Source organism: Pholis gunnellus, assembly GCF_910591455.1.
Source record: "Pholis gunnellus genome assembly, chromosome: 10".
Taxonomy (NCBI): Eukaryota; Metazoa; Chordata; class Actinopteri; order Perciformes; family Pholidae; genus Pholis; species Pholis gunnellus.
This window is the reverse complement of record NC_136537.1, coordinates 2,073,578-2,217,756: the sequence shown is the minus strand read 5'-3', so window position 1 is coordinate 2,217,756 and position 144,179 is coordinate 2,073,578. Positions and strand designations below refer to the sequence as shown.

General features: G+C 42.1%; 6 protein-coding genes across 17 annotated transcripts; 2 read left to right on the top strand and 4 right to left on the bottom strand.

The window, feature by feature from the left end:
* Nucleotides 1-24,186: 24,186 nt before the first annotated feature.
* hspa9 (heat shock protein 9) lies at nucleotides 24,187-40,128 on the bottom strand. The gene is made up of 16 exons (XM_079167796.1): nucleotides 39,832-40,128; nucleotides 38,770-38,831; nucleotides 36,972-37,059; nucleotides 35,910-36,091; nucleotides 34,379-34,503; nucleotides 34,224-34,297; nucleotides 33,500-33,606; nucleotides 33,247-33,409; nucleotides 33,066-33,158; nucleotides 31,261-31,470; nucleotides 30,835-31,062; nucleotides 30,493-30,715; nucleotides 30,070-30,164; nucleotides 29,304-29,396; nucleotides 25,145-25,285; nucleotides 24,187-24,592 (listed from the first exon to the last, which is right to left on the bottom strand). The coding sequence occupies exons 1-16, from the start codon at nucleotides 39,910-39,912 to the stop codon at nucleotides 24,485-24,487; spliced, it is 2,073 nt and encodes a 690-aa protein (XP_079023922.1). The 5' UTR covers nucleotides 39,913-40,128; the 3' UTR covers nucleotides 24,187-24,484.
* A 17,639-nt stretch (nucleotides 40,129-57,767) lies between these two features.
* Nucleotides 57,768-61,876, top strand: rab33ba (RAB33B, member RAS oncogene family a). Its single transcript, XM_079167598.1, has 2 exons — nucleotides 57,768-58,211; nucleotides 59,073-61,876. Exons 1-2 carry the CDS (start codon nucleotides 57,984-57,986, stop codon nucleotides 59,571-59,573), a joined length of 729 nt encoding a protein of 242 aa, XP_079023724.1. The 5' UTR covers nucleotides 57,768-57,983; the 3' UTR covers nucleotides 59,574-61,876.
* A 10-nt stretch (nucleotides 61,877-61,886) lies between these two features.
* On the bottom strand, nucleotides 61,887-70,092 carry LOC306702096 (uncharacterized protein). 3 transcript variants are annotated; one of them, XM_079167600.1, is made up of 6 exons: nucleotides 69,704-70,092; nucleotides 69,177-69,236; nucleotides 66,893-67,024; nucleotides 65,047-65,193; nucleotides 62,789-62,846; nucleotides 61,887-62,378 (listed from the first exon to the last, which is right to left on the bottom strand). In XM_079167600.1, the coding sequence occupies exons 1-6, from the start codon at nucleotides 69,866-69,868 to the stop codon at nucleotides 62,269-62,271; spliced, it is 672 nt and encodes a 223-aa protein (XP_079023726.1). In that variant the 5' UTR covers nucleotides 69,869-70,092; the 3' UTR covers nucleotides 61,887-62,268. The 3 variants fall into 3 exon arrangements, with proteins under 3 accessions (XP_079023726.1, XP_079023727.1, XP_079023728.1); XM_079167601.1 differs by having other exon boundaries at nucleotides 61,887-62,375; XM_079167602.1 differs by lacking the exon at nucleotides 66,893-67,024.
* Nucleotides 70,093-72,290: 2,198 nt separating this feature from the next.
* On the bottom strand, nucleotides 72,291-86,829 carry setd7 (SET domain containing 7, histone lysine methyltransferase). Its single transcript, XM_079167297.1, has 8 exons — nucleotides 86,775-86,829; nucleotides 84,224-84,353; nucleotides 83,782-83,983; nucleotides 83,332-83,521; nucleotides 80,624-80,705; nucleotides 80,382-80,499; nucleotides 74,338-74,495; nucleotides 72,291-72,809 (listed from the first exon to the last, which is right to left on the bottom strand). Exons 1-8 carry the CDS (start codon nucleotides 86,812-86,814, stop codon nucleotides 72,617-72,619), a joined length of 1,113 nt encoding a protein of 370 aa, XP_079023423.1. The 5' UTR covers nucleotides 86,815-86,829; the 3' UTR covers nucleotides 72,291-72,616.
* Nucleotides 86,830-95,789: 8,960 nt separating this feature from the next.
* LOC306702442 (short coiled-coil protein B-like) lies at nucleotides 95,790-102,645 on the top strand. 3 transcript variants are annotated; one of them, XM_079168069.1, is made up of 4 exons: nucleotides 95,790-95,925; nucleotides 96,593-96,660; nucleotides 96,734-96,814; nucleotides 99,793-102,645. In XM_079168069.1, exons 2-4 carry the CDS (start codon nucleotides 96,645-96,647, stop codon nucleotides 99,933-99,935), a joined length of 240 nt encoding a protein of 79 aa, XP_079024195.1. In that variant the 5' UTR covers nucleotides 95,790-95,925; nucleotides 96,593-96,644; the 3' UTR covers nucleotides 99,936-102,645. The 3 variants fall into 3 exon arrangements, with proteins under 3 accessions (XP_079024195.1, XP_079024196.1, XP_079024194.1); XM_079168070.1 differs by having other exon boundaries at nucleotides 95,820-95,925; nucleotides 96,604-96,660; XM_079168068.1 differs by having other exon boundaries at nucleotides 95,844-95,925; nucleotides 96,593-96,814.
* Nucleotides 102,646-104,004: 1,359 nt separating this feature from the next.
* Nucleotides 104,005-139,111, bottom strand: LOC306701739 (alpha-1,3-mannosyl-glycoprotein 4-beta-N-acetylglucosaminyltransferase B). Of its 8 annotated transcripts, none has more exons than XM_079167129.1 (16): nucleotides 138,797-139,111; nucleotides 135,651-135,824; nucleotides 134,065-134,202; nucleotides 133,605-133,738; nucleotides 132,246-132,292; nucleotides 127,752-127,865; nucleotides 123,155-123,230; nucleotides 122,312-122,426; nucleotides 122,058-122,188; nucleotides 120,432-120,539; nucleotides 116,147-116,340; nucleotides 112,798-112,854; nucleotides 112,442-112,520; nucleotides 108,811-108,886; nucleotides 105,416-105,545; nucleotides 104,005-104,418 (listed from the first exon to the last, which is right to left on the bottom strand). In XM_079167129.1, exons 1-15 carry the CDS (start codon nucleotides 138,885-138,887, stop codon nucleotides 105,427-105,429), a joined length of 1,653 nt encoding a protein of 550 aa, XP_079023255.1. In that variant the 5' UTR covers nucleotides 138,888-139,111; the 3' UTR covers nucleotides 104,005-104,418; nucleotides 105,416-105,426. The 8 variants fall into 8 exon arrangements, 6 of the variants coding, with proteins under 6 accessions (XP_079023255.1, XP_079023254.1, XP_079023257.1 ...); XM_079167128.1 differs by having other exon boundaries at nucleotides 105,433-105,545; XR_013767246.1 differs by lacking the exon at nucleotides 108,811-108,886 and having other exon boundaries at nucleotides 105,433-105,545.
* Between the last annotated feature and the right edge of the window lie 5,068 nt (nucleotides 139,112-144,179).

The window sequence follows — 144,179 nt, the reverse complement described above, 5'->3', positions numbered from 1 at the left end:
CCTCTGGGGAGGCGGGTGCATTCCATGACATTAGATCAAGGAGCTGGATTTTGGACTAGGAGATTGGGGAACCCCAAAACACCTCAAGGGGCTGGGATGCCGTGCTGGAGAAGTGGATCTGGCAGCAATCCATTTTGCGGGTATTCGCACTTCTGGTTCCACGTATTTTTTGAGATGGTCGATTTATTTTTCTAACGCTATTTCCTTTTAGGGCAGGGGTGTCCAAACTTTTTTCAAAGAGGGCCAGATTTGATAATGTGAAGATGCCCAAGGGCCAACAGTCCCTGCTGACATTATTTTAAACAATACAAGTTGCTTATACATACACTATTATTTAATAATTATATTTTCAATGACACAGTGGGGATAATTTTATTTTAAATATGATCTTTAAAATGTAGCATTCTGGTGTACTCTGAGAAGAAAATTAAGTGATAAGATATTTACTTAAAGCAAAAAACTAATTTATTATTCAGTTATTAATCAGTATTTCAGCTCTGGTTGAACAGCTGGATAGTTTTTTTCAATCTATTATTATTATTAACCTTTTATGTAGACAAAATCCATTGAGAACGAGGTCTCATTTTCAAAAGTTTGTCATTTAAAAACAAAGATAGCAAGAGTAGCGAGAACCATCGCCTGTACAAATAAAGTGATTAGTTTTCATTGAACCCCGTTACTGTATTAACTTCCACTGTTACTGTAAAGCTGTTAGAATTGTGGCCTATCTTCTAATTGCAAATAATATGCATTCAATCCAGTTCAATTATTTAAATTAGAATGAAGAGTAAAGTAATAGCTGTGATCTATACACACCTCTGCATTAGCAACCCGCTGAAATGAAGATACAGGCACCTTAACCCTCTCTATCATTACTTCAGGGCCCTGTTGGGACCGGAAGTACCCTGGCTGTGGTCATCACAGTGAACAGTGTCTGGGAGTGTGATGAGAGGGCACGTGAGCCCTTGTTACTGTAGTTCATCTCCTTGGAGCAGAGGCAGCATTTAGCATACCCTGCCTTATCAATATTTCTAAAACACTGCGACAGCAGGAAGCTGTACTCACGTCTGTTTAGAGACCTCCACCTTTATCCATGCCCAGCTCCACCTTTATCCAGGCCCAGCTCCTTCACATCTCAGCCCTGCATCAAGCTGCGCTACACAAACAGCGTCCTCTCCCTGAAGCTCTTTGACCTCATCATCTCATCAGTATCTGGGCCTCATCATCGTGGTCTTAAAAGTTATTGTCACCACGAAATCATCCTCATTCTACTTTGAGTTAAAAAGAACAACCTGCCAGCAGATCCGCCGGTGTTCCGGTTTAACGTTAACGAGTGACCGCGTGAACTGAACCGGGCATGTTTCATCGCGTTACGTTTTTTTTCCTCCTAAATCGCGATAATGACGAATGTTAACAAACAAAGTTACGCATGCAGTGGACGTTATCCTTAACCGAGCAAGTCTGAACTGTAACGGAGGGAAAGACGGTGTAGACATCTTAACGCTGATTGGCCAAGACTCGACACATCAAAGATGTTTTATTGCGAAGATCACGTCATCACCTTTTTTCCTCGTCTCAATCCAATCTGAGAAACGCTGGCTGGCCAGATGACCCCCCCCCCTAATGAGAAAACATCTACGGATCACGTGGATGATATATTTTCATTCAAAACGGCTAATTTCGCTGAAAAGCAACAAGTTTGCAGGTATGCATTTGACTCGTGGGCCCGCGAAAAAGACCGCTGCTGTGTGGCCAAGTTATCTTGGATTTGCTTCACTTTTCTACCACGGTCGCTCTCTGATAGCTTGTTGAAGTATTAGCATTTTTTTTCTCGAAGAGTCTCTTTACATTATATCACTTAAACAAGGCAACAGTCTCATGACAAACTAGGCAGACACAGTTGTTTCGGTTTTCGGTGAAAAAATATGAAAGCGGCGGCCCTCGGTATCGACTTTCCTTATTTTACTTGCCGTAGCCATGACAGTTGAAGGGTCAGAGACAATTAAAAAAAGCCAGACAGTTACAGAGTGGTGCTGCCACCATGAGGCGAAAAGAGGAATTGCATGTTGAATTTGTATGATTTATTCATTCCGTTTTGACTGTGCTGGCGGGCCATAAATAATGCATTTTAAGACAGAAGGCGCGGGCCGTATAAAACCTGACCTCGGGCCGTGATTGGCCCGCAGGCCGGACTTTGGACATGCCTGTTTTAGGGTCATCAGGTCAGCACATTTTTCATCCATGTTTGTGATCGCGTATGGCCCCAATAAGTCTGCCTCTAGCTTACCCCCTTTTCTTTGTTCCTCCCGAATATTTTTTCTTAACACTTTGTCCCCCACGACAAAGCTGTTATCATCCCCCTTTGCTCGTTTTCTCTTTCGCATCTTTTCCTGTCCTTCTGTAATATTTACCTCCACTTTTTTGTACACATCTTTGAGTTCTTTGGTGTGGAGACAAACGTCCTAATTCTTTGTCGGTGCAACGGGCCTCCCTGCCATTCATTAGATAATATGGGGAGTATTTTGTTGTTAGCTGTTTTTTTGTTCGTAGGCCAAATACAGTTGATTGTATATATTTGTCCCAGTCACTGGGGTGGTCCTGCATTTTTTTTTTTTTTCCAAAGCTCTGAAATTGAAAAAAATTAATCGGCCATTATCCATGTATAGTATATCACAAGTGGTTTTATTTGAATATATTTTTACACTTGAATCGTGCCATTAAGCTTTTCCACCAAGCCATTTGTTTGAGGGTGGTAGGGAGCACACAGGCTTCTTGCAATGCCAAGCTTTTCACACAATCCGGTGTTTATCTAAGAATGTCATAAAAAAGTCATACAAATATTATAGTATAGTATATCGTAAAAAGTCATAGCAGTAAAATGCTAATTGAGTAATCTTTTTTTCAAATCAGAGCAGTGAAAGGTGTCACGCAAACAAAAAATAATTAATAGAAAGACTTATTATTTGTCTTAATAATTATTATCCACCAAATAATTCAGTTCAAAACAGTTTTAAGGTCTTAAAATCATCAACTGACTAATTCCCAAACTTAGGTGAAGTGAGATTTGGGTGTGGCTATAGGCAATAATACAATCATAAATACCCGTTGGGCTTTTTAATCCGGCCCGTCAAATATTGGTACAAAATTGTCCAAATTATAGTAAAGACCGCATTCATTTTGCCTTTTTCCTGCAATACCCGGCGTTTCAGTTGATCCCCCTAGATGGCGCACTCCAGACACAATTGACCTTCTCTGGTCTGGTCTATTCTCTCTAGATGACGCCCACACCCACGTTCACTACTTGATTGGTTCTTAGCAGTCACGATTGTCCTTCCCTGGTTCTTCACACCCCTATCACGTGACCCGTACCCGGAAGCTCCAAAACAACAACATCCACGATTACCGATCGACTACCAGGTTAATTCAACATGGACAACTGATTACAGGTGTTACTGACCGTGTTGTCTTTACTAGCAGCTGCTGTCCAGTAAAAGTCTGCATTATTAAGGAGGAAGCAGCTGGTATTAGAGCGATTAGTGAGCAGCGTGTCCAGCGGCGTTATCAGCGCTACGGAGCGGACGTCTGAAGTCACGGTTAGCGGCTTTGGGGAGGGTGATGGACACAAAACGGAGGACTTTCCTCTCCTTATTAATGCTTATTCTGTTCTGCACAACTATTGTGAAGTTCGCAGATAAAATGTAAAGGAACAAAACAGTAATTGCTCTCCAGAAAGACAGAGAATTCAGACACCAGCAGAGCGAGTGAGAACAGACAACGAAACTGAGGAAACGAGTGAGAGACGTGTGTTGACCACATTTATGGACCATAATCTAGTTAACGTTTATGTGTACGTGTTCATTTTAAAGTAAATTTGATGTGTGATAGAGCAGTAGTCCCCAACCACCGACCGGGCCGCACAGAAAGAATAAATATTATATTATTTCCGTTTTATTGATTTTTCTTTTAAGTTTTATTTTGAAAAATGACCGGATTCTCTCGCAATTTCATCCGCCTGTGCCTTGTGACACATGTCAAGACGCTTGTCTCGGTCACGTGATACTTACCTCAAAAATGAAGACCGCAAACTAGCGAAAATGAGTAAAACACTTTAGGAGAGCTTCTTTGCAAAGAGGAAAAGGCCACTAAGGAGACAGAAGAAGAGCCGACAACTACCAAGAAAAAGAAAGCTTCATTTAACAGACAACATCAGGAGTCTAATTAAATATCAGGAGTATTTCTGCCGCTCTGCAGAATATGTGGTGACAGAGGAAGATCAGCTGCTGGAGATTGTAAATGGCGGTGGCCTTAACAGTATGTTTGAGACAACAACTCTGCTGGTGTTTTGTATTAAAATCAAGGCTGAATATCCTGAGATCACCACTAAAGCACTGAAAACCCTGCTTCCATTTCACACATCCTCTTTGTGAAGCGGGATGTTCTGCAGTGACAACAATCAAAACAAAACAAAGTAGTCTGGACATGAGGAACACACTTCGGGTGTCATTGTCTCCTATCACCCCCAGATGGGACCGTCTCGCTGCAGAGAAACAAGCTCAGGGCTCCACTGATTCAGCGTTATTGTGAGTTGTATTCATTTATGCATTTTTTAAATTTGTTTTAATGCCGATCGTATCATTTTATTTCGTCGTGTTTGTCCGCCACACGTTGAATGCCGGTCCGTGGAAATATTGTCTTACATGAAACCGGTCCGTGGCGCAAAAAAGGTTGTGGACCTCTGAGATAGAGATAGAGCAAGACCCGCAGCGCTGTAACTAACGTTAAGTCTGAAAAATAAAACTTCTTAAACTTTCCACTAAATGTGTCTGTTTGAGTTCATAGAGGAAGATTTTAGAAAAGATTTTAAGTATCAAACACGACCTTTCATTATTAAAGACTTTATTACTCTGTCGTATTTTGTTTAGCAAAGCAACCAATCTACTTCCTGTTTACACGGAACCCACGCGCATGCCCAGTGTACGTGAATAGTCACGTGATATTCATTTTCAGGCGTTTTAATCTGGAGGGAGATAATTTCTAAAACTATGCTGAAACCCTGTTTGGATGTGTGTGAGCAGACGTTCAGTGTGATGAACATCAACAAATCACGTCACAGATCCCAGTTAACTGATGAACAACTCAGATCTGTCCTGAGAACTGCCACAACCAAACTGACACCAAACTTTGATGCACTGGCAAAAAAGAGTGAACAACACTGTTCCCACTGAAACTTTTTAGGTAATGGCTTTTACTTGTAATTTATATTAGTAATCTAATCAATAAATCAAACTTAATTTTTATAGCAACTTTCATATAGGGCTGGCTCAGGTTTATAGTTAGGGCTGGCTCAGGTTTATAGTTAGGGCTGGCTCAGGTTTATAGTTAGAGCTGACTCAGGTTTATAGTTAGGGCTGGCTCAGGTTTATAGTTAGGACTGGCTCAGGTTTATAGTTAGGGCTGGCTCAGGCTTATAGTTAGGGCTGACTCAGGTTTATAGGGCTGACTCAGGTTTATAGTTAGGGCTGGCTCAGGTTTATAGGGCTGGCTCAGGTTTATAGTTAGGGCTGGCTCAGGTTTATAGTTAGGGCTGGCTCAGGTTTATAGTTAGGGCTGGCTCAGGTTTATAGTTAGAGCTGACTCAGGTTTATAGTTAGGGCTGGCTCAGGTTTATAGTTAGGGCTAGCTCAGGTTTATAGTTAGGGCTGGCTCAGGTTTATAGTTAGGGCTGGCTCAGGTTTATAGTTAGGGCTGACTCAGGTTTATAGTTAGGGCTGGCTCAGGTTTATAGGGCTGGCTCAGGTTTATAGTTAGGGCTGGCTCAGGTTTATAGTTAGGGCTGGCTCAGGTTTATAGTTAGGACTGGCTCAGGTTTATAGTTAGGGCTGGCTCAGGTTTATAGGGCTGGCTCAGGTTTATAGTTAGGGCTGGCTCAGGTTTATAGTTAGGGCTGGCTCAGGTTTATAGTTAGGGCTGACTCAGGTTTATAGTTAGGACTGGCTCAGGTTTATAGTTAGGGCTGGCTCAGGTTTATAGGGCTGGCTCAGGTTTATAGTTAGGGCTGGCTCAGGTTTATAGTTAGGGCTGGCTCAGGTTTATAGTTAGGGCTGGCTCAGGTTTATAGTTAGGGCTGGCTCAGGTTTATAGTTAGGGCTGACTCAGGTTTATAGGGCTGACTCAGGTTTATAGTTAGGGCTGGCTCAGGTTTATAGTTAGGGCTGGCTCAGGTTTATAGTTAGGGCTGACTCAGGTTTATAGTTAGGACTGGCTCAGGTTTATAGTTAGGGCTGGCTCAGGTTTATAGGGCTGGCTCAGGTTTATAGTTAGGGCTGGCTCAGGTTTATAGTTAGGGCTGGCTCAGGTTTATAGTTAGGGCTGGCTCAGGTTTATAGTTAGGGCTGGCTCAGGTTTATAGTTAGGGCTGACTCAGGTTTATAGGGCTGACTCAGGTTTATAGTTAGGGCTGGCTCAGGTTTATAGTTAGGGCTGGCTCAGGTTTATAGTTAGGGCTGGCTCAGGTTTATAGTTAGTGCTGACTCAGGTTTGCCTTGGACCAGCCCCTAGATAAGCTGCTATAGGCTTAGACTACAGGGGGACTTCCTAGGTATCCTACCTGAGCTCCTCTCTCCTCTTCTCTCTCCTTCTGCATGAATTCATGTCCCATTAATGCTCATTACTGACTTTGCTTCTTCCCCGGAGTCTTTGTGCTTTCTCTCCTCACAGGTTTCTGTGGATCCTGGTTTTACCTGGACCCTGGTCTGGCCTCCTGCCGTGGTTCTGTTATATGCATTGAATGTGTTGTAACTCTGTTATGCTGTTCGTTCTGTACACATGACATCTATCACTCTTCTGTCCATCCTGATAGAGGATCCTCCTCTGTTGCTCTCTCTCAGGTCTCTTCCTCTTTTCTCCCTGTTAAAGGTTTTTCCTGTTCTGATGTGAGGGTCCTGGGACAGAGGATGTCGTATGTGTACAGATTGTAAAGCCCTCTGAGGCAAATTTGCGATTTGGGATTTTGGGAAATACTAATATCTGAATGGCCCTTGAGTGTGTAGCAGAATGCGTGTTACTGCTGTTGTTTTCCATTAAGCTAGTTAGCCTAGCCTCCCGGAACACTTGCGGGGCACAGCTGGTTTTGTTCCGGTTCAGAGGTCACACAAGACCGCTGTCTCCTAGTGAGCCAGAAAACATTATATTTCCTACAATTTAAGCTTCTGCATTTTCCAAATGCACTAGTATTATTCAAACGTTTTGTTCGGTTTGTAAGCCTCGTATCGAACGGTTTAATACAAATACGTAACGTTATATAGTTACAGCCCAAGAAACGAATAATAACCCTAGCTGTGGCGCCATCATGTGGTTATAAGGTGGTATTTCAGCAGTGAAGGCCCAGGTATAAAATGCACGGCCCGCCACTGCTAAACACTAACATCTGCTAGCTAGCTTTCTGTTTGACAAAAGTCACGCTGGCCCACTGACCAATCACGGCGCACGTTAATGCTGACGTACTTAGCAGGCTACCTGGGTAGCACTGGCACGTCAAAGAATACGCCCAACATGTCAAACTAAAGATGTGATTGGTTGAAGACTATGACAATCAACAATATCGTCCCCATTCACTTAATCTGCAAAGTCTACCTCGAGGACCTCGGGTCTCTCTCCTTACATAGAGACATAGAGGCTGAATCTGATTGGATAAAAGCTCTCCTTAAAACAAGCTGTGCAGGAAGCAGAGCAACAGAGGAAGACAGGAGCTGTGCAATGAGAAAATGAGATAATGGGAAAAAAATCATAATACATGTAGTGTATTTGTGAAAAATTATTAATTTATAAAATAGCTATATGACTTTGTGATTCTGTTTAGGCTTAGCTGGCCCTGACGGCCCACCACTGGTCTACAGTGGAATTTCCATTGTAGGGCCCCATAAACTGGAGGAACATTAATTATGCAGAATTCCCAGTGATGTGACTTGGCACCAGGGACTGAGGATCTCCTTCCAGCAGTCTAACCTGAGACAGACAAAATGTAGGAGCATGATGCCAGCCAGTAAGGGTCACTGACATAACACAAATGCCTTTGGCTGTCAAACAACCCACTTAGTATTACTGAATAGAATTGTCTCCTATTATGGTATGCCATTGGATTTTTGCAGTGCAGTTCCACAATTGGAATGTGACATCCATCAACAGCACAGATGCTATTAGGAAATCCTGCTGCTGGAAATCTTCTGCCCTGTGGGGTGATAGATACAGCAGAGAGCAGAATTCCCTTAGACAGTCTGTCAAACCTTTCTGCAGCCCTGCTGTAATGGTAAGAAAGTGTCTACAGACAGACGGTGACACTGTTAGTGTCAACTTGTGCTGTTTGTTAATGTCAAAGAGGGCTGAGGGCAGCTACAAAGCGCTTCAGTGTTATTTTTAAAAATGTATCTACATATTGAAATTTCTTGGGGAAACTTACCTTTTTCTCATGTTTTAACATAGAACAACAAACCTTTAATTAAATAAAACAGATTTCAGAATCAGATACAGAATCAATACTATCAAAGGACATTGACTTCTGTAAAAGATGCACAGGATTAGCAGCACAGCGACCTGTCTTAACTGACTTAAAGGAATTGGCTCTTAAGGCTATTTTCAATCAAAATAGCCTTAAGCCTCTCAATGCTTTGGCTATCACTGCTAGTGATTTAAATGTCATTTACTGCTCTTTAGTTAAACTGTCTAGAAGCTCCTCAAAAGGTTCAGCCAAAAAGTATCACTGGTATCCTGACTAAACTCAGGATACAGAAAACTTAAACAGCTCTCAAATCTGGAAAATGTTTGTTGGCTATAGTTACATCTAAAATCAAAAAACACTGATCTCACCAGTACCAACATAACCCACAAAGTGTCCAAACAACATTTAACAAGACAAACTGCAAACACACTACTGTCTTCATACAAAAATATACAACTACCAAAGACTACGAACTGAAGTTACACAACAAGAGATCTTCACATTAAAAGTAGCTCACACATTTTTTCGAATTCCATACCCCTAACAGAAACTAGTTTGTTCACCCAGCATTACCTTAAAACAAAAGGCTAAATATCATCTTGCAATGTGATCACACCAGCCGCGATGCCACCACTTCCCACCCTCCTACTTGCTCCGACCACATCCCTCTTCAAACTCAGCCTTTACTTTGATCTCAACTGCACACAAAGATGTTTGCTTGCCTCTTGCACGGTTTTGACAATATTGCGTTGACAAAATGTTGACAGACAAAATGGCTTCTGTGGTAGTTCCAGCTACAATTCATTTCAATTTGTTTTTATATGTATTTTTACAGTTTACAAATTTGCCTCAGAGGGCTTTACAATCTGTATATCAATCTGTCCCAGGACCCTCGCATCGGAAGATGAAAAACTCTTTGGCAGAGAGAGAGAGACTGATGATAGGAACACATATTTAAATAAGACAAGATGGGAAAATGTAATGAAATAGACATTGCTGTAATTGGAAATTGCCTTATTATAATAGCCCATTTTAATTTAACTTTGCAAATATGAAATTTATGAATTTCAGTGTGCTCACCTAGTCATACTTGATGATGTAAAAAGTGAGATCTACATGGCCCCCTACATGGCCTTGATATTTTGCCCTTTTCACACATGACCAGGGCATGTGACTTAGACCTTTCTGGGTCTAAGTAGCTTTTTCCGTCCTCACCACAGTTGCAGCACTTGGAGGACAGCAGTGAGTTGGAAAATGATGACCAAAGATAAAGATTGTGGTCAGTTCAATTGTCACCCAATCGCTAAGTCGCCATGTCGTTAAGTATACATGGATCCATTGATGTTAGTTATTTGGTCCACTACTTTGTTTCAGACTGTGGCTCAGTGGTTGAGCAGGGTTGTCCTTCGATCAGAGGATCGGTGGTTCGATAGCCGGCTCCGCTAGTTCATGTCGATGTACAAAGGGTGCCTTGTGCATCAGTGTCAGACGCCGAGGGCTGTGACAAAGGTAGTTTCTCAGGCTGAAAGATCTGTCTCTTTAGCAGCTAAATGTTCTGCTATGCAGCTAAGCAGGTAGTGTACAGTGAGCTTATCAGCAGCAGATAGCCGTTTTCATTTTGCTTACATTAAGTAAGGGTGAAGCAAAAAAGTTCTGTATTAAAAGGAATATCCCCAGTGCAACCAACTGCATTCAAAGACATCCCAATCATCACATCACTAAAAGCCCCACTAAAATGTACTTACACTGCCCTGGAGGGTTAGAGAAGGATTTGTATTTACAGGAGGATGTACACAGTTATATGTAACAAGTGACTCGATATCCATTTTAATGTTAGAACACATCTTAAATATATGTTGACATGATATGAAAAAGCTTTGATGTGCTGTAACATGTAGTATGTGTGTTCAAATGTGTTCCTATAGGAGAGGTATATAAAGTGCTTTCCCATCTTTTGGGCGTCAATGACTCCGAACTAGAGGCTGATTAATTGATCAAAAACGGGAGACTCTGGAAAGAGGGGTGGGAGTGTTGTGGTGATTGATAATGCATAAGCCAGAGTGAAAATGAGAGCGAAGGAGATTGAGAAAGGCAATGATTGAGAAAGAGAATGGGAGCTGATGATTGATTGACATTTGGAAAGAGACTAGCTAAAAGCCAGGAGATGCATGACAAAAAAAACTGATTGAAAAGAGAGTGGGCAGTGATTGATATTCTTTAGGGAAGAGAGATAGTAAGAAGGGGTGTGTGTATATCTTAAGATAGTGGACAGGCATGGTTTTATTCAGTTATGATTTATTGTGCTTGGGGTTTAACAGTCAGCTGCATTTGAGGCAGGAATTTATACATACATTCAAAAATGTTATCAATATCATTCACCTTAGCTGCAGTGGTTCAGCCGGGTGCATACCTGAAAAGGTTGAGTTGGCTTTGACAATATATAGTCTCCTGTTTCACTTTCTAGGGGATAGCCTATGATTACAGACTGGCGTGGCCCACCGAGTCTTCAGCAGATGTGTGGACACTAGGGGTGTACATTACAGTCATTTAGCTGATGCTTTTATCCAAAGCCACTTACATTTCAGATGCTATCACACCGTAGGCACAGCTACGGGAGCTACGGGGTTAAGTATCTTGCTCAAGGACACAGACATGAGACTAGTGGAGTCGGAGCTGGGGATCGAACCGTCGATCCTCTGATTGAAATATTCTACCTTTCTAGAGTGGACACTGTCCCCTCACCTATTTGAAGACATGCAGGTGACTGGAATCTAGATTCACAAGAACCATGTTAATACTGTGTTCAGGGGACTAGAAACCTATGTAAAAACATTTCCGTTCTGCTTCACCCTTCACTCTCCGTTCTGCAGCTTCTGGGCTGAGGTGCCTAAGCAATCACTCCAAGTGTTAGTCCCTCACCAAACATGAATCTAGCAGATAACACATTTGTAACCATTATCTCACACACCTTTGATTTAATGCTATGACCTAAAAAGAATAAATCATGTTTCCACAATTTCACTCTTAAAATCATGCTTTTAAACATATTTACAAAAGAAAAGCAGGAGCGCCTACCAAATCAGTCACCAAACAAAGGCTGGCCTCAGCTGCTCTCTCAGGTGTGTCTGAGTTCAGAAGGAAAGGCCCAGGTGAACTTCCTACCCCCTTTTATAGACTCTGCCCCCTGTTGCCTGGGTCCTAATGGTAGGCTGCCTGTTACCTGCCTTCCCACAATAGCGAAGACCTCATTGGGTACATCCCAAGTCTCTTAATTGCATCCCTGTTTCCCTCACTGTCATCCTTTCCTTGCGTCTTAGTCCCTCCCACCAGGGATGCATGGAGAGACGCAAGGAAACCATGCGAGGAGGAAGGAAATATGTTTTAAGAGACATGAGAATGAGACGTCCTTTCCTCAGTTTCTGATGACGGAGGATCAGCTGATCACAGCTGGAGAGACTTTAGAGAAGTTTGTGTCTGTTCACATGATCACTGTACTTAATAATAGTAACTAATAATACTAATAACTAATAAAGACAGTAATCATCACTGTAGAGGTGTTTCTCTCTGTAGTCTGTAAGCGCAGGATCGATTTCTACCTGCAGAATGCGTTCGTCTTATTTATTAATTATTTGCGTCTGTACGTTTTGAAATTGTGATTGTGACGTCATTATTAAATAACCCAGAATATGATTATGTTTCTCTTGAATACTGGAATTAATTTATTAGGCTCCATGTTTCAGGTTAAACTTAAATGATAAAACTCATCAAACCCGACACTCAGTGTAAACATGCCCGAGCGTCCATGGAGGCAAATGAACAGTTCAGGAGTCCAGAGAGGTTTCAGAAGACGCTTCATTTATTTTTAAATTCTACCATCGCACTAACGTTCACACCAGTGACCTCCACTAATTCTCCCACACAAACAAAATGACGGCCTTTTATACACCTGGTCCATCTATGGACCAGCCATACCACCTACAGGTAAGTATATTGCTAACCATATATATATAATAAATATTTACATGATTTTACCAACACCAAAAGTATAAATATTAATTAACACCTATTTATAATTCCTATACATAAAGTAAATTATAAACCCATCATTTATCTAAATAAATACAGCAACACATATCTTCACTTCCCCCTACCTGCTTCCTGTAGTTGGTATTTCCCGGAACTATAAATGGGTGTTCGGGCGCCCGGGGGAAGTATTTTGCCCGAACACCCTGGGAAGAGCAAACAGGCAGAGGTAAGTTTAGGTAAGTTGTTGAAAAAAAAATATATATATATATACACACACGCACATGCACAGACACACAAAATATTGTTCTGCCACATAACCAGACATTTACCACAGTCAAGTCTGTTCACTCAGCCACTGACTGCAGTTGTCCACTTGTTTGTTGGCAGGGAGAACAAAAGGACCAGCTCTGTGTCCCTGCTGTGCACATGGCTCCCAGCATCCACAGTCCAACAATAAATACATACAATAAACTTGGCGGTGCGTCGTTACACTCAGGAATGATCAGCCTCGCGTGACTGAATTAAATAATTATAAATGATGTAAAAAGCTCTCTGACTTTAATTGTTTCATAATAAAGTTATTGAGGGAAATATCAGATCATGAAAACACAAATCTTTCTAATAAATGAAGAAAGTTGTTTGTGGTCCTTTTGTTGTTCAGACTACAATGAACATATATTTAAACCAGACGGTGAATCAGAAAACTAATGAAATATAAACTAGAGTTTAATCTGATCCGTCTTCACTCTGGTGTTAAACTCCAGTGATGTTGAAAAAAAAATCTCATCAGTCCGATCGGCTGCAGTGTCCAATCACATGACTGATGAACAAGGAGGGGGCGAGTCAGACGTTAAAACACTTCCTGGAAGGCTGCTCTCGTGCGTCCTCACTAATGGCTCCTTGGAGATCCCTCCTCACTCCTCCATCCTCGCTCCTCAGAGCAGAAATAAGAGCTTTGGGACGGCCGTCAATATGGCGGAGCAGAACAACTTCCGGTTCAAGCGAGGAGCGAGGAAATGACAAATAAGAGACTTGGTATGGCTAGTCCAGAGAATGGGCTATGTTTCACACAGCCCAGTTGATCTTACAACTAACCAATTTTGGGTTCACGATCAACAGGAAGGGAAGCAGCCCCCTGCCAAACTACCAGGTGGAGTTTATGCTCGACAAATGCAGGCTGCAGGCAACTCTGTCGGACCACAGACGGACGGCCCTGCTGCAGTCAGTCTACCACTACGGCAGGGTGTAATGGTGATAGCGCCTGCAGTGGTAGCCTGCTTTCGCTTGGATGCCAGAAAGCACAAGCAACACCTTTTGGAGAGAGTGAGGCGAGAGCAGTTCATATCAATGTGCCAAGCAGCAACCTACTACAATGACAGTCATTGTAGTAGGTTGCTGCTATACGCAGTGATATGAAGATATGATTCAGAGGTGGCAGCCTAGCCCAGTTCTGAGGGGCTCTGTCTCAGGAGGCGGGTGCAATAGGCGGGCTGCCATATGTGGGCCATCCAGGCTTGGCTCCTGAGAGGGACAGGGTAAGGTGGGATGGACAGGTGGTTCATACCATCCAGACAGCTAGAGGGGAGATCTGCCATTGCTTGATACAGGGCAAAGCGGTCAGGGTTCCACCGCTGGTGCAAGGAAACAGCGCCCGGAGATGCGTGCCTCCTCCCCAAAGTGGGAAATGCTATTGGTGCTCGGGGCTTTGGTGAAGGGTGCCTTTCAACCTCTGGAGCGCTATTGTAAGGCGTCATTCAAGACAGCTTTGCAGACTTTCTTAGCTTGCACTCGCAGCTAAGAAAGTGTGTGAACTAACTGCCCTGTTGGTGCGAAATGGCTTTGTAAGTGCATCCCCCAACCCTATAGGCAGGCGGGAAGAGAGCCTCACACTGAGGTCACAATTTACTATTACTGATATGCTCTGTGATGTTCGGTTTTAAAAGTTACCTAGTAACTACCTAGTAGTTGTCTGCTTTTATTGGGCCTTTCTCAATACCCAAGTTCACTTGGAGTCTGGACTCCAAGTCCAGAGAACGCAGTATGGACAATTGGAACAGCAGAGCAGCTTACTTGATGACATCACCACCTCAGCTGGTCTTGCTAATGAGTTTAATCCGTTTTTTTACTGTAAAGTATTTTTACAATTAAAATAAATATGACAACCCTGCTTTTTTCGTTTTCATTTCAAATAAAAAATGATATTATATTAGTGTATTATATTATATACACATATATTTACACATATATGTATACATACAATTACATATATATACATAAATTATATATATAATTGTGTATATATATATATATATATATATATATAGTTGTAAATATATATGGATAAGATTAGATAATCCTTTATTAGTCCCGCAGTGGGGAAATTTACAGGATCACAGCAGCAAAGTGGACAGTGCTCACAAGATACAGAGTAAAAAACAAGAGCAGCAGTAATATAAATATTTAACCGTAAAGAATATCAACTAAGTAAAACAATAATTCACAATAAACTCCAAAAAAATAAAGAATATTATTTCACTAACAAGGACCACGCCAATAACAGTATGAGTTTCGAGAGGTTTATTGCAAAACGGAATGATTGTTAGATTAGGAAGCGGAAGGGGTAAAGGGTAGAGGGATGAAGGAGTAGGGTAGAGGGATGATGGGATGTGGGGTAGGGATGAAGAGATGAAGGGATGTGGGGTAGGGGTTGAGGTAGAGGGATGTAGGGTTGGGGTCGAGGAAGAGGGATGAAGGGGTATAGGGTAGAGGGATGAAGGGATGTAGGGTAGAGATGCAGAGATGAAGGGATGTAAGGAAGAAGAACTGAGGAGGGTTTGTAGAAAGGAGGTTAGGTGATCGATGGGGGACCGTTGGTGTCTGGTGGCTGGCAAGAATAGGGGGAACAGAGATGTTGGATGTTCGGAAGCTCTGGCGGTGCAGAGTCCCCTGTCGTTCCTGTAAGAGAGAGAGAAAATAGGAAAACAAAACGGGGTTGGGGGAGGGATGACAGAGTCGAAGAGGAAGTGAACGGGTTCGATGAGCTTAAATACTTGTGCGGGGGAAATGAGCAGAGTTCTGGGCGTGGTCCCGTTCCTGAACAAAGTTTATAAAACTACATATATACAGACAGAGTATTTTGTATTGCACAGTGTAATTATTGCACAGATTATTAGTGTTTGTTGGTGTTGTGTTGTTAGTGTTGTATGGTCTACTGGGAGCACAGCTGGTTGTGCAGCCTGACAGCAGCAGGAAGGAAGGACCTGCAGTACCTCTCCTTCACACACTGGGGGTGAATCAGCCGGTGGCTGAAGGAGCTGCACAGAGCTGCAGGGCGTCCCGCATGGGGTGGGAGGTGTTGCTTATCAGGGATGATAGCTTAGCCATCATCCTCCTGTCTCCCACCACCTCCACCATATCCAGTGGACACCCCAGCACACTGCTGCCTCCTTGATAAGTTTGTTCAGTCTGAACCTGTCATCCGTCGAGATGCTGCCGCCTCCAGCAGACCACTCCATAAAAAATGGCTGATGCCACCAAACAGTCAAAGAAGGTCCTCAGGAGAGCTCCCTGCACTCCAAAAGACCTCAGTCTCCTCAGCAGATAGAGTCTGCTCTGACCCTTTTTGTAAAGTGCATGTGTGTGATCAGTCCAGTCCAGTTTATTGTTCAAGTGAACACCCAGGTCTCACCATCTCAATGTATATTCCCTGGATGTTCACTAGTACTGGAGGAGAGCGTTTACCCCGGCGGAAGTCCACCACCAGCTCTTTGGTTTTACCAGAGTTGATCTGGAGGTGGTTCTGCTGGCATCATCCTATAAAGTCCTGGTTCAGTTCCCTGTATTCCTTGTCGTCATCGGCGGAAATGAGGCCGACGATTGCAGAGTCATCGGAGAACTTTTGGAGGTGGCAGTTAGAAGAGTTGTGTGTGAAGTCTGAGGTGTAGATGGTGAAGAGGAATGGAGCTAAAATGGTTCCTTGTGGGGTTCCCGTGCTGCAGGACACCAGGTCAGACTCACACTCCCATATCTGCACATACTGTGGACGGTTAGTGAGGTGGTGGTCCACCCCGGTCTGCTCCAGCTTGTCCCTCAGAAGCAAAGGCTGGATGGTGTTGAAGGCACTGGAGAAATCAAAAAACATGATTCTTACAGTGCTTCCACCCTTTTCCAGGTGAGAAAGGCATCTGTGTAGCTGGTAGATGACAGCGTCATCCACCCCGATGCCAGATTGATAGGCAAATTGGAGTGGGTCCAAAGATGAGCTCACCAGGGGGCGGAGATGCCCAAGGACCAGCCTCTCCAGCGTCTTCATCAGGTGGGATGTTAGCGCCACCGGCCTGAAGCTGTTGAAGTACTTGGAGGACCACGCAGGATGTTTTCCACAGCTGTGGTCCTCTCCCCAGCTTCAAGCTCAAGTTGAAGACGTGCTCCACTATCCCGCACAGCTGGTCTGCACTGGACCTGAGGAGCCTTGAGCTGATGCCGTCTGGACCCGTGGCCTTTCTGTCCTTGATCTTTCTCAGTTCTTTTCTGACCTGGAAAGTTGTGAAGGACAAGATGGGGGGTGGGGGCGGTGTGCCGTAGGTTGTTGTAGGGGGGGTGGTGCGCTGGTCATGGGGTGTAGTGTATGAGGTGTGTGGGGGTGGAGCCGAGTGTTGTGGGGAAGGGGGTGGAGGGTGGGGCGGGCAATCTACTGGGGGTGTAGACAATGGGGGTTCCAGCAGCTGGGAGGACTGGATGGGGGAGGGGTGGATGACTGATCGAATCTGTTAAAGAATAAGTTCAAGTCATTCACCCACTTTTGGTCCCCTGTAGGCTGTTGGTTGGGTCCCTTGTATCCAGACATCGCCTTGATGCCCTTCCAGACCCCGCAGATGTTGTTCTGCTGCAGCTGGTCCTCCATCTTTGTCCTGTAGACTTTCTTCCCTTCCCTGATCTTCCTCCTCAGCTCCCTCTGCACAGTCTTCAGCTCCTCCTTGCTTCCTGATCTAGAGACCCTCTTCTTCTCCTTAAGAAGAGCCTTTATTTCAGGAGTGATCTGTGGTTTACTGTTGGAAAAACACCGTACAGTCCTGGTGGGTACGGTGTTCTCCACACAGAAGTTCATGTAGTCAGTTATGCAGTGGGTGAGACTGTCAATGTCCTCCCCATGGGCATCACTGAATACTTCCCACACAGTACAGTCAAAACAGTCCTTCAGAGCCTCCTTGGCTTCCTCGGACCATCTTTTTACTGTGCGGGTCACACCTGGCTGCCTTTGTACAAGAGCTGTGTACACAGGCAGGAGGTGCACCAGGTTGTGATCAGATCTTCCCAGGGGAGGTAGAGGTGATGAAGTGTATGCCTCCTTGGTGTTGGCATAGAAGAGATCCAGTGTTTTATTGTCCCTGATGTGGCATGTGACATACTGGGTGAATGTGGGCAGAGTGGAGGACGGGGGGTATGATTGGAGTCACCAGAGAGAAGGAGGAGTGCATTGGGCCGAGTGGATGACGTCACAGGCCGCCTCAGCGTTAGCAGAGGGGGGAACATATGCAGCTATTGCGATAACGTGCAAAAATTCCCTCGGTAGGTAGTTTGGCCTCATGCTAATGACTAACAGCTTGGTACAGGTCTGCTCTTTAACAGTGATGTGCCCAGAGTTACACCATCTATCATTAACAAACACTGCCAGACCTCCTCCCTTCCTCTTACCGCTCTTCGTTGTCCTGTCCGCCCGTATGATACGGAACACGTCCAATGCAGCATTCGTGCCCGGAGTTAGCTCCGTTAGCCATGTCTCCGTAAACACCATGAGGCTACACTCCCGGTAATCTCTCTGATGGCAAGTCAGTGCTGATAACACGTCCATCTTGTTGGGGAGAGACCGTACGTTTCTCATGATGATGGAGGGGAGGACGGGTCTAAAACCTCTCCTCCTGGCGCGACGCTCTGCCCCAGCTTGGCATCCCCGTCCCTTCCTCCTCAGCTCGCGGGGAACCTCGGGTCTCTCCTCCGGTAGCAGCGCCGCAGTGTCCCGGTACTAACAGCTGATCCCTGGTGTAAACAATGGGACCATGGCTGCATGCTGGATCCCCGGACACGGTGGTCAAAAGTGCAGTAAACAGCAAATATAAGACAACAAACTCGATGTATCTAGCTGCCATAGTGCACTACTGTTAAATAAAGTTAAATAAATGAAAAAGAAAAGTAACAAAAATAACACAATATAAAAGAAAAGCTCAGTGGTGAGCAGGAGCTGCTGTGAAAGGCTGCCACTCCTGCGGCGCTCAGTGTATATATAATTGTAATTGTACATATATATATATATATATATATATACTTGTAATTGTATGTATATATTTATGTATGTGGATCAGATCCGGATTGCTGTACTCTTTGCCGAAGAGGAAAACGTTACAGAGACGTCAATACCAGCGGCAAGTTTCAAAAAGACTCGCTGAGATCAGGCAGTTCTAGGCGGGTAACATGAGCGCTGAGCCCCGGTGCTGGTTTACTGACGGTCCCGCTAGCAACACCTCACATCTCCAAAATCGTCGGAACAGATTTTTTAATCAGCTGAATCTTGACAAACCGACCACAGATTTGATGCTTAAACAACTAACTTCTCGCCTAAAAACATCCTAAAATTACTTTCTGTGACTTAACAACAGTAGTATTTAGAAAGTTTCAACTTCCAGTTGTGTGATTTCTCCTCCGCCATTGTTTCCTGTTGCTGGTGCAAAATGCATTCTGGGATATTTGGCTGTCCCAAGTACAGACAAGTCAGCTCCGATGCATCCCCGGTAAAATGGGCGGAGCCACATCCGGGCATTTGGACCTGGCTTGGCTTGATGCGAACTTTGAATTGGAACAGTACTTGGGCTGAGACTGATGACGTTTCACAAGTCCACGAGTTCACAAGTACAGAGAAGTACGCATGTTGAGAAATGTCTTGTGAAACATTTTTAAACAACTGTTTTGAAAAGTGCTCTATAACTAAAGTTATTATAAATGTATTTTATTCACCACTCTGCTGGTTTGAGAGCATCTCCTCACACAGAAAGACTTCTTATTCAGTAATATATTCTAATTGCTTCATTTAGTGTTTAGGCAACTCACAATTAATTCAGCTGAAATAAATAGAAGCAAGGGGAGCAGAAGGACGTGGACAATTGTGTAGGTGGGAAATACCTTCATTTGTACTTCTATCACCCATCTTCTTAAAACATTCATTGACTGATATTTGAGGTGTGACCTAGTTAGCGTTAATAAATAAAATCAGCCTTTAATTGAAAGGGTTAATTATATTTTCCGCAATGGGCACATTTTCTCCTTAGAGAAACACAACACGTAATATAATTCCATCACGACTAATTATTTTGATCTGCCTTTGTTTACCTGATGGAATCCACACACATCAGTTTCCTCTTGGCTTTGTGTCACACCCACTCCACACTGTTCTCTTCTATCATCCAGGTGTCAAAGCTCAGTAGCACAGAGCACAATGCTAAAGGAGGAAATTAGATGTCATTACTGAGGGCCAACCCCACCTATATGATGGATTCCTCCTGATGAGGAGGTGCTCTGCAGGTGCACACCTGTGGCCATAAGCTTATCAGAGGTCAGCTGCCATTGTCTGTGTGTCTCATTAAATCTATAGCATTCTTACCCAGACAGGCCCTGCACTCAGCACTATGGCAATACGAGGGCATATTGTGTGCTTCTTGGCGTGGAAGAACATTGGGTTTTTGTTTTATTCCTTATGAAATGTATGCAAATCAGGTTGTTTTAGTAATATGCTAATGAACAGAGCTCTGCACAAATTGCTTCAGCTTTAAGACTAATCCACCAAGACTGGCCCTCATAAACCCCGTAGTAATTGGAGCATTCTCTGAACTAGTCAGATTTGCTGTCCATGAAGAAGAAGAAGACTTCTGAGTGGCCACACTCACTCAGCTTTTACAGCACTTCTCAAAGCTGCTGCTGGAGTTGTTGTCGCCAAGTGTCAGTGAACTGGCTGTGATTTTGCTTTGTATGATTTAGGCTACAAATCAATATTTTATCGACCATATGATGACATTTTGATTCACATTTGCATATCGTAACAGCAGCAAAGAAGCCTTATCTTTTACCAAAGGTTGGGCAGGTTTTTATCCGAGGTGGAAGGCAGAAAAGGCACACAAGTTAACATTCAGCAAGGACTTTCACCCAGAGGTCATTTATCTCAAATTTAGCTCCAAGTTTTATAACACTGACATTCGTTCAAATTCTAATTCAACATTTGAATGTGCAGCTTCTTTTTTTGAATGTGTATTCATTCTGTTCATTTTGTATTTCTGCACAGTGTCAGACAAAGATCAGGCTACATTCATATTATTAGTGTTACATTTCAGTGGTGCCTGTGTGCCGACTCATGTGTTCTAAAATACATTTCCAAAAACTCCAGTGTTGTAAAGTCCAAAAGTTAAAAAGAATAGATGTAATCAATTCTAAAATTCACAACATATTTTTATCTGACGAAATGTTCTCATTCAATCTATATTTGTTGGCATTTAGTATTTCAATATTAATAATTTGTTGGCTCTCCACTTGCCGGCACACTCAATGAGGAAACACACTCACTTAAAGGGGGAATTCTAGCATCAATCTAACAGCACCAAAATTCCATTTACATATTTACATAAAATAAATAAATGATGACCACGAACAGTATTCAACAAGCTTCAATCAAAATCCTCAATAGAAGCTTTGAAATATATACTAATTATTTCATACATTTAGCCAATGCATTACTAAACAAACTGTTTTAAATATTGTTTTTTAATTATAGTGGTTTTAATATGAGATGCATTTAGTGAAACGGTGTGTGTTTATATTAAGACAGCGTTCATCATTCATCAGTACGCATGGCCTGAGGCAGTTCTACATTTGTTCGCAGAGTAAGAAAAAATTCAGGTTAAAAAATGTTGATGAATCCTGATTTTGTGCGTAAAACGTTTGTTCAAATTCGTTAAGAACAGATTGCGTCATACAATGTGCCGCAAAAATGAAAGCTTTTGCACAGCAAACGCATGTTGAAGTTGTAAATACCGTAGCATCAATAATAAAAAATCTATTTTCAGCCCCATATCTAAAAGGAAATGTTGAAGCTGAATCTCTGTGGGTTCATACTGAAAGACAATGATGCAAAAGGCAGAAGCAGTTCTACACCCAAATGGCTGTGGAGAGGCAAACTTAACGTGTTTGACTGACCTGTGGTTTTAATATGAGATGCATATAGAGTTCATATTCTAGACTGAAGGCTCTGACAGAAGCTCATTTTCCAGCACATTAGCATGCAGGATAGGGATGGATTTGGTATATTCTATTCGCTTGTTGGGGAAGCTGAGCAACAGAATGATTCTGCAAAACCTCAACGCATCTTGTTAAAAAATAAATCATAACCCTCCCTTCCTTCCCTCCCTTCTCTTTTTTGGTACACATCCCTTGTTTCTTCTCCACACTTCCCTTGTCTCCTGTTGTCTCTTGTCCAAATCCTGCTGATGTGCAGTGACAGTTTATTGCACAATGAAGTAATGTAACCTCGCACAAACACAGGGAGGGAGTAGGGCACACACAGAGGGGGGGGGGGGGGGGGGGGGGGGTGACACGCACACATATCAAACGGAACAGCAAGAGAGACTGACATTCGAGCACGCCATGGGGCTGCTAACGTGAGGAGAGGCAAAACAAGAACATGACATAACCTTACAGTTCAACATAATGCTCTATTATAACAGTTAAAAACAGATGAAAATCCGACTGGGAACATAACTTAACTTGCTGTTATACTGCTCAACTCCACAATTGTATGTACTGTTAATTTGGGTAGCTGTTTGCCCAATTGTACCGCTTCATACTGCAGCTTTTTAATGTTTGGTAATCCTCTCAGAAAGATGCTGGAGCTCCCGAAAGCCTGTTCTTGACCAGATAGCCTCCGAATAACACAAAGGGGAAGCAGAAAGGCATCTTTTGGGACAAGCTAGCCAACCTTCTCCTGGAAAGACACGCCACGTAAAAATCTACGATCATTTTTCCGACGGTTTACTTTATTCAATTCAATTTATTTTGTATAGCCCAAAATCACTGTTGTGTCACTTAGTGCATGTTTATCTCATAGTGCAACTGTTGCACACTTAAATATATAGTACGCATTATCTTACGTACTAAGTGTCACAACTTAGTGTCACTAAGTGTATAAAGTAAGTGTTACTTACTTTATACATGATCTTATTAATCATCTACAACTCCTTAATAATTGGTTTGTAATATATATAATACTTCATTTACAAATAGGTAATCCATCATTTATAAAGTATGAAAACAATCATGAAACAGACGAGCTCATTAATCAGGAATGAAACATCTATGTTATGAATTGCATACTAATGAGTTAATGTAGGAACAATGCTTTATAAAGGATGAATTAAGTGTGTACTAATACTTCATAGTGTGTAGTTATTATAAAGTGTTACCATATTATGTTAATGAAAAACTACAGCATGCTCCGATTCTACTATTATCCAACCGGGGTCACATTACAGATTTTTATTTGAAAAGACAAAAACAGTTATCTTGACCATCAATTTTCACTTCAGTAAAATAAAAAATAAAAAAACGTTCAATTTGGTACTGCCTCATTGCTTCTTTATGTGGAGCACCCTGGATCACTTATCAGACAGGCATGTAGCAACAATCACATTACTCAGCAGTTCATGGCAACAGCTCCTACTGGAGGGGACAGTTTGTTGCATCCCAACTCTTCATCCGTTAACTGTCGGAAATGAGAAGGCCTCATCCTCTATTGCGCAATGCCAACATCCAGATGTACCTGTTCACTGGAGTCTGCAATATTTTCACACACATTAGAGTCCGAACTCAGCTGTTTAAGATGAATGCTATAAAAGGAGAATGCAAAGAACTTAAAGATGGACTTTCTTACAGATCTAGGACTTCCATTCATTAAATCAAAAGCTCAACCTCATCCTAACACACAGATTGATTTAACTTCTCACCTCTAAGTTCTTGTTAATGCACTATTAAAACAAAAGAGTAGTGATGCGTCCTCCGTGTCGAGGCTTCGAAGCGTGTCAAGTAATCCAGGAAGGTTTTGGTGAGGCTGGTGTCGGTGACGTTCGAAGCCTCGCGAGCCGGCCGCACCACGCGACTGATTCAGGAAATCGTTGGCGGGTTTGGCGTGCGATTCGAAATATAAGGGGCAGCGAAACGCAATGGATCCCCCCTAACATTTTGTGGACTTGGGACTTTATTGTGCGTTTGTTTGCAATCTATACGAGCATCACAACCATCATTCATTCAATTCAAAGCTTCTCACACCAAAGCCATGGTGTCATCATATTCACTCTGCCTGTTTTACATTTATTGTCCACTTGATAGCGCAGTAGAGCAAATGAAGCTTCGGCCCATGAGCGAACCAATTGGATGGAAAGCTTCAATGCTTCATGAAGCTTCATCTCGCCATCACTATAAAATTGCTATAATTAGTGCGATCACGCTCCATATAGATGAAGCAGGGCTGTCCTCTGTACAAGCTTTTGAACTCAGCTCAAAGAAATTGTTCAGAGCAATGAACAAGCTTAAGTGCTTCAGATGATGGAGCCAAAGAACATGAAGCCTACATGATGTCTTAGACACAAAAAAGAACCTTTACTACCTCAGAATGCAAATGAACAGCTTTGTAAAAATAATCACACATTACATTGTTTTTGAGACAATTAAATTACTGACAGGATAGCATAGGACATGGAGGAGGATACATTGATACATCTTTTGACTAAAGAATTGTACTGCCAAAACACAGTAGAATAATATATTATGGTGAGAATGACTAAGATTCAGCTCGTCACTGCCAGCCTCCCCACCCAGTCCACCACCGAGCCAGACAGTCCCGTGTCATGGAAACCCAGTGACTAGTGCAAAGGTCTACTGCTGGCCTTCTTTCTTCTCTCCCTCTGATGAGCTGCTACTGCCGCTGCCGCCGCCGCTGCCGCCGCTGCTGCCGCTGCCGCCACCTTCCCGCTCTGCCGCCATCTGCAGGAAGAAATTAATTTGTTAGTGTTGAGTGACATGCATGGTCGGTCTGAAGCTGTTACACTGTATTTTACAGCTAAACAACTCCCTATTCACTTTCTTAAGATTTATGTCAGTAACAACTATTTCATTTGGTAGAAAAATAGACAGTGGCAGGTATGCTAATGTACAAATTGAACGAACATTCAATAATGTCAATTGTCTTAAGGCAAGCTAAAACTATTTGTTAATTAATCTAGAAATCCATGAAAAGTAATCTCCACCTATTTTCAAGAAGAATCGTTTATGGTCAAAAATGCCACTCAGTCCCTAGTTCCAGTTTAAATGTGAGGATTCGCTGCTTTTCTTTGTGGTATGCGATAGTTAACCAAGTCTTGGTCTGACTCAAACAATTGGATATTATCACTTTAGGTATTTTTCATGATTTCATAGACTAAAAGATTAATGGTTTAATCCAAAAACATCCTGATAAATTACATTCCTACAAAATAAAATGTTACAGATGCTGTCATTTCCTTTGGCACGTAGTTCTCTTTAACAGTCGTGTTCTACCTTCTTGTAGGCCATTTCAAAGAGTTTTAGTGAGGCCTGCTGCAGGTTGCTGGCCGCCTGTTTGATGTTCTCTCCTGTTTCTGAGTCCTTGTTGGCTAGAAGATCCCTGACCTTGGAGATCTCCTCCTTCAGCTTGGTGCACTGTGGGTGGACAAATCAGAGAGGAAACAATAATGAATAAAGCTGGGCCACGTGTTAAAGACATAAGCAGTACAAAGTGCTGGATCACCACCAACAACATTAATAATAATGGCAGGATTCAAACCCTTATTTCCAGTTTGCATCACAGTCACTCTTTCACACCGCTAGATGATTAGGCCTCATGCAGCAACATTCTCTTAAACTTGTTTTTCAGTGTGTGGCCGATTGATTATTAACATAGGTAACGCCCCCTAAACGCTATACAAGAGCAGGTGTGCAAATACAACAAGATGTTTTTCCTCATCTTGCCAAGAGTGGCCTCGACCACTCGTACGATGTTCCTCTACTATAGAAGAGATGAGACCAGTGGGAGATTAAAGATGGCCGCTAGATTACAAAACAAAATTAAACCCCTTTATTTGAAATAACCAATCGATCGGGAAGACTAGATTGATGAATGTTTAAACCGACTTTGCACCAAAAAGAGGACAAAACAAGGACAACTTCCCCTCCACTCCATTCACATCTCGGATAAATCATGCTGTACTGAGGACAGTGAGGATTTCAATTGACCAACTCTCTGGACTAGATCCAAGAACAGCTTTTGTTGAAGGAATTCCAGCAGCTACACGAAAGCCTGACATTCAACCAGGAACAAACAACGGCACTGACCCAAGAAAACAAATCCCTCCAAAACTCCAGACAGTACAGAGCAGATGTATATTGTTAACTCTGCGTTTTCAGTCCTGCGACATCAGTTCACTTCGTCCACCGAACACCTAGCTTGCTCTGGAGCAGGCCCCCGTACAAATGTGATTTGTAGCGCGCCACGCAGCGATAGCGATTTGTAATTTCACAGCATGAGACAATCCTTTCCTGGTATCCCACAGCGCACGCAGGACGGCTCATTAAGGAATTAATGATCACTCACCTCAAAATTTCCCTGGACACTGTGTAATTAGTGAAATGTATTGTAAAAAACTAACAAACACCCATGCCCCATAGAGGGTGATTTAAACAACAATTGACTATGACTTAAGGAGCAATTCCCGAGATGTAAAATGTTATTCCAATCAGGAAATAAAACCTTGAAGATGGAATAAAAACACGTATTTCAGTCGATAAACACACGATGGCTTCTCTCTCTCACCTTAGCACTCCAAGTTCAATTATGCCTTTATATTCAATGTTTTTGTTTGTTTGTTAGTTTTGTCAACTTTCTTAGATGTATCGTGAAGCTCTCCTCAAACATGACTTAATGTGGAAATTGGCAGCGTTTTGATAGCCTGGAACAATGTGACACCACATCCAGCCTGAGCTTCAGCAGCCGAACATGGATACGATCCCATCGCCACCCCCTGCCTTAAAAGCCAACGCATGGAAGCATTTTGCTTCTCCATCTTCAGCCCGACTAGGAAAGTGTGAAGCAAGTCACAAGCTAGATTGCACCTTTATTGCCAAGGATTTGCGCCCCGACTCAGTCATTGAGAACCAAAGCTTTTGCACTATGTTGCACACTTTGGAACCGAGATACAACATTCATCTCAACCTTTTTACGGACACAGCTGTACTTTACAACCAAACCAAAGCTGAAGTCATGGAGTCACTGAGGGAAGCTGGTAGGACTCGCGGAGGCGGAAGTTGTTGCTCATCAGTTCAGAGGTCAGAACCGCAGCTGTGCTAATCAAAGAGTCGTTAGCTGTATTTCTGGAGCTGAGAGAGCAATCTTCCATACTCCACCGCGGCGGGGAGGATCTTTATCTGTTTTGTTTGCTTTCTCTCTTTTACTAACACACACACACACACACACACACACACACACACACAGCTTTACGCTAATGTAGCTCTGGGGTGTGCTAACGGCTTCAGACACGTGTAGCTAACGAGGTCTCTATTGTCTACCGCATTGTAGAGCCTCGTGTCATCTTGTGGTCTCACCAGACGTCGCCACGTTTCAGATTATGTCATACGTTGTCTGAGCCACACACACACACGATAACAGCTGATATGTGGTCTGTGCTCGAACTTAAACCTTCACTCTGAATGTGTAACAGTACTCAGACTGGTGACATTGTGAGTGAACACTAATTACGAGACTTAGTTTATTGTTTGGTTATTGGTCCCTGTACGCAGGGTGGTGCCCGTTAGTTAATAATCTTACTGACATTAATAATTCTATTGATGGCAATAATTTAGTTTCTTAAATGCTGATAACTCAAACACGCTTCTTTACGTTCCCAACATTTGTGAATACGTGCAAATGACTCAGAACATGCTGAATTATGGTTTTGCTGCTAGAGGCACAGTTGTATTTATTGTCTTGTTGCTTCCCGTTACAATGCTTGGAAATGTAACCGTCCAGTTTACACATCTCTTGTATTTGTTGCCAATATTGGTTTAATTACAGATATTGAAAGTAAATCCATCTGTTTTTGAATTATAAATCTTTACAAATAGCAGATAGACTATAGGTATAGAAAAATATTGACGCATCAAGAAGAATCGATAATCGTTTCATAATGGCATCGTAGTCCTCTGAATGGAATCTGAGGGCCCCGACCAACCATCACCACATAAACACACAACTGTCAACAATACTGACTCCCACATCTGGTCTCCATGAACTTCAATTTGTCATTTATCAGACGTCATTATTTTGCAAATCGCAGACAGACTATTACGCTCCCATCTCCCTCACCTAGAATATGAACTATTCTCCCAAACCATCCTGCAGATGGCGATTTAATACATCTTTATTCAATGAGCAGTACTTGGATAACTATCTCCCTGGAATAATAACACCACCGTCACACTAACATCTGAGATAAAGCAACAATTCAAACTTCCCATCATCATGAACCCTGCTATAATAAAACCTGATAACACCCCGGCTCTCACTTAACAAATCACAGCGCTTCACTCTGCACAGGATTACAAGGCAAGGATGCCCACTCTCTCCTCTTTATTCACAGCATCCATCAAAACATAAATCACAGGAATCCAAACTAAAATGTGCAGATTACACCATCAACTGGTTGAAATCCACCAGTCTCCCACTCAGAGATAGCACTCAGCCCCTCCCTGCACACTGGTGATATCATCGGCAGTAGAGTTAGTTTCTCTCAACTTCAACCCACTCCTCAAAACAGCAGAGGACAACCAACGGTGGATGAATCTACCAATCGAATCATTGAACTAAGATCTTCGCCCACTTACCTCAGGCCAGTTCAACATCACTACCAGGAATAAACCAGATGATTTCCATGCCCAACCTAACCAATCCGTCTCCATCCCTTCAGACTTACAGTTCTTGTGCCGACTTATGAAAACTAAAAACATCTTCTCTACATCCACCAGCACAAAAAAGCAACTCTGTCATTACAAGAATTTGCAGAGTACACTAAACAAGGAAAAGAATGTTTAAAATGAGTTTTACAGAGCACACTTCACACTAAACACCAGATACACCTACACGTGTGCCACATGGGACTGCACACCAATTAAAGCGTTCTGGTGGAGAAACCCTGACAACCTCTCTCCCCTTCACTCTGCCAACATGAAGACATACCCAACACACACACACACACACATCTAGTAGAATACACTCCAAAGCACAAATCATCACCAAGAAAACTATTAAAAATCAAGGCACAAAATCAGTAGAAACTTAATTCCACTCCTCCCCTCCTTTTGCCTCACACATGTACCACGATCCCCAAGAATTAGTGCTGGGTGGTAAATGTTACGGGGGTAACGGAATATATTAGTTTCTCCTAAAAACGGCTGTTCCTGTACTTCTAACTGTATTACTAGGACAAACTGCACATACAAGTATGCTACTGAAATTCAGCCTCCACTGAATACCCAAAGAAAATATTGAAAAATATGACATAATAGTTGTGCATCTCGAGCTGGGCGGTATCTGATGCGATACATGCGCTTTGATCTGAAGCCTCCCACACTTATACTGCCCCCTCCCCCCTCCCATGCACAAAAAAAATAAAGATTTAAGTTTAACCTCATCAGCTGGAAGCTGGTCCTTGAACTCCTCCATCTTGGATTCTGTGTCATGGACGATGCCCTCAGCCATGTTAACGGCCTCCACTCGGTCCTGTGCACAATAAAATGAGGCTTATGAGGAGACAACAGCATTGGTTTGTAGTCACACAGCGTTAAATAGATCAGTGAATGACAATTAATATGTAGCAGGGATCCACTGGTAGCCTGGTGTGACCAACTGAGAATATGTGCACGTGTGTGAGACCTGAGAGTGTTCAAGATATGTCAGATATTAATCAGTAGATGTGACAATGCAGTTGCGACTGCTCAACGGTCTAGATCAGTGATTCTCAACCGGTGGGTCTTTGCCTGAAGAAAAAACCAAAGGGAATGTTTGATGCAGCGGAGTGCCGTCTATTCACACTCCTTAACAGCATTTGGTGTTAATGCCTTGTAATGCTAATATCCGCCGCGGATAAACTGAAAACTATAGCTCTGTCAAATGACACTATAAGTAGGCGCATTGAAGACGTGTCGGATGACATCAAACAGACCACAGCTCGAAATAAGGCAAGTGGTCATTCTGCATTACAAATGGACGAATCTACAGACATCACCAACAAAGCAGTGTTACTCGTTAACGTGAAACATGTGGGACGGGGATCAATGCGACCACAATCTGGACCTCAGTGTAGAAATGCTGTGAACTCACGAAAGATTTTCTCTACTTAAAATGCATAGACTCATTATCTTGTTAATCCACTTCACTGTTTCCCAGTCTTTACCTTTCTCCTCCTGTCCTCCTCTGCGTACTTCTCAGCATTTTTGACCATGTTCTCGATGTCATCTTTACTGAGACCTCCTGATGACTGGATCACAACTGAGCAGAGTGCAGAGACAACATGTTTAGACCCTCAACACGCAGCAGTTTGACATTTATATCTGCTATTTAAAACAAAGACACAAGGAGCCACGCTCCCAGAATGCCGTTTCATTAATACACCAGAAAGCCAAATATTCAGTGTAGGTTTACTGAAGCAACATTTTGTTGCCAATGTTATTGACTATTCCAAAGACATAACTGATTAGTCCTCAGTGGTTATTGCTACATTAGCATTGAGAATTTATTTATTCTTACTGAAGACTGTTCAGAAATAATATCAACACAATGCTGTTAATGTATCTTCAGTTCAATGAATGACACTGACTCTGCTGTTCTCGGCCTGTTCCCTTGTCCTTGGCCGAGACGTGGACGATGCCGTTGGCGTCGATGTCGAAAGTGACCTCAACCTGTGGAACACCGCGGGGAGCGGGGGGGATTCCCACCAGAGTGAACTGTCCCAGCACCTTGTTGTCTGCTGCCATCTCTCTTTCTCCCTGACACACCTTGATCTCTACCTGAGTCTGTCCATCAGCTGCTGTGGAGAACACCTGGAGGAGAGCAGATAGAGTTACCGCACTGACAACACAGATCAGAGGCAATAGAAAGGGGCAAATGGTTCATTCTGGGCAAAATCAATGCTGACGGCCTGCACAGCTGGTTCCAGTACCTGGCTCTTCTTGGTGGGAATTGTGGTGTTCCTGTTGATGAGTTTGGTGAAGACTCCGCCAAGGGTCTCAATACCCAGAGACAACGGCGTCACATCCAACAGCAGCACATCAGTGACATCACCGGCCAAAACACCACCCTGGATGGCTGCTCCTATGGCGACGGCCTCATCGGGGTTGACGGACTTGCTAGGAGCGCGGCCGAACAGATCCTGAACGGTTTGTTGAACCTGCAGAGACAAACGCCTCACGTTACACTAGAACAGCAATGATGATCGTTCTAATTCGTGCCATTTTTCACATCAACGCCGACCGTAGGAAAACTTATGGCGGCAGTCCTACTGGGATTGGTATCATCCTTGACATTTTTGTAGCTGCATGTTATTTAATGTCCTTCTCGTTATCAGAGGTCATACTGTGATAAGTACCTTGGGCATACGGCTCATGCCTCCAACCAGCAGCACCTCCCCGATGTCTCCCTTGGACACCTCGGCGTCCTGCATGGCCTTCTGACAGGGAGCCACAGTGCGTCGGATCAAGTCAGCCACAATGCTTTCAAATTGAGAGCGGGTCAGCTTCATGTTGAGATGTTTGGGACCAGAGGCATCCATCGTCAGGTAGGGAAGGTTGATGTCGGTCTGAAAGAGAGAATCAACATGCTACTTCTGGGCTTTGTGTTAACCGGTCTGCTTCCGGCTGGCTACCCGAGGCTGCTGCGTGCACGTTGAAATCATGATGGGAAAAACACTTCTCTCATTGAAAAACTTTTGAAGCTTCTGACAAACTGCAAAAAAAACAAGCCTTCAAGACACAGCAGCGAAAATGTACTTGGTGTTAATGATGTCGTGTTGCTCCGGCTACCTTGTGTCGTCTACTCAAACAAGTGAAAACACAAACGCTCACAGGGACAGTAGTTGTGGTTGAAGCCGCCTTCGTCAAGAAGTAATGCTCCCTTGAGCGGGCCTAAGATAAGCTATTTATACTATGCACCAGGAATGGTACTTTTACAATACGGTACGTTGAAAAGCATTCAAAATAGCTGTCCCGTATTCTATAACAGTCTATAAAATGAATAGCGAGGGTGTCTTGTACATTACATGAATATAAAGTAGTTTAATTTTGTTCCTATTGGTGTCTTCTTGAGCTTACATATGCTAACAGCTAACAAATGAAGGTTCTGTTCAGTGAAAAGGAGAATTGGGCTAAAGTACATCATGTAATGTGGGAGATGTTTTGACAGCAACATCAATAGATATTAGAGATACATTATAACCTGTTAACACTACCTCTAGGCATCTTATAATAAATCATTAGAATATCATTTAGAAGTTTTGATGACTTCAGAGCGGTTGGAGTAGTTTTTGGGATGGATGTAGACCAGCTGCTATCATTAAACAACAAAGGGATCTGGATCAGCCAGTATGGATCATCAATGATCGGCAATTAATATCAGCTGCAAAAAAACCTGACCAGGGATCGAAAAGGTATATTTGCTCCATTTTGTCTTTTGTGCTGATTCAATCTTTGATCCGATCCGTGAGCTTTATGATCTGTTGCACCACTAACGGTCATGTACCTCCCAAATAATGCCGCAGCAATGAGCAATAATACACTGGACTTCTAAAGGAATGAACCATCCATAAATACTATTAATAATATATAATAATATTCATCCTGGCTTTCAATGGGTTGAATGTCCTGTAGTCAGTGCTGCTTTTAGTCAATTGATGATCCATACTGGCAGATCCAGATCCCTGTGTTTAATTATAGCAGCTGGTCTACAAGGCTTCAGACTGTCCCAAAGGTCAACGACTCTAAAGTCAGTGTAAACCATCAACAACTCTAAATGTTGTCCTTTTAACATGTTAAAGTCATTTATAGTGTTTTTATATTCAAATGATTAGGAATTAAACGATTGTATTTGTATGGATAATAGTTTTGATGTATGAGAAGCCGTTTAGAGATCGTGTTATCAGGACATCGTTCCTAATATCCATTTATTTTGCTGTGAAACTATTAGATTTATTCAAGTTTCTCACTAACACCACTAATATCCAAAGAATGCTCCTAAACATTATGTCACATGTCTTAATTGGGAAATGCAACATAAACAACATTTAAAACAGAATATGCTGTTAACATGAGTATCAAACTCAGAATATTGACATATTCGGAATATTAGAGTGCATTTAAATGTTGTCAGTGATGATGAGGGTGGTCCTCGTCTGTGTACCTGCAGTGAAGAGGACAGCTCACACTTGGCCTTCTCAGCCGCCTCTCGGACTCGCTGTAGCCCCATGTTGTCTTTCATCAGATCTACACCAGACTGCAGTGACGAGACAAAACACACATGAAATCCTGAAAATACCGACTGAACTACAGGTGAGACGGTTTATGGAAGTCTAAATGATTACCTCTTTCCTGAACTCCTTCACAATGTGTTGGAGGAGGTGCTGGTCGAAGTCCTCTCCCCCCAGGAAGGTGTCGCCGTTGGTGGACTTCACCTCAAAAACGCCCTTCTGGATCTCCAGGACTGAGATATCAAACGTGCCTCCACCCAGATCATACACAGCAATGCTGGAAACCGACGCAAGCAAGTTCAGCGTTCCCTCTGCAAACTTATTGTGCAGTCTCTTTCTGTGTTGGCTGTTGTAGTGAACTACTTACATTTTATCCTGGGTTTTTTCCAGGCCGTAGGCCAGAGCAGCGGCTGTCGGCTCGTTGATGACACGCAGGACGTTCAGACCAGAGATCTGACCAGCATCTTTGGTAGCCTAAAGAAAACACACACTGCTGTTGCTGCTCAGCAAAACTTTTTTCTTTTCAAAACATACATGACATAATGTAGCTAAGTGAAGTGGCGTTGGGTTGAGACAGAAGTGGGACATGGATCACGTTTGAAAAGTAGATGTAGAAAGGTTGCATTACATTATTCCACACTGTACGAAGTAATCAACCAGAGTAAAACGCTGCTGCGTGTGAAAATAGCTGCTGCTCTGACCATCCTGCTCCATGATTTGAATGGAAATGTCAGTTATACTCCTATTTTATTTGGAAGGAATACTTGATATTTCCTTGGTAATAAGGCACATCAGAAACCCAATAACAGTACAGAGTGCTCATCTAGTGTCACACACACACACACACACACACACACACACACACACACACACACACACACACACACACACACACACACACACACACACACACACACACACACACACACACACACACACACACACACACACACACACACTTCGTCTGACTCTTGTAGTGCTCATGTAAATAGTTTCATAGGAAGTGTCAATCACACAGATTCTACTCAATGGATACACATGTGCCCATCAAACTGTGGTGCGAGAGCGGCATGCAGTGTGTGTGTGTGTACCTGTCTCTGAGAGTCGTTAAAGTAAGCTGGTACAGTGACCACAGCATTCTTCACTTTGGTTCCCAGATAGTTCTCTGCAACACAAATACCAGATAATGAAGAAAACCAACAGTCACATATGGATGATGTAAATATCGATTCACTTTCAGTCCTACCTGCAGTCTCCTTCATCTTCATCAGGACGAAGGCTCCAACCTGGCTGGGCGAGTACATTTTCCCATTGACCTCCACCCAAGCATCACCGTTAGATGCACGAGTGATCTTGAAGGGGACGTTCTTTCTGTTAACGTGAAACAAACGCATTTAACTCAGAGTGATGATTCTAGTTTTGGTATTTATCTGGGTACATTGTTTTAGTAGGAAAGTAGGGTGTGAATCATTCAGTACAGTTAAAACTAGTCTGGATTCATATTACAGTACATCATAGTACATTGGGGAGCTAATTGCAGGATCTATTCCAGTACACTGTGCGCAATAAAGGTGGTGTTGCAAATGAGGGCATGAAAGCAAAGTCAGTGCGTGCGTTACTCATGCTGAGCTTGCACAAATAAACACTTTACAAAAACATTCATATTTCTTAGTTATACAAAAAATGTAAATGCTGCCTGTAACTCAAATAACATTGGTAGGCTGTTAATTCTCAGAAACTTAACAATTTCAAAAATATATTGTTAGCAAAATAGCATTTTATTATGTCCATAACTGTGTCCTAACTGGCTTTGAGCTGAACTTTTGTTTCTATTTATACCGTCAAAAACGTAAATATGAGAGAACCAAAGTCTCTGACCAGGGTCACATTAAAGGAACAGAAATAAATACACCTGTGCTGATGAGTGTTAGCAACAATAGCGGACTACATGCAGTTTAATATGCATTCATCCATGTACACAGCAAGAACCAGCTTTTCATATTCATTGTTTTTAATGCAATGCAGTTCGTAATATAGTTTCATCAAAGTCATCTTTCTGTGAGCAGAGTTGTTGCTTTGTGACATTTATTTGTCCACGGGTTTGTGCCGTTGCTTGAGTGAACGCAGAGCATAGACTGTATGAGGAGACGTGTTCACCATTTCTACCAGTAGATGGCAGTATAGGTGCATTTAAACCAGAGATGTACCCGTGTCTTTGTTAATTGATACAGATGGATTTAATGTTGATGGTTCATTTGTTATACACATCATGTATTTACTTGTTATATTTGTCAGTTTAGAACCAAACATACCAACATGGAAGACTGAGCATGTGTGGATCATGAGGCAATAAATAGACATTTGAAAAAAGAAAGAAAAATGATTTCCGCTCGTTAGCTTTCAAACAAAAAAGAAAATAGCTGTGTTTTTCTGTTTGAAATAAAAAAGCATGATCTTTTTTGTAATATAGTTTTTCCGAATAAACGATAAAAGTAACGACCCCTCTGCCGTCAGCATGGTTGCTGTTGAATTATTCACGTTACTTTTCATTTTCTCTGAATGTAAGTAATGTGTGACTTGTGTCGTGCGGTGCATTCAGTGCACGTGATGCAAACAGCTGCTGTTTCTTCTTTAACACTCAAATATTCATTTTCATATCCTGATGCAATATCTAGTGGATTTTGTAGGAAAACACTTGTCTGGCTTTTTGGAAGCTGTGACTCAATTGAGATTCTTACATGTATCGATTTCCCCGCCCACACCTACAGGAAACTTACAAGTCTTTCTGGACCTCGGCATCGTCATAGCGACGTCCAATCAGTCTCTTGGTGGCATACAGCGTGTTCTGAGGGTTGGTGACAGACTGGCGTTTAGCGGGCATGCCCACCAGACGCTCCCCGTCTGCTGTGAAAGCGATGACAGAAGGAGTCGTTCTGGCTCCCTCTGCATTCTCCAACACCTGAGAGGCCAAAAGAAAAGCTTTAGCTGCGTCATCAAACTTCAGACCGTCTTCTACAGTGACTGATGCTCCATCCGACAGCCTCTCTGACTACTGGCTTATAGTCCTCTGCTCTCATGGTATACCCGGAGGAGCTGAAATATGCTTAGCTATAGCGCTCGTGTTTAGTTTGACATCATTTACAAATATTTATAGTAGGTAAGACTCAGAGAAATTCACAATCATCAGGAGGTAAATGGTATGGGAACAATCTATTCAAGACCCAAGAAATCAGTAATCATGATACAAATGCCAATTGTTATTGGAAACAGCTTTTGCAAATTGTGTGCCTGAGGAAATATGACCTCATTTTACGGCAACGTTAAAGTATTACACCCCAATCAGCCTTTCTTGACCAGTCAGTAGTATTAACAATGAACATAAGATTTATTCTAAATCTATTCCATCTGCAAAGGTGTTTCTGCTTCCAGTAAAGCCTGACTCATACTACTCAGGAAACTGTTAACAAAATGCAATGTTTCAACAAAATTCATGAATATACCAGGATCAACTGTAACCCTTCCTGTATTACATCGTTACCAAAACTAATTTAAATGAAAAGAGTCTCAAATAAGCATGTGCATCCTAATAATACACTAAAGGCAGAACATGGTGCGTGTCTGGATGTGGCCACTATATCACTAATGATATAAAGCTACATGTGAAGGGCAGAGATTCTGAACCCAAGGATTCAATCTGATTTAGAGAGAAGCCGTTTCCACAACACATCTCACGAGCACTGCTGGTGGAGTATAATGCGTTCAATGTTAACACATTGAACGCACATGTTGACATACTGTGCTATCTATAACAGACATGTGATGCGTTTGTTCATCCTCACCTTGGCCTGTTTCCCCTCCATGACGGCAACACACGAGTTAGTGGTTCCAAGGTCAATTCCAATGACTGCGCCCTTGATGGCCTCTGACCTACAACAGTGAAGACATACACAACTATTCAGGTTTGTTTAAGGAACGGTGTGGAACATTTAGGGGGTATAATTGGCAGCAACGGAATATAATATTCATGACTGTTTTAATCAGTGTATACCCGACACTAAGAATAGTAGTATTTTCATTACATCTACACAGGGAGCGGGTCTTTTTGCACCGCCTGGTTTCTACAGCAGCCCATTAGGACACGGACTGTGGCAAGAGCCATCTGTGTTTTATGTTGCCTGCATTCAGAAACCCGGTAGTAAACATGCCCCGGTACTAATGTACCCGAGTGATGATAAGCCCGACGTAACTGGTGTTTTTAATAGCACTTTTTTATGTTTTGATGTCTGATGCAGCAGCAAGCATTTGCTGTGCTCTCTCTGTCAGGCTGAGCTCGTCCAACTCCACACAGACAACACACACACACACACACACACACACACACACACACACACACACACACACACACACACACACACACACACACACACACAGGTGCTGCTGCTCCTTCGTCGTCGGCGGGGGGGGGGGGGCTGCTGCTGCCACATACGCTGGTGGAGGTGTGTGCGCGCAGATCGGGGAGGAGCTCCGCCGTGCGCGATTTCCATTTTTTTTTTTTTTTTTTGCTGGTAGATTCGCGGGCCACATAAAATGACGTGGCGGGCCGGATCCGGCCCGCGGGCCGTATGTTTGACACCCCTGCTCTAAACTGTACCGGAAGTCGGACAGTTTTTTGATAGATTTTGTTCCATTTCTAGTTGCTATACTTTAACAAACTCCTCCTAGGGACTTTGTCAGATCCACTTCAAATTTGGTCAGTACAATCTCAAGACCGTTGTGATTAAAAGTTATCAAAAGCTTTACGTTTGACGGAAGGGCTTAGCCGTAGCGGGCGGCTACTTTACGTGATTCCCCATGAAAAAAGCTGATGTAACTCAACTCGACTTCTTCCAAACAGTCCCAAACATCTCATGCTTGATAACACTCATGGCCTGAGGATGTCTACAAGCTCATTTTCACTAATGCTCACAGTGCCACCTGCTGGTGAAAGATAATCTGCGTTTTCTGACAAACACCATCCGAATTACCTGACTTGTACACAATGTGGTTTACACTTGATATAGAGCAACACAATGCATGTTCGCGCGTCTTCTGTAGACAAGAAGTGGTGAACTATTTGCAAAGCATAATTTCCAGCATCAGGCGGTCAACGCAGGATAAAAACCGTCAGACTAGCGGCTTCGCTGTCCCGACGGTTGCGGAAGTTCTCGGCCGCGCAGGCCGGAGTCCCGCCGGCACCCCGACGTGCTGGAAGATGCGAGGGCCCGTTCATCGCTGCTCGCAGCTTTAATTATAAATATTATTTTAATTACAAATATTGTATTATTATCAGCATTATAGAATAGTATTATATGATATTACTAGAATGTCTTAACATTCATTTTTTTGTTTATTTTTAACATGATTATTTATTGTTTTTGCTGCTTTCACTGCCAAAGCAGTTGGTGTTTTTAAAAGGTGCTATATAAATAAAGTTATTATTATTATAATGTTTCATACTTCATAGGATATTTGTATACTTTAAATTTAAAATTGTACTTGGATCCTACTCTCAGGCACTCCAACAACTGAGTACCTATGTGAGAAACTAGAATTGATGATTCATCCCTCAAAGAGATCAGGTCTTGTGCTGGTACTCACGCATAGCTCCTCCTGGACAGAGCTCTGAGAGCGTCTGGTTGGAAGCCGCCCGTCCAACATGTCTGTGTGTACAGAAAAAAAGTTACGTTACAGTTTCAACCGTTAATACCTTAAGAGGTTATAAGAGATTCCAATGGATTCCAGTGAAGGAAGGTCCCTACTATGTCAAAGCCCAATTTCATGTGACGTTACTGAACCGTGAGAAAATTAAAAAGGGAAAGTCAGCTCAAATTACACAGTGGTATTCATTATTTCCTCATATTTGAACTATATGTGTTGGTTGTTTAATGTTATGCACCATCCACCATGTCAAATATCTTCTATGTGCAAAATAAACGGTTATGATTCTGATCATTTTATAAAATTGTGGATTTTCATGAAATCACATGAAATTTGACATAAGACAGTCGGGGTCATCCTGAACAGAAATCCAGTGGAACCTTTAGCTAACCAATAAAATAAATGGTTTTATTACAGATCAAAGATTTATAATATTTCAACTTTCGAGCCCCCTTTTTTAATTAAAAACAGTAGTGTTGTTATAATTGGGCTTCATATAACGCTTGCTCGCTTAACAGGACTCATGTTGGTCATTGAAGGTCACTGGTCCCCTCTTGGAAACAGTGAGACGCTTTCATTCTACACACATGCTTACTTAAATCTGGAGAATGAGCTACTAACACAGTTATCATTCAGAACCATGTATTGCATGGTGTAACCAGATGGAGAGGTGACAGGTAGGACATCCAGTGAAACAGCCGGTATCAGGCAGCACTGCAACAGTGAACTCACGCATTGCGTGTAGCGATGGATGGACGGTGGTAACGTTGTTTAACACCCCTTAATAGTATGTATATAACACCAGTTGAACTACACAGGCCGCGTCTATGAAGCTAACTACAAATTATATCTTAGTAACGTTAGTCACGATCACCGTTAAGTAAGCTGGCCTCAAGCTAACACTGTTAGCATGCTAAGCTAGCCAAGTGCTTGTCAAATGTTAGAACTATGGTCAATGCTAGCGTACGTACAATAACTCATAGGAGTAGGTTTATAACTCACCTTTTTAACCAAAGAGGACACATTTCTTGTACAGTTGCTTGTCGGGAGAGTCCTTGAAACGCATCTGGCTACACTCAACATGTTGACAGCTCGGCTAACAGAACAACTAAATCTAATATAACGACCGCGTCTGGTGTCGAAACGGACTCCCTGAAACGTTGAACGTTGAACAGCTTAAAGATGTATCTCCGGATGTCTTTTGGCTTCCAGGCGGCGTATCCAAGGTGGTGCGAACAGCAAAGCTCAGGTCCGGCAGAACTACAACGGGAAAGGAACTGCGAAGCTTCTTCTAGAAGAAATTATCCAACACATGTTACACCATGCACCGCTGAAGGACCCCGACTTGGGTTGCATATTTACTGCCTGTATGACTTTTAACTGTTAAGAAAATATTTTAGAACTGTGTATTAAATAAAGGTAAACATGTTCTTAAATATATGACCAACATAAAGTATTAAAGGTGTTTGATGTAGAAACTAAATAAATTACTGATCATTTTGCATTTTTGTGATCATGAACAGTACAGGGCAGGTGACGTTTTACTTCGTGACCATGTGAAGGTCATGATGTAACCGTATTGACGGGTGACGATGTCACGTGTCTTAGGTATGATGAATGAACGTATCTTTTCTTATTTAGTAACACAGTAATATTACCAATATTAACACATTGAAGAATCGAAGTGGCCCCAAGAAAAAGAGTCGACTCATCCCATTCTTGTACATAGCGTTGATGTTGGTCTTCCAGTTCAGTCTGTTGTTGATGGAGACACCCAGGAACTTGTACACCTCCACCATGTCCACATCCTCTCCCAGAACTCTCAGTGGTTGTGGAGCCGTCGTCTTTTTCCTGAAGTCGACCACCATCTCTCTGGTCTTGGCCACGTTGAGAAGCAGGTGATTTCTACCGGCCCACTCCACAAAGTCATCCACTACTGGCCTGTAGGCTACTCCTCCTCCCGTCCGTCCCTTATACACCCGACCACTGCAGAGTCATCAGAGAACTTCTGCAGATGGCATGACCCCGAGTTATCCTGGAAGTCAGTGGTGTACAAGGTCAACAGGAAGGGAAACATAACAGTTCCCTGTGGGGCTCCAGTACCACTGACCACCGTATCAGACAGCACACTGCCCAGTCGGACAAACTGTGGTCTGCCTGTGAGGTAGTCAGTGATCCAGGAGACGGTGGACGCCCCTTCCTCACTGATGAGATGGTGCAGGTGCTCATCCAGGCTCTTGTCATCTCCCGCCTGGACTACTGCAACTCTCTACTTGCCGGAGCCCCGGTTTCGGCAATCAGACCTCAGGAGCTTGTCCAGAAAGCTGCAGCTCGCCTGGGGTTTAATCGCCCCAAGTTCTCCCACACAACTTCCCTTCTCCGTTCTCTACACTGGCTCCCAGTTTCAGACTCTGGTGCTAGCCTACAGGGCAGTGAAAGGAACAGCTCCTTCCTATCTCCAGGCAATGGTCAAGCCCTACACCCCTGCCCGACCACTTCGCTCTGCTGCCTCGGGGCGATTGGTTGCCCCGTCGCTCAGAGGTCCCTGCGGCCGATCGACCCGGTCACGGCTGTTTTCTGTCCTGGCCCCACAATGGTGGAATGAACTCCCCACTGACGTCAGGACAGCAGAGGCGCTGCCCATCTTTCATCAGGCTGAAGACTCACCTCTTCAAGAAGTACTACCCTGAGCCTTCCACTCAACACTTATTGTATTCGTATTAGTTTGTTGCACTTATTGTATTCATACTAGTTTGTTGCACTTATTGTATTACTTTGTTTCTGTACGTTTGCTCTGGTTTATGCTCTTAGATGCTTGTTTAAAAAAGGAGATGCACTTATGACTTTTGGTGACTAGTTCTCTTGAAGACCGATGTTGAATACATTTATTGTAAGTCGCTTTGGATGAAAGCGTCTGCTAAATGACTGTAATGTAATGTCTACCCCCACCACCCGCAGCTTCTCACTCAGCAGCAGTGGTTGTTTAACTGCCATAAGGTTATTTATGTCATTGTTTAGTATGTTTGTTTACATGTCGTTATTTGTAAGGTTTGTTTTTAATGCGAATGGGTTTTTGTTTGTATAAAAGGGGGGGAACTATTGTTGCTTGCTGTGTTGTACCGGGACGTGTTTGACCGTGGCACAGTGACAGCAGAAGGGCGCGAAGCGTCTTAAGTCAGTCAGTCAGTAAGTCAGTCAGTAAACAAAGTAAAGTAAGTCAACTAAGTTTTCAGTTCAAGTTTCAAGGGATCATCTTTCGTGTTTCAAGTGGACTCATTTCCCTCTCAGTTGTGTGCAGCCAGTGAGGTACGTTATTTATGTACATTCGCCATTGCGCACATTCGCGCGCAAACTGTGTTTTTATGTAATGTAAACGTCTGATTGTTTGTATGTCTAAATGTGATTTAAACAGTTCGACGGTGGACGGAGAAGTAGGAGGAAGAATAAATCCATCAGTTGAGAGAACCAAGGCGTCGTGTATTTACTGGAGGGAGTGATAGTCGAACTCATATCTGCGTGAATTTCCCGGACCTGCTCGTGCCCGACAGCTCGTCAAGACGGAATCACAGATAAGACACTGTTGAGCGTTAAAGGACACACAAGTTCATCTGTTTTTTCATGAAGACGTCCATAAGTCAGACACTTAAGTTCGTGTTCTGAAAGGTGACATAAGGATTGAAAAAATAAAATAAAAGTACTATAAGGGGCTGTGTGTAGCCTATTAACATAACAGTGTTCCATAAGATATTAAGAGGCATTAATGTAAGTGATTTATTGTTACTGCTGATCATTTAAAAAAGAGGTAATTAATTTACTTAAGAAAAAGAAGGGTTTGTGTATGTGAATATAAGAAACCTAGCATTAGGAGAGAAGTTTTCTGTTAATGGTTTAATATCTTTCAATGCAAACTCATTTAAGTGTTTCACTAAGGACCTTTACAATTTCTACTTTACTTTAAGGGGTCTATTTAAGAGAAAGTGACTTAATATCTTGAGTGCCTTTTGTAAAATGTTTTTTGTGAACTACACTACTTATTTGGGACAACTTGATCTGTGTACAGTTCACGTTAAATAATTTAAAATGTCACAAACAAGTAAAGGGAGTCAGTATGTAGGTGCACTCATAGAACAAGTGTCAGAAACAGAGCAGGTAGATGGGTCTAGTGCTGTAGAACAGACAGCACAGTCTGAAGAGCCTCGACGAAGTGAGAGAGTCCGCACGTTAACAGAAAAAGGAAAAGAATTTCAGAAGACGATGCAGATAGGAATCAAAAGCAGCTCACTTGACAGTGATGAGGACCTGGACAACGCTACAAAAGACCTGCTCAAGACAAAAGAGCTACTACTTCGCTTTGACAGCATCTACGAACGCTGGAAAGCTTTAACTAAAGTGGTTAAAAAATCTGTAACTAAACGGGATCCCAGTAACATCCTACAAGAATACACGAGTATTATTCAAAGAGAGTTATCTGAACTGAATAGTGTTTATGATGAACATCGAAGGATTGCCAGCCCAGCTCACGAAATGCGCCGCAAGCTGGACAAATGCATATCAGTCACCAAGATTGTTGTACATAACGCTCAGTCTCAAATTCAAGGAACAGAGGAGGAGCTGATTTGGCCAGATGCAAGTTCTGTATTTGCATCTACAATTTCCAGTGTTTCATTTCCAGACTCCAAGTGTTCCAAGGTTATTTCCACTCGCTCTTATGTATCCTCAGTTAAAAGACAAGAAGCTGCTGCCGAGTATGCAGCCACCAAAGCTGTGTTGAAGATTATGGCTGAGCAAGAGTGCCACCAAGAGAACCTGCAAAGACTTGAAGTTGAGAACAAGCGGATAGTTGCTGACCAAGAAGCAGCTGCATTAACTCGCCGTCTTCAAGGAGAAAGGGAAGAGACTGAGCGTAGAAGGGAAGAGACTGAGCGTAGGATGGAAGAGACTGAGCGTAGGATAGAAAAGGAGAGACAAGAAGCTACTCTCTTAAGGAAACAGCAAGAAGAAAATGCTGCAAGAAAAGAGTCTGAAGAGGACTTGAAAAGAGAGCTTGTGCGTTTGGAAGAGCTAAAAAGACTGAATGCAGCCAGAGCAAGGCTTCACGTCTATGATGAAGAGGACTTCTATCCAGACCAAAGGCTTACACCACATAAGTCTGAGCTGCCTCCGCTTGAGAAAGCAAGTAATCAGGTGAACCCTGTGTATCAGTACCCACAACCACTAAGAGATGTGGCTCCAAGAGGTGTGCTTCAAAACGACATGGGAGAGCTTGTGAAAGTACTGGCTGAGGCTATATCAGCAAATAGGCTGCCCATTCCAGAGCCTACGATCTTCAGTGGGGATCCACTCAAGTTTAATCATTGGAAGTCTTCCTTCCAGACACTAATTGAAAGGAAAAACATTCCAACGTCAGAGAAAATCTTCTTCCTTCAGAAGTACGTGGGAGGAGCAGCTAAAAAGGCTATAGAAGGTCATTTTCTGATTGATTCAGAAGATTCATATCGCACAGCATGGGACGTGCTCAACGAACGATATGGCGAGCCTTTCGTCATTGCCAAAGCCTTCCGAGACAAATTGCATGCTTGGCCAAAGATAGCCTCTAGGGAGAGTGCTGAGTTAAGAGAATTTGTGGACTATTTACGTAGTTGTGAATCTGCTATTGCTCACAATGAGAGTTTAAAGGTTCTTAATGACGATATGGAGAATCAAAGGCTGACTGCAAAACTACCCGATTGGTTAAGTATCAGATGGAACCGAAGGGCCACACAATACCAACTGGAACACAGAAGGTTCCCTAGCTTTAGTTATTTTGTAACATTCCTATCAATGGAAGCTAGTATTGTTTGCAACCCTATAACATCTTACAATGCATTACGACAAGGTGAATCTGATAAAGCAAAGTTCAAGAACCAAACCACAGTGGTCTTCAAGAACCAAACTGTAGGTGCCAAGATCTTCACAACGAACACCAGTGAAAGAAACATAGTCACATGTGTGTTCTGTCAGAAATTTGGACACAGTGTTCACAAGTGTCGCAAACTCATTGAAAGACCAGTCGCTGACCGTGTCAAGTTTATTCTGAGTGAGAGACTGTGCTTTGGATGTTTGAGTCCTGGCCATCAATCCAAGAGCTGCAGTAGCCGGATGGTCTGTGACATCTGCTCAAAACGCCATCCCACATGCCTACACGAAGATCGTTCAAACCAAGATCAAGAAACAAGGAGAGAAAATCCTAAGCAACCAAGTTCTGTCAAAGAAAGAAAGCCACAGTCAACACAACGACAAGAAGTTATCAAGGAAACCACATCTAACAGAGTTGTGCAAGAAGGCAATAGTACACAGACTTCAGCGATAGTACCTGTCTACGTGTCAACACAAGGTGATTCAAGCAAAGAAGTTCTTGTCTATGCTCTGCTAGATTCACAAAGTGACTCTTCATTCATTCTTGAGGAAGTGGCTAACGTTCTAGATACGAACACAGAACAAGTGAAGCTAAAACTATCTACAATGTCGTCAAAAGCAACCATTGTAACCTGTAAAAGACTAAACAACCTGCAAATAAGAGGGCTATTCTCCTCTAAGAAGATCACAGTGCCAACAACTTACACTCGTGAATTTATCCCTGCTAATCGGACACATATTCCAACTCCAGAGACCGCTAAGGCATGGCCTCATTTGGAGCATCTTGCAGAACACATTGCGCAGCCAAAAGAGTGTGAAATTGGTCTGCTGATTGGGTACAATTGCCCACAAGCACTAATGCCACGAGAAGTTGTGTGTGGGGAAGAAAACCAACCCTTTGCTCAGAAAACAGATCTAGGTTGGAGCATCGTGAGTTATGGCGAACCACAAGATCACTACAGCGATGCAATTGGAGTAAGTCACCGCATCATTGTAAGGCAAGTAACGCCTGAACCCAAACCAACAGTCAAGCTTAAAAGTGAAGTTCACTATGTTTACAAGACCCAGATCAAAGAAATGATCAGTCCTGATGATGTAATTAAGGTGTTAGAATCTGATTTCAGTGAAAAAGTTGAAGAAGAGGCAACCGTCTCTCAGGAAGATCTCCACTTCATGACTAAGCTGAGAGATGGAATCAAACACAAACAAGATGGTCATTTTGAAATGCCCTTACCGTTCAAACAAGACAGACCAAATCTACCAAATAATAAGTCATGTGCTGTTCAGCGTCTAATATGCTTGGAACGGAAGCTCAAGAGAGACCAGAAATACTGCTCAGACTACATGAACTTCATGAAAGATATCATTGCTCGTGGTGATGCAGAGAGGGTTCCAGAAGAAGAACTCAACAATCAACCAGTCTGGTATATTCCCCACCACGGGGTGTACCACCCTCAAAAGCCGGGGAAGATACGTGTCGTCTTCGATTGTTCAGCAAGGTTCCAAGACACATCACTGAATGACCACCTTCTTACTGGGCCAGAGCTCACCAACACCTTGGTGGGAGTTCTTTGTAGGTTTCGCAAGGGCCCGATTGCTATTATGTGTGATGTGGAGCGAATGTTCCATCAGTTCCATGTAAGGCCTGAAGACCAAGACTACCTGAGGTTCTTATGGTGGGAGAACGGTGACCTAGCCTCTCCGCCATCAATTTTCCGGATGAAAGTCCATCTGTTTGGGGCAGCCTCCTCACCTGGCTGTGCCAATTTTGGTCTTAAACATCTAGCTGCCGAAGGCCAGGATAAATTCAACCAAAACACTGTCAAATTCATCCAAAGGAATTTTTATGTTGACGATGGACTTGTGAGTGTGACGTCTGATGCTGAGGCAATCCATCTTGTCGGTGAAGCAAGAGCGCTTTGTAGCACAGGCAAGCTAAGGCTACATAAGTTCATTTCCAACAGCAAGAACGTATTGAAGTCAATACCAAAGGAAGAATGTGTTGAAAGTGTCAGAGACCTTGATATGGCTTTGGGAGAGCCGCTCATGGAAAGAGCTCTCGGCGTTCAATGGTGCGTGTCCTCTGATGAGTTTCAGTTCAAAATTAAAGTCAAGGAACACCCAAGGACAAGAAGAGGAGTGCTATCTACAGTAGCTTCTATCTACGACCCATTAGGGTTTGTAGCCCCTTTCATTCTCCTGGGAAAACAGATATTGCAACAACTGTGTCGAGACAAGTTCAGTTGGGATGAGCCACTCCCAGAAGAACTCAGGACACAGTGGGAATCATGGCTACAAGATCTTCAAAACTTGTCAAACGTCAGGATCAGAAGATGCTATATTCCAGCAAACTCCATGGATATCAAACAGTATGAGCTTCACCACTTCTCAGACGCCAGCGTCACAGGCTATGGGACGTGTACTTATCTCAGAGCCATCAACACTAGTGGAGATGTCCATTGTTCATTGGTCATGGGGAAGGCACGTGTTGCGCCCACAAAGGTGACCACAATACCAAGACTTGAGTTATCTGCCGCAGTTGTAGCAGCAAGGACAAGTGTTATGCTCAGAAATGAGCTTGAAATAGACGATCTTCAAGAATACTTTTGGACAGACTCAAAGGTCGTTCTTGGATATATAAACAATGACGCAAGACGTTTCCATGTGTTTGTGGCAAACAGAATCCAAAGAATTAAGTCCAGTACAGATCCCCAGCAATGGCGATTTGTACGTTCCGAAAATAATCCTGCAGATCATGCTTCAAGAGGCCTAAAAGCAGATCAGCTTGTCGCTTCAACTTGGTTCAATGGGCCTGATTTTCTGTGGAAAAGAGAGCTGCCCATAGAAGACGTCAAGTTGAGTGAGGTCATTGACAACGATCCAGAACTTCGAAAGGCCCAGGCGCTCAACACCAAAGCAAAAGAGCACAGGACATTGCTAGACCACCTGACAAGGTTTTCCGACTGGAAAGGAGCTGTCAAAGCTATTGCTCGTCTCAAGCGCCATGCTAAGCAATTCAAGGGTCTCAAGCCTAAAACAAGTGAAGCCACAAGTGTTGAGGAAAGACTAGAAGCAGAGCTTTTCATAATCAAATTGGTCCAAACGGAAGCATTCAGCAGTGAAATCAGAAGTATAAAGCAATGCAAGGAAGTGAAACCTAAAGACAAAACAAGCAAGCTACACAAACTAAGTCCCTTTGTAGATGAGTACGGTGTGCTCAGGGTTGGAGGACGTTTGACAAGATCTAGTCTTCACCCGCATGTCAAGCATCCTGCCATCGTACCAAAGGCAAGTCATGTGTCTTCTTTACTCATCAAGCACTACCATGAAAAGGTGCATCATCAAGGAAGAGGAATAACTGTAAATGAATTGCGATCCAATGGAATTTGGGTTACAGGATGCAGCAGTGCAGTTGCCTCACACATTTACAAGTGCACAACATGCAGAAGGTATAGAAGGAACACCCAGGATCCGAAGATGGCAGATCTGCCAGAAGAAAGAATGGAAATGACCCCTCCATTCACATATTGTGGCATGGATTGCTTCGGACCGTTCTGTGTGAAAGAAGCTAGAAAGGAACTGAAAAGGTATGGTCTTCTTTTCACTTGTATGTGTTCTAGAGCCATACATATTGAAATGCTAGATGATCTCACTACAGATGCGTTCATCAATGCATTGCGTGCATTCATCGCAATACGTGGAAATGTAAGACAGTTGAGATGTGATCAAGGCACCAACTTTGTTGGCGCAAAGGGAGAGTTCATGAAGGCAATGAAGGACCTGGATCAAGAACAGTTAAAGGAACATGGATGTGAGTTCGTAATGAACTTCCCAGCATCAAGTCACATGGGAGGTGTATGGGAGAGACAAATTAGGACCATCAGAAGCGTTCTAACGGCAATCCTTGATCAATCTGCCAAAAGACTCGACAGTGCATCACTTAGGACCTTTCTGTATGAAGTGATGGCTATTGTAAATAGCCGACCTCTGACAACAGAGGACTTAAATGATCCAACAAGTCTCGAACCTCTAACGCCCAATCATATCCTCATGATGAAGTCTAACATAATATCTCCACCTCCTGGTCAGTTTGTGAGTCAGGATCTCTACCTACGCAAGAGATGGCGACAGGTGCAATTCTTGGCAAATGAATTCTGGACAAGGTGGAAGAAGGAGTACCTTCTTAATCTTCAGCAAAGACAAATATGGCAAAGGGATAAAAGAAATACGAAGGTCAACGACATTGTCATCCTACATGAGGACGGTTCTCCACGAAATCAATGGAGATTAGCAAGAGTAGCGCAGGTGTACCCTAGCGCTGATGGAAGAGTCAGGAAGGTGAAACTTTTTATGAGTGACTCAACCTTAGATAACCAGGGTAAACGCACCACTAAGCCAGTCTATCTTGATAGACCTGTACAAAAGATAGTTGTACTGCTTGAAGCAGAATAGATTTGATAGTTATTTTGTGAGGTTAAATCCCAAAAATTGTGATTTGGTGGGAGTTTAACTGCCATAAGGTTATTTATGTCATTGTTTAGTATGTTTGTTTACATGTCGTTATTTGTAAGGTTTGTTTTTAATGCGAATGGGTTTTTGTTTGTATAAAAGGGGGGGAACTATTGTTGCTTGCTGTGTTGTACCGGGACGTGTTTGACCGTGGCACAGTGACAGCAGAAGGGCGCGAAGCGTCTTAAGTCAGTCAGTCAGTAAGTCAGTCAGTAAACAAAGTAAAGTAAGTCAACTAAGTTTTCAGTTCAAGTTTCAAGGGATCATCTTTCGTGTTTCAAGTGGACTCATTTCCCTCTCAGTTGTGTGCAGCCAGTGAGGTACGTTATTTATGTACATTCGCCATTGCGCACATTCGCGCGCAAACTGTGTTTTTATGTAATGTAAACGTCTGATTGTTTGTATGTCTAAATGTGATTTAAACAGTTCGACGGTGGACGGAGAAGTAGGAGGAAGAATAAATCCATCAGTTGAGAGAACCAAGGCGTCGTGTATTTACTGGAGGGAGTGATAGGTTGAATAATCCATATTGCAAATAAATAATAATCTAGCAATGTTGTCCACAATGTCTCTCACAAAGTTAGATATCTTTAAAACTTTTTTGAATCATAGACCATCAAGACAATTTTTATCCAGAAAAAAATGAAAACAATCTGATACTCCAAGACACAGCAATTTCTCAAGTTTTCAACTCTATTGTTGTAGATTCTACATTAGAAAAGAAGACCATACTTTCTGTCATAAGGACAAAGACTTTATGAGTTCCTCAGATTAGTAAGGGAATTTGAATCCAAAGGTTACTTGAATGAGTACAGATATAAAATAAATGAGAAAAGGACTCAACTTCCATTTTGAGGAAGAAACAAACAGGGAAACATTGCGTCTAAACTTGTGAATGAATTCATTGCATTGATAACTTTATTGGGGCCAAACAATCTATTAAATGCAGTCCAAACATTCCTGTAATTGTTTGGACACATTCCTTTCCAAAGATGAAGGAAGTTGGGACACTGACTTAGAACAGATGTAAGAACACTTCTGGGTGAGCTGGGTCATTAAATACCATTACAATTGTTTAAGCAGAAGCATACAACACGAGGAAAATATATATCCATAACTATATTGAGAAATTTCTAAACACAGCAACTTTACCTTAAAAATGACCTTACCAGACAGTTTAGTGGTATACAGGAAAACTTTAGCTAAATTTATATTTAACAGTCAATTCCAGTCAGTGACAGTACTTTTAGTGTCTTTCACTCAGACAATGACATACCAAACGTATTTCTCTTGGTCCGTGCAAGTAATTTCTCTGCACCTTCAGTGCTCTTACATCTCAGAGATTTGAGAAAAGGTATACATTTCATTTATGTATAATTTTATTATTGAAAATTAGTTTTTTTTTAAATGTGCTCTATTTCATCTTATGGATCACAGTTGCAATCCACTGAACTGTCTTTGACATACTCTTCAACAAACTCAAATGAAAACGTTTCCCTGGTGCTTTCTTTCCATTTTGTATTCTTTGTTTGTCCGTTCTGAGCTGTAGAAACATTGAAGAGGACCTACTCTGTATGTACAAATAAACACCTTTTTTGGGGTTGAATATCATTTTGATTCAGTTCTGAAATTTTTTTGAATACATTTTGTTTTTGTTTTTTTCACTTTCATATATATTTTGATATTTGAGGTCTTATATTTTTCACTTTCAGATTTTATATTTTTAGATTCAAATCTTATTTTTTTAGTGCAAATCGGTAGTCCGACCTGGGTATAGGGGCGAAAGACTAATCAAACCAGTAGCTGGTTCGCTCTGAAGTTTCCTTCAGGATAGCTGGCACTCAGTTTTTTCCCCCACTGCATTCACATGAATATGGTGTAGAAAGTGTTGAATCATAGTTCTCTAGGTGCCTACGTTACCTGAAGGCAACGTGCTTGAGGAAGTTCCTAGGCCTTCTTTGTTATGCTGTCACTCATGATGACACGCCCCTCTCAGTTGATGCCACGGCCCCCACGCCAAATCTGAACTGAAAAAAAACGATCTGAAAGTGAAAAAACAATTTGAAACCGAACTGAATAAAAATTCAACCCCAAAAAACTTTTCATTCACTTATTTTTATTTTGAATACATTGCTGTATTTTTCAATGTTCAAGACCACAACTTAAACTTTCAGGTTCTCATTTTTTTTTCAAATGATCAAAACTATTGACCTGGATTTGGCTCCATAGAGGAAAAGTGTGGACATGGTCGACTCTGTTAAAATACTAACAAGAACTTTACTACAAGACCTTTATGACATTTGGCATAAACTGTTTTTTTTGACTGGATCAGTGTTAGAAAAATTCACGCAAGACCGATTGAAAATCATTAATCTGTTAACATTTATTCTTTGCAAAGAAGGAGACAGGGTCGAACACATACAACAACGTGCCAAGACTGCTCAGAGATCTGGCTCTGAGACACTGGTACATATAGCATTCTGTCACAGGAGGTGACACCTACACAATACACTACATATGGCGTCAAAAGAACAAAGGGTTTGTAACTTCACTAGAACATTTGGTCTTCAATGAAGGTCCACAGTTCTATGTTATCCTTCTACTTCAGAATATTCTGCCGAGAGGTCTCTCTCAGCAGGTCTTGGCACTTAAGAAGAATAGACAGTTGTCTCCCCGAGTGACAAAAGGAAGCCCGCTAAGTCTAGCAGGACGCCATATCAAGGGTCACTCATTAGATCAATGGTCACTTTGATTATCGGAAGATGCCATGAAGTATTGACACCGTCTGTAACTTTATTTACCATTACAATCAGTTCTGAGTGTTCTTTCGGATAGACCAAACAACTGTGGCGCTTAATGTCAGAGGAAGTTCAGGCCACCAAGCTTTTTAAGCACACCTTATCATTAGTCATTTAGATTTTCCCCAACAATCAGGATAGCAACACAGGTAGATAAAGAATATTGTAGGGGACTGAAGGGACCGAATTCACGGGGCCCCTTTAAGAGAAGGGGCGTAACCCGGGTGACAAGGGGGTTAAAAGGTAGCAGGAAGTGAATGAATGGGATGTGTGTATGGATGGAAATAAACGGCCACAAGGTGCAGCCAAAGGGAATACTCGCCTCCTCGTTTTGTTTCCACGCTCCTACATTGGTGACCCTGACTCTACTGGACGGTTCCAGAAGAGACGATGACGACGCACGCAGTTTCGCTCAAGCTTCCGGAGTTTTGGGAGACGCAACCATCGGTGTGGTTTGCTCAGGCTGAAGCACAGTTTGCCCTCAGAGACATTGCAGCGGACGCGACGAAGTATTATTATGTCGTGGCGGCCCTCGGCAGTTCGACAGCGGGCAGAGTGGTAAGCATTCTGGAAAATCCTCCTGAGCGGGACAAGTACGATACCTTGAAACGCCGGCTGTTGAACATTTTCGGGCTTTCTGACTCTGAGCGGGCTCGCCGGTTGCTTTCTCTGAACGGCCTCGGTGACAGCAAGCCGTCGGAGCTAATGGACAAAATGTTAGCTCTGCTGGGAAAACACGAGCCAGAGTTTCTGTTTACGGAACTTTTTCTGCAGCAGCTACCGCTGCAGGTGCGGGCAGCTTTGGCCAACACCACGATTACAGATTGTCGGGAGTTGGCCGAGGAGGCCGATAAGTTCTTTCTGGCTGGCCAGCAAGGCTACACGGCAGCGCTGAGGCCGGCCCAAGCCACGGCATGGCTGCCGGGGGAGATGACGGCCGTTGCCGCAGCGAGCCAACGGCAGGGATCTACCGGCCTGTGCTATTACCACGCAAGGTTTGGGCTGCGGGCTACAAGGTGCCGTTCTCCATGCAGTTTCGGCGGGACGGGAAATGCCAGGGCCGGCGCTCAGTAACGGCCATGAGCGTCGGTCGGGAAGGCAGGCTGCTGTTCATCCAGGACGAAGTTTCCGGGCGGCGCTTTCTCTGCGACACGGGGGCGCAGAGGAGCGTGGTGCCTGCATCGCGGGTGGACATGCTGACGAACGGGCAGGGCCCCCCCTTGGAAGCCGCGAACGGTACCCCCATACGCACTTTTGGGACACGGTGCCTGGAGCTGTGTTTTATGGGGCAGCGTTTCAGCTGGGACTTTGTTACTGCCAAAATTGCCATTCCCCTGCTTGGCGCGGATTTCCTATGCGCGTATGGGCTATTGGTGGATGTCAAGGGCCGCCGCCTGATAAATGCTGTGACTTTTTGTTCCTACCCGTGTACACTAAGTGGAGCGGGCTCCACCAGGTTGACTAGCATGCTGGCAGCGGCTGATGAGTTTCTGCGTCTGCTGGCCGAGTTCCCAGACCTCACGCAGCCCACCTTCTCGTCCTCCACGGTCAAGCATGGGGTGGAGCATCACATCTCTACCACCGGCTCACCGGTACATGCCCGGGCCCGGCGTTTAGAGCCGGCTAAGCTCACCATCGCCAAGACCGAGTTTGAAAACATGGAGCGCCTGGGCATCATTCGCCGCTCCAACAGCCCATGGGCTTCACCCCTGCATATTGCACCGAAGCCTGGGGGCGGGTGGCGCCCGTGTGGAGATTATCGCCGGCTCAACGAGGCAACGATCCCGGACCGCTATCCGGTTCCACATATTCAAGACTTCTCTGCCCACTTGTCGGAAAGCGTGGTGTTTTCAAAAGTGGACCTGGTACGAGGTTACCATCAAGTGCCCGTTCACCCGCTGGACGTTCCCAAGACAGCGCTGATCACTCCGTTCGGCCTGTTTGAGTTCTTGAGGATGCCGTTTGGCCTCAAAAATGCAGCACAGACGTTCCAGCGTCTAATGGACACGGTGCTGAGGGACCTGCCTTTCCTGTTCGTCTACCTGGATGACATCCTGGTGGCCAGTGCGTCAAGAGCGGAGCATATGGCTCACCTCCGGACTCTGTTTGAGCGACTCAGCCAGCACGGGTTGATTATCAACCCGGCTAAATGCCAGTTTGGGTTGTCCACCATTGACTTTCTGGGACACCGCATCACGAAGGACGGGGCAGTTCCCCTTCCGTCAAAGGTGGAGGCAGTGACTAACTTTACACGCCCACTCACAGTGAGGGCCCTGCAGGAGTTTTTGGGCATGGTGAACTTTTACCATCGCTTTATTCCCCGAGCAGCGCAGGTAATGCGCCCCCTGTACGAAGCACTGAAGGGCAAGGCCGTCAAGCAGGCTGTGGACTGGACCGAGGAAAGGGAGCTTGCGTTTGTGGATGCTAAAACAGCCCTGGCAAACGCGACAATGCTTGCACACCCATCACCTAGGGCTCCGATTGCTATCACCACGGACGCTTCAGACTATGCAGTGGGCGCGGTGCACGAGCAGTGGGTGAAAGGGGCGTGGCAACCGCTCGCTTTCTTCAGTCGGCAGTTGCGGCCTAATGAACGGAGGTACAGCACTTTCGATCGGGAGCTCCTCGGCCTCTTTCTGGCCATTCGGCATTTCCGGTTCCTGCTGGAGGCTCGGCCGTTCACCGCGTTTGTGGATCACAAGCCACTGACGTTTGCCATGGGTAAGAGCGCCGAACCTTGGTCCGCACGCCAGCAGCGCCAGCTCTCCTTCATATCGGAGTTTACTACGGATCTACAGCATGTAGCTGGCAAGGAAAATCTGGTCGCAGACTGTCTCTCCAGGGCCGTCACCGGGGCTGTCCAGTTAGGATTGGACTACAACAAGATGGCTGGGGATCAAGTTACAGACCAGGGCGTGCAGGACTTGAGGACAGCAGAGACTGGACTACGGTTGGAGGAGGTCCCGTTTGGCGAAACTGGCACTACGCTGTTGTGTGACGTCTCCACAGGCCAGCCACGACCAGTTGTTCCCGACGAGTGGAGGCAACAGGTTTTCAAGGCGATCCATGGCCTGTCACACCCGGGCAAGAGGGCGTCTCAGAAGCTGGTGGCAGCGAAGTTCGTCTGGCACGGGCTGAGGAAGGATGTACGAAAGTGGGCCGGGACTTGTGTGGTGTGCCAGCGCTCCAAGGTGCACCGTCACATCAAGGCCCCGTTAGCACAGTTCTCGGTTCCGGAAAGAAGGTTCGATCACGTGAATGTGGACTTGGTAGGACCGTTGCCCCCATCCCGGGGGTTCACACATCTCCTCACGATGGTAGACCGAACCACTCGCTGGCCAGAAGCTGTTCCGTTGGCATCAACAACGGCAGATGAGGTGGCTCGGGCTTTTATTCAGACTTGGGTCGCCAGGTTTGGAGCCCCAGCTGACGTTTCCTCGGACCGAGGCCCACAGTTTACTTCAGAGCTCTGGAATGCAGTTGCAGGGAGCCTAGGGGTGAAGCTCCATCGCACTACTGCCTACCACCCGCAGGCTAATGGATTATGCGAGCGGTTCCACCGCTCGATGAAAGCTGCCCTCCGGGCCAGCCTCACAGACAGCGGTTGGGTGGACAGGCTTCCGTGGGTCATGTTGGGGCTTAGGACAGCCCCTAAGGACGATCTGCAAGCATCATCGGCGGAGCTAGTTTATGGACAGCCGCTGCGGGTCCCGGGGGAGTTCATCCCCAAAGTCACAGACCCTTGGTCTGCGACCCAGCAGCGGGAAACACTCCTGGAAAAAGCCAGGCTGTTCAAACCGGTGCCCACGTCGCAGCACGGCTTTCCACAGTCGTACGTCCCGTCCAGCCTCAGGTCGGCGGAGTACGTGTTCGTTCGCCAGGATGGCCACCGTGGACCCTTTCAACCCCCCTACGTTGGGCCGTTTCGGGTTCTAGAGACCGGGGACAAGACCTGCAAGGTTGACATGGGCGGCAGGCTGGAATACGTGTCGGTTGACCGTCTGAAACCGGCTCATCTGGACCTGGACCAGCCGGTAAGGTTGGCTGAACCCCCACGGCGGGGGCGGCCTCGTGCCCTCCCACCACACCACACCGAGACCCGGAGGGTCCCTTCGACAGTGGTCCTACCTCCGGCCCCAGAGACACGGAGTCGGGCTGGTCGGTTGATTCGGGCCCCGAGACATTAGGGGGCTAATCTCTAGAGTTGGTGAATTCTGGGGGGACGCATGTAGGGGACTGAAGGGACCGAATTCACGGGGCCCCTTTAAGAGAAGGGGCGTAACCCGGGTGACAAGGGGGTTAAAAGGTAGCAGGAAGTGAATGAATGGGATGTGTGTATGGATGGAAATAAACGGCCACAAGGTGCAGCCAAAGGGAATACTCGCCTCCTCGTTTTGTTTCCACGCTCCTACAATATGATGATATGGAATTTTATAACTGGACTCGAAATTAGGCAAAAGTGAGGGAACATGAAGATTTAATGACGCAACTCCACTTGACCATTACATACCGAGCGACGACCATTTGTTCTTTAACAAATGGTTCTGTTTATAAGCGCAGGATCGATTTCTACCTGCAGAATGCGTTCGTCTTATTTATTAATTATTTGCGTCTGTACGTTTTGAAATTGTGATTGTGACGTCATTATTAAATAACCCAGAATATGATTATGGTTTCTCTTGAATTATAAAACTCATCAAATCAGACACTCAGGAATGATCAGCCTCACGTGACTGAATGAAATAATTATAAATTATGTAAAATGTGTTTCGTCTCTCCAGCTCTATATACATATTATATTTAATATGTTTCGTCTCTCCAGCTCTCTCTGACTTTAATTGTTTCCATAATAAAAGTTATTGAGGGAAATATCAGATCATGAAAACACAAATAAATGAAGAAAGTTGTTTGTGGTCCTTTTGTTGTTCAGACTACAATGAACATATATTTAAACCAGAATGTGAATCAGAAAACGAATCAAATATAAAACTTGAGTTTAATCTGCGATCTGTCTTCACTGTTTACATGTTTAAAAAAATCTCATCAGTCCGATCGGCTGCAGCGTCCAATCACATAACTGATGAACAATGAGGGGGCGTGTCGGCCGTTAAAACACTTCCTGGAAGGCTGCTCTCGTGGGTCCTCGCTCATGGCTCCTCAGAGATCCCTCCTCCCTCCTCGCTCCTCAGAGCAGAAATAAGAGCTTTGGGACGGCCGTCAATATGGCGGCGCAGAACAACTTCCGGTTCGAGCGAGGATCGAGGAGCGAGGAAATGACAAATAAGAGACTTGGGATGTACCCCGGATGACCCAGGGCATGATGGGAAACGGCTGGCTGTCGCCTGATCAAAGAGCTGATTGGCTCTTAAATTTGACAACACTCACCACGTTTTGTAGATAATCAGATTTTTCAGACTCAGGTTCAATCTAAAAACATATTGTGTGATTGATCATAATACATCTCATTAATGTAACACATCAAAACGAGCAGCAAAGTGTTTCACAGACCATGCAGATACAAGCACATTCCCGTATAAATATATATTTACAAACACACATGAATAAATCCGATTGAAGTCTGTAAACTACAAGTAGCCTACAGATCGGATCTAACAGGAAGTAACTGTTTATTTGACTTCCTGTGTATTCCTGTCCAGCGCTGCTCTCGTCTACTTTCCTGCTCATCTCGAACGAGCCTAGCGTTACATATATTTATCTCGCGAGAGAAAACACGTCTACGTGCCTTCACAGGGAGGCGCTTGTTTACTGTAGAATAAATATGCTGTAAGTATATTGACACTATTTAAATGTTGAGGATTACTCGCGTGTACCTTTGAATTGTGTCAAAGAGCTGCAGTCGTGGAAGCTTTTCATCGACGCTCCCTTGCCACTCAGCGGCGGCAGCTGTAAAACACGGCTTTACCTGCCGATCATCCAGCCGCTCGGTCTGATATGGCGGAGAGCGGCTCGTCGCTTGATTTTTCCGGCTCTCTGACGAGCTCGACCCTTCCGCCGCCGAGGACCCGCATCTTCAAGATCATCGTGATCGGGGACTCGGGTGTCGGAAAGACCTGCCTCACCTACCGCTTCTGTGCGGGGAAGTTCCCCGAGAAGACCGAGGCCACGATCGGAGTGGACTTCAGGGAGAGGCTGGTCGAGTTTGACTGCGAGAAGATCAAGGTGTGCACTGAAACAATAGAATTATAAGTAGAGATTGAGATTGTGTGGCTGTGGGTGATATAGAGCTCATTGGTTCTGTTAGAGGGAGAGCAGGGATGGACAGCCCAACGTAAACACAACATGTCCCCCTCCTATTGGTCAACATGTAAACGGTGACTTAGAGTGCTGCCCTTCCAAACGGTTGGGAGACTTGCATCAAAAAATGAATAGATAAAGTCAACTGCAAGCTTGAGATATTGTCAATTTTAGACATTTAAATTGCATTTAAATGTCCACATTGTTGTGTGGGGTTTGGTGCAAAGTTTTCTTAGTTCGTTTTTCTAGACTTTTCTTATTGTCAACATATCTCATGAAAAAGACCAAAACTAACAATGTGGTTTTAATAGTTTCTGGACAACAATGGAGCTCCATGGCTCCGAGGAACAGAAGATCATCGGGCTATGTTATTGGAATGAAGTGCTTGTTGGTTCTATATTTAGGGATGTCGGGTTGATACTGATTCAAAATGCTGGATTGGATAATGAGGCTGATCTATTCAGTTCAATTCTATCTTATATACTTTGCATACTTGAATCGTAATTCCTGTTGAAGTTTTCACTCATTTGTTGCTGCAGTTTTAAATATTTGCTGGTGTGCGATTTATTGTTTTCATATTTAATAATTCAGTACATTTATATCCATTTATTCATTTGTTACAGTCTACTTCACAAAGTTAGGAAAGGAATAGGATCGGTTCTCGGTATCAAACAATACCCTAAGCCCAGGAACCGGTGTCAGGGTGGTAAAGGAAGTATTGATGCATCCCTACAAATAGGATTTGATCCATAACTGCTGATGCATTTCCAAATTGTCCCCCCACAGATCCAGCTGTGGGACACTGCAGGTCAGGAACGCTTCAGGAAGTCCATGGTGCAGCACTATTACCGCAACGTGCATGCTGTTGTCTTTGTCTATGATGTGACCAACGCTGCCAGCTTCCGCAGCCTCCCAGCATGGATTGAGGAGTGTAAGCAGCACGCGCTGGGCACCGAGGTACCCAGAATCCTAGTTGGAAACAAGTGCGACCTTCAAGACTCCGTTCAAGTGGGGACAGACGTGGCGCAACAGTTCGCCGACTCCCATTCCATGCCCCTGTTTGAGACGTCTGCAAAGAACCCAAACAGCCAGGGAGACGGAACCTATGGTGGAGGAAACAGTGACCACGTTGAGGCTATTTTCATGACGGTGGCCCACAAGCTGAAGTCTCAAAAGCCTCTGGTTTTGAGCCAGCCACCCGGGGGCTCAGTGGGTACCATCAACCTGAGTGGGGGGAGGGATGCCGGGGGAGATGGGACCAGGAACTGGGGGTGCAGCAGCTGCTGAGTGAGAAAAATGGAAGGAAAGAGGGTGACAACTTCAGCCTGAGGCTGCACAAGCCAGAGGGGATTGAAAGTGTGGAGGTCTAGAACGGAGGAATGGATCTCACCAAATGGCTTCACAATCAACACAAACACAGATTAATTTGTCCATAAGAAGAGGATACTTTTTTCCCCCAAAGCCTATGCTTCACTTTATAAAGGACTTTGAATGGTTCTGAGGTAGTATTTACAGTCGGTTGTTGTTTTGGTCTGCCAAAGTTTATCGTTGGTCCATGGATGAACTGAAATGAACTTCAACAAGGGGCCAAAAATCTGATTCTAATTCAGTTTTCCTTTTTCATTAAGCACCACTTTAAGGTTCAATTCACTTATTTTCACAACAGAAAGCATGGAGGGAGATGCCATAGAAAAATCTTTCTATACAAAAGAGCTTCGCTGTGATATGATGGGAGAGCAGAATTGAACTTCTTTATGCAGACATATATCACAACACATTATAATCTAATCCAATCTATTTGGTTTGATCCATCCCATTGAGGGGGCCCGCTGTAAACCAACACACGTTTACATTCAGTGTTTCTCATCAAAACACATGTTGAATGCATTCCCTTCAAAAAACAATATGTATTGCATGTTAACACCAACAGGTGTCAATCAGTGGAATCAAGTGTCAGCAGCATTCCCATGCTTGCAGAGCATTTACATCACTGCTCATAAAAGCCTGTTTGCTGCTGTCAGCGGTCAAAAACTCCATAAGCCTTGATTATGCTGAACATGAAAACATGCATTGAAATGATGCACTTGATTTAAAAAATAAAAAAAAGGATTAGTGGTAAAAAGTGTTTGTACTACTGAAGAACAACATTGGGAAATACCCTAATCACATGCTTATGCATCTAGAATCTGAAGGAAATACTCAATCATACGGACTCTATTGGAAGCTTCTTACTGCCGGTCACACGCTGGTCAAGGTTTTGTTCACAGCTTGCTTCAGAGGCTTCTAAGTGGCCAAGAAGAAGTACTTCCCACTGTTGTAAGACGTCTACTTTTGATGGACAGTACCTTTTGTTAAGCCTACTTTGTTGTCAGAATGCAGACGCAGCCTCCAGGCCCATTTGACCAAACCGTACCAACCTGTTGCTTTTCCATTCTTGCACTACCGCCTTCCCTGCCACATGGAACAGGTTCCGTTCGGAGCATTTTGATTTTTTCTGTTGACCTGAAGTGTGAACCATGATGACAGCAGTGGCAGTATTCTATTCTACAGATTGAAGTCAAGTGTGAAATCGTCTTATCATCACTAGTCATTATTATTAGGATTGTTGTTTCTTAGATAGAACAAAAGTTGCAGGTAATTAATGTGATCCGCCAACTTGCCCCTGCTGTTGACTTCTGTTGTGAGACGCCCTCCGTTGCTGACACATCCTTGATAACGTTTCTGTCGAATGTGATGGAAACGCAGACTAGTTTGCTAGCACCAAGGTTTCAAGAATCCTGAATGGAACCGATTCAAGAACCAGAGTTAGTTTGGTGGAAAAGTGCTGTCAGTGATGGGGGAAGGGTGTTACCAGGGATCGTCTGTGGATCTTATGCTAAAGGTGCAAAGGGAACCGGTTAGGAACTTGGAAATGGAGAATGTTTTTAGCTGGCTGTATTTTTCTGTTCCCTTTTCTTTGTATGAAAGGCAACAAGTGTACAGATTAGTACCATGTCGGCTAGCTAGTGAATAAAACAGGAAAAACACATACCTCTCATAGCCTGTAAGGCTTTGTAGTGTGCACCTCTACACCCACTACTTATCCTGTATGCAAGCTTGTAAATCATTCAGCATGTGGCGAACACCATTGTATGATAAAAGCGGACACCGTTTAAGCCATGAGGCAACATAAGCGGGTGTCGTTGTCACCAGAGGTTGCAGCTGTGTTGCTGGTTTTAGACGTGCGCTGACATATCAAACCAAATGGCCTTGTCTCAGGACTCAGTGTTCAGAGGCTATGCACAGAGACGGGCTGTGCTAGCTACATCTGAGGCTCGTCACGTGACAGCGGAGGAAGACATTGTTTGCTGCTTTCTTCTGTTCTTAAAGTGTCGTCGCCCCCAGCCTTCACACCAGGTCCTACTATAATCTTCTTTGCCTTTTCTTCACTAAAGCCATTAAAAACACATAATGCTAAATGTATTGCTCTTTGCAAATGCCCAGAAAGAAAAATCTAAATTTACAGAATGGTATCGATTGATAGACTAATGAATGAAACTACTCAGGACAAGTAGTTGCAATTGTTTTGTCATGCAATAAACTACTCTGAACATTTCTAAATGTTGTGATCTCTTTATTAAAAAAGGTTTTATTAATTAAATACACAAAATATCTTAGATTTATATATTGTGAACATAGCTGACTTTCACACAGTGAATTAGGCATTTCATTCATTCATATACAGGTATTCAACTCTGGCAAGGTTTTAAATGATTTTGGATACAGAAACCTTTGGCCAAGGACAAATAAAGGCACTGCCACAGTCCAAAGTGCTCGGTCTAATCAAGAACACAAATTAGGTTTAGCTCTGTCCAACATTCCATCCATCCAATAATGAAGAAATGTGAATACACAGCTTTAAGGAAACATAATCCATAACCATCCCCCTCCTCTGGAATGGAGAAAACAATAGGAATGTGTAGGACAAGTCTGTGGATGTGTATCAGGTCAGTCTGCTATATGGAGGCAGTTTAGAAGGACCCTCCTCTTCCTCCTTGATGTCCTGGTCAGTGGACTGAGCAGGACAGCTGAAAAGCCTGTCGTCACCTCCTGCTGCATACAGGAAAACTACATCACTTGACTGTTAGGAGAAAAACTGCCAAACACAGTAATATCTGCAGCAACTAGGTGCAGGGATTAGTTTGGGAAATGGTAGTGGATAGTCAATGGACTTGCATTTATAAAGTGTCTTTCTAGTATTGCAACCAGTCAAAGCACTGTACACTACATGTCAACATTCACATACACAGTCACACAATGATGGTAGAGGCACCTGCACATCAGGATCTAAAATAATTATTCACATACACTCACACACACCGATGGTCAGGAGCAATTCTGGGTTCAGTATCCTGCCCACGGACACTTTGCTAAGCAGACTGGAGGATCCAGGGATTAAACCGCCGATCTTCCAATAACAGCCAGCCCAGACAACATTACAGACAACATTTAACATTAGTTACCTTGCCATGTACAAACCATCTCCGTGTCCCCTGGGTCACACTGAGGAACAAGTGCCTCCTGCAACATACACACAAAAAAGAATCACAACCATGGAAATACAACCAAAGGTTTTGAGAATAACACAAATATTAATTTTCACAAAGTCTGCTGTCTCAGTTTTTATGATGGTAATTTGCATATACTCCAGAATGTTATGAAGAGTGATCAGATTAATTGCTAGTAAGATTGCACCTAAATCAACCATTTATTGGATCATCAAGAACTTCAAGCAGAGAGGTTCAATTGTTGTGAAGAAGGCTTCAAGGCGCCCAACAAGTCCAGCAAGAGCCAGGACGTCTCCTAAAGCTGATTGAGCTGTGTGATCGGGGCACCACCAGTGCAGAGCTCAGGGATGGCAGCAGGCAGGTGTGAGTGCATCTGAACGCACAGTGAGGCAAAGACTTTTGGAGGATGGCCTGGTGTCAAGAAGAGCACAAAGAAGCCAATCCTCTCCAGGAACAACATCAGGGACAGACTGATATTCTGCAGAAGGTACAGGGACTGGACTGCTGAGGACCAGGGTCAAGTCAAACATTAAAAACCACCAAAGTGGAGTTTCTTATCTGACAGCAATATTCACAAACAATATTCCATAGCATGCCCAGAATAAAGACATCTTTGCGATTATGGTGTTCGAAGTATACAATTTCCTTTTTTCAAACAGTGACTTTCCAATTCTAGCTTACCACTAGGTAGGCACTGATGCGAAGTATCTTTGGAAAGCGAAGATTCTTGTGATTCGATTTATGCAAACCCTTTCAAGATACAATCACAACAGCAGGTACAATCAACGCCTCTGTCAGACCACCAACCAACAAACAAACAATTACAAAATCAAGGCAACTTACCCATGAAGCTTCATAAAAATCCACCCATCCATAATATTCCAACAAAAACGGTCTTGTTACATTAACAAAAGGTCCAGACGATCCAATCCAGTAAAATAGTTCGTCCAAAACACATTATTATGTCCATAAATACCCACGGACTGCTGTTGCATCATTTCAAATTAGCCGGCAGATATGCGTAACTATCGATGTATTTTCGAACGTAACTTCAGTTCACATGTAAACTGGATCTCAGAATGGCGGCTGCACTCTGACCTTTCGATTGTCACCTCATTTGACCCAACAGGAGCTTCCATGTCTTGTCTACAGCCTACAACAGCCAACGAGAGTCCGCGTTGAAGGAAAGTGCCTGCCCCTCTTCTTTCGTGTAAAGCTCGAGCCAATTGCAACCGATCGTTCTGATGACTGACGCTTCGTATAGCCAATGAAATTAAAAAAAACAACAATATGCAGCTTCAGGAGTAGATTTAGAGGCAGAACGTGGAAGTCACCTGCGTCACCGCGAGTCCGGTCCCTACGTCCGTGCATTAAATACAAAGTGTGGTTATTGAGAGTTTTGGAGACTTTAGGACAGTAAATAATGGTGAAATAACATATAGATTACTGTATATTGACATAAATAAGCTGTAGTTTGAATTATGAATACACATTTTTACACAGCCTAGGTATGTTACCATGGTTACCATGGGTCTCCAAATGGCCTTTTTTGGAAAGCGCCTAGACATACCCTCAGTAAAACGTGTAAAATATTCATTTTCTGTGGTATTGTTATCACATCTGAACTTGGGACTAGTTAAGGCTTCATGCTGCGGTCCCATTGTGTTTTCCAGCTAATAAGTCACAGCTATAGTCATCTACAGCCATCTGTTTGCAAAAGAATATTCAGGCGGAAATAAAAACCTTCTACTTCAGTGTGTTCAAACTTCTATTACTCAATGCCAGTAGCACTTACAGTGATTGTTGGGGAAACAACTTCAGAGTGTTACCTTTCAAAAGACATCAAAACCATGCATGTACTCCACATGGTTCAAGAACAGCTTTCAATTTACTTTGGGTATGCCTTGGATAGACCTTTTAGGCTCATTTTACTGGAGTGGTAACAGGTTAAAAACGAGTCAGCTGGAGACTGTGTTCAACCAACTCGTGGAGCTAACATCAGCTTAATCAGCAAGATAGCTACAGCTGATACAAGCCACCTGTGACGGAGGCTGCTTTTTTCTACAGTTATTCAAAAAAACTACTTGACTCATGCGTGGTAAATCTCCCACCATTATCAGTGGAAACAGCATATGTGCAGTGGAGAACAGACAGCTTGACAAGCAACAGTAACTCATTTTTAAGCCATTTGTGGTGACTGTGTTCTTCTATACCAATCCGGTTCTGGCATCATAGCAGCCACAGCAGGGAAGACTACGGCAGCCCACGTAGGCGATTAGAGAGGAGAGAGCCAGGCAGATGGTGCAGGTCAGCAGTATGGTGGCGTTGGCCCCCTTCACCATCCGATGAAGCACAAACGTCTGAGAAAATGACAAAGAATGTAGAAATCCCGTATCAAGTAGCCTAGTCGTAGATGTGATGATGTGAAATGAAATCCTGTCCTCAGATGTGTGTGTGTATGTATAATATATATATATATATATATATATATATATATATATATATATATATATATATATACACACACAGTGGGGAAAAAAAGTATTTAGTCAGCCACCAATTGTGCAAGTTCTCCCACTTAAAAAGATGAGAGAGGCCTGTAATTTTCATCATAGGTATACCTCAACTACGGTTAGATTTCAAGTGAATGTACAGTGAAAGTTGCAGATTGAGCAGAAATAAATGCTGCAGCTCCTCCAACAGAGGATTCCCGTGTTTTGTTTTCCAACCCTGAAGGGCCATTGTGGCTCAGAGAGCAGGGTCGTCCTTCAATCAGAGGATCGGTTTCATCCCCGGCTCCACTAGTCCATGTTAATGTGTCCTTGGGCAAGAGACCTAACCCCAAATAGCTCCCTCTCCATTGTGTGAATGTTGTATGAATGATTAGAGTGCTGATGAGCAAGTGGAACCTTGCATGGTAGCCCTGTAATCAGTGTGTGAATGATGACATGTAGTGTTGAAGAGCTTTGAGTGGTTGGAAGACTAAAAAAGCACGATACAAGTACAGTCCATTTACCATCCTGTGTTTTCTGCTGTCGTGGAAAAAACCTTCAACTGAGCCAATAAGTCTTTAGGTCCTCCAACACAATATCGTCCCCAATTACTTAAACTGCAAACTTGTAATTCTGAAGGCCATGGGCAGATTGTTTTGCTTAGAGACAGCACAGAGGTGAAATCTGATTGGATAAAAGCTCTACTTAAAACAAGCTGCACTGGAAGCAGAGCAACTGAGGAACACAGTAGCTGTGCAATGAGAAGATAAGATAATGGGGAAAATATTTAGAATACATGTAAGGTGTTTATGAAAAATAATTAAATTATAAAATAGCTATAGCTTTGTGATTCTGTCTAGGCCAGCAGAGAAGGCCTTGCTGGCCCTGACGGCCCACCACTGGTTTTCAGAGTGGGTTTGCTAGTTTTCGTTTAGTTTAAGCGTTTCAGAAATGTTTAGTTTAGTTTTTCAGCAGTTTTAGCTTGTTTTTGTTAGGGCCAGGTATTCACATGTGTGACAAGTTGGAAAACATGCACTTTTATAAGTTAAGGAAAATAGTAATTTCATGGTCTATTGTGTTGAATGTGATGTGATTGAGAGGATCATTCATAGATAACTTGACGATTTACTGAAACCACGAGTTAAAACTCATCACACATGAATACGTGGTTGAAATAATAAGATTGTGTTTTCTTGCATCAGTTGCTTTGTTCTGAATTGTGTAGTTTGAGATATGTAGTGTTAAACTGTGATCTACATAGTGGTCTTGATCTCGAGTCTGAGATCGATTGCTTTGGTCTCCGCCGAGTGGCATTGGAAATACCCGCAATCTTTTTCCCTGTGTTTTTTTCGATGAACATTAAACTTCTTGCTGAGAAACAAACTATATATCACTCTCGTGATTATTCACCCCCCCTTTTCTGGGGGTGTAACACTTGCATTTTCCCTAGAGGCAAATCACAGGTGTTACTATAACAGTAATGATCCAATAAATGTGTACTCTGTACTCTGTGTGTGCGTCTGTCTGTCTATGTGTGTGTGTGTGCGTGTGTGTGGATGGTGGTTACCACATGAGGACTGTCGTGGTGGTGGAAGACCTCTTTGTCCTCCTCTCCGTAGGTGAGTGTCAGACAGGAGTAACCTGATATAAACACTGCAGCCACACAGGACAGTCCGGCTGCTAACACCATCACACTCACCTGGGGAAGGGAAGACAAAATAAATCTGTGTAAGATAGAGAGAATTTGTGCATTTCTTTTTCCGACTGATTATTCATTTAATTCCTTAATATACCATTTAGTTTAAAGAATGTAATCCAATTCGAATATTTTAGGTTAATTTTACAAATATCATGCAGAGAGGAGTCATGCCTTCCTCTATGTGAGTTCAGTCTTACTGTGGGGTAGCAGAGAACTCCCACTGGCCTGGCCCTCTCCATCTTGTGTCGAATAGAGCTTGACCGATTCACAGTATTCTTTGGCCTGAAGTAGAATCGCATCATTGTGTGTTCTCACTTCCATTTTAGATGGAAGTGAGATTACTTTAGGGTCACCAGCTGTATAATCTTTACTTGTCAAAAAAACTGTTTTTAAACATATCAACGATCTATAAATGGCTCAATGTCACAAAAACACTACATTTCCTATTTTCAGGGGATTATAAGACCCCTGATTTCCTCAGTAATTTAAGTTATTTTTGGAATAATATTATATTACATTTCTGCCAATAGAGCCTCCTAATTGCTACACAATATTCCTTAAAAAATCTGAAAAGTTACATAAAAAGATCGTGAATAGAAATTAAAATTTTTGAAACTTATGTCAGTATGAACTTCAAAAACGCAGTATTGGTCGGGCTATAGTATTGTAACGGACTGAGTGACATGTAATGTTATGTAACCTGTTATGTTATAAGTTATTGTGTTTACAGGAAGAAGTTCTACATAAGATTAGTTATCGCAATTACTGAGGTCAGTGAACGTCTCATGCCCTGTGAAGCCTGTCAATCATCCTGGCTACCTATGGGGGTGGGTGGCACACATGAGGTACCTGGATTGGCAGAGAGAGTGAGGTGGGATGTTGTGTTTGTGCTGCTAGCCTGTGGAGAGTTAGTCTATGACCAAATCCCAAGGTCCCCCCTAAAGCCTCAAACCCTGAACCCTCAAGGACTTACTGACGTCACCTGGTGACTGTGAGGGCTTGAGATGGTGTAAATATGAATAGGACACTTTGCTGCAACATATCACGTTACCATGAAAATGACAACAAATATGATGTATAATTGTGGGTTTATATTATATACTCCCTGATTTGAATGTCTTCAGACTCTTTACTCACAAGATGAGAAGTAATTTCATATAATCTATTTACTCGATTTTGTCAAAACAGCTTCAATGACAAAATCTAATATTTGATGAATAAATAAGTAAATATTCTCTGATTTCATGTTTATTGTTTGTTCCATCTTTAACCCTTAATGTTTCTGTGTAAATCTAATACTCCAGGCTGAACACAGTGAGCCGTCCTCTTTGTTTACCTTTTTTTACGTCTCCATGCGTCCACTGGTTACCCCGTGTTTAACGTCACATTGCAATGATTTGTGGGTAATTCCCTTAGGGTAAGTCGGAAAGGGTTCATAAAGGGCTCAAAATGTCTGCTAGAGAGCCTCAAACACTCGATGATCTGACAGAGGGACAGAACTAAACCCTCACGGACTTCGCGGGAGCGCGCCTCAAAGTCTGTGAGTCCGTAAGGGGGGACATTGGGATTGGGCCGATGACCGGGAGCAGATTGTTAAAATGTTAGAGAACGTTTAACGGTGTTGACTGTTGTTTTGGCGTAGGCTACGGCCCACAGTAGCCTGTGTACTGTCCGCTAATAAAACAACCACAAGGAAGATAACGTCTCGTAGCTTTCCTTACCAAGGGTCACTACAATATATTCTGTTAAAACCAAAGTTCCTCATAGCCTTGGACTCCATGGTCAGGTTTAGGCTTAATCTGGGTTAGTGTCACAGAATGTGTCTGTGCACACCACTGCTGAGAAAAGGTACAATGTTTCCAAATGTAGCGTTTGGTGAATATGTACATAAGCTACCCTACGAACAGAGGTAGATCAAAATCCTAAACATAATTATTGAAAATAAATAAGGGTTGCTATGATATTATGAATTCAGTGTCCGGTCTGAGATATTTACCAAGTGTCTGAATGAATAGTGTTCTTTCTACTTTGTGAACACCAAAAATAACTTAAATTAGTGAGGAAAGTATTCCAACACGTGTTGGAGAACTCCACTTGCCTAAAGAAAAAGTCTACATACAAGACAAGAAGAGTGAAGGACCACCACACTTACCAGTATGGAGTTCTTCCGTTGGGAGGCAAACAGCGCCAGCACACCTGGAGAGGCCATGACCTGAGAGGAAGTGAGAATGGCCTGAGCAAAACGACGCAGCAGACAGGAACAAAGGCGTAGGCTGCTTGCCAAATGCGAGGCACGCGACGTCAACATGTTGTTGTTGTTTTTAGTCCCGTTATTACACGAGGTTCACACCTGACTCCGTTCAATATTCAGGAGATCTACCGCTGCCTGATCGATACACACATTGGAATAACAAGAACAAAATGAAACTGTTTTAAGTTAATTGAGTTGATATGCAAATTTTAAAATACAGATCTTAGACATTTGTAAATTAAAATATGAATATATACACGATCAGTGTGTTTGAAGTTACGTCATGATTTACACATGAAGCCAGGTAACCTGAACGTTCTTCATTCAGAAGAGCACGTTATATAATACATCAGTCCAGTTGTGATACCCCTTCACGAGGCCGTATTGATTACTACTGAAGACTTTCTGATAGAGGGTCGACAGCTCACCAGTCCTCCCCACACCGGTGTCCTGGTGGTACTCAGCGGGGTATCGTTGCGGAAAACAGCGTCTATGAACCCACACACCACACAAAGACCCGCACACGCCAGCTGGAGGATACCGTGGACGAGCACGCTCTTCTGGTTGAAAATGAAGTACCTGTATCGGCCCATCTCCGGTTTACCGCTAGAAAGCCCCGCTGCTATGCCTGCTACCGATCTCTCCACGGTCAGAGGAGACGGCTTGAGCTCGTGTGAAACTTCACGTTAGACTCGTCTTGATACTTTTGTGGGCTTTCTTAGTCAAAAACACGAGTCCCGGTGGTAACTATGGCAGCTGTTTCTGAAACATTTCCTGAAAGACTTCTCTCCAACTGTGTGTATTCCGGGCAGCAGGCTGGTTTCACTGTTGGCTCAGCAGGTAGAAGTTTATCCATTAACGTGCTGACCGGCAGCAGGTGGAAAGTACAGAGTTTAATGCCCAGAGTTTGGACTCTCAGGCAGTCAAGCCCCGCCCCCTACTCCTGCGTTAGGATTTACCGATTTAAAACAGATTCACCAAAAGCAGAATTTCCCTCAATTAAATATAAGGATTTGTGAGTTATAATTTATGCGCCAAAACCTGTAGTAGGTTTCTACATTTGACCTGTAGAATGGGGAACATTACACTGGTCTGCCGTAAAAATGTTAATTCCCGATACTACCTGCAAATATTGGTTACATGAGGCACTGTACCACATAATAAATATTCAAAAAACTAATTTGCTAAAAAATGTTTTGCCAAATTCAAGCAAGATCAGCTCTGCATCACCAAATGTATGAAAAATATCAATACAATTATTTTAAAGGATTTTAGCTTAGCTACCTAGCTTTCAACATTACAGTAATCCACTTTAGCATAACCTCTTAGACAGGTCTTAATTTTGATCCTCAAATCTCAAGATATAAAAAGTCAAATTTAGTGTGCCATTTTGTCTTTAGCACAGGTGCAGTGTTTTATTTTTCAACAGTTGTGGGCCGTCAGGGCCTGCAAAGCCTAGACAGAATCACAAAGTTAGAGCTATTTTATAATTTAATTATTTTTCATAAATACACTACATGTATTATAATTTGTTTTCCCCCATTATCTTATTTTCTCATTGCACAGCTACTGTCTTCCTCAGTTGCTCTGCTTCCAGTGCAGCTTGTTTTAAGGAGAGCTTTTATCCAATCAGATTTCACCTCTGTGTCTCTAGGTAGAAGAGAGGCCCGAGGCCTGCAGACTCACCAGTGCCTCCATGTGCAGTTTAAGCGAATGGAGACGATATTATTGATTGTCATAGTCTTTAACCAATCAGATCTTTAGTTTGACATGTTGGGCATATTCTTTGACATGTCAGAGCTGCTAGCTGGCCTAGCCATACGTGATTGGTCAGTGGGCTAGCGTGACATGTTGGGGCGGTGACAATCCCAATATCTGCTGCCTCTGTGGAGCGGACATTTTCAGCCTCAAACGCACTAAAACGTGTTCAAGAAATACAACTGGGGAGGCTCGACTGTCTTCACTGGCGTCCATGAATCGAGAAGGACTTCTTACTGGAACTAAAACGCACGGATATACTGAACAACCGTGAGATTAAACTCTTTATTAACAAAGAAAGGAGGATGGACTTTGTCTTTAAATAGTGAACAGCAGCTCTGGTACTTAACTGCAGTAGCTTTAACTGCCATAAATATTATTTATGTCATTATTTAATATGCTTGTTTATATTATATATTATTATTTGTACAACTTGTTTTTATGAAGATGGATTTTTGTTTGTTTTTATATGTGATAGGAACTATTGTTACGTCCTATGTTGCTCTGGAGACACATTTAGTGGGTGCACAGCAACAAGAAGACACGTGAAGCGGCAGCGGTCTATATACTCCGCGCAAAGTGTTAAAGTGTTTAAGTGATCTTCTTTGAAGATTCATGTGTTGTCAAGTGGACTCATTTTCCCTCTCGGTGTTGACAGACGAATAAGTCACTAACAAGAACTACGGGGTCGTGTATTTCCTGGAGGGAGTAATCGCGTTACTACTTGTGTTCATGTGTCTATGGTGTATATTGTTCCTCTGGTGTGAATAATATTTGAATGGCCCGTGCTCTTCAGTGTGCAGTAGAATACGTGTTTTAGCTCCGCACTTTTTTTAATGCATTGTCCTTTAATGACGCAGCATCCCGTGCGCGTATTCATGTAACGGTATCGGCACTCTGCAGTTAGTGTATTTATAAGTGTCGAGCTTCATTTTTACATGAAACAAATAGTAACCGTAGATGTGGCGTCATAATGAGGACAGCAGTGAAGGCCCAGGTATAAAATGCACGGCCCGCCACTGATGGATCGGGACAGCTGAATTAGTTCAAATGAGGTGTGAACTAAACAGATTAAACATAAGAGAAATACTAGTGCTGTTAAACTCTAAGCCTTGAGGGGAGCACTGTTACGTAAACTGCAGCTGCTGTGAAAAACAAATAAGAAACAGTTAGGTGAAGATATAGACCGTGTAAATGAGAAAGGTGTAATAGTTTTTTCATTATATCCTAAATGTATAAGCACCACCCATGAGCGTGTAATCTTTATTTCCAGTAATATGTGATAAAGAGGACACTGGTAAAATCAGACAGAACATCGCCTTCAGCCTGAGACATGTCTCCTCTAACAACATTTGGTTTTTTGCACAGTCCTTCTGTTGCTTAGGCCTCCAAAGCTCCCATTCATACAGAGTTGCTCAAGGAGGATTACATTTGAATACCATATAAAGCATGACAACTTCTCAAACATCGATGGCGGGGTTTGTAGCTGCAGGGGATATTGAGCCATAATGCTGCAGGAGTCTTGTAAGGTGGTAGTACAGGTAGAGGGGTGTTTTATTGTCTACAGGAAATCATGTGTATTTTCACAGGCTAGTGGGAGCCGCCTGTCTTTGCTGGAACTCTTTCAGCTCCTGCTTGTACCAATCAGGGGCCTCAGGGCCGTTATTCCCAGGTGTCTCGTGATCATAACCATAAGCAACCGTTAGCTCCTCATCTTTCTGCACAGCCCTCAAGGTTCGGACACACTTGATGGGTCCAAAACGAGGGTGGACAAACCTGCACAAACAAAACAAAAACGACTTTCAGATTCTGAAAAGAAACAAATCCATAATGACTTCACTATGCTTTTGTAATTATAAATGTTATAATGCTAGACAATAACTCACTATTACCATAAATCAACTATTTCAATTATTTTGGGGCATAATGGGCCTTTATTAAAGATTTGACAGAGCGAAAAAAGTTTTTATTGCACTTCAATATCTGTAACCCACAGAAGACAATCCACAAATGTGTACCATGATCCACCAATATTTCACCATCCCCAAACAATAGAGTGATTTGCAAATATGCACAATTTCCTCTGTAAACCCATATTTCACTTTAGCATAAACATGTTCCAGGTTTACATGAAGTGATATGCATTTGTGGATCCATTTACACATGAATTGACTTTTGCATATTTGTGGATCGCTTCCTGTCTGTTTCTGGGCCACGCAACATGTATCACTTTCCTCCTTTTTGTTACAATTTGTTGCAATAGATGGTGACAACTAGGGTACAGGATATGTATGCATAGATTCAATCTACCACTGTCAGTTGATCAGTAAACATTGTGGTTCCATAGTGATGGAATCGGAAGAAAAGAATATATAAAAAGGAGGAAAGTTGGCCTGATCAATGCAGAAAGATCATTATCCTTTTGACAGTAATTAAAAGGTTGAATGCTTTGCAAGTCACTGGTGTATTTCTGCTACATGGTTACATGTAGCTACATGGCAAAGTATTTATTAATAATGAATCATGATAATACATTAATATCAATTACCCAGCTAGGATGGCATTCCGGGTTCAAAATGGTGACTGAGGTCATGGCATAAAAAACAAAATGATTGACAAGGTAAAAATACAAAGATGGCCCAATCAAAGATGGCCGCCAAGAAATCCAACAAGAGCTGCGTTCCAAATCCCATTGTTTTTCTTTTTACTTTAAGTACATACTGCAGCTGCCCTTACAGGGGAAACCTGTATAGGTAACGTTAGCAGGGTACATTAGCACTTCATTAACTAGCTTTGCCACTTCTTTGCTATGCTAGCTGCTGAAGGTATAACGGAAGCACACACATAATGCTTTTGCTTTTTTATAGCTGTAACAGTGAATAAAGACCTACCCAACTTTACAGGAACAGTGTTGTTCCTGAATTTCATTGTTTTCCGTCTCGAGCACCAGGGACGTGGCGGCTCACTTTTACATTGTGATCTATAAGCTTTAGCTTTTATCTTTAGGTTTTTAAAACCTAATTTCACTGCTGAATCAGTTTGACAACCTGGATATATCCTTCAAATGCATATTGTAGACCCTTCTGTCTGCTTCTGACATCGCTTTTTCCAAAAAGTAGATATGCATTAAGGGACTGCGATTAGTGACAGTGTGGGCTTTATGGTCGCTCTGACAGCTTGATGCAGTAGCAGCAAGGGGCAGGGTTTTGCAAAGGGTCAATTAACTTTAAATCTCAAAATTTGAATCTTATTTTGAAAATGTATGACTCTCTTCCCCTCCCTGCTTCTGACCGTTTGTACTCACGGGTCATATTTGCAGTTGGGGATGAAGGAGTGGTTTGCCTTGTGACCGAGAGAGGCACAGTATCTCTCCATCTGGTCAAATGGCTGAGGGACGTCGATGACCGTATCCTCGTCCAATGATATTGTGTTCCCGTTCAGTGCCCAGTCTCTGCTGTCCACCTGAGTTTATTTATTTGTAAAAAGACAAAAAAAAAAAAAAGTTAAATAAGTAAAAATACTGCAAAATGACAGAGGTAACCTAAGAATACATGTGAAGGGTGGTACTCATTTTATCATTCATCCAATACTTTTAGCAAAATATTTCAAACATTTATTCATTACATTAAAGGGGAACAAAATTCATTAAAAAAAATAAATATATATACATATTATTCTGGAGGCTTGAGATATCGCTTCTCTCTTTTCTGCATTTTAGATTGATAATCTTGGATTGAATCTTTTATTTGTGATGGACAGTCCACAAATGGCTCCCGTCATTTCTGGATTGGAGATATACAGTGGATGTAAAAAGTCTACACACCCCTGTTAAAATGCCAGGTTTTTGTGATGTAAAAAAATTAGAGCAAGATAAATTATGTCAGAACTTTTTCCACCATTAATGTGACCTATAACGTGAACAATTAAAATGAAAAACAAACTGAAATCTTTTCGGGAAAAAATAAAATTAAAATGTGGTTGCATAAGTGTGCACACCCTCTTATAACTGGGGATGTGGCTGTGTTCAGAATTAACCAATCACATTCAAACTCATGTTAAATAGTAGTCAGTAGACACCTGCCATCATTTAAAGTGACTGATTAATCCCAAATAAAGTGCTGTTCTAGTAGGATTTTCCTGACATTTTCTTAGTTGCATCTTACAGCAAAAGCCATGGTCCGCAGAGAGCTTCCAAAGCATCAGAGGGATGTCATTGTTGAAAGGTATCAGTCAGGAGAAGGGTACAGAAGAATTTCCAAGGCATTAGATATACCATGGAACACAGTGAAGACAGTCATCATCATCAAGTGGAGAAAATATGGCACAACAACTGGACGTCCCTCCAAAATTGATGAAAAGATGAGAAGAAAACTGGTCAGGGAGGCTTCCAAGAGGCCTACAGCAACATTGAAGGAGCTGCAGGAATTTTTTTTTTTTATTATTAAGCGGACATTTTTAACACAAGAACCGGGCAGCGAGTGGTGAACAGCCGTTTGTGTGGCGTCACTTCCTGCTGCTGCTGCCGCCCCCCCCGGTGACACGCTCGGTCCGGAACCCCCCTTCACTCCATCACAGTCGGTCCCTCCTGTCTCACACACGCATTTATCTTCAGTAGACTTGACTACTGTAACGGAGTGTTTACAGGTCTCTGTAAAAAGTCAATCAGAAAGCTGCAGCTGGAGTCCTCACTAAGACCAAGAAAGTGGATCACATCACTCCAGTCCTGAGGTCTTTGCACTGGCTTCCTGTCCAACAAAGAATTGACTTTAAAGTCCTGCTGTTGGTTTATAAAGCACTGAATGGTTTAGGGCCAAAATACATCTGTGATCTGCTGCTACCTTATGAACCATCCCGACCCCTTAGGTGGTCTGGGACCGGTCTACTTCCTGTTCCCAGTCAGAACTAAACATGGAGAAGCAGCGTTCAGTTGTTCTGCTCCACATATCTGGAACAAAGCTGCAGGTCTGCTGAGACCCTCAGCTCCTTTAAATCCAGATTCAAGACTGTTCTGTTTGCTGCTGCCTTTAATTGAACCACATTCAAGGATATTAATCAATTTCCTGTATTTCTACATTTTACTACTGTATTTTATTTCTTACACTGCTTTTTAGTGTTTTTAATGTTTCAATCAATGTTCTTAATTGTTTTAAATCTCCTTTTCTTTTGCCTTGTTTTGATGCTTTTAATGGTTTTATGTGAAGCACTTTGAATTGCCTTGTTGTTGAAATGTGCAATACAAATAGACTTGCCTTGCCTAAAATAAACTTTAATTTGGAGTTGATTCTGGAGCCCCCTGTGGAGAAAAGAGGTAGTGCTTCCTGGCCACAATTGCCTTGTGTTGTAAATGTCTACAGCTGCCAGACTCCATTTAGAAAACTTCTCATTTTACTGCAGCAGGGTCGAACAGCCTTCCCCACTCAGTCCTGGGTCTGGTTCTCCTGTGCCTGCCTTCAACAATGTGGTGTCGAAGTCTGCTCCAGGTCTTTCAGCCACAGACGGACCCTGCTGTCCACTACAGTCAGTGTACCAGTCATCTTGTACATGTGAAAGATCCTCCCGATCATCCATAGTTGGTACCATCTGGATCGGTGGGACCAGCGGAACCGCGAGGCGAAGCACCGCTCCTGGCAGGGGGAGGAGCCGCTGCTGCCAGGCGCGGTGCTCTTTGCCTCCTGCCGGAGCTACGACTGCAGGTTGAAGGCCGCAAGGAGGCCACAATGAACTCTCAGGGGCATTGTAGGGAATTGGACCTGATGACAGGCATCAACAATCAGTGGTGTATAGTAACGAAGTAGAAATACTTCGTTACTGTACTTAAGTCGTTTTTTTTTATATCTGTACTTTACTTTACTATTTATATTTCTGTTGACTTTTACTTTTACTTCACTACATTTTGCAAAGAAAACTGATACTTTGACTCCGATACATTTCCCCTGAAACCTTCGTTACTCGCTACAAAATAAAATCTTTCTTTAGAAACAAAATGAATCATGAGACCAACGTCGGGGACTGTGGTGGAACACAGACTGCAAGCAAGCAGGTTTGGTGAATCAGTGGACCTAGCTTGCAAGTTAAATCATTGGTTAATCACGTTAATGCGCAACTGCAAACAACTGCTCTCAAAGCCGCGGTGTTTTGATTCCCAGTGATGCCCAGGATGCTTGCTAGTGTTGAGGCTGAAGCGACTGGAGGAATCGCAAGGCCGCTGCTGTGTTTACTTCTTTCTGCGCAGGCGCATCAAAAAGTAGCTCGATCCGGTCCAAATTCAAAACAGTATTTAATTAAACGATGACAACTGTAAACTGATGATAACAATTACAATCTATAATACACTATCGATAGTATGCATCTCGAGAGCAGAGACCACGTGCAACTCCACTCACAGGCCCGACCTAGTCGGGTCCTGCAAAGCGAACTACCATGGCCTGGCGCACCACTAAGGGTGTTATAAATTCTACTAAATAATGCTTTTAATTCTTAAATTCTCCACACTAGCGAGCGACTACATGAGTAGAATTCCACTCTACGATGACTGATTTCAGAAATGGAAGCACCTGCTACTCCCGCAACAAAACGATGGTGGTGACGAAGACCAACACCGTGGCCATATATTGCGAGAAATGTTTTCTTATGTTGGAGTGAAAGATTCTTCGTACCAGATGAAGTGCCTCTTACCCGAAGCTACTGAAATATTGGCATTCAAAAACTCCCCATCCAACCACAGGAAACACATTGGGATAAATTAAGATGAATCCCATGAGCCGCAACGTTAATGTTTAGTTATCATAATTATCATAAACCTGTTAAGATATCTAGCAGTGTTCCCCACAGGATTGGAGTATATCTGTGTCGGGGGAGGGGGGGAGACAGGTGTCTGATCTTCTAATGTAGCTATACATGGTGTATGTTAGGCTAACGTTCGCTAGCTATCGTAAATCAAATGAGACAATTAGTGTAGTAGACAGATCGCTAGCGAGTTAGTGAGCTGAGGAAGTGTTGACAGTTGTGAGATGTTGTTGATTTGAGTCATCTTAGCTATAATCATTGCAGCACTAGTTGGCTAACGTTAGCTAACTGAACGTTAGCTAGCCACCACACCATATGATTGACCGAATCCGCGAGAGCGCCGCATTACGATTTGTAATACTTTAGTATTGATCATGTTTTGATATTTGAGTCATTTTGTGGATGATCAGATCGAGTTATGATGGTAGCAGTCGACCAATTGCAGATTCAGCTTGAGCAAAACCTTTGTGTTCAAATCAGGCCCATAGTTCATAGTAGATGCAAAAAGATGCAATAACTACATAGAAATAGATAATCTTCTCACTGATGGTCCTTTTTTACTTATGTAAGTCATATAAAGACATCAGTATTAAATTGAGGCTGTTCCTTGTAGTGACTTTTAGCTATGGTTTTTAACCACCGTTACCTTTAACCTTTTAACCTCTAAGGCCTATTTTCAGGCCTCTGCTCGAAAAATATATACCCATACTCAAGAGAGTCTGTCTCTCTAACTACAAGGTCTATTTGAATAATTTTGATGGTTTAATAACACTAACACTTGTGAGATATGTTAATATGTGTACATATCAGTGTATATGTTACTGGCTAATGCTGAATGAATATAACACACAGCTCAAATTGAAAATGTTCAGGTTCGCCTGGAAAAGAAAACTTTTGTCTTTGAAATAATGCAGCAGTAAGCCTACAACTCTCCACAATCATAGCACAACATGACAGCAGTCCTTTTGAAAAAAAATTGGCTTTGATAAAGTGAAGCAGGCCAAGTTTATAGAGGTTGGAGTATAGAGAGTTCATGCCAGCTCAAGCCAAAATTCGGAAAACGAATTTTGGAACCAGGTTTCCAGCTGTTCTATTCTAATTTTATATACTATATAACTATATATTTCACTTGTTTTATCACTAACAGGGTTCAATCTATCTAATACAGCAGTTTGGCATCATTTTGAACCATTTTTGACCTCTCAGGGGCCTGATTTATGTGATTCTTTTACGTCGCTCCCTTTTCGAAGCCTATGATTGGTCGATTTGCACATGTGATATGTCTAAGAATGCGGAAATGAGTGTAGAATGCAGTTGGCCGGTCAGTCAGATGATTGAAAGACTTTTTAGCTACTAAAACTCCAAAAGAGTTGCGCAACAGACTGAGCGTCGAAATGATTCGCTGAAAAGTAAAAGTATTATCTATGCATAAATGAATAGATTATCTCTATTTTACTCTCAAAAGAAAGAGAGGGACCGGGCGCATACGTAGCGAAAGGATTTAAGTGGATTTACAGAGTTTTTCACCCTGAAAATCAGCTCAAGGTACGGTGCGTTTCAAATGTTTTGCTCTGTGGTTGGTTGATCTTGTGTGTGTTCTACAGTGTAACGTTTCAACGGTTTGAAGGAGAGAAATATGGAAGATATCTGCGGATTCAGGGTGGAATTCTCATGCTTGTTAAGCTATCGTTCGGCCATGACGGTCTCTTTTTTGTGTTGATATCTGCATTCGGAGTGCGTAGCTCGCTGAATAATATGTGGTATTGTGCTAGAACTTGGTAGTTTATATATTACTTTGTGTATAATTGTGTTTTGAGTGAGTAAAATGACTTTTTTTTAATTTTTTCTCAGAACCTCGTCGTGAAGTAGGTATATAGCATGTGGGTAAAATTCATTATATTCGTTTCGGAAAAGTGATTTATATGACGCTCTTCTTGGCAAAACACTCTTGTGACGCCCAATTGGGCGTCGCTCTGGATTATACGCTTAAGGTGCAACATACGAGATTGGGAGTATTTTGACTGCCTCTCAAGATGGTCGCTACTTAGCTAACAGCACTAACTGTACAAACTACGGAACCTGAAGGTGGGTGCTACGCTTCCTCAAGTTGGTTATATTGCAAATAGTATATATTGCAAATAGTTATCAATGCTCGGAATATATATATTATATATACGTATATTGCTCTATATAACTATTTTAATTGTTTATTCATTACTATAAGCCAACTATTTCAAATGTTATCTATTACTTTAAGCTAAATATTTCAATAATTTCTCCATTATATTAAGTTAACAGCTTTAATCATTTAGCCATTAATTTTAGCTATCTATCTGAACCACAATGAACTTTTCCTATTTGCATTCACATTTTACCAAACAATTAAAAACGTTTCTGCTCGCCCGTTAACTACTTTATTTACACTCAATATGAGGATTTCATTTAATTATTATCAACATTACAGATAATACTAATATTCAAATCTGTCATTTTTATTTTTCAGAATGAGTTCAGCTGCTTCACAATCCTTGCAGGTCTTTACATGAACTCTATGTATCATACCTCAGAGTGTGTGATGCGAACTCCGTTATAAAAAGCCATCACGGTGTCGGTATCAGCGTCCGTCTTGGCAAACAGCCCCTCTCCTGCTCCTTTGATCATAGAGTCTGCCACGAACACCCTGACACACAGAAACAACATGGACGTGCTCAGTACCCCAGTTACATTCTAATTCTGATGGTAGATTCAGGAAGAGAGATGTCATTTATCAGGCTCGCAGTATGTACAGTATGAAGCTTACTTACCTCCGACTCTCATAAGGGTCAGGAAGCACAGCATGGGTGGCGATACAGGTGGACGTGGACTTGTCGTACGAGTACACAGGACCTTAAAAACAGAGTATGTCACGCTAGTGTCCAGATGTCTACGGAAATTTTGAACAGTGAAAGTTGAACAATAATTACCTGGGGTAATTTATAAAACAGTGCGTGAAATCCAAAATAAATGTTTGCGTACGTACAAATGAGGAAATGTTCATATGGCAAAAAATAGTCCGATTCATAAAACCTTGTGTATGCTTGCCAGTGCGGAATTTCCTTTTATAAATCTAGCTGGTTCAGCCTCATATCCCGCCCTCTACACGCCCACATTCAACCATAAATGGTCAATGCATGAGACTGCTCATCCATTGTTCCTTACGGTGAATCACGGCAACTACCGGGAGGAAGACCAGAAAAGGATGTTTTCTGACACAGAAAGCAAAGTGCTTGTGGATGAGGTGGTCCCTGAACACTCGTTTCCTCCTAATTCTTTCATTTATGCAGTGCTACTGGTGAAATACATCTTGCAGCACACAGCTTCCACATTACTAGTGTCAACGTAGTATTTATATGTTTACAGAAATCAGACTGATTGCTTTCAAAATGATCGCGACAATCAGTGGTATCCAACACCCTGGATATCATGTTTAATAAAGGAAGTTTGACAGGTGAATACAATGTACTGAGGTTATCTTGTGGTGAACTTGGCCTGCATAATGATTAGGACTCATAATGAAGATCTGCCAGGTGAAAAAAGAAGGCAGAGTGTGACTCTCCGTCACGACTTCAGTGAGCTCTGATATTTGCATCGGATAGCATTTCTCACTTCATCTGTTTACAGTGTGCAGAATCTGTCACTATGGGATACATTATAAATTCATTACTTTATGTTTACTGCAGTGATTTTACACAAACACTTTATGAAAACTTTAATTGTACTTTGTGTTATATGCACAGTATTAGAAGATTATTAAAAACCTAAAGGCTGTGATGAAGTTGTATAATTCTATTTGACGTTATCTGATGGAGAATGATACTTTCATCAGCTGCTCCACATTTGAGCACAGGTGTCGGTAGCGGTGCTCTCTCCTCTGAGGAGAGTCGACAGCGCTGTAGAAATACAAGTGAAGTTTGAGTTGGTTAATATCTTTTACAATTGAAAGGTGCCTATGGAATGATCTACTGTCTGACTGTCTCAGAAAATTAGAATATTGTGATAAAGTTCTTTATTTTGTGTAATGCAATTAAAAAAACAAAAATGTCATGCATTCTGGATTCATTACAAATCAACTGAAATATTGCAAGCCTTTTATTCTTTTAATATTGCTGATTATGGCTTACAGCTTAAGAAAACTCAAATATCCTATCTCTAAATATTAGAATATCATGAAAAAGTATACTAGTAGGGTATTCAACTAATCACTTGAATCGTCTAATTAACTCGAAACACCTGCAAGGGTTTCCTGAGCCTTGAAAAACACTCAGCTTGGTTCAGTAAACTAAATCACACGTATGGGGATTATCACAATATTCTAATTTTCTGAGACAGTCCTGTATAAGTACAAAATAACGTAATATGAAGTGAAATTAAATCTGTGTCGAACTTTTCATTTCTACAGTCTGGCTTCAACTCAACACCTCACCATCTGTGTAACCCGTCCCCCCTGCATCCCAGTGAGCACCAACCGGGATTCCAACGCTGCTAACTGGGTGATGTTCGGTCTGAACGTCTAAGACCTATTTTCAACATCAACGTCAGAAAACACACACGTGTTCTAAAATGATGATTTGTTCAGTTGTAGGTTGACAGAGAGATGATATTGGTTACTTTGAACGTAATTCTCAAAGTAACGAGGTCTCTATTGTCCGCCATTGTAGAGCCTCGTGTCAACTTTGTGGTCTCGTGAGAGACGTCGCCACGTTTCAGATCACGTCATACACACACACACACACACACACACACACACACACACACACACACACACACACACACACACACACACACACACACACACACACACACACACACACACACACACATAAATGTATAGTTGTTGTTACTTTTAGATATTAGTTGACTAGATCATTATTATTGGAGCTTAATAAACTCTGTTATACTTTAAAGAGCAGCTGTCTGTGATTACTTTGTGCATGTATTGTGATAACAGCTGATATGTGGTCTGCGCTCTAACTTAAACCTTCACTTTCACTCTGAATGTGTAACAGTACTCAGACTGGTGACATTGTGAGTGAACACTAATTATGAGACTTAGTTTATAATTTGGTTATTGGTCCCTGTTCTCAGGGTGGTGCCGCGTTATTGTTAATAATCGTTAATCTTACTGACATTAATAATTCTATTGATGTCAATAACTTAGTTTTCTTAAATGCTGATAACTCAAACACGCTCCTTTACGTTCCCAACATGTGGGACGGGGACTGACGGGAACAACTTCTCTGCACCGACTGCAGAGGACATGTTCAGCTCAGGTTCAAACTGCACCATCTTTTCATTAAATACATTTGAGAAGTTGAAAATGTGGGTCGCGGCTTGTCATTAAGGGGTGATGGTGGGTCCCGCAGCCAGACCAGAACCACTGAGAACCACTGACCTAGATAAAAGATTTGTATCTTGACAAACAAAGGTGGCCAATTTCAGGACTAAATTCTAAATGGATCCATTAACTCCTTACTGTTCGGTGTGATTTCGAAGCGTGGCCTTCCACTCTCGGTGGTGATCATGGTGGCAAGGCGAGCCTCAATGATGTCTCCATCCACAAAGCTTCCATAGAGAGCCGTGTGCCCGCCAGGGTAGATGTACCCTACGGAGTTACCAGTCATCTCCCCGTCCTCATTCACCTCCCCAAACACACAGCCTCCATCCTATACGCACCACAGTACACACCAACATGCACAATACACACAATTAACAGACCATTCATTTACTTTACTTCTACTACATAAAGTGTATCATATTTCTGCCTATGTCTTAAACAAGGCTTTCGAGAACATTCAGTGGCATATAGATAAAATATATATATTCTGAATAGGGCCTCAGAAGGGCTTGAAGCCATGTAACCAAATGAATTCTCCATACATGCAACCAGTGCCACTGTGTTGCAGTGAGCACTGAGCTGACTCACAGGGTAGTAGATCCAGCATTGCCCACAGCGGTTGTTGTCTCTGTACTGGCCCTTGAACACCAGGCGGCCCTCTGCATTGCACTCCTGAGCGGGTCCATTGAGCTCTCCTTCCACATAGGTCCCATGGAGGACAGCTCCATCTTCATATGTATACAGCCCCCGGCCCTGCAGAGCATCATCTACATAGAAACCTTCCAGTGCACTATGAAGAGACAGAAGAAAGAGGGCTGCAATTAAAATGAAGCTATAACTAAAGCAAATCACCTGAAGGCAAGTATGGATAGAATGGAATTATTAGTGTGCATGTAAATACACACAGTGCTGATAATACGTTACTGCTTATCAATGTGTGCCTAACTGTAATAAAACATTACACATGATGCTGATTGTATACTATTACAACGGAATACATAGGAGTATTAGGGCCTTATCTTTGCAGTACCTTCCATCAAAGAAGAAGAACTTTCCCTTGCCATTCTTCTCTCCGTGAATAAAGTGTCCTTCAAAACGATCACTGGATGAATAGGTTACTGTGCAGAACCCATGGGGCTGATCATCTTCATCCAATGGACCTACACACACACACACGCACACACGCACACACACGCACACAGATTTCCCTCAGTAGCCTTTGACCCAAACTCTACCTCTAGCCCAGGAATGGGCAAACTACGGCCGTTGGGCTTTTTAATCCGGCCCATCAAATATTGGTACAAAATTGTCCAAATTATAGTAAAGACCGCATTCATTTTGCCTTGTTTCTGCAATACCCGGCGTTTCAGTTGATCCCACTAGATGGCGCACTCCAGACACAATTGACAACTTTGCTGGGGTCTATTCTCTGTAGACCCACGTTCACTACTTGATTGGTTCTTAGCAGTCATGATTGTCCTTCCCCGGTTCTTCACACCCCTATCACGTGACCCATACCTGGAAGCTCACAAACAACAACATCCATGATTACCGATCAGCTACCAGGTTAATTCAACATGGACAACTGATTACAGGTGATGCTGACCATGTTGTCTTTACTAGCAGCTGTTGTCCAGTAAAGGTCTGCATTATTACGGAGGAAGCAGCTGTTATTAGAGCGATTAGGGAGCAGCGTGTCCAGCGGCGTTATCAGACCTAAGGAGCGGACGTCTGAAGTCACGGTTAGCGGCTTTGGGGAGGGTGATGGACACAAAACGGAGGACTTTCCTGTTCTTATTAATGCTTATTCTGTTCTGCACAACTATTGTGAAGTTCGCAGATAAAATGTAAAGGAACAAAAGCAGTAAATGCTCTTCTGTAGGACAGACTTCAGACACCAGCAGAGCTACGAGTGAGAACAGACAATGAAACTGAGGAAACGAGTGAGAGACGTGTGTTGACCACATTTATGGATCATAATCAAGTAAACCTTTACGTGTAAGTGTTGATTTTGAAGTACATTTGATGTGTGAGAGAGAGATTAAGACCTGCAGCGCTGTAACTAAGTCTGAAAAATAAAACTTCTAAAACTTTCCACTAAATGTGTCTGTTTGAGTTCATAGAGGAAGATTTTAGAGAAGATCTTAAGTATCAAACATGACCTTTCATTACTAAAGACTACTTTATTACTCTGTCGTATTTCGTTTAGCTAAGCAACCAATCTACTTCCTGTTTACATTGACACCCCCACCCGCATGCCCAGTGTACGTGAATAGTCACGTGATATTCGTCTTAATCTGGACGGAGATCATTTCTAAAACGATGCTGAAACGCCGTGTGGACGGAGATCGCTTTTGTTTTAAAACGAAGTCCAACTCCCTTAAACTGGATGAGTTTTCTGCTTCACTAAGCAAAGTTAAGTTTCCAAACATCAGGAGGATGGCACAGAGGATGCTGGTGTTGTTAGACTCTACCTACGTGTGTGAGCAGACGTTCAGCGTGATGAACATCAACAAATCACGTCACAGATCCCAGTTAACTGATGAACATCTGTCACATCTGTCCTGAGAACTGCCACAACCAAACTGACACCAAACGTTGATGCACTACAAAAAGGGTGAACAACACTGTTCCACTGAAATTAAATGTAAGTTTTCTTTACTTGTTAGGTGATGGCTTATACTTGTAATTTATATTAGTTCACACAAACACTCTCCATCCATCTGCTACTGGCCCGTCTGTCACATTTTAAACTCAATGTGGCCCCTGAGCCAAACAGTTCTTAGAAGCCTCTGGCTAGACATGAAAAGAACGCATAGAACGTGATGGGCTACACAACCCGAAACATAATAGAAAGAAAACCCTGAAATAGCAGTGGCCAGTGGGTTGAGACTTTGTGAAATCTGCCCATTATCTGTCATTATTTTAAAGTCTTGTGGCCACAGTGAGGCATGCCATGACTTTTGTTAATCAAGTGTTGTGTTTCATCGAAACTATTGATATATTAGTGGGTCACCCTAACAATTCATGAGTGCTATTGTTCCACGAGGTGCGAATGACAAAGAGAGGCCAACAGTTGGTGACCATTTTACACCTTTGCATTTGGTTTTCATAAAACAAGGGTGTATGTCACATAGAGTCACGTAACGCACGTTTCATTCATCCACTTCTTCGAACTTAAACAACTGTGAAATAAATCACATTCTGACCGTTCACGTCGGCACAAGAGCTCCAAAGAAAGAAAACTGCAGTTCTTCAGTGTTGCAGTGCTCGTAATCCGAGCACATGTGGAGCAGACTGGGAAGACTCGCATGTAACCGATCGTGTTTCCATCTCGTGCCTGGTTCAAATGGAACCAGCAGCGGGACACTAGTATTACCCAGGCCGCCCGGACTACCCCGTCAAGCGGATACCCTGCATAAAGAAAGTCCCCGGCGCTCGAGGTTACCCGGCGGGCCCAGCGGCAGACTGACTCATCGAGATTTACGGAAAACTCCGAATCTCAAATCAACCGAGAATCACCGTGCGTAGACAAATTCGCCGTTTACAGGGGAACTCAATAAAAGGAATATGTTGCTTACCTTCCACGACCTCTTCTGTATTTTCATCATCGCTGTCCATGCCGCACGGAGCTGCTGGATAACCACCACGCCAACGCACTGACTGCTTTTCCTGCCACCCATGTGGCGTCATTGGGACATCGCATGATGGGACAACTGATCCCTCTTTCTATCCGGAGTTCTCCTCTTGATCCTGAAAGTTGTCGCTCTAGAGGGAAATACTCCGAACAGACAGGAATTGGCACTATTGCTTTTTGACTGTATTTGAAATCAGTTAAAATGGGACTTTCATCTTGCAGATATGCAGGCTTTGCTCAAGAATTCTGATTTGAGAGCAAACGGGACCACATCGTCTCTCGGCATCCTGGTGCAGCAGTGAACCATTTAGTGATTGGGTGAAATTGGACCAACCCACTATGGAGAGATCCAATATTAGTCTGGTGAATGAATGCAAGAGTTTCTCTGAGGAATCATGAGGGTAAAGTCATTTGATAGTTCAACAATTACAATAGTGATGTGTTGCTTCTAGATCAGGGTTAGTCAATTCAAATTCAACAAGGCCCAGTTGGAGATAATGTCCTCATGCAAAGGTCTGGAACAGCACAGTAATGTCGAACTTGCACTATGATTTAGTAATATACTGTATAATGAAGTAGCCTAACAGTTGTATTAATATATGAATGTAGTCAACAACAAATAAAGAAAGTTCAATTGAATAATATCTAAACAATAAGTATTGTCAGATTTCAAATTGAACTGTATGAATTATAAATAATACATAATCTAGTTATAAATAAATGTTCACGTCTCATTTCAAGTAAAATAAGGACTAGATTAAAAAACTAAATAAAAAATGTGCATCTTAAAATAAGGTAATTCATTTTAGAAAACATTAACTGAACTGAATTATCTTTGCCCTGCAGATTTAAATTCAGTTCATTCAGGTGTGAAGTGAAAACCTCGATATTATATTCTTCTCATCTTCTAAAAAGAGGAATTTGTGTGCAGGGTCTAACGTTCTATCTGTGGTTGTTGAAACCACTTCAGCCTCATTCTCCTCTCTTCACATCATTGTTGGTCAGTGTTAGGATTCTGATCATATTGTCTGTGCCTTCATTTCAGATGTGAGTGGGTACGTTTGTTCAAAAGCTGTGATCTTTGTCTCGTAGCGCTTACTGCTTTTAATTATCGCCACGGTCTCTGAACATATTATACTGGTTTTAAACTGCCCAAGTTAAGAATTAACATACAAGAGTCTGTCCATTCTTAAGACTCTGGTCTTGTTGCCCACTTTTCTCTTTTTGGAGAATGCCAAGTGAAGTAACTTCTCTGACTCACGTTGTCTCCAACTGTTGGGTCTCTCTCCCTGTATGTGTTTATCTCACGATTTGAGGGCAATAATTATCGGAATACACATATTTGATTGGCCGAGTAGCATCACGTGAGAGGATATACAACACTGAACAAGTGCCGTAAAGGCTAGAAAAGCTGTGCTGGTTAAAATAGAGGTGCTCTGTTGAAATTGAATAATTATCAATTATCTATCGGTTGTTGGTCCAGGGTCCAGATACAACAATGTCTGGATCCGGACCCAGACTGCCTATTGGTGACCCCTCTTCTAGATGTGGCTACGTCCACATAGTGGACAGTTTGGTGAATGTGCATATTTCCTGTCATCCCTAATGTCTTATTTAATGTCATCTGATATTGTTCTCCTTGCTCAAAGTGTGCATTTGTTCCTTTCAAAATCTGCCTGTCGTATTTGGTATCTCCATTATCTTTAGGGCACTATACACTATACACTATAATAACTGCCGTAATCTATTGTTGACCACTATATTACATTTATCAAAATGAACAGATACACAGCCAACACATATCTGTGACTTACAAAGTGGTTATGGCAGCTTTGGCAAACAGTTGCCTATATTTTACCATCCAGCAGAGCAACATTAATGCTGGGGTATAAGCTTGAAACAAACTAGTTCGATCATGTCCCAAAGACAAATGTTGTAAATGTAAACTCAAAGGTTGGGGGGGAAAAGCCAGCCATCAACTAAAGGATTGAGATTCAATAAATATTTGCACACACAAAAAGAGACTCAAGTAATCTTCTCAAGAATGAAAAAGAACTCGTGAGAGAAGTTTAACCCTGAATTTGTACACCTCTACACACCTGGCCCATCGCCATTTGAAGTGGTTGTGAATGATATCTGTTTGTTTAGTCTGCTATAGTTGCTTCCCTTTATTCACCAGCAAATGGAAAAAGCTGCCCATTGATTGATTAAAACCAAAACAATGAACTTACATTTTTAGTTCTTAGATTTTTTAAATATCTATTTATTTATTTTAGCATATAAAATCACACGTTTTTTTCTGTATATTGTTTTTATTTGTTTATCTATTGATTTGTGTATAATTTCATTATTTATTTAACCCCGGTATTTTTCCTTATCACTTTTGCTATTCCTTTAAGTTGGGCCCTAGCCCTATTTTTAGGCCTCTGCTCGAAAATTGCATACCCATACTAAAAAGTGTGTCTATTTTAATAATTTTGATGTTAGAATAAAGGTAACACCTGTGAGATTTGTTCAGATGTGTAAATATCAGTGTATATGTTACTGGTTAAGAGTAAATGAAGATGGCACACAGATCAAATTGAAAAGTTTCAGGTTTGCCTGAAAAGAAAAAGCACTGAAAGCATGATTATCTCTTTTGAATGATGCAGCTGAAAGTTCAAACCTCTCCCAAATCATAGGACAATATGTGAACAGCCTCTCTGCAAAGTTTGACTTTGATAAAGTGAAGCAGAACATAATTAGAGAGGTTTTAGTACATAGAGTTTAGGCGAGGTCACCAAAATGGTCATTTTGGAACCATCTGTTCCATTAAAATTTTATATTCTATACAAGTTATAGAGTCGAGAGAATTGAGCCCACCCCACGTGGAAAAGACTGTCAGAATCAAAAACGCGCCATCCCTCGTGAAGCGTAAACTCCGATACGCCGAAAGTCCACCCCTGGTCCCCTGGTTTAGATAACACCCCCAGTGTTCACGGAAACAGATTTATGACAAACAGGACATCCGTAGAACAGATATTTGAGTGAAAACCCCCGGATTTATCCTTTGTTTTCACGAAAACAGCGAAAAGGTGAGGTGCGTTTCTGATAATAATCGATAAAGCGGTTTGTGGTTCTGGTGTTTGATGGCTCATATCTCTGTAATGGTTTCACGGAGAGAAATATTGAAGATATTTCCGGAATCTGTGTAGAATTGGCTTGCTTCCTGGTATCTCGGTTTTCCGTGTTAGCTTGTAGCTTTCTGTTGGTAGCTCCGACCGGAGTGCGGAGTCGGTTCATTCATGGCGAAATATGATTGATATTTTGGTAATTCTTATAGTTGTTTTAGTTGTGTAGAATTGAGTTTGGAGCGTGTAACATGGCTTACATGATCTTGTAGCCCAGACTTTTTTCTTTAATTGGGTATATAATATGTGTATAACATTCATTATATTCGTTCTTGATAAGTGCATTGTACGTACGCTAAACGTTCTCCGTAAAGAGGGGGGCTCTCAGGCTAGAAGCGTTAAAGGGGCCAACATGTCAATCAATTGGATTTGGATGGGCTTTCCTGTCCAGGCTGAGTAGTCATTTCCTGCACACATGAATTGATGCTTTGAGAAGGATCTATCTGCAGTCATGCAGGCTACACAACACAAAACAAAATAGTTTTGGGGCCTAAATCTAAGCGAACTTTAACCTTTTCGAGGGGCGTGTCATGTAGTGTGTCCTGTTCTAGGCCTACTGTGGACCAAAAAGAGGCGTTTGTCTTTTAACCACTTTTCACTTTTGAGTTATTGATCCAAAAATGTTTGAATCTGTGAATATCTTTCCATTTTTACCGATCTTGGGGCTATGTACTTACCTCTTTAAGATTGTGCAACACAACCTCAGATATTTGCCCAATTAACTCTCCATGACATCTTCCACCATCCTCAAAATATAGTTCGGTTCTAACTTTTCTTCCACATACTGAGCACGTGTTAGAATAACTTCTTGGACCCCTCTCTTTAACTTTCCTCTGCCATGATGTTTCCTTCCCTAATTCAAACCACTACCACACCACATTCACACTGCACGTGTACGTCGCATCTACTTACTGTTGTCCATACTAAAAAGCTCCTGCCAAAGTAGCTAAGTTTGTCCATGTATAGGATACCCCTACTACAGGACACGACGATCCTAGATGTCAGGGATTGTGTCTTGCGGTTGTGGTGTGCGACTGTGGTGCAGGTTGTCCTTCAATCAGAGGATCGGTGGCTCGATCCCTGGCTTCGCTTGACACTTGACCCCAAATTGCTCTTGTAGGCAATGCCTGTGGTGTATGAATATTAGTTAGTTCTGATGTGCAGGTGACACCTTGCATGGTAGCCCCTGCCATCAGTGTATGAATGGGTGTGAATGAATGAGTGTATGAATGGGTGTGAATGTTAAATTGAAAGTGCTTTGTGTGGTCGGACGACTAGAAAAGCACTATAAAATTACAAGTCCATTTACTATTTAATAAAGTTGGTAGTGGTAGTAAGTTAGCAAATGTTGCTTGCGAGACTGCAAATAGACCCATCTCAAAGCATTGGCTCATGTGTGTAGGAATTGACAACTCAGCCTGGGCAGGAAGTCAAGCCCAAAGCCAGTTGATTGAAAGCTTGGCCTTTCAAGGAATAGCTAAATTTATGAGGCAAAAGCAATATGGAAAAGAGCAATACAAATAAATAAATGCAATTATATTAAAAAAAACATAAATGAATATGTACAGAGATAAATGAACAAAAGAATTTTAATAATAATTATTTTATATTTTGTTATTGGTCTATATATTTCCACATTTATTTATTTCAATAATTTCTCTTTATATTTCCACATTATTTTAAAGATGTATTCTTTATATACATGTGTAGAAATGGCCATGATATTTAATGTTTAATGTTCGTGCTACTTTATTGTCCAATGTGAAGCAATTTTGGAGAGTCCGATTGACTTGAAATTTGACACGCATACCCTACAAAAAAAACCTCGAGGACCACTAAAGCCATTTAGATTTATTTTGCGAAAACATTTTTTGACATCTCCGAAACTGTAGGACTAATTGCTATCAAATCATCAAATTGTTGATATCTTTTTTAGTTTTCAAGATACTGACCAATGACCTTCTAAAGGGCACATAACTACACCAGTCGATAACTGTCCAATCATCACAAAACTTGCAGGATATGTCCACAAGAGTACCTGAAACATACCCTGAAAGTTTAATTCAGTCTACCACTATGGGGCACTACAAATTAAAAAAGGCACAACATAACACAAATCAGACTATAAATCTAAAATTATTTATCCAATCAATATACAGTACATCCTGCATGACAATGTTGAACCATGTGTGTAAAACTGTTTGAAATTGCTTAATGGTGGGCGATACTAGTTCCAAACATGTGCATGGGCCCGGCACAAATTTGACCATGAATCAAAAACAGTTTGACCAAACATCACCAAACCTGCTGGTTAATTTTAATTAAGCTGTTAAAACATCCTCAAACGCCAAGAAATATGACTGCAGGACTTTAAATGTGCAATTACTGACAAGATGCATACATTGTCATGATTAAACAAGTGTGTGATTGGTCTCAGTCCTTCTTTAGACAGAATGAAACCAACTGAAATGACTTTGCTCAGCGTTGTGAAGCCCGAGACCCATTCGTTGCTGCCTGTGGCTTTGATTTTTGGCAATTGAGCTGCTTCTTTCTGTTGAGCGCAAAAGGGCTTGAGCTGCTAAACGGCAACAAATATGGACTGAAGCAGTGCATTTTGTTCGATTAAAACATGTTGTGAATTTTGAAATGATTATATTTATCTGTTTTGGACTGAGGACTGAGATAAATCGGGGATGACTGAGTGCTGCGTAACTTGTTGTGTGCGAGTGTAAAGGGAGAGAGAGAGAGAGAGAGAGAGAGAGAGAGAGAGAGAAGGTGGACTATATCACGCAATGAACAGATGTGAACATGAACGCCATGAGCACCAAGGGTAGATGGTTGTCCCAGTCACGCTGGTAATGAGAAGTGAGGATGGAAAGCTGCTGGCCCATGGTGCAATGGAATATTTCCACCAAGCCATCATCAGAGTCTTGTGCATACCCAGTCGCTCACACATGTAGGCAAACACCCAGGACTCGAAGTTCCTCCTCTGGTCACTGTGTATGGTCTCCGGTACTCGGAAGTGGCTGAACATGCCCTCAACTAGGGCTTCTACGATCGTCCCTGCCTCCTGGTCTGGGAGGGCGTACGCCTCTGACCAATCTGTGAAACAGTCTATGGCGGAGAGGACCCACCATATTCACTGCCACCCTTTCCCTTCCCTCAGCCTTGTTAAACGCCAGGCTCAAGAACGCCACCACTGGCTCTCCCTCAGGTCCCACCTGGGAAATAGGAGTAATCTCAAGTCACCTCATGATTCAATTCCATTCAGAGGGCTACGATGCAATTATAAAACTATAAAATTATAAAATTTGTAAAATTTGTAAATTTGTAAAGATTTATAATTAAAAAACAGATGAATTTACTTACATTATCTGTAATTAAACCAATATTGGCAATAAATACAAGAGATCCCTTTACATTTCCAAGCATTGTAAAGGGAAGCAACAAGAAAATAAATACAATTGTGCCTCTAGCAGCAAAACCATAATTCAGCATGTTCTGAGTCATTTGCCCTTATTCACAAATAAGTAATAAAAATGTATTTTCAAACAAATCCTCCTGTTATAGGCAATGAGCATTCAGCTCTTGTACAAAAATAACGCTGTACAGAACATTTGTGGCGACTGTGCCTCACTTGACTAAGAGGGTTATCTTGCAACTGCAAGATTGATGGTTCGATCCTTGGCTGGGACGTGTAATGTGTCTTTGATTCTCAATGACTGGGTGTGGGTTCAAATCCTTGGCAAAAAAAGGTGCCTACCTTGTAATTTGCTTCACACTTTTCGAGTTGAGAGGAAGAAGAATAAGCAAAATGCTTCCATATGGTAGGTTTTAAGGCACGGCGTGCCCGTCAGATTGTATCCATATTCGGCTGAGCTGCCCTCACCAGAACTCTGCTAGTATTTAGCCTAGCTTACAACCTATACAAAATACATGTGTACTAGGTTTGTTGCATTCAGGGGCAGCGGTGAGGAACAGACAGCCCAGCGTAACAGAATTCTTACCGGCGATCATAATGTTGAGAATTGAGTTTGAAATGTTTGATTGTTGAGTTTTCTGCATCGAGTCATAATCGTTCATGAGATAATCGCGATGCATCTAAGAATAATTTTTTGGGAAAGCACTCCTCCCAAACCCACACCTCTAACATCTGTGTCCAGGGTGAAGGACACGTTGTGGTCGGCTGGGTCGAGCACCGGGGCCTCACTCAGGGCGCACTGAAGGCTGCTGAATGCCATCTGACATATCCCAGTCCACAAAAAGTCTCTGTCCTTCTGTAGCAGCTGAAACAGGGGCGCAGCAGTGCAAGCAAAACCCGGTACAAACTTCCTGTAGTACGAGGCCAGGCCTAAAAAAACTCTTCAGCTGCTTCTAGATGCTGGGAGTGGGCCAGTCTGCGACTGCCTGCACCTTCTCCTGCATGGTGCCGATGCGTTCACCCCGCAACCCAGTGCTCCAAAAATCATACCTCTCTCTGCATGAAGTGGCATTTCTCAAGGTGCAGCTTCAAGCCAGCTGCTCTGACCTTTTCCAGCACCAACCATAGGGACCCCAGGGTGGCCTTGAAGGAGCTGCCCTGCGCCAGGATGTTGTTGAGGTAAACAAGGCACTGCACACATGTTTGCTGAAATTGATTGGATGTGGCACAGCCCTACCTAGAAAGGTTTCCACCAGCCGCCATTGGCCACAACTGTTCCTGCTGCTGGGGCTTTAGGCCACCACATTTCTTCCTCCACACCTCCCTTACTGCAGACAGCGTCCCCTCCTCTTCCGTCCGGGACAACTATAGGCTAAGGCTGGGGCTGAGTCGCTCACGATGGGGCCGGGGGGGCACCCCGGGTGGGTGTCCAAGGACGGACGGTGAAAGAGGGAAGGTTGCAGACAACAGTCTCCACAGTACTCACACTCACACTGTGGACACTGTATGTTCTTCAGTGACGGGAACAGCACCTGGAGGAGGATTGGTGTATATAACTGCCAGACATATCTCAAAGGATAAGTCCACTAAGAAAACGAATACATTGTTTTTAACAAATATTTAAATGTGTGTTTTCAATATAATATGGCATGACAGAATATACGTATTTGATGAGTGACTTTCCATAATGTGAGGATGTTAATTGAGTGCTTTTTGGTTACCTGGGTATCACCTGACTTTGCCGCTCTGTCTCCACAGGGTTTCATAGGAATACTGCATGGAATACCACGCAAGTATTTCCACATCCGCCTCTGAAGATTTCACCTCCACCTACTAATGCAGAATAACCAATTAAATAGTAGGTCTATAAAATTAGCTCTATTTCAGAGATAGGATTGCTCACAGGATACTCATCTGTTTGCACCTCTAATAAAGTCTAACCCGTGTGGTCTTTTTGATTCCAACCAAACCCCAGGATTAAGTTCTACTAAAATGCAGTTTTTGTTACCGGCCCAGGTTTATCACATATAATATCCTATATTACTCTCCTGCAAAGTGACATTTTATCAAAAATACAAAATAAAGATTGATTTATCAAAGTGAAATACAATTTCTGTTTTTCTTTAATTAATTCATGAGCTTTTTGTGTAATTGTCATTCATAGTACACATACAGGGGTGTTTTAGACGTGAGGTTGATTTATACAAACTGTTTGGATGATCACCATGTATTCTCACCTTTACCTTTCTAGCGGCATCTTGTTCACAGCAATGATGGGATACACTCATCCATCCATGTTCTGTACAGATGTACCAGACGCCTGTGCTGTAGGTGTCGTCATTGTCCTGCTGGTTTCATATCGCCCCCTGGCGGCTGTTTGGTGCACTGGCCTGATGGTGGCGAACAGGACGTACTGACTGAACACGATCACTAGCTGGGGATTTACTCACAGCCTTTAGTTGGTTTTCTGTATTTCGGCGCAGCAGTTGTTGTCACATCGTAAGGTATGTTCCGAGATCGTTTACACACTGCGAGTGCTATGGGGCAGTTGAAGCAAACAGCACGTGGCTAGTTTATGTTAGCATGCTAACCGCTCGTTAGCAACAGGCCTGGCTAAGGGTGTGTTTGTTTTTTCCGCCAGCTGGCCTCTTCTGTCACCCGTTTCAGCATGACTAGCTAACAGCCAGCGGTGGCTCCTAAGACGTGACAGCTCGCCGTATTTGGGCGACTGGGCTCAAGGTTCCTTTGCTTCAGGCTGTCAGGATAGTGTAGAAAGTGATGTGACGTCACGTCACTCCGCTACGATGCATTTTTAGATCGTAATAAAAAGACATAATATGTGTACCACCTATATGTATCTTAGGTTTTTTTGAAAATGATGATGTTCTTAAAACAAATTCTGCGTACCTTTAAATAACACTTTGTTAACGTTTATTAAGTTCTACCTGTCAAATGAGCGTTATGTGACAGAAACGCAACAGTTAACGTGATGTAGGCGGAATATTTCTGGGTGTTTTGGTAAAGACACGCACGATCATTTCATTACGTTATTAGCGTAACGTTGGTGGTTCCTGGTCCGCCACAAAAGCACCACAGTGACGCTGGTGCGTCTGCTGTTGTAAACATATACACCTGATTAAATGATGGAACGTTACCTCCTAAATCTTGCAGTGTGTCGACAGTGGCAGCCCTGCATTCCAGAAAGGAAGAGGAGTACTTCACCATGAGCTCAGAGGATGGTGAGACAACACACGATCAATCTGTCCTCGGGCCACACGGCAGTCAGTCTGACTGTGCCTTCCACCGCTGCAGGTGACATGGAGAACCAGGCCGAGAGGGAAGAGAAGACCAGGCTGATCAACCAGGTGCTGGAGCTTCAGCACACTTTAGAGGGTAACACAATGACGCACACGCACACGTTTAGTTGTTCAAACCGTCCAAACTAAATACCAGCATCAGGACGGTTCAACCCAGTGAGGAGACATGAGCTCAGATCATCCGCTGTGTTCACACTGGCAGCACACATCTGATTTCTAGCATTTACAGTTTGGTATCATGTTAATTATGTGAATTGAAAAAAATTGCTTCTCTGAATATTTTCTTTTCAGAATTTGATGTAAACCAGATCAATGATTGTAAACGCATTACATTTTTCAATGTGACACAAAAGACTGACATTATAGGGAAGCGCGCCAATGTGGACAGAAGAGTAAGCGTGATACACGGGTCAAGGATTCATCTATTGTCTATTGTGTACAACACAGGGGTGTGCAAAGAAATGCAGTTGTATGCTACATAAAAAAAGAAATGGATGGAGGATGGGTCTCGCAGCCGGAGGGAAGAAGCTGATCTGAGGTCTGGTGATACGGCAGCTGATACTTCGAGGCTACAGCCACACAAATATGTTTCTCTTTCAAACCGGGCTTTTGAAAGAGAAAACGATCTCCATCCACACGGCATTTCAGCATTGTTTTAAAATTGATTTCCGTCCATACTAGCACGCCTGAAAACGAATATCACATGACATTACATTACATTACATTACAGTCATTTAGCAGACGCTTTCATCCAAAGCAACTTACAATAAGTGTATTCAACATCGGTATTCAAGAGAACTACTAGTCACCAGAAGTCATAAGTACATCTCCTTTTTAAACAAGCATCTAAGAGCATAAACCAGAGCAAATGTACAGAAACAAACTAATACAATAAGTGCAACGAACTAATACGAATACAATAAGTGTTGAGTGGAAGGCTCAGGGTAGTACTTCTTGAAGAGGTGAGTTTTCAGCCTGATGAAAGATGGGCAGTGACTCCGCTGTCCTGACGTCAGTGGGGAGTTCATTCCACCATTGTGGGGCCAGGACAGAAAACAGCCGTGACCGGGTCGATCGGCCGCAGGGACCTCTGAGCGACGGGGCAACCAATCACCCCGAGGGAGCAGAGCGAAGTGGTCGGTCGGGGGTGTAGGGCTTGACCATTGCCTGGAGATAGGAAGGAGCTGTTCCTTTCACTGCCCTGTAGGCTAGCACCAGAGTCTGAAACTGGATGCGAGCTCTAACAGGGAGCCAGTGTAAAGAACGGAGAAGGGAGTGTGTGTGTGTGTGTGTGTGTGTGTGTGTGTGTGTGTGTGTGTGTGTGTGTGTGTGTGTGTGTGTGTGTGTGTGTGTGTGTGTGTGTGTGTGTGTGTGTGTGTGTGTGTGTATATTAGAGCTGTGAAAAATAACGCGTTAACACGTTATGATTAAATTACAGGATTAATTCGTTATTTTTTTTTAACGTATGCGCAGAATGAGCTTCCAATATCCCACAATTGACCGTTCGCCCCCTTAGTTACTGTTGCTACGTCGACAAAACTCCAAGGACTGTGAACCCAAAAGCACGGCGAGGACGGTGACAAGCGCTATATCTGTCAGTGTCAGTGATACTTTTTGGAGTAATATCTCCGCGATATTCTCCGGATCAAGGCAAAAGGGACTGCAATATGCAGTGGAAGGATATATCCAAAACATTAAGATCACGAAGGTGACACAACAATAATCGAAGCAAAAGCATACAGGTCTCAATCAAAACATCTCTAATGCAGTCAGACGTTAGCTGCTATCCAAACAAACTAATGTAACAGACTGTCTCATGTTTGTCCTTTCTGGTGTTGAAGATATGTCCCATCAGTGTTGCCGTAGAGAGGGGGCAATTCCCGCCTCTAGGAAAAGGGACGTAAACGGGAAGACGTTATGGTTTCACCGTAGCACTACCAGCCTAAAGTACCATCTCAACGCGACGCATGCGTTGGCCGGTGAGGGGAGTTTAAGTGGAATGCGCCAAACCACCCTCACTGAACAACGTAGTTCCCTCACTAAGTCTGCCTGTGACAAGTTGACTAGCACAGTTACCAAATGGATTGCAAAAAGCTGTAGACCGATTAATATTGTTGAGGACGAGGGGAAGTTTTGCGAGTGGCAACGGGGGACTCGAGCATCAAAGCACCGCAAAGACGCACAATAATGACAAAAATCGGTAATATGTGATTAATCATGATTAATCCACAGAAACCTGTGATTAATTTGATTAAAATTTGTAATCATTTCACAGCCCTAATATATATATATATATATATATATATACACACACATATACACATTCATGTGTGGGGCTGCGTCTCAGCCTAGGGAGTGGGCTCACTCCAAATGTTGCCGAAGAACACAGCCATGAATAAAGAAAGGGACCAAAACACCCTCTGAGAGCAACTTCTCCCAACCATCCAAGAACAGTTTGGTGACGAACAATGCCTTTTCCAGCATGATGGAGCACCTTGCCATAAGGCAAAAGTGGCTAAGTGGCTTGGGGATCAAAACATCTAAATGTTGGGTCCATGGCCAGGAAACTCCCCAGACCTTAATCCCATGGAGAATTTGTGGTCAATCCTCAAGAGGCGGGTGGACAAACAAAAACCCACAAACTCCAAGCATTGATTATGTAAGAATAGGCTGCCATCAGTCAGGATGTGGCCCAGAAGGTAATTGACAGCAGGCCAGGGTGAATGGCAGAGGTCTTGAAAAACAAGGGTCCACACTGCAAATATTGACTCTTTGCATAAACTTAATGTAATTGTCAATAAAAGCCTTTGACACTCATGAAAAGATTGTAATTATACTTCAGTATACCATAGTAACATCTGACAAAATGATCTAAAAACACTACCTGTGACATTCTCAAGACTTTTAGCCACGGGTGTATATATTGCCTACAATGACCTGTGTGTGTGTGTGTGTGTGTGTGTGTGTGTGTGTGTGTGTGTGTGTGTGTGTGTGTGTGTGTGTGTGTGTGTGTGTGTGTGTGTGTGTGTGTGTCTGTTTGTTCCCCCCCTACAGACCTTTCTGCCAGAGTAGATGCTGTCAAAGAGGAGAACCTGAAGCTAAAGTCCGAGAACCAGGTTCTGGGTCAGTACATTGAGAACCTCATGTCTGCCTCCAGTGTCTTCCAGACCACTGACACCAAGAACAAACGAAAGTAAAGAGAACCTCTGAGACCTTTGATCTAGGACCCTACAGACATTCCATAACCTGAAGCCAATCCTGGATGACTAGACTTCAATGATCAACATCGTGGATCCATTAATACTGCCTAAGCCTAAAACCTGTGTCTGACGGTACATCCCAAGTCTCTTATTTGTCATTTCCTCGCTCCTCGCTTGAACCGGAAGTTGTTCTGCTCCGCCATATTGACGGCCGTCCCAAAGCTCTTATTTCTGCTCTGAGGAGCGAGGATGGAGGAGTGAGGAGGGATCTCCAAGGAGCCATTAGTGAGGACGCACGAGAGCAGCCTTCCAGGAAGTGTTTTAACGTCTGACACGCCCCCTCCTTGTTCATCAGTCATGTGATTGGACACTGCAGCCGATCGGACTGATGAGATTTCTTTTTCAACATCACTGGAGTTTAACACCAGAGTGAAGACGGATCAGATTAAACTCTAGTTTATATTTCATTAGTTTTCTGATTCACCGTCTGGTTTAAATATATGTTCATTGTAGTCTGAACAACAAAAGGACCACAAACAACTTTCTTCATTTATTAGAAAGATTTGTGTTTTCATGATCTGATATTTCCCTCAATAACTTTATTATGAAACAATTAAAGTCAGAGAGCTTTTTACATCATTTATAATTAATTAATTCAGTCACGTGAGGCTGATCATTCAGTGTTTGATGAGTTTTATCATTTAAGTTTAACCTGAAACATGGAGCCTAATAGAATAATTCCAGTATTCAAGAGAAACATAATCATATTCTGGGTTATTTAATAATGACGTCACAATCACAATTTCAAAACGTACAGACGCAAATAATGCATAAATAAGACGAACGCATTCTGCAGGTAGAAATCGATCCTGCGCTTATAAACAGAACCGTTTGTTAAAGAAGAGACTACAGAGAGAAACACCTCTACAGTGATGATTACTGTCTTTATTAGTTATTAGTATTATTAGTTACTATTATTAAGTACAGTGATCATGTGAACAGACACAAACTTCTCTAAAGTCTCTCCAGCTGTTAAAGCCGACTGACAGCTGATCACAGCTACATTTTACAGATTACATGTGAACACACGATAATGTTATAATTTATCTTCGCTCAATCTTGATTTTCACCGAACAGAGCCTGAACGCATCACAATGTAAGTGAACGGAACCTTTGACCGTTGTACATTAACTACGTCACCAGCTCTCCTTCAGTTGTTTACAATGTGACGTTATCAGAGATCGGCGAACATATTTATAGCAGTAATCAAGGATGTACTGTTCTCTCTGTGTTTTACTTCCAAAGTGTTAACATAGATAAACAGCCAGCCAAACTCCTTTGCAAGAGCCAGGAATGCGAGCTTGCTCCTTTATTGATTTCATACAGATTGAATCAGGTTGACAACGTTGGATCGGAGTGAAAATACAAAACATCTTAATTGACTGCAATATGAATAACGGATAAATATAAACAGCCTTATGTTCACATTTACCTCGAAATCCTAACAAAAGTCACCATTCTTAATCATTCAACACATGAAGAGCCTAAAACACGTACAGGTGAAGGGTTACTGTGGATTCAGCATTGGGTGCCACACAGCTGCGAACATGCTCCCCCCAGTTTACAGCTCTCAACTTCCTACTTCCTGCTTCTCACTTCTTGCTTCATTACAGGTGTCAAAATAAAAGCACCACAGCCATTTGTGCATGAAACAATGAAAACACATTTCAACAGTTAACTTAAACACTTCTTCAACACATTCAGGGCCGAACAGAGGAGCCTGACAAACTTTTGCAATATTTACTAAATAGCATAAACACTCAGTGAGTCTTATCCGTTTCTCCTTCATCAGATTTAGCTGTTAGCTTGTAGCTAACATGTGACCAGATCGCTACATGCTAATAGCTAAATCTTCACCCATAGCCTACAGAGAGGGTTACCTTCCGGGATATTCAACATATTCCATGCATTGTTTCTGCAGTTTGTGCAGTTCATGATGCAAAATCTAATGAACAACAACAAATCAACTAAGTCATAAGATCTGTCCTTTCCTTTCGCTTTCCATTCTCACTGTGATGTAGCAGTGTTTGTAGCGGAGGTATTCAGGTAATGCAGAGATTCTTTTAGCTCCATGAGATGTTTGGAACTAATTCTGTTACTGTTGTCTTGTTAACAATGACAGGGAGCACATTACAGGAGACTTTTATTTATTGTTCAGTATTGCTGCCATTGCCATAGATGCAGTAGATTTTTAGAATTTGTATTTTAGTTTTATTGTTACTGCTTATAATCTCTCTACAGGCCCCAGTCTTTGTCATTTCAGTACAATGTCACTTTTCTGTTACCACTTTGTTGCTGCTTCAAGAAAGTTGAGAGTAAATGACAGCACTAGTCTTTCCATTAAACTGGTAACGTCCTAGTTTAGCCTCAATAAATCAGTGACAAATGTGCATATTTGGTGCATTAATGTTAAACACATCCATGAAGTTTTGAAATATCTTTAACCCTGTTGCATTTGTACATTGTTTACATATGATGGTTTTTGTTGCTAATTTGACATTACTTTAGTTTAATAAAGTGATGTTCCTTTTTGGTGAAATGTTTGTCAGTGATGTTTCCTGAGCGAGGTTTAATATTTAATATGCTCATGTCACTAAGGGTGCTCGTAAGGACACATATGTCACTGCTTTGCACTTCTGCATTTTTAGTGTTATTTTGCATTTACAGACCGGTGACAAATTAAAGGAAACATCTAAATCAAATTGGTAACCTAAGAAATGCAGTATTTTCACTTCTTTACCTTGCTGTCAGACGGAACAGGGAACTGAAGGCTCTCTTGAAAGCCACGACACTCCTTTGACAAAAACAATCATTTGACCTCACAGAACAGGGAAGTTGCTCGTCTTCCGTTGCCTCGGTCAATTAGTGTTGTTTGGGTTAATGACATTTTTTGAACTACAACATGATACCCGACCTTTGGCAAAGATATCAGAACAATCCCTTCTGCATACCTTACTGTGAGAAGTAGAATCATGTTTTCTACCACGCCCTTTTTCATGAACAAAACAAACCAAAGTTCTCAAAGGTTACATTTCTTCAGAGTTTTGCTGAAATAATACTCAAGTTTCATTCAAATTAGGAACAGTCTGAAAAAGAAACAATGTTTCGAATCTGACATTTATGTACTGAAGTTCTGAAATACAGAATTACATCAAAAGTAATCCCAGTGGGCCTGTGACACCACATCAGTATTTGACAGCATCACACTGATGTGATGTGTATTGGACATAAGGCTTCAACAGATTGTAAGATCTGTTCTTAACGAGGCTTTTACACTCTAAAGAATACCATTTTAAAATAGTATTTTACACCATTTTAAGGGTACGGCCTGCTGTATTCTATATTTTTCCACAACAAATTCCACAAAAAGACGACAACCAACAATGCGTTGGTACTTTGACATCTTCCCTCGTCTGAGACCGAGGAAGGACATAAATCAGGCTTTGGATTCATATGCAATACTTGTTAGTTGAATTCATTGTTGCTTTAGGATTTGATGACAATAAGTGAAATACTGTCAGCCTAATGCTTCAATAGTAAATGCAAACAAGCTGCATCAGACACACGTTGGTATGCCGGGTCTCCACTGAAGGAGTTACCGTGACGCCTCTGTGCGCAGGTGTCTCCAGTTCATCCAGCAGATTAACCTCTTCAGGACTGGAAGTATAGATTCATTGAGTGACATCTTCATGAGTCTCCTGTTAGCCTTGTAAAACCTTTTAGGGCGGGACGAACTACACCTTTCTTTCATTGTTATTGGTAGAAGACAATTTGTGACCTAATAAATTCCCATCAAAGCTCAGGCCCAGCGTCAGCCTGAACAGAGGTCTAATTAGCCGTAATGACAGAAAACCTGTGAGGGTTTACAAAGGCTGTTTGGTTCTTACACAACATTATTACCACAGAGAAACACCAGAAGTTCTTTGGGAAACCCGTTTTGCAGTATTGCAGTACATATAAATATGGGCAGAAAAAAGAAAGGAGCTGAAATAAAATGCTCTAAAGATGAGGTGGTATCTTTTCTTTATTTATTTATTACACCAAAATAAAATGAATGAATGAATCATACAGTAGCTTTGCTGTTTTAACAATGAGCTCTTTAATTCATCTCGAAACAGCTACTTTGAACCAGTTATGTAGCCATGTGTTGGTCAATATGTTGATCTGTTGGTCAATTCACAAGGGAAGTGGATTACCTTCCAAGTTCAAGAACTCAACATGTTTCATATTGCAGTCTGACCTCAGAACTAACACTTAACCTTCCTCAGCCCACAGGGCTTCATGTAATCCTAGGAAATAAAAGTCCCTGTAGTGGCACTGTTACTCCAGCAGAGGGAGCCGGTTGTTCAGGAGAAACACTGGACCTCATGGCAGCACTGTGGTTTCCTCTTCTCTGTGGTCTTCAAACTTTAACGAGTATCTGACAGACAGGAACAAGAGAGAGTGTTAAGCAAACCTACGCGCGCCTCTCTCTCACTCTCACGCACACACACACTTTCATCTGCTGTACTGTCCGTGTTGCAGTGACAGATCAAGTTTCCCTTGAATGACTGTAGCCGCATTGTTTTGGAAATGTAAACGATGTCTCATATGAACACACCTTTCTTCCTTCTTCTCCATATTGCTCTGTGAGCTACTACGATCCACACATGGTGAGGTGCAGTCATATTTGACTGGTGTGGACCAGCTAGTCACCCAAAGTCTCATTTGATCAGATTGTTTTTGTAAAAACCAATTTTTCAAATTTTGCCTCTTTACACAACTCCAATGGATTTAAAAGGAAGCAGTCAATATGTGGCTGAAGTGAAGACTTTCTGCTTTAATTCAATGGATAAAACTAAAATATCACATGAACCGTTATGGAATTATGGCCATTTTTACACACACCTATATATATATATATATATATATATATACATACACATACATACATACATACATATACATACAGTCCAAATACTTATGGCCCTGACTGTATGTGTGGTTACTCACCTGTTGCCTTCAGGCAGACCGTTCAGAATACTAATCTTCAGGCTAAATCGCTACAAAAATGAATTAATTCCATCCTCCATCAAATTATGGAATAGCAACAAGTAGTATTATATGATATGATTTTATTGGGGACATATTGGGACTTGATTATTATCTGTGTTGATCACACCTGGTCTTATTATTCGTAGCTATTGTCAACATACGTGTATTTAAGCATGCTTATGCATGAGTGTATGTATGATCTATGTTCTATACGTGCACGGGGATTGTGATGCTGGCAAGTGTATTGTGTGATGCAGCGGCTCATTTCATACTAACTGAATTCTTTATGTTTTGAGAATATTATGTAAACATCCTTTACGGTACTGCTGTTTAATTGATCTGTGAGCAAGTACACACACACTCAAACACCTGCAAATACACACAAGCTGTCAGGTCAGACCTCACTCAGTAGAGCCCAGACGTCAGCGTCAGAGTGAACCACCAGGCGTAGTGCTGAGATTGGCTGCATCCCTTCTTCAATCTCACCCTCAGCTACCCCGTCTTCAAATGCACCTGAAACACAAACACGCACAGTAGTGATTTTGCATGTGCACGTGTAAGGGGGAGAGCACAAATTGTATCTCCTTTTTCAATGTTTAGGTCTAGGGCAGGGGTGTCCAAACTATGGCCCGCGGGCCAATTACGGCCCGTGGTGCATTTTTAATTGGCCCGCAGCAAATTAAAAAAATATAATGGAATATGGCCCACACTTGAAACTTACGCTTGACTGTATTGTACGTCTCAGTTTCACCACTAAGTGGAGTTACTGTGTTGAACAAGGCAGCTTCTCTAAGAAATAAGAGCAATCAAAGAAAAGCTTTTGCCACGGATGATGACACGTTCTACACTGGTGCCGAGCGACAACAGAAAGTTAAGCAAATGGCAGCTAGCCAGCTCGCTCAACAACAGTATTTTTTCCGTGCTAACAAAACACAAGAAGAAAGCCACAATAGCAGCTACGAGTTAGCTCAACTCATTGCCCGCCACGGGAAACCTTTCTCAGATGGAGCCTCAGTAAAGTTGCAGGTATAATGTGCCCGGAATAAATGCAGGAATTCAACAATGTTAGCATCTCCAGAGAGACAGTTGTGCGGCGAATCGAAGACTCATCAGCTAACCCAGTGGTTCTCAAACTGTGAGGCGGTATTGCAGGTGGGGCGCGGGGGGAAATGCAGAATTTTATTCATACCTGCAAACTTGTCGCTTTTCGGTGAAATTTGCCGTTTTTAATCAAAATATATCATCCACGTGAATCGTTTAGAGCCGTAGAGTTGTTGTTTTTTTGGGGGGGTTCAACTGGCCAGCCAGCTTTCTCAGATTGGAGTGAGATGAGGAGAGAAGGTGATGTGGTGATCTTCACAATAAAACATCTTTGATGTGACGTGTCGAGTCTTGGCCAATCAGCGTTAAGATGTCTACAGCGTCTTTCCCTCCGTAAAGTTTAAGTGACGTTATGTACCGTTACAGTTCAGACTTGCTGGGTTAAGTTAACGTCCACTGCATGCGGAATTCTGTTGACTGTTAACGTTCGTCATTATTGCGATTTAGGAGGAAAAAACGTAACGTGATGAAACATGAAGCCCCCCCGTGTTCCAGTTCAGTTCACGCGGTCACTCGTTAACGTTAAACCCGAACAATAAAGGTGGAGGTCTAAACAGACGTGAGTACAGCTTCCTGCTGTCAGTGTTTTAAACACATTGGTAAGGCAGGATATGCTAAATGCAGCCTCTGCTCCAAGGAGATGAAGTACAGCAACAAGGGCTCACGTGTCCTCTCATCACACTGTTCACTGTGATGACCACAGCCAGAGGACCAACAGTCCCAATCTTTGTTTTTATATGACTAAAACTTTTAAAGGTTAATAATAATAGAGCTGAAATACTGATTAATAACTGAATAATAAATTAGTTTTTTAAAGTAAATGTTTTATCACTTAATGTTCTTCTCAGAGTACACCAGAATGCTACATTTTAAAGCTCATATTTAAAATAAAATTCTCCTGGTATGTTTGAGCATATGGCGTAACAAAATGTTATTTCAATAATAGTTCTACATGGACCATTGTGTTACCATGTTGTTGGGGCGGTGGTGCATGAACATCTTTCTTCCTCCAAAGTGGGGCGTGACAGAAAGAGTTTGAGGACCACTGAGCTAACCTAAAACATCAAGTGTCAGATAAAGCTTGCGCACAGCTGTTCATTTATTTTCAGGGAGTTGACGATCATTTTTGCATTACGGAGGAGCTGCTTGATCTTAGGAGTGTAAAGAGCACAACAACGGGTAAGGACATGTTTGAAGCTGTGTGGAGTTATAACAGATGGGGCTCCAGCTATGAAAGGTGAGCGCCTCTATGGCCAAGGTGCCAGAGAGCGGAGGTGAGGCTGTTAAAATGCACCGTATCATCCAGCAAGAAGCCCTCTGCTAACACAGTCCAGCTTGGCGATGTGATGAACGCTGTTGTGAAAACTGTCAACATAATTCGAGCACGAGGGCACAACTATGCAACTTCAATGCTGCGCACTTCCCCACGCTGTCCGAAGTCAAATGTGCTTTTCCAAAGACCGACCTTTCTGCCAAAAAGGGGAAATATGTGTCCGTGATAACGTCTCTCATGACAGAACTCAGTCAGCAATTTCAATATTTTTCTCTCATTGAGAGACATCAAGCTGCTCTGGACTCCCTTCTTCTTCAATGATGAGTCTGTTCGGCTCAACATACATATGTGAACAAACATTTTCTCTGTTAAATCTGAACAAAAGCACACTGAGAACCAAATGTGATTGGTTTTGCTGACTTTAACACACTCGGGGTGAGGCGATATACCGGCCCTCTAGTGAGGGGCCCAGCCCTTCCTATATTTTTGTGTATGTGGCCCTCAGTGACCAAAGTGTGGACACCCCTGGTCTAGGGCCAAGGTCTATTCTTTTAAAAATGCATAATTCTGTCATGAATATTCCAATGTTTAAAGGGGCAAAATGATTACAGAAAGTATTAATATAGCAGCAAACAACTGTTTGATATGTAAAGATATAATCAAGTAATGTCAACCTGAGCAGAGAGTGAAGTCATATTACCTCTATGTGTGTTGTAATCTGAGCTACTCAGTGATTTATTTTGTGTAATAAGTGTGTTTTCTTGCCAGAGTCGATAGCGGCTCACGGATCACGCGCCAGAAGAGCCGTGGCGGGGCGGGGCCTGTGTGCACAGCTCTATTGGTTGACGTGGGCCAAACCGTAAACAAGTGGCGGATTTAAATACGTCATCAGTGGAGTCTTGTGGTTGGTTTGCTCATTCCACGTAAAAGCGCCTTTCATCAGATAGACGTGACTCTTTGTGCTTGTTCCTGAAATGCTACTGCTTTCAGTCACAATACGGCCGTTCCGATATTTCCCCCAAAATGTTACTTGGTCTTGATGTGGGAAATTGGCAGTACAGATTTCCCTGAATAGCGATCCCTGCTCCCATTCACACACTACCCCATGCAGGAAATGTTTCCGAGATAGACTGTATTATGAATGGGGTTTTAGTCATGGTGGTGAGCAGGTTATGCAGTCACTGCAGGCTTTATCTGCTTTCTTTAACAACTGGGTTGTGCAATAAAGGACACTTTGCTTTGTGATCAAACAAGCCTCACAACTTCTAATTAGCCTTTTCAATAATTCAAGTCCCATTTATCTGCTGACCTGGTGCTTCAGTGTGTGCTGAAGATGCTGACATACATGCATGTGTGACACCCAGGGATGATTTATCGGATTATGAATTTAGTTGTTGTATTTACCAATAATAATGAAGCCCTTGTCAGATTCTTTGTAGGAAGAAGACAAACCAGTCCCTAGTCTGTCTTGTGATGATGCCTGAAGGAATAAAATGCAACAAATGTCAGGCAGGTTTACCACATAAACGTATGAGACAAAAGAACCGTTTTGATATCAACATGAATCCAGATCTAACACGGACTTTACATGTCTTTGTAAAAACACACTCAGTATACTGATGAGCTGAATGTTTCTCTGCAGAAGGCAACTAGTAATGTCTTCCCCAATACAAACTGATAATCAGTTGGTTTACAGGTGAAGTGTGGGTATTCAGAAACATGACCAACAACATGACCACAGCTAACTGAATGAGGTTTCTTGGTGCCACAATAGTGTATACTGTTTTCATTTCTTTAGCATGTTTGTCACTTTGCATTTGTCTGATGTTGTGAAACAATCTTTAATATGGACTGACAACTGTTGTTTCAATTGACCGAAGCTATGGACCGATTCAAATGACACGATTAACGTACAAACTCAATGACGTGGTCCCGACCTGGCTCTCAAGTCATGACAAAAACGGAGACGCAGGCTGAAGGGAAATAATAAGTAATTTATTATTACGGTATTTTCAAACCAAGGCAAAAGGAAAAAGCTAGCCAGACAGCTAACCTTTAGCTAACCAGGTAGCTTTGATGGTCCAAATAATTTACCTGTGCACCCAAGCTAAGTGTTTAAACAACCAAATGTGTGACAATAAGTCTGCAAAGATCCCCAAAATAATCCTGACAAAGGGATACAGCCACTGTATTGAAGGTTACATCCACGATGTTGAAGGAATACACGTGATAACATTCCTATTAGACACTAATAAGTAGCTAACTAACTTACTTTAAGCTGTCATAAGGAATCAATGCCTTGGCTTGCAGTGTTGATATTTCAATGAACTATTTTGTCAGAGAACAAATGACCAGCCTGTATTAGTTTGATAGATTAGTAATATGACAGCTTGCTAATGCTAGCTAGCATATGCTAATTCTAACATTAGCTGTTATTTGGGACTTTGTCACAAATGACTGAAACCAAAACAAAAATGTTATACACAATATGCCAGGTTCATTCAGCTGACAAAACATATATTACCTGCCAAACATACATATAGCTAAGCTAGCGTTCCTAACACTGGGTACAAACACTGACAGTAATACATTAATGCACTTCACCCTGCTCGCTATGAATATTATATTAAATATCATATATTATTAGCTAATATAACATTGGGGCGTGTCATTGTTGAGTTGTGGATGTAGGTGATGGATTTCCATTTTTGCATACAAGCTATTATATTGAAGTAAATGTTACACAATAATAATGGAGCTAGATATCTTTGTGATACATCACTATTGATATGGACTTAGATCAGTGGTGGGCCGTCAGGGCCTGCAAGGCCTTCTCTGCTGGCCTAGACAGAATCACAAAGTTAGAGCTATTTTATAATTAAATTATTTTTTTCATAAATACACTACATGTATTCTAAATATTTTTTCCCATAAGCTTATTATCTCTTTGCACAACTACTGTCTTCTTCAGTTGCTCTGCTTCCAGTGCAGCTTGTTTTAAGTAGAGCTTTTATCCAATCAGATTTCACCTCTGTGTCTAGGCAGAATTACCAGTGCCTCCATGTGCAGTTTAAGTGAATGGGGACAATAATGTTGATTGTCAGTGTTCAACCAATCAGATCTTTAGTTTGACATGTTGGGCGTATTCTTTGACGTGTCAGAGCTGCTAGCTGGCCTACAAGTACGTGATTGGTCAGTGGGCTAGCGTGACATGTTGGGCGTTGACAATCCCAATATCTGCTGCCTCTGTGGAGCGGACATTTTCAGTCCTCAAACACATTAAAACCTATTCAAGAAATACAACTGGGGAGACTCGACTGTCTTCACTGGCGTCCATGAATCCAGAAGGACTTCTTACTGGAGCCATGTCATTGAACTGTTAAGTATTAAAGTTAAGTTTAAGGTAAAGTGTTAAAGTTAAAGTGTTTAAGTGATCATCTTTGAAGGTTCATGCGTTTTCAAGTGGACTCATTTTCTCTCTCGGTGTTGACAGACGAATAAATCCGTCAGTAACAAGAACTAAGGGGTCGTGTATTTCCTGGAGGGACTGATAGGAGTGTTACTACTGTGTTCATGTGTCTATGGTGTCGTTTGTATGATATGGTTAATATTGTTCCCTCTGATGTGAATAATATTTGAATGGCCCGTGCTCCTCAGTGTGTGGTGGAATACGTGTTTTAGCTCCACAGTGTTGCTGAATTGATTTTGACTCTATGCTTTGTCCGTTAACGACGCAGCATTCCGTCATGTGTGTATTCATGTATCTGCACTCTGCAGATAGTGTATTTTTAGGTGCTGAGCTTCATTTTTACACAAAATAAATAACCCTCACACAAAGTAAGTTTAAAATTTTAAAAGCAATTTTCAAAAAGTAATAACACTAGACTAACTGGGGAGTAATTTTTTTGTGTTTTATAAATAATCATGTCATTGTATTTTGTAGGGAATCTTGCTAGTATACCAATGATGTTACTGGTGGAGGAGCTGTTATGTTGGCTAGGTGCTGGATGTTGGTCAGTGGAGCATTGGGTAGTACAAATATTTCCATTGCAACTACTAATGCGTTCAATTGAGCAATGTTGGAGCGGTTCGGGGGTTGCCGGATGTTGAAGCTTGGCTACTGACAACAGCTTGCTACAATATGCTGTTTTCGTCAGAATGGCTGCAGCTTTTCATGCCATTCTTTCTTTTGAGGTCAATAAGTCCTAAATAGCGACCGCTGACACCTTGTTAGAGAGGAGGTTCTCTTTGTTAACGATACCCTCAGAAATGATGAACACCTGTCAATGGACAAGGGCTCTGTTTAGATTTCTTACCAGATGCAGGACATCAGGCATGAAATAAATAAAAGAATTCAAAGCAATAAAAAGCATCTCTTTAACCAAGGCAACGTTAGCCTAAAATATGTCAACAAGGCAGGATTTTATTTAGATTAGATTTGTGTGTATTTATTAATAATAATATTGAGACTGATCTGACCCCATACTGGCATGTTCATTATGACATCAACTAAATAAAAAACACCCGAGTTCACCAAGGATGAGCTTTTTTTTAACTTTTACATTTGTAACGTACTTGATCCATTTACTTCCTGATCCTTCTTTATGTCAGAAGTGGTGCACTGTTTGGTCAGTTGGTGTTTCACCTGCAATGTGACGCCTCTGGACCTGGACTCATCTGGTGGAACAGGGTTTCCCTTCCCTCTTCCACAGTGATTTTTTTACTCAAAGATCACCCACGGCATGAACAATTATCCCCTTTAGTGTGACAGAAGTGTCAGTTCGCACGCACGCACACACACGCAGTGGAATGATAGCAGATAGCTTGTTGTTGTGGGTGTTTTGTGTTGCCTTGCCACTCTTTCCCGAGGCATCAACACCTGAGATGACAACAAGAGCTGCTCGATGGCAGTAATGGAGTAATGGAACCAACACACACACACACACACACACACACACACACACACACACACACACACACACACACACACACACACACACACACACACACACACACACACACACAGGTTACTCACATTGCTGGGCAGCACTTCCACTGTGGTGTTGTGGAATTGATCTCCACTAGTCTCTATATTTCCGCTGCGAAACACGTACCTACAGCAGAGAGGACAGCACAGTTTCATTTGGACACAGTGACGTCACCCATTGGTTTGTGGACTGCAGCCAGTAGAGATGCTGTATGTGGCTCTTGTAGCGGTAGCGACCTGTCAATCTCAAAGTAGCCAGGCCCTTTTTTGTACCATGGACCGGTTTGATGTAAGACAATATTTTCACAGACCGGTCTTCAAGGTGTGGCGGAAAAACACGAGGGAATAAAATGATACGATCGGCATGAAAACAAATATAAAATGCATAAATAAATACAACTCACAATAACGCTGAATCAGTGGAGCCCTGAGCTTGTTTCTCTGCAGCGAGACGGTCCCATCTGGGGGTGATAGGAGACAATGACACCCGAAGTGTGTTCCTCATGTCCAGACTACTTTGTTTTGTTTTGATTGTTGTCACTGCAGAACATCCCGCTTCACAAAGAGGATGTGTGAAATGGAAGCAGGGTTTTCAGTGCTTTAGTGGTGATCTCAGGATATTCAGCCTTGATTTTAATACAAAACACCAGCAGAGCTGTTGTCTCAAACATACATTAAGGCCACCGTCATTTACAATCTCCAGCAGCTGATCTTCCTCTGTCGCCACATATTCTGCAGAGCGGGTTTGGCCGTCAGAAATACTCCTGATATTTAATTAGACTCCTGATGTTGTCTGTTAAATGAAGCTTTCTTTTTCTTGGTAGTTGTCGGCTCTTCTTCTGTCTCCTTAGTGGCCTTTTCCTCTTTGCAAAGAAGCTCTCCAAAAGTGTTTTACTCATTTTCGCTAGTTTGCGGGCTTCATTTTTGAGGTAACGTATCACGTGACCGAGACAAGCGTCTTGACATGTGTCACGAGGCACAGGCGGATGAAATTGCGAGAGAATCCGGTCATTTTTCAAAATAAAACTTCTTTCAGTGCCTCACCAGCGACGAACCTCACCACACGTCACTGGTTTGGACTCATGCTGCTCTGCCAAACAAAGTGCTATTAACCAGGCGGCGACCTCCGGTTCTGAAAAGCAAGCCAATGAGTAAGTGCCTTAACCTTCCATTCTCTCCACAGGCCACCAGGGGACAACTCTTCTGTTTGTAAAAAGAAGTCTGACTGTATAGAAGTCTATGAGAAAATGACTACTTCTCTCTTGATTCAGTAAACATTGTAAACATGAGTTTATGGTCTCAATCTCTAGTTTCAAGTCTTCTTCAATACAGCAATCTCAGTCACAATCTCTTCACCCCGCTGCCGCCTGGCAAGAGATAATCAGCTACTGTATCACCAAACTTCAGAACAGCTTCTTTCTCCCGGCTGTAAGACTCCTTAAATCATCATTCACCCATATATATGTTGTGAGGGCATCACCCTCAGCTTACTGCAACCAAGTTTTATAAGGTAGCTCATGTGAGGTCAGAATCCATTGTAAAAACACTGAGGATCATTTAGTATCCACTGTAGAAGTCATGTTGCTGCAGCCGGATTACAGCGTCAACATACTTCATTTCATCACCCGCAGCTCCACCATTTGACAACCACTTATTTGAGCAGTTTGAGTCTTGCCGGGTTTATTTTATCCCCAGTTGTTCGAAATTAATTTGGAAAGGAAAGCCTGCAGTTTGGAATATTGGTGAGCAGCGACCGGACTCTGATTGGGCAAAGCACACACACAAGTAACTCCCTCTCCTCACTGTAAATCCTGCTACATACTGCTCTGCCAAACTCTCTGTGCTTTTTACTAGTCAGCTCTCCCCGCTGCCCATAACATGCCTCTGTGTCCCAGCCATTTCTAACCCTCCCTCCAGCTTTTGGGCTGCGCCTCCTTATTTACATCTTGAAAAAGCAACATGCCTAATGGAAAATATGAAATCGTAAATGCCAAACAGAAAAGATGAAATTTTAAATGTCAAATGCCAAATACAAAAAAATAATATATTTCTTTTAATTTCCATTTAGCATTTTGAGTTTCATATTAGATGTTTCTCTTTTCTTATTGTCATTTTCAATTTCAGCTTTTACATTTCAAATGTTTCATTTTTCATTGTCACTTTACTTTTTCAAATTATCATTTTACATTTTCAAATTTCCCTTTAAAGTTTAAGTATGGCCTGCTTATTCATAGTAGTCACTGAAATGATCCTAGGTCTACATATATTTATGTATACGCTGTGGAGGTCTGACTATGCGAGACTAGCTGGTCCCAGGTCTGCTGGCGCTCTGTTATCCCACCGCAGCCACTTCTCCTCATGACTGTTCAAAGCAGCATGGCTGAAGCCACAGCAAGAGACTGTAAAAGCGGTATAGCTGAAAATGTCCACACATTTTAGTCACAACATGTGACCAGCCCCCAATGTTAAAGTTTTAAATAGTGCTAGCAGTAGCAGCAGCTAACAGACGAGTTAACAGTGCACTGTGCAGCGGGCTCCTATTGTGAATGCTGATCTGAAGTCAGTAGGCTACATGAGAGAACCATGCTGAAAACTAGTGTCTATTGTATTAATGCTAATAAGTTTAATAACATGCATCATGTTTAAAAACTATTACTCCTGCTTCCTGCCGTAATGTATATAGTCTGTGATTGGTGTGCATTTTAAGAATAACTTCACCCCCAGGCTTATAAGTACACCCACTATAATTCTAAAAAATGCTTAAAAGTGGGCATGAGGGAGTGGGGCACTGAATTGGATGAATTTACTGTTTATTTACTGTTCAAAACTGTATCAAACTACAAATGAGACAAGAATTAGCAAGCTAGCACACCTCGTGGTCCCTCCGCATCTCACTCTGAGAGAAGGTTTAAGCTGTGCTGTGATTGCAATGCTACACTGCAATGGACTTTTTCTGATCACTCTCACATTTTTAGGGCACAAGCACCGACAACGTCGGGCCGCAAACTCGTCTCTCCAGCTCTCTTTAAATCTATCCTTATTAAAAGTTATTGTGTGAAATATCAGATCATGAAAAGACAAATTATGTCATTATAAACAAACATGGCCTGTCTATAGATTTGTATTGGTTTTGGTAACTGCCTATCTGCTTTATACGTTGTTGATTCTTGTGTTTGATGAACCCAAGACAAATTTCCACCTTGGTGGACAATTTATTGTATTATTGTTTTGTATCTGGCATCTAATTAGGATGCCTCCTGGACGCCTCCCACTGGAGGTTTTCCAGGCACGTCCAACTGGGAGGAGACCCCGGGCAAGACCCAGAACATGGAGGGATTATATCTCCCAGCTGGCCTGGGAACGCCTCGGGATCCCCCAGAATGAGCTGGAAAATGTTGCGGGCGAGAGGGAAGTCTGGGTCAGCCTGCTTGGCCTGCTGCCACCGCGACCCGACCCCGGATAAGCGGAGGAAAATGGATGGATGGATGGAAGTTTTGTATCCAATACGAAAGGTCAAGAAATGCTGCAGATGCTTCACATCTTACTGACACAAAGGAAAGCTGGGACTTAAACTTTGATGGGAATATAACAGGGCAAGCTGCCCATCTTTCACTTCAATGTTTACATTCTCAGCTTTTCTTCTGAACGAGGCGTCTGTAACAGCACTCACACTGTCTATGGGGACAGATCATTCGCAATATTAAATAAAGTGTGTAAATTAAAAAAATTAAATAAATGAAAAGCCAGACTGACCTGGAAATGTGGATTGGTTGGGTAAAGTTGAAGAGGATATAGTCATCCTGGACTGGTGTTATTGCCCAGAAGAAGTCCTCTCCTTTGTAAGCCCTGTCCAGACTGTGCTGCTGGTAATGTTTCAGGCTGCTACTCAGTTCTGCAGCTGGGTTATTGTGAGCCTGGAACAAACTTTGCTTCCCAAAGTCCTTATCCTGGAGGGGTGGAAGGACAGTTACACATACAAGTAAGCACGAACACAGGCACATACACACACACACACACACACACACGCACACACACACACACACACACACACACACACACATCTATACATATCTATATCTCTAGATATCTAAAGACATCTATAAAAAAAATATATCTTTATTAGACTGATGAAAGAGTAGAGGCAGACTGGAAATGGGAATAAGAAGGGTATGACATGCAACAATGGTCAGATGTTATGTTTAGGGTGACATCGGCACGTCATCGGTATCGGTAGATACGGGTTCAAATGAAACCTTGGCTTCGGCCAGAAATGAACATTTCTTCAGATGTGACTGGCCAATATATTTTACAGATTACATGTTTTACAAGAATCCAGAGATGTGACCAAATATCTGTCAAGTGCAACTAAATATATACATTTTAACAGGTCTGTCTGTGTGTGTGTGTGTGTGTGTAGCATTATTTTTTTTCCTCCTACTACACCCGAAAAAGAAACACGGCATGTGCGCGCCCTGTACTCATCTCTGGTGGGGATGAGTCCGCCTACAGGTGAGAGACTAACCATCTGGTGACCTGGTGCGGTCTGAACAACTTAGAGCTCAATGCTCTAAAGACAGTGGAGATGGTTGTGGATTTCAGGAAGAACGCAGCCCCACCAGCCCCTATCACCCTGTGTGACTCCCCCGTCGACGCTGTGGAGTCCTTCCACTTCCTGGGCTCCATCATATCCCAGGACCTCAAGTGGGAGCTGAACATCAGCTCCATCACAAAGAAGGCTCAGCAGAGGATGTACTTCCTGAGGCAGCTGAAGAAATTCAACCTGTCAAAGACAATGTTGGCGCACTTCTACACAGCCATGAGTCCATCCTCTGCTCCTCCATCACGGTCTGGTACGCTGCAGCCACAGCCAAGAACAAGGACAGGCTGCAGCGCATCATCCGCTCTGCAGAGAGGGTGATTAGCTGCAATCTGCCGTCCCTCCAAAACTTGTTCGCTTCAAGGACCCTGAAGCGAGCAAGAAAGATTGTAGCCGACCCCTCTCAGCCTGGACTTTTCGTGCCATTTCCATCTGGCAGGAGGCTGAGGTCCATCAGGACCAAGACCTCATGCCACATGAACAGTTTCTTCCTGTTGGCAGTTGGGCTCATTAACAGAGCCCGGGTCCCCCACTGACTCTGTCATCCCCGGGACAATTTCCTACCGGTCACTCCCCTGCATCCCTTCTATCCCTTCTATACACTCGACACTTTACACTACACTTACATCTCACTTGTTTATAGTCCTGTTATCTGTTCGTTGTTTATAGTCCTGTTGTCTGTTCGTTTGTGCACTTTATTTTATATTTCACTTTATTTTATATCTTACTTTATTTTATATCTCTCTGTAAATTGTAATATGTTTCTACTTGCACTGATTGTTGTTGATTGTTAAATGTTATTAATCTGCCGTCATGTCAAATTCCTTGTATGTTCAACATATCATGGCGTATATTTTATCGTATTTTTTTAAACTAAGCAACCAATCTACTTCCTGTTTACACCGGCACCATCAGGCCCAGTGTATGTGAATAGTCACGTGATATTTGTTACAAACTCTCCCCGCAGCGTTGATCTGTTCCCTCCTGATTCAAACAGGACTAAAGGTATATCCCTACTCTGTAGTGATATACCAGGCGGTACCAACATGCTTAATGCTATTGAGCCCCGTGACCCTACTCCTTCACCAGCCCATTTCTCCAGACCATAATTCCTGCTTTGTTTAAGAAAACAAAAGCCCAAACAGAGAATCAAATCAGAAACGCCCCCTCGAGAGTCTCACCAGCGAGGATTTGGCATTTCTGCTTTTTTGCTGGATTGAAAACGTACTGAAACGTACCGAATCGTGGCACCACTGTATGGTATTGAACTGAACCGAGAATTTTGTGAACCGTTACACCCCTACATAGTATACAGGACTGTCTCAGAAAATTAGAATATTGTGATAAAGTTCTTTATTTTGTGTAATGCAATTAAAAAAACAAAAATGTCATGCATTCTGGATTCATTACAAATCAACTGAAATATTGCAAGCCTTTTATTCTTTTAATATTGCTGATTATGGCTTACAGCTTAAGAAAACTCAAATATCCTATCTCTAAATATTAGAATATCATGAAAAAGTATACTAGTAGGGTATTCAACTAATCACTTGAATCGTCTAATTAACTCGAAACACCTGCAAGGGTTTCCTGAGCCTTGAAAAACACTCCGCTTGGTTCAGTAAACTAAATCACAGGTATGGGGATTATCACAATATTCTAATTTTCTGAGACAGTCCTGTATATCATTTTTGGGTGCACCTAAGTTAAGGTAGTCTTCTTATTTTGACCCACATTTTGAAAAGCATTGTCATTTTACCTGCTACTTCATTGAAAGTAGCAAGCCACACTACAAACTCCATGATAAAAAAACTCACGATTCGGATCGTATCACGGATTTAAGTCACAGATTGGATCTGCAGAAAAATAAGAGAGCAAATACAGAGACACCCCTGATTCCGTTTTTTTGCCCCAGATACTGATTGTAGATCGTCAATAAGCCATATCAGTAGTAATAGATCGTTTTTGTTGTTCTGTTTTAGCAGCTGGTATACAAGACTCCAAACAAATTATTTTTTTTATCGCCCATTCGGAAAATGTATTTCAACCACACCCAAAGTCAATGTAGGCCGTCAAAAAATGTAAATGTTATCCTTTTTCTTTGTCACAGTCATCTATAGTGGTTATTTGCAAAAAGCTAACACAATTTAAATTATAGGAAAATAGAAGATTGTATTTTTATTCATAAAAGAAAATCTTGTCGTTTGTAGTTTAATTATGTATTATAAGCTGCTTAGAGCTAGTGTTATGCAGCATTCACACGAGTGACAAAAGCAACAACACTGCCAAGTATTGCAGCTACATTCTTGGCGAGTCGCAGAAACCTTTTTTTAAATAGCACTGGGAACTGACTAATGGAATTTCTTTAGATGGAACGGTATGGAACAGGTTGAAAGAAAAACACATGATGGTTTGACTATTTACTGCATCATCGGAGCACTAATAAAAGTTGAGACTAGCACTAGAACATCACACCCGTCATGCAGCAACAAGTGTTGTACATCAGTTTGTAGTTTCACGTCACCGGCTACCTCTAAAATGACTTGTAGACTGTTGCTTTGTCGCTCCTAGTGTGTCCACAGCATTAGGAGGTAAAACACTCTAATATCCTCTGCTTCTTCAAACAACAAAAACTTAATTTTACAATATTAAGTTGAACATATCATAATAACGTAATTTAGCTTTGCCGAATACAAATAAATAAATAAAATAAAGCCTGATCAACATAACGCATCATAGTGTAACCTCAATTTACTCAATGGAACTTCCATAAGTTAGCTGTTAGCTCTGGTGCTGCCAACGTTACTAGCTCTCCTGACGATTTCAACACAGATTTGTTGTTAACAATGTAGTATTATTAGAGCAATAAGCCAATCTCCCGATTGCAGCAGATAATGATCGGCAGGAAAACAATGGTTCAAATGTGTAATTAATCCGCGGTTCAAACCGTGAAGGGTATTGGTGTATCTGACCATTGTCGATCCGTGAGCCATGAGAATCCCCCCTCGCGCTTCGGCATGCATGTGAGCCATGGATTAATCACACAGTTAACGTTAACCATCACAGTGTGAAATACAGTTTGACTATCGTTATTTGCCAATGTTCAGTAAAAATGATCAGGACATCATTTATGCTTTTCTAGACGCTGCCCTCTGACGTTATATTGTAAACAACCAATCCGTGTTTAAATCGGCAGCATCGCTAACGGCTAACGGCTAACGGATGAAGGTTCCATGATATTAGAGATGAATTATGAGCTGTTTAACTTCCTAACACTAGCTCTAGGCAGCATGTAAGACAATATAAAAACTCATGACAGGATTTATTTGAATCAATACAAATATTGACGATAACAAAGTAAAAGGATAACATTTAGAACTTTTGATGATTTACAGACTTCAGAGTGGTTGAAATGATTTTTTAAATGAGAGGGGTACTCACCTTCAGATGCTGCAATTTCCCAGGTAGAGAGGAGTGGAGGCCTACATGCTGAAAGAGGGAAGGCTTGTACCTCCGCTTCTGCAAAGCCTTCTGTTCATTACAGTTTTTCTGGGTAAGACAAACCAACAGCACTGTCATAAACTCACTGCCATTATCAGCTACACTCCTGAAGTATTTACCACTGAACAACCTGCTCTAGTTCTGTGAAGACCTTTTTCAGAGACGTTTCTGTATAATAACTATTAAGCATCATAATGTGATTGAGGAATTAACTGTTTATGAAATGTGGATTATAAAAGGTTCTATGTTCGATATTGAGAACCAATAGATGTCGCACTAGAGCACCAGCACTAGCAAAGCTAAAGATAGTTTAAATTACCAATAACAAAATAGCTTTATTGTTCCAACAATGTTGTATACTGTTGTTGATCTTTATTAGTGTGAATGCTGATTCGGCGGCATTTACTCTATTGAGATTCAAGTCATTATTCAACGTCTTCAATTTCAACTTTTAATCTTTCTTCCGGACTCTAACTACTTCTGCACACCCAAATGGCAAAAAATTCATCTCTTTAAGGATATCTAATACTTTTCTTGTTTTTTCTACCATTTATACTTTTAAAAATGAAGTTGGATGATTCATCTGTCGTTCATTCCGCCCAGATACTACTTTCTCTACGACTTGCAGTTTTAAAGGTTCATACGGTTAAAATACCACTTTCTGTGGAACAATTAACAGTTTTACAGCTGCTATGCAGTCCTCAAGCAGTCAAAAACAGTCATTTTACCTCACCAATTGTAAATTCATTCAAATTAATAAAAAACATATTGGTTAGCCTAGTTTTCCCACTTCCAACAATTAACAACTCTGGTTTGGTTGAAATAAACCTTTAATTCATCAAGTTGGATGTGTAAATATGCAGGCTCTACCCCGCGTCTCTCTTTGTCGCTGCCGGCCTCAGGGCTAATAATAGCTCGCTGAACGACATACCTGAATAGGTCAGAGGCACTTTTGAAAAATAATACTTGAGGAGCCATCATTGTTGATTAGAACAAACAGTCACCGCTCCGTCTCGTCACACACACACCTTAGCACGCCATTAGGTCATTAGTCAGTAAGTCCTCACAGGCTGCTGATGGGTCCTTGCACATAAACGCATTACTTAAAGCCTATATTTTCGTGTGATATGTGATCAGCGATTCTTATGTGATCCTGATGTCCAGCTGCCGTGCAAGGTCATTTTTAATCAATCCTATTATGATGTACAATACTGTGTTTATAAACAGTATAGTTACATATTGTTTTCCAGCTGCAAATGGCTTTTATCATGTACATTAAGCTTAAGGGACACTTTCAGAAGGATGCACTTTAGCATATGTCAAGTAGGTTATTGTTTATTGTTTCTATTTTAAAATATTTGTATCTTTCCTGTGCTGGTGCTCTAATTTTCCATTCACAGTATAGCAGATCATTCATTTGGGTCTTGGTTTTTTCATGTTGCCAAATGAATTGCTCTCTCAGATATTGCTATGGTTGTCTTGAATCTTAAATAATAATAATGTCAGTTCATGCTTTATGTGTTACATTATTATTATTTTTTCCACCTCTTGGCACAACTGACTTACCGCGTCTTTCTCTGGGTTACAAACTTTCACCCACAGAATGTGATCCAACAGCCAGTCGATGGGTTTGTCTCTGTGGAACATCAAGAAAAACTCTGCAATCATCGGGAGGTCACGGGCTCGAAACATCTTGCCTGGAGGATTACACACATACCCACAGATTTGAAATGTCAGTATACACTAAAAATAAAAGCAAAGGCTGGATATGTGGATTTACCTACTGCTTTAATACTTTATACACACACACAAACACACACCTATAAATCCAAGCTGGGAGAACTCCAGGTAGAGCCATTGCTTTGAATGCTCCTGGGTGGCAAAGGTCTTCATGTCGTTGAAGTAGCCTGCCTTTGCAACAACATCATCCTCTAACTGGAAAAACACAGAAACACAAAACCCCCATCTTCAAAACTAATTTCTGTTAGTAAGTGTTATTGTGAGTGACTATTCCATTACAAAAATCCTCAACAATTATTTCAAGCCTGAAACAACCCAACAGTTAAATCACTCTCGGGTAGGGGGACAAGCATAGAACTTCACTTGAAAGTACAGTATATTGCCACACTTCCCCATTTCCGTGATTTTAGCTTGATCTTTGGTGCCAAGTGACCTTTCATTGTGGTTGCACTCAGTCAAAGAGTGTGGGTGGGTGTGACGTCATTACTCTGCTTCAGTTTGAGGTTTTGTTTGCATCTGTCTTTTGTGAGCCTGTTTGAACATGGTGTGTATGGATGCTCATTAAAACTGCCTAGCTGTGCCACTGTTTATTGCAAACTAACAGCTGTTGCTAGAAATGTAAAATGCATCCCTTTTTGTCCTCTGAGGAATGTTCCTATTAAGGATCTATAACACTGTGACAACAGAGGCTTTTAAGATAATTGGCTACGGTTAAATACATCAAATATGTTTAATTCTCATCAGAGTACTTATTTCTGTCTTTGAACATCGAGAAACATTCATCTAGGATGCACTTTGTGCTGTATTTCCACACTATCTAGGTGGGCCATTCAAATTCTACACATTCTACATACATCACACAGCCTAGATACATATAGAAGGGAAATGCGTATATCTACAGCTGTCTGACCTTTGAGCCCTACCTGAACATAGTATGTTCCTTTGTCCTGAGCATAAAGCATCAGGAAGCTGAAGTCCAGATTCTGCTTTGTTCGCCATCTAAGAACAGAAGAGATTCATACACAAACATGAATTTGTTGAGTCCTTGACTAACCAGACGTTATAATCAAATTGACCTACTAGTGCTCATTTTCTTTTCCGTGAATATATATATGTATATATATATATACACATATACAAATACATATGATCCCATTGCAACAGCCATCAATAAATAGATGCAACAAAAGAAATTATGATATAAATGAGATAGCCCCTAGTTTGGGGAAACGGAAAGGAGTACCAGCACGGTAGCAAGGCAATGTGCTGTTGAAGAAGGCAGCAACAAAGAAAAAGGAATATATATATATATATATATATATATATATAAATAAATATTTTCACCGCTTTACCTAGCCCTTTCTGATGGCGACATTAAGCAGTTATATCCATCTATGCTTTCAACCTCCCAGAATTTGTGAGTTGCTGGTCTACCGCTGCCTTCATGTGTTATTGTTTGTGCTGTTGTGTGACTTTGGTGAATCCAAACTAACTAAGCCACACAATAACCCAAACAAACTAATTGACTAAGGCAGCGGTAGACCAGCAACTTCTGTGTTCTGCGCTAAAATTACTGTTTTTGTCAAAGGAGTCTCGTGACTTTGACGAGAGCATAGAAAGGGCTGCCTGACGGCAAGTTAAAGAGGTGTAAATATTCTAAAACTCCCCCCCGTGCTGCTACATTGACGTAGTAGGGAGGCTTGTATGCCTCAATGACCCTGTGAGCTATATTGACGGGGGCTTAGGTCCCTGGCAGGTTTAACCATGCCAGGCAGGTTACGGGTGAGGCGGCACCTGGTCCTCCAGGTTTGGGGGTTGGGCTCAGGGTTGATGGCTCTGTCCTGTAAAAAGGTATTGTTACGGAAACAGCAACAAAAGTATAAAAAATAAACAGACGTGATGGGTTTCCAGGTGTATCAATTGATACTAGGATGAATGCCAGTGGTCAAAGCCACTGACAGGAAGGTGGAAGTTCTTCATAACAGGCATAAGACAAGGAGAGGTTAATGGAATGTGCGTACAATGTATGAGTCAGGGAAAGTGACAAACCTACACATACTAGGAGTAAGCAAAAGCAGATATAGAGGATCGAGATGTCTCAGAGCCAGCACAGGCGAGACAGTATTATACTAAGGCAGGGATGGTGGCCACCATTCCGAAGGAGTAGCCATCGTTCTACAAAAAGGAGTCGAGAAAAGTCTTATTGAGTGGAAACCGGTCAATAGCAAACTTATGAAGATCAGGCTAAAAGGAAAACAAATCAACACAACCATCATCCAGTGTTATGCTCCAACAAATAATAGTGATGAAGAAGCAAAAGATGAGTTTTTGAGCAGTTACAAGCTGATCTTAACAACACACCAGGCGATGACATGAAGATAGTGATGGGGGATCTGAACTTAAAAGTCAGAAGTGACAACACCGGCTATGACAGGGCCATGGGGAGACAGGGCTGTGGCATCATGAACAAAAATGGGGAAAGATTAGTGGAACTTTGTGCCAGCTATGACCTCGTCATCGGAGGGACCTTATTTCCACACAAGGATATACATAAATTGACTTGGAATTCATCTAATGAGCGAGACAGGAAGCAGATAGATCATCTGATGATTAATGGAACCTGGAGACGCTCACTGTTTGATGTCAGGGTAATGCGAGGAGCAGATGTTGCTAGTGACCATCACCTTGTGTTAGCAGTACTGAAAGGAAAGTTAAGGAAAGCTGGTAGTAGAAAGACAGGAAGACAACAGTTTGCCACTGAAAAGTTACAAGATCCTAAAGTGAAAACAATAGGATACAGACACAGATGAGATTAACACCAAATGGGAACAAGCAAAACAAGCATATGTAGAAACCAGGAGAAAATGTCTGGGCATCAAACAGAAGGATAGAAAGCAGTGGATAACCGATGATACATAGCAAGCCATTGATGTACGCAAGAGGGCAAAGAAAAGAGTAATGGAAGCAAAATCAGATAGATACAAAGATACAAAACTCAGTATCGAGATGTATCTGATATACCAATAGAAGATAAACAGGGAAAGCTTCTTACAACTGAAGCAGACCAAGAAGCTGAATGGGCGGAGCATTTTAGCTGAACAGGCCTCCACCAACAACACAGGCTAACTTCCAAGATGCAGAAGCAGATTTGGATATCAGCATTGAACCACCAGCCAAAGATGAAATTATAATGGCGATTAATTTCAAAACAGGAAAAACCCTGGTCCAGATAACTTCAATACAAAGCTCTTCAAGGTAGACCCGAATCTGGCAGCTACAATTCTTCAACCACGTTTTACGTCTCTATGGGAGAATAAGAAAATACCTGATGACTGGTCAGAGGGGATCATCATCAAAGTACCAAAGAAAGTTTCTCTAAGAAATTGTAGCAACTGCTGTTGAATTACACTTCTGTCAATACCAAGTAAGATCATGCCAAAGATCATTATTCATCAAATAACAGATGCTGTAGACCAACATCTCCGAAAAGAACAGGCAGGTTTCAGAAAGGGTAGAGGTTGCAACGATCACGTATTCACGTTAGGTAACTTCATAGAGCAGTGCACAGAGTAGCAGAGGGAACTGTATATAAACTTTGTTGACTTTGAAAAAGCGTTTGACTCCATTCATCATGAAAACCTTTGGCGTATATTGCGGCAGTATGGGATCCCTGAAGAAATGGTTATTGTGATCCAAAGTATTTTACCTGTTATAACAATATCAAACTCTTATGAAGAGGAGAATTTGAATTTGCAGTTGAGGAATCGCTCTTTTTCGCTCATCTCCAGCGTGATACTTTCAGCTAATGCTGTGTGTTTGTTCTGGAAGTGTCTTTCAACATTACATTTGTTGTTGTTTGCAAATATCTCGCCACATATCAAGCATACAGGTAAGCCAGCATCGTTGGCAGTGAAAGCAGATTAATACGTCCACGCAGAATTAAACTCTCTATTTTCCTCCGTGACTTTTCTGTTTTTGGATTTATCTATTGATAGTTTACTGAGGGCGGGGCTCTGCAGATCATGATTAGGCAGCGTTAGGGAAAAGAGACAGCGACGTCAGACACAAGTGGCGGATCGCGTAGCGCGGCCGTTTTTGAATATATTACTATTTTGCTCGACAGGGTTCGAATCCAGGTTGATGCGATCTTTCCATAAATATATTTTCTTCAATGTATTTCTTTATACGTGGCTTTGATGCAGTGCTCACTTATACAATCGTACTCCCCGCAATATATATGAGATGTGAATTTTAGATCTCAAGCAATATGTTTGTGAATGTGTGACGACTCTGGCAACAGAGGCAGAAAACAGCTGCTGCTGTTACGCGAACACAACACACACACAAAGGGAAACCAGTTTGAAAACCAGTAGGACCAGCACCCACTGCATGCCCAGTGTACGTGAATAGTCACGTGATATTTATTAAATAACTATTTTTCAAGGATTTTTGAATGGATGCTAATTTTAAATCTATTTTTAAAAAATCTCACATACCCCCTGGAGTGCCTTCACGTACCCCCAGGGGTACACGTACCCCCATTTGAGAACCACTGATCTAGACTATGCAGATGATCTTTCTCTTCTTTCACATACTCATTGGCACATGCAAGAGAAAAAAATCCCCCCTCAGTGATTTTGGTCAGAAGATTGGCCTGAAGATCAGCAAAAAGCAAACAGAAGTGATGACTCTGAACAATCCAAATCCCTCACCAATTCAGGCTAAAATTGATGAGTTCACATATTTGGGCAGCACTGTCAGACACGATGGGGGCACAGATAACGTCTTAATAAGGCAAGGAACGCTTTCAAAGTACTGAATAACATATGGAGGTGTACAGCAGTACACCATCAAGACCAAACTTAAATTGTATCAGAGCTGTGTTTTATCCACCCTATTGTATGGTTCTGAATGCTGGAAAATGACACAAGAAGATCTCAACAGACTATCAACCTTCCACACCAAGAGTTTAAGGCGAATACTTCACATTTTCTGGCCAGAAGATGGAGATGGATAGGACATGAGTTGAGAGAAGACCCTGCTGATATTGCAAGAACAGCCTTACATTGGATACCAGAAGAGAAAAGAAAAAGAGGCCGACCAAGAAACACATGGAGAAGAACTGTGGAGAAGGAGATGCAGAGCCTAAACCACTCATGGGGCACCATCCAGCAACTCGCCCAGGACAGACGGGAGTGGAAGACTTTTGTAGCTGCCCTACATGCCAGGATGCATAAAGGGCAATGATAATGAAATATTCTAAATATAGCGTACACTTGAACTGGTTTTGAGTTTTTTAGGTGACTAAAATGTGTTTTGTTGCTGCCCACGTCCACAGCAGTACATTGTTTTGCTACTGTGCTGGTACTCCTGTCTGTTTCTCCTGGGGGTGTGCCGACCGCCATCTACTGCAAGTGTTACACTGACTGAGGATAAGTACATCATACCGACCCTACTTAAGAAATCCCTTTAGCACAAGCACTTATTTCAATTGAATAGTAACAGAAATGGTAAATGTACTTGACTCTGTCCTTTGAGTCTCCAAAAGTCTCTCTGATGCTGGTAAAGTTGGGGTAGTAATACTGAGAAGGAGAGACAACCTCCAACAGCCCGGACCGCACCTCCTTGGGAAAACTAAAAAGAAACATACAAAATACAAAAAAAGATACACAACAATTCAGCATTTAAATCATGTGGAATGGATAGTGAATTCTCTGAATTCAAATGACACCATAAAATGTATACATTCAATATACATACATGCATATACACACATACATGTACATACACACACATGTATATGCACATACATATGTACATACACACACATATATATGTACATACACACATACATGTACATACACACACACACACACACACACACATATATGTACATACACACATATATATGTACTGTATATACATACACATATATGCACACACACATATATGCATATATACACATAAATATACAGTATATACATATACATACTAGTGCCAGGCAACGATTACAATTTTGGATTAATCACGATTAATCGCCTCGTTATGGCAAAGTTCAATAATGAATTCTAAAGTAGTGTATTGCACTTTTATTTTAAAAGTACTGCTATATGAACAAAAGTGCAATAACATTTGGTTTGCAAATACTTTAAACAAATAAGGTGCTAACAGCAGTATTCTCTTTACACAGTAGCAGTTATATTTCTTGCACTATCATGTCTGTCTTGTGTCTTCATGACAGTCAGAGCATGTGAGTGCCGCTCTGTTCATCACTATAATGCTGTAACTCAGAGGTGATGATGGTTACCCAGCGATGTCCAGTAGTCTCCAGTGAGAGCAACAGCTGGTGCTCGTTATAACGCAGTCGCTTTTGTTGTCCTCTCCTTTTCATACAACTCGTGTATTCTTCTTGTGATGGTGCGTCTTGAGGGAGGCTCATACGTGACGTCATTCGTTGATCCTAAAGGTGCGTTCACACCAAACACAACGCGAACGCACCTTGAGACCGTTCCTCAGACCAACATCTTCCACAATACTAATCGGCTGCAGTTTGTATCCACTTCTCTGTGGCATTTGTTAGCTTGTCTTGCTTTTGTTTGTCTATACTTCTCCCACACGCTGCCTCAACGTAGTCTGAAGACTTCCTCCACCGCTGCCAGTGAGCAATGGACTTTCAAAATATATTTAAAAAAAAAAAAGCCTTAACAGGCGATATAATAATTGTCAGCGTTAATTAATTAATGCGTTAACGCGTTAACTTGCCCAGCACTAATATATATTGACATATACACACACACACACACACACACACACACACACACACACACACACACACACACACACAGAGTTTTTATATAGGTTTATAGTGGCTTACTCTGCTGTACATAGAATATAAAAACATGTTAATGTCAACATGTATAAAGGCTTTGATTACTAGAGGGTTTGCTCGTTTGTTAGTATAATGTTGGGATAGCAGTTTGGCTGAAGTATTGTCGCCCCAGTCAGACGTACCTTGAATCCAGTGTTTTAATCATTGCTCTGAGTCTTTCTCGACTGTCTGTAGTGGGACCATGTCCTTGCAGAGCTGGATCGTTATTGCGTTCGTAATGTCGCTCCACCGCTTGCTTTTCACTCGCGCCAACGTTACTGGTTGACGGCCGTAATCACACTCTTGGTATTCCAACACATTTTCTACTGAGGTGATGGAGTAAGTTGCTCGTGTTACCACCAGCGGCTACAACAGCAGACACAGCTCCTCTCTTGGGCACAGACTATCGGTGCATCTCCGGTCTCTTTGTTCATCCTGCATCGCTCCTTTCTGTTCTTTAATGTAACGTTACTGTAGCAACGGAGCCTCTCCCAGCTGTTAACAGACTGTTGTGCTACCGCCGAACTAGCTAGCGAGCTATACCCAGCATGCCTTTCGGTGGTGTAATTTTATAAATGTACAATTATTAGTGTTATAAATTGTTAATGTGTCACAAACTGTTGTGTTGTGGTGTTTTGCCCTGTTAAAGAGCGTTAGTTGTGTGTTATTAATTGTTGTGTTATAAAGTTATAACCATGACTAGGGGTCCCTCTCAATACACTTTAGACAAGTAGCTTCGACCGCAGCGCCTTTAGCGGCGAACAATATATTTTGCTGCCTGTTGAAGAGTGACAGCAGTTGTTTCGGCTATGCGGTATGGCGGTGTGTACAAAATTAATATCATACGGGAAATTAAAACCGGTATACTGCCCAGCACTAATACATATACATCAGTGGTGGGCCGTCAGGTCCTGCAAGGCCTTCTCTGCTGGCCTAAACAGAATCACAAAGTTATAGCTATTTTATAATTTAATACTTTTTCTTAAATACACTACATCTATTGTAATTTATAAAAATATTTTCCCCATTATCTTATTTTCTCATTGCACAGCTACTGTGTTCCTCAGTTGCTCTGCTTCCAGTGCAGCTTGTTTTAAGTAGAGCTTTTATCCAATCAGATGTCACCTCTGTGTCTCTAGGTAGAAGAGAGGCCCGATGCCTGCAGACTCACCAGTGAATCCATGTGCAGTTTAAGTGAATGGGGACGATATTGTTGATTGTCATAGTGTTCAACCAATCAGATCTTTAGTTTGACATGTTGGGTGTATTCTTTGACGTGTCAGAGCTGCTAGCTGGCCTACAAGTACGTGATTGGTCAGTGGGCTAGCGTGACATGTTTGGCGGTGACTATCCCAATATCTGCTGCCTCTGTGGAGCGGACATTTTCAGCCTCAAACGCACTAAAACGTGTTCAAGAAATACAACTGGGGAGGCTCGACTGTCTTCACTGGTGTCCATCAATCCAGAAGGACTTCTTACTGGAACTAAAACACACAGATGTACTGAACAACGTGAGATTAAACTCTTTGTTAACAAAGAAAGCAGGATAGACTTTGTCTTTAAATAGTGAACAGCAGCTCTGGTAAGTAAACTGCATTTGTTTTTACATCTGCAGTAGCTTTAATATGCTTGTTTATATATTATTATTTGTATGAAGATGTTTTTTTTGTGATTTTTGTGATAGAAACTATTGTTACATCCAATGTTGCTCTGGGGACATATTTAGCGGTGCCAGTGTTGGCAACTTGGCGACTCTCGCTAAATCTGGCGACTTTCCAAACCCTCATGGGTTGTCAAAAGCTACTAGCCACAAATCTAGCGACTTGTTCTGGTGTTGTTGGAGACTTTCCTGGTGACTCGGATGTTAAAGCACGTACATTCTGCACTGAACGAGTGAACGAGCAGTGGGGGCTGCCGTGAGTCCCTCCGCCGCCCCAAAGCACACACAGGCGCCTCGCGCTGCAGTCAGAGCAGACGCACTCTTATCTATAGGTATATTTTGACACGAAACAAATAATAACCGTAGCTCTGTTTCAGCTGCAGGACAGCAGTGAAGGCCGAGGTATAAAATGCACGGCCCGCCACTGATATACATACATACATACATACATACATACATACATACATACATACATACATACATACATACCAGTGGTGGGCCGTCAGGGCCAGCAAAGCCTTCTCTGCTCCTTGTTCTTCCCCCGCCTCAGTCTCTCCAGTCCTGTTTCCCTGAGCCCCAGTCCGGCTGCCCGCCCGAGCCTCTGTGTCCAGAGCGACTCCGGAAGCCCGGCCGCCCACCCGAGATCCCGGCTCCAGACCGACTCCGGCAGTTCGGCCGCCCACCCGAGATCCCTGTTTTTCTATATCCATATTTATACTCCCCTGCTCCAGTTGTCGGATTATCAGTTGCTCCTTGTTCTTCCCCCAGGGTGCTTCATGTTTCGGCCTTGTTCCTCCCTGTGGGCTCCTCGCATCTCCAGGGTTTGTGACTTTGCCCTTTTTTTGTGATCTTGCCATTTTTGTTGCTTTGTTCAGTTTGGATTTTCCGCGCTCCCAGTTGGAGTTGTTTTTGGTTTCTGTTTTTGACTGCTAAATGCCCAGCCTTGCATTCCACTACTCGCGCAAAGTGTTAAAGTGTTTAAGTGATCTTCTTTGAAGATTCATGTGTTTTCAAGTGGACTCATTTTCCCTCTCGGTGTTGACAGACGAATAAATCCGTCAGTAACAAGAACTAAGGGGTCGTGTATTTCCTGGAGGGACTGATAGGAGTGTTACTACTGTGTTCATGTGTCTATGGTGTCGTTTGTATGATATGGTTAATATTGTTCCCTCTGATGTGAATAATATTTGAATGGCCCGTGCTCCTCAGTGTGTGGTGGAATACGTGTTGTAGTGCAGTTTTGGAAATTGATTTTGAATATATGCTTTGTCCGGTAATGACGCAGCATTCCGTCATGCGCGTATTCATGTATCTGCACTCTGCAGATAGTGTATTTTTAGGTGCTGAGCTTCATTTTGACACAAAATAAATAATAACCCGTAGCTGTGGCGTCATAATGAGGTTATTAGGAGGTGGTTCAACTGTAGTAGCACGACACACACGCACACACACACACCACTCTATGAGGCAATCTAGAATCACTCACTTCTTCCTTATGGTCTCTGCTATGCTGCCCACATAGTCCGAGTCCGTCTGACGTGACAGGGGAAAAAGAACAGAGTCAGTGATTTAGGGGATTACCGATGCTGTTAGTCAATAATAAATACAAGGTCTTGAATACTTTTGCAATAGAGGTTGAGACAGCCTCATTGTGCTCACTCATCCAAGGCCAGACCTCGTATAACCAGTTTTCACTGATAGGCAGGTTATTTAGCCTGTTTCTCACTCATGCAACTGTACTGTTACAAACGTGACCTTAAACACACTTGTGTCAAGGTATTACATTTGTGGTGCACCACTGAAACTAGTTGGAGAGATCGTAAAGGATACAAGTGTTTACCGTTCTCTTTGTTCTCAAACCAGTTTATGTTACTTTTGATTGCCTGAGGTTAACGTGTATGATCGTACAACAGCTACTTGTCCTATTTACTTAATGAACATGAGTTGTGTGCTGTGTCAACTCATGAAAGTCAAATCATATCTGACCTGTTAAACAGCTTTGTGTCTGAGAGAGAGCAAAGGTTGTTTAGTGGCGCTGAATAGGAAAAAAATGATTCTTTTCAATGAAACTGCCAAAATAGTTTGATATTGTTTTAAATATCAAATTTGCCCTTTGCCGAGGTTAGATAGAACACTGAATTTCAACCACTGTGCCGCGGTACACCAGTGTGCCGTGAGAGATCGTCAGGTGTGCCGTGGGAAAATGTCCAATTTCACTTCATCGGTCCTAAAAAATATGATTTAGTTGCTGCAAATAATTTGCCATTGTTGAGCGTCTGAGCCTGCAACATAGTGGCTGGCTAAGTAATAAATACTCTTCCATGCCAGTGGGTGGCAGTAGGTAGCGCAATAATGACCTTGTTAATTTAAGACGGTAGAATTAAATGAGATTGCGGTGGCAAGACGAACAGCGATGGAGAAATCTTTAAAAAGGAAAAATGAGCAGCTCAGAAAAGCACTGAGATAGAGGATTGATGCCACTCTCATGTCTTTATGCTAAATGTTAAGCTAAAGCCTGCAGGGGGTTAGCTTATCTTAGCATAAAGCCTGGAAGCAGAGTGACAGAGCTACCCTGTTTCTGTCCAAAGTCACAAATTCCTCCAACCAGCACCTAAAGCTCACTAATTAGCATGTTGTATCTAGCTTGTTTAATGTAACCGCCTATTGGTTCTAGCTTAATATCTAAGGTACATATATGACAGCTGTATCAATATTTGTATCTAACTCTTGGTAAGATAGCAAATAGGCTACTTTCCCAAAAATTTTAGCAAAGGAAAAAAAGGCTTCAGATTTAGAGGCCAACATGTGTGCATTTGTTTGTGTGAACTGTATGTGCGTGTCTCACCTCGGCAACAAAGACAATTATGAGTATATCTTGTTGCTGCAAAGATGTCAGGCTATAGAGCAGAGAGCTGAGAGTGCTGACCAGGTAGCTCTGCTTCTCACGCTTCACTGTGGGAATGCCCAGCACCATGGACACTGAGGACACACAGACGGATAATGAGAAAGAAAGCAGAGGAACAGTGAACAGTGCTGTTCCATAAGACAGGCTTCTCTTAATTTGACTCGCACTTTCACTCATCCCTCACTGTACATTCATACTTTACTGCATATGAGGTGCTGTGTTCTTACGAAGTTGCTGGCTACTTTGATATCATCTAGTGACGAAATTCCCAGGAAGCTACACATTTTAACTTTTAAAATTTTTGACATTTTCAAAATTAAATTGGTTTTGAAAGTAAATCTTTAAATCTTTAAGCATATCTGATTCATACGGTGTGTGTTTTTATGTTTGTGCTCCATACCTCCATGGCGTCCCTGTCCCAGGACTATATTGGGTTGGAGGCTGTCTGGATGTTGTCTGAGGTGGGGCATGTAGAGGTAAATGTTGGGCTGGAGTAATGTCTGTTGGCCTAAATAGTCAGCTTGCCACCCTGTTGTTTCTGTTCACAAGAGGAAAGATTCAGTCAATGAAAAGGTTTGCACTCAACATTCTAACAGGACTACGTTTTTGTAAGATACTTGTAGAAACCATTACACAAATACACGGTGTTCCCATAGCTAAGGGGACCATTCACCGACCATGAACCACAGCGTCCCCAGTTCAAGTCCAGCTAGAGAACTTTTGGTGCATTGTTCTCTCCCAATATTCCTTCAGTCAAAATATGCGATCAGGAGATTAGCATTAATGCTCCTTGGTCGCTCATGTTTGATAACGCTACATTGTGAACCACAAATGTGTGTCGTCAGCGAGAGGAGCGCTAGTTAACGTTGGCAGCACTGCTGGCTAACTCACTGAGGTTCCATTGAGTTCCATTAAGATGTGTTCAGGCTCTGTTCAGTGAAAATGAATATTGGGCAAAGGTAAATTATAACGTTATCGTGATGTGTTTAAATGCAATCTTGTAAACATGTAGTATTGGTGAATAAATTGAATAAATACAGTTGACGGAGATGTGTTCACAGTAATATAAAATAAATGAGGAAACGAGAGAGGCGAGGAAATTGTGACCTGTTTATCTTCCCAACACTAGCTCTAAGCAGCTTATAATACATCATTAAAACTACTAATGCGAAACAAGTTTTTAATAATAAAAATACAATCTGTTATTTCCCAATCTTTGAATTGTGTTTTTATGCACAAAAACCCCACTATAGATGACTAAAACAAAGTTAGAGGATAAGTCTAGAATTTTAAAGGTTTACACAAAATAGTTTTGAGACTGTAGCCCTGTATACCAGTTGCTATAATAAAACAAAACAACAAAAATCTGTATTGGGCAATATGGATCATCAAAGATCGGCAATTGGTATCGACAGCAAAACAATGCAATCGGGGTATCTCTAAAAGTTATATTTGCTCCCTTTTTTGTCCTGATCCAATCCGAGATCCGTTACCGAAATCCGTGATACGATCCAAAGCGGGAGTTTTCTAATCCGCTGCACACCTACCGTCTGGGGCTGAGGTTAGTGTGTGTCAGTGGGAGATGGGGCTGAAGTGATGGTGTGAGGGAGGGTCGAATAAGGGCCAAAAAAACCTTTGCCCTGAACAGATTAATTAATAAGGCCGTAGCTGTGAAGTAATAGGTTAACAGTAATAGTCAGATCAGAAGCAGTGCTTTGTACTAGAAGTGGCAGTATTACGTAATATAGTGTTAACTGGTAAAACCTATATCAGTTGTTGTGTGAACAATAAATCTCGGAATCCATCTGATAAAGGATAAACCTCTGGATATGAATGCAGAATCTATTTATTGTGATAAGTGAATATTAGCACTATATATATATATTATATAATAGAAATGTCTTTTATAGGTGGAAAGTCTAGGTTGAACTGAACTGCCTCTAGCTCGTTTTATCACATGCTTGTTACTTTTGGTATGCACAGCACCTGCGGAAATGGTGGTGGTCGTGTTATAGTGGAGGTGGGTGATGTTGGCAGCTTTTGATATGTTCCTCAACTGTTCCAGGATGCTGCTGAGATCCGAGCTGACCTGCACTCCCAACTCCTCAGCCACCACCAGACGTTCGTACAGGGTCTGCAGGTCTGGCAGTACTGATGGACCTGGAGACAAACGCAGAGAAGTAAGTATTAATGAAAATGCTCACTGTGTCTCATCAGATGGCTCTCTTGCTCTCAAAACATCTCCAATCAGCCGTTCCTCGTCTAAAGCAAGCGACAAGAATACAAAAGTTCAGCTCAAAGTGGCGCGCTGTGCACTGCTTGCAGCCCGTTAGGAAACGGTCTCATGCACATACTGCGCAATATTTGAGCTTTTGTTGGACAACTTTGACAGCCCGAGCTCAAACTCATCTGGGCTTTCATCAATATTAGAAGTAGTGTTGCTGCAGGTGAAGCTCAGCAACTGGGCTTGTAAAATGACACCTACATATCTAGGGTTCATTGAACTGTAGGTCTTGGTGAGAACCGTCTCATATCAACGTACATTACATCATTCAGGTGAGTATATTTTTTTTAAGTTGTGGAGCAGGTTTGTTCTGGTAGAACACATGCAATTCCTTTATCAAATATTCTTTCAAACTTTTCTAAATGTTGTAAAAAGCCCTTCCTAGAGCCAATAACACATTGCCTACATGTCATCTTGAAAAAGTAAGCAAAATGATGAGTCACTTCAGTAACTCACAGGCCAAGGATTTCCATAATCTTGATTACCAGTGGAGTCAACACGCGGCCTCAGTAAGCGGGAACTCCAAAACCTCATTTGGACAATCGGTCTTCTCTGTTAAAAGGAGCAAACCTATGGAACGGTCTACCAACTGAATTGAAAATACAACACAATTGTAATGTTTTTAATAGAGGTATTAAATCATGGCTAAAAGAGAAACAACAGTGTTCTCACAGCTAACAGCCCTGTAGACACACTTGTATTTTCCTTCTCTCCTCCTGTGGACAGCTGTTGTAAATTAGCGTTTCGCTCCAAACACTAAACTCAGTGCATCTGGTCCGTATATGCATATGTTACGATTCTAATGCCACTGTGATGTCCATATCAAATAAAATAAACATAAACATGTCTGGCACTTCAACTGACTTTTAAAGTCCAGGAAATATTAACTTTTTTCATCTTTCACCTTAACAGACAGCTCAACTCAGGGACGGACTAGGAATGATAAGCGGCCCTGGACTATTTGTCCAAACTCAAACCTTGCTTATCTCGACCCTATTCTCTTCTGTCCTACCGCGTCAGCTGCAGCATCTTGACGAGCAGTTGAACTTGTATTGCTGGGCTCACCAGGCTTGTCCAGTTCCTCCAGGTTCACTAGGGCGGGATGATTAACCGGTAATGAATAATTAGTTCTTTTAAAACATTTAGCTGCACTCTCAATACTCCAGATGGCTAGTCATCGGTGCTTCACCTTATTTTGCAAATGCATACAGTATTTCACTTGTAAATAATTGACATTTTAACCTGTTTACCACTGAAATTCCAACAGCTGTCACTGTTTACATACTCACTGACACTATTGACAGTGCACACACTTCAACTATCTCAGTTCAACTGGTAATCCGCTGCTTTCATCTCTATCTCTTGAAGTGAACTGTTTTCATCTGCTTTCAGTGCTTACTGATAAAATTCAATTTCAATAATTCATATTTTAACGTTGGTCCCCTTTGTACAAAGGGGTCATTCATTTGGGTCATCGTGTGGGCAGGAGTGGCAAAGGACAAAAGAGATTGGCCCTTCCTCTTTTCCGATCCCTAGAGGTTGACCGTGTCTTCTTCTTCGCTCTGCTTCGCTCCACTTGGTGATTTACCATGACAATAGCTCATTTGCTCCTGTGCCAATTTGAAATCTACCATGAGAAGGAAGCACGCAGCTAGCCCCATAAGAGGCGCAATGTCCAGTCCTTCCCAGCCCAAACGTCTGAGGAGGTCATCCCCTCCAGGTCCAGGGCCCCGTCGTCTGGAGGCCCCCTCTACCCCTTCCATCTGGAAAGAGTGGGCCCCGTCCGTCTGCCTGCCCAGTCACCTTCCCAAGTCTGGTCTGCCTCTTGTTGAAAATGCACCCGTTATCAATGTCAGGGGAAAACAGATCTTGCCATATATCGATGCAACATCTCAGATCGGGAGTTTCTGCTGTTGGGAGACTCAATTGTTCCTTATGTGGAACTCCCCAGGTGCTTAACAGTGTTTCTCTGGTGCAAACAGACTGGATATAGCTCACTATATCCAGTCTGCCCATACAGTCTGAATCCACATGGGTACAAATGGCATCAGGTATAAGCAATCAATCAAACCCCAACAACAACTGCTTGCTTTAACTGTGAAAAGGCTTCAGGGGCTGTTCTGCCACCGGTTTCAGCTTTATTGATCACTTTGCTGTATTTTGGAATAGGAGAGACTTATACAGGAGAATGGTTTATAAAAGCTCACCCTAACAAAAAGGAAACTAATGTGCTGACAGCTCATTTTGGACAATACCTGTCCATGGTGACAACCCAGCACAACCCCCCCTCAGTATTCACATGATTCTCAAGTAAACACGATAACAACCACTTGGGGTCGAAGAACAACCATAGTGATGAAGCAGCACATAGTTAGAAATACAGGCAGGCTGTATCCAATCAAATCACATCTCTTGCACCCGTCAACTCTGCCCAAGCAATTCAAATGGCTCTTCTAAACGTGAGATCACTTATAAATGATTTGTTTATGTTATGTTATTTTAGGATCTACTCTTCATATCCTTACACCACAGTCTTGTTTGACTACTTGAATCGTGTCTACCTGATTATTGTTTATTAACCCAGCCCAGACTAACGAACAGTGCTACATCATGACCGCTAGTGCTCAAGTATTGATCTATGACTGGTGGACCTAGAAGTGCTGTCTAGATTTGATAAGATGTTTATCTTGGAAACTTTAACCTAGAGTAAATGCGACGCGTGCAGTTACAAATGACGCGTGGGTTGAAACAACGTTTTTCAAAAAACCCACACTGATAAAGACAAATTGTTCCAGACCAACAAGTTATACTATGTTGGTAGTAACAGCAGGTTACACTGACAGCTTACCTCCATCACTGGGAATCGATTTAATCCAAGTAACTGACGCAATACACGCAACAACCAGCAGACATCCAAATCTGAAGGAGTACGGCCTCATTTCATTTCTCAGTGACAGTCCGTCCGTCTTTGCCTGCCGACTTGCCGCCGGTTCCCAGCATGCAGCAGGTGGATATGAGCGTGTCAGGTAAAGTGCAGGTAGGCTAATGTTGCGCTGTATGCTAACAGTTGTGACTCTACCCGATGCCAAGACCAAACAAAACGAAAGTATATCCTTTTCCTTTCCGGGGTGTCCACTGCCACATCACGTACAGCTCATGTTAATATACCGTCAAACTTCCTGCGGTACCACTCGCCAGGTAAAAAATGAATGTACGGGCAACAGCGACATCTGTTAGTGGATTGAGAGAACGCGTGTCCTGTCAGGCGTGACTTGAAGACTATACTAGAAACAAATTTATTGTTCAAATGCTTTTTAAAAACTTTTGTAGTTGTTTTATAAACCAACGTTATATTTCCAGCATAAATTACAAAGCATGTGTGGGGTGTAACATTACAACATTTTAGATGAACGCTAAGATTATAGAAATAGACTGTATTACTATATGTAACGCTTCTTTTACTCCCCTTTAATTGCATAAAATCCATTCTTTAGGGCTTCCAAACGGTTCAAAAACTAAGTATGCTATTTCCCCCCCCATTACTATGTATTATAGATACAGTTTAGACTCAATTTACCGCAGGGGATGTAGCTCAGTGGTAGAGCGCATGCTTTGCATGTATGAGGCCCCGGGTTCAATCCCCGGCATCTCCATGATATCTTTTCTCAAGTGTATTTATGTTATGCTCGCTCAGGCCAGTGGATAACATTTTTCAACTATCCCAGTAGCCAACCGGGATTTCAACATTGATTTCTAATTGAAAACTGGGTGATATTCGGTCTGTCTCAGACCTGTTTTTGCTGTCTTTTCAACCGGCTAAAATGCGGAAACAACATCAACGCGTCACAAAACACACATTTTATCATTCTCTAAATTGTGATAATAATAGTATATCATCATTTTAGAGGCTAACTATGAAACCACATGCACTTTTCTTGGTTGAAAGCCAAAATTGGAAATCCAGGTGAAATATGGTCTAAACGTGAGCGTCTTTTAACCATCACCGCATTTTAAATGTCTTTCGAACTTCAAAATGCTCACAGTAAAATATGTAGTAATTAAATACGTAGTCATAGTAACACATCAACAGTTTCCACTTACAGGACAAAGAAAACCATGTTACACAGGCAACAATTAATACGCATTTATTCAGCCCTAATTTAAATAAAACATGAACAAATGTTCTTTAAATATAACTACAATCAAAGAGAAAATACATGATTGTTGACAATAACAACAACATCTCCCTTTCCTTCTTCAAATGTCCTCAAAGCTCCCTAGGAGCCGGTTTCAGGTGGTCTGACATTTTAAGGTGGACATCTGTAGATAAAACAAGTGTTAGAAAGAAATATTCACTTTTGAGTCAGTTTTGAACATCTTTTCATCTGTGACTATAGTCATTTTTTTTCGACAGAAAGATGCTCACTTGGATATTACATGTATCACACTGTACACCAGGGGTATTCAATTAAAGTTCAACGAGGTCCATTTATAGAGAATTTCCTGTTTCCTAATAGTATCATTCAAGATTACCGGACAAGGAAAAAGAAGTGGTTCATTGTTTCCCTTAAATTACATCAAAACACTTTTGTGAATGGGATCCACTATATTCGCAAATTCCTTTGTGGTGACAGGATATTATAAAAAGACAAACATTTAGAAAAACTAATTAGAAGACTGCCAGATTGAATAACTTTTTTGACAAATAGAATATTATTGCTTAACCAATTTGTGAAAAATATGGATTTGTTAATGAAAAGTATGTCACGCTTAATCCAAATTTGAGAGACACAATATTTATAAATAAGAGACCAAGCTAAATGCATTTGTTTGTGGATTATTAGCTAATCTAAATGGTCATTTTTCAATGATATTGTTGGACCTAAGTTAAAAAGAGAACATCTAATTCAGAAAATGTTTAACTTGTTGATTATGGGTTACAAAGACATTTTCTGAGCAATTTCATTTTCAGGATAGTAAAATCTAATCATTTTAAGCCCACCAGAGTCTGTTTTATGAATTATGTGAAGACCAATTAGTCATCAATGATGACATCAGTAATACATATGCACCAGCCACTCAAAAGTGCAGGATTATGTCATGCTGTACTAATCATATGTGTGCATACTTTAGCTATGCTGCTAACAGCTAACGTTAGCCACCCCGTGGCTAGCTATAATTGATTGTGGCATCTTATCTTTCATAGTTTAATGATTTGATAGTTCACATTACCTCCTGTAGGAAATTCAACTCTGTGGCACGATGCTTGATGAGGCCAGAGGCCAGTCTAGCGTGGAGATTGGAGAGCGGATGATGACATTTACATCACGCGGACCTCGAAAGAATGAATTGGCCTTAACGCTGGCCAGACAGTGATGTCAGGAGGTGATAAGAGTAATATGACCAATGTGTGGTTATAGCACAGTTCTAGGATATGCTTTTCTCAAAACGGGCGGATAAATGTAACAAAACTTTTTTGACACCAAAGTGACTTAAAGGCCACTCATCATCAGTGAGCAATAATGTAATTTGGGCTTTGACAAAAAATGATGTTGGAGGAAATCCGATTGAGTCACTATATTACATTCTGGCACACAACAATTGCATTTAAAAGATCAAATCACCCAAATTCTGTTCTAGCATTTGTCGAGGTCTTGAGATATCCTTCACTGAGGACATTAGCTACTTGCAGTTAGCTACTGGGTCTGTGTTTTAATGTTTCCAGGGCATAGATATGGACTGTCTTTTTCCTTCTACGGTCTGCACTACCTTCATCATTACACAGTAGACAGATACCACTCGAGGTAAGTGAGAACATGTATTTTTTGTAATTTGGGAGTTAACTATCCCTTTAATCCTTGTTTTCATGAAAATCAATGAAAGCCATCAAACAGTTTGTTCATAATATGATCAGATTTCATTTGAAGTCATCATCAAGTCAGAATTGGGTCATTCTATGAATGAGACCACAGTTGCACATCATCCCTGTCTCCCAGGTCTGACTTTCACAATACAACTCACAGTTTAACACTCGCTCTCTTTGTGGAGCTGCCTCAACTTCTTCTCTTCTCCACCCAAGGCGGTTTCCCACCATGTGATCACCAGTCACCACAGGTCAGCTATGTCAGACCGGCGTCAGGGCGATCCATTGTCAGTAACAGTTTTATTCAGTGTACAAATCTGTCAGCCCTGGGCTAATGGTTCATCACATATCCACAGACATTTCCACCCAAGATAGAATTCTAATGGAATCACTAACTATTCCTGTACTTTACAAATATTGGATATTGCAACAAGATATTTTGAGGTTGCAGCTCCAACCACTAAATATCTGAGTGAGTATTGCCCTTAAAACCCACGTTCAGTCAAGCTCTGTAATGCAGATGTGTATATAAGGATCCTATGAGACGGTCACTCTCAAAGTTAACAGAGACGCCATGTAGTCCAAAAAGAGCATTTCTGTTGCTATGGACTACAGCAAGAGGAACCCCACACAGTCTCAGACACACAGCTCCTTTCATATATCTACCATGATCCCCACCCACCCAGCATCCATCACCCATTACCACCGTGTGACCTTTGACCTGTCCCAGCAACTGCATTCATGAGGAAGTAGCCTGTTGTTATGGTTACAGAGGAAACGTTTAATCTCCATTTACCCCAGAAACTTAGAGAAAGAAGCATAGAGATGGACTGTTTTATAGATGATGCATCTGCCTTTCATTTCATCAGACATCTACATGACAGATGTCTTTTTAGGAGGGGTCCATAGAGAAACAATAACTCAATAGTGTTCACATTTAGTGTTACTCACCAAAAACACAGAGCGTGTATCCTTGATGTCGTGTAACTTGTGTACTTCAGTAACGGCACTTCTGTGGTTATTTGAACCCAAACGAGGATCTATTCTTAAGCCTAACTCAGCCGTTTTGTAGCCTAATTCTAATTTCCTGTGAAGACGGAAGTTTATTTTGAAATTGACATTGACAGGTGTTGCAGGCTTTCATAGGAAAACGCACAGAAACTGAGGAGTAACTTTTCATAGGATATGATACGAACCGCTGTATGAGGATACGTTGAACAATGACAGCCTTCAGTGCTCGTGTTTGAACAGAAAATCAAATCGAATCGAAAGTCTCATCAATTCAAATCAAATTGTAGAAAAATCTGACAATCTTAGGGCTGGGTTTCATTGAAAAGATTACAATACCCCTTCCCTCAAAGTAACAGCAGCACCTATATAGTAAGCAAATGGATTTGGGCTGTAGCCATCAGCATAACATTGATCATGTGTGTCAAGTTAGACTTTTGTCAGAATGACCGTGACAAATTAATGTCATGACAAGTAAATCTACATGGAGGAAAGGCTTTGTTGAAGTGCTTCATACAGAAACTCATCAGAGGAATCAGGTTGCTCTGCTGTGTTTTCATATCAGCCGTTGTCCCTCGGCAGACAGAGAGCACATTAGATGGAATTTAACGATCCCTCTGGGACTCCTCAGCTGCAAAAAAGCAACCGGACTCAGGAAAGAAAGAATATTGTGTTATTATTGAGATGAATCAGTCTATGGCAATATGGAAAATATGAACTAGTACAGCATACACTTCTAATGTGCTCTCTCCAACAGGTGATTCCATTTGATGTTATCTGCTTGATAAGGATTAATGTCTTCATGGAGAGAGTTAAGTAAAAGAATGTCAGTTGCACTTAAAGAAAGAAGGAGGTCCCAATGCCGGCTATGAGAGCCTGTAATGGTCCGATGGTTGAAACACAAAGAAAGGACACGAGAAAAAAAGGAAAGATAGAGAGGCACAAATCTGTTTGTCTTCATTTTAGTTTGTAATCCTTGCGTTAAGAGGATTGTGTGTATAATGTTAATGCCATCATGAGAGGAGATAGATTACACATGAACATGCAGATGTTGCACAGAGGGAAACACGCACGCACAACATCTAAACCCGTCTTTGCTGTGTTACACTCACTAATCCTCCCTGGGTCAAAACGCAGGATTCCAGACTCTTTTAGAACAGAGGAAATGGTGTAAAATCAAAGCCTTTATTTTCAAACATTTTAAATCTTTTTGAGATGTGGAGCTGATGGAAAAGAGAGCTACAGAGCAGAATGAGCCGACTGAGGCAGAATCTTCTGAAGTGAAAAAAAGAGACGTGCAAACTTACATTTGTCATGGCAGTGGGTGGGGAGAGGGTGGGGAGAGGGCTTAGGAGCTATG

Bases quoted from the DNA above. Each gene is read 5' to 3' on its own strand.
- hspa9 (XM_079167796.1), bottom strand. From the start codon at position 39,912: ATGTTGAGTGTAGCCAGATGCGTTTCAAGGACTCTCCCGACAAGCAAC. The intron at 34,298-34,378 runs GTAGGACTGAAA...TTTGTGTTGCAG, and splicing joins GAAGATGAAGGAGACTGCAG to AGAACTATCTGGGAACCAAA. The intron at 30,165-30,492 runs GTCAGTGTCATT...CACTCTGCTCAG, and splicing joins AACAGGCCGAGAACAGCAGA to TTGTGATCCAGTCATCAGGA.
- rab33ba (XM_079167598.1), top strand. From the start codon at position 57,984: ATGGCGGAGAGCGGCTCGTCGCTTGATTTTTCCGGCTCTCTGACGAGC. The intron at 58,212-59,072 runs GTGTGCACTGAA...GTCCCCCCACAG, and splicing joins TTGACTGCGAGAAGATCAAG to ATCCAGCTGTGGGACACTGC.
- LOC306702096 (XM_079167600.1), bottom strand. From the start codon at position 69,868: ATGGGCCGATACAGGTACTTCATTTTCAACCAGAAGAGCGTGCTCGTC. The intron at 69,237-69,703 runs GTGAGCTGTCGA...ACTTCCTCTCAG, and splicing joins CACCGGTGTGGGGAGGACTG to GTCATGGCCTCTCCAGGTGT. The intron at 62,379-62,788 runs GTAACTAATGTT...TCCTGTATGCAG, and splicing joins GATGGTTTGTACATGGCAAG to CAGGAGGTGACGACAGGCTT.
- setd7 (XM_079167297.1), bottom strand. From the start codon at position 86,814: ATGGACAGCGATGATGAAAATACAGAAGAGGTCGTGGAAG. The intron at 84,354-86,774 runs GTAAGCAACATA...GTGTGTGTGTAG, and splicing joins TACAGAAGAGGTCGTGGAAG to GTCCATTGGATGAAGATGAT. The intron at 83,984-84,223 runs GTACTGCAAAGA...GTCTCTTCATAG, and splicing joins TTCTTCTTCTTTGATGGAAG to TGCACTGGAAGGTTTCTATG.
- LOC306702442 (XM_079168068.1), top strand. From the start codon at position 96,658: ATGGTGAGACAACACACGATCAATCTGTCCTCGGGCCACACGGCAGTC. The intron at 96,815-99,792 runs GTAACACAATGA...CCCCCCCTACAG, and splicing joins GCTTCAGCACACTTTAGAGG to ACCTTTCTGCCAGAGTAGAT.
- LOC306701739 (XM_079167128.1), bottom strand. From the start codon at position 138,887: ATGAGGCCGTACTCCTTCAGATTTGGATGTCTGCTGGTTGTTGCGTGT. The intron at 122,189-122,311 runs GTGTGTGTTTGT...GTAATCCTCCAG, and splicing joins CTCCCAGCTTGGATTTATAG to GCAAGATGTTTCGAGCCCGT. The intron at 120,540-122,057 runs GTAAGTCAGTTG...TGTCTTACCCAG, and splicing joins GTAACCCAGAGAAAGACGCG to AAAAACTGTAATGAACAGAA.